General features: G+C 43.9%; 2 protein-coding genes and 1 pseudogene across 3 annotated transcripts; 1 reads left to right on the top strand and 2 right to left on the bottom strand.

Annotated features, from left to right (window-relative positions):
• Window positions 1-5,190: 5,190 nt before the first annotated feature.
• TLL2 (tolloid like 2) lies at window positions 5,191-89,520 on the top strand (the record flags this gene model as incomplete). The annotated part of the gene is made up of 21 exons (XM_079536327.1): window positions 5,191-5,320; window positions 34,618-34,728; window positions 50,318-50,392; window positions 54,208-54,378; window positions 55,984-56,101; window positions 56,526-56,704; window positions 56,973-57,078; window positions 61,463-61,587; window positions 68,569-68,684; window positions 70,189-70,291; window positions 73,654-73,770; window positions 79,010-79,155; window positions 80,041-80,236; window positions 81,534-81,659; window positions 83,003-83,163; window positions 83,874-84,054; window positions 85,571-85,696; window positions 86,579-86,706; window positions 86,800-87,013; window positions 88,002-88,252; window positions 89,386-89,520. 21 exons carry the CDS (start codon window positions 5,191-5,193, stop codon window positions 89,518-89,520), a joined length of 3,015 nt encoding a protein of 1,004 aa, XP_079392453.1.
• On the bottom strand, window positions 74,543-75,041 carry LOC306946420 (fas apoptotic inhibitory molecule 1 pseudogene; annotated as a pseudogene). Its single transcript has one exon. The product of its transcript is annotated as a fas apoptotic inhibitory molecule 1 pseudogene (transcript).
• A 12,177-nt stretch (window positions 89,521-101,697) lies between the features above and the next one.
• Window positions 101,698-108,327, bottom strand: LOC306946413 (cytochrome P450 2C9-like; the record flags this gene model as incomplete). The annotated part of the gene is made up of 9 exons (XM_079535441.1): window positions 101,698-101,879; window positions 102,493-102,634; window positions 103,109-103,296; window positions 103,727-103,868; window positions 104,310-104,486; window positions 104,880-105,040; window positions 107,006-107,155; window positions 107,654-107,816; window positions 108,148-108,327. The coding sequence occupies 9 exons, from the start codon at window positions 108,325-108,327 to the stop codon at window positions 101,698-101,700; spliced, it is 1,485 nt and encodes a 494-aa protein (XP_079391567.1).
• Between the last annotated feature and the right edge of the window lie 5,421 nt (window positions 108,328-113,748).

Below are 113,748 nucleotides of genomic sequence, written 5' to 3'. Positions count from 1 at the left end.
CAGTTTTACATTCCAAAACATGCATAAACGGTGCACAAATGATTTTCTGTATGATAGTGTGGGTGAACTTCTCACAAGTTTCAGCTGTTAGAAAAACAATACTGTTGAATATTACACTTTTGGTGCTATAAAACTGGATAAAATTGATAGCACACTTTAAGATATTTGTATAAAATGGCACCCGTTATCTTTTGTGATTTTTTTTTTTTTTTTTTTTTTTTTTAATTAATGCAGAGGAAAGACAAATGGGAGAGTAACATCTTGCTCTAGTTACAACAGTAACAACATACAGCTAAATCTGCCAACCTAAGATATGTAGGCAGCTTCACTGAAAGCAGTAGATTTTCATAACTGTGACTGCATCAGCAGTTACTGCTGGAACGTGTTAGAAAAGGGTAAGCTCAGGGGGGGAAAAAAAGCAAGCTTTCTGTCCAGTCTGGATGTAGAGTTACTGGAGAGGTCCCCTTCAATTAATTTTTAACTGTGGCTTTTAGTTCATTTAAGAATCAGTTACAAGGTATAAACCTAAGGTATAGGTTGGACAGAGGGGTGGAGGGGGGCACTTCGACGTGGGAGAGAGAATAAAAAGCTGCAGAACCCCATGAATACTGAGTGGCTTTTTGTAGTTTTGATAAATTTAGGCAATTTTTTGATAGATTCACTCCAAAGGGCGGAAGCCAAACTGGGAACGGGGTAAAAATAAAATAAAAAAATACTGTATTTGGTGGACAGGCCTCCAGAGAAAAAATTCTAGTTGTATCTTTTTCACCCCTGACCTATGTCCATTTCATTGTCATCAGTGCATTCACCGTGGTGCAGGGTTTTTCCAGTACATGACATGGATTCTTCTGACATGTCATAGGCAGATGAATGGGGGAGGAGTGGAGGGGTGTTGCAAAGAGTTGTGGCTTGTGGGAAGGTTAATTTCCTAGTAACGCAACGGAGATCAGTATGTCATATCTCTGCAGGTTCTACTGTGCTAAGGCTTCATTCCATACAGAAAGCAAACCTAGGGGAACTTTCTGAACATCCTTGACTGAAGCTTTCCTTCAGGAACTTGAGCTTGGAGCATTCTAGAGCATATCAAGCGTTCCAGCCCATGTCTATCCCTAGCTGACTTTGCAAGCCTACAGGACTCCGGAAAATAAAGGCGTTTTTAGAGTTGGGAGTCAATGTGCAATAAACAAAGCACCAAATTTTACATTACTTCTTCTGTTGCTATGAAATGGCTTTGTAAATTCACTTTCGTAGTCTTGTGAGGCATGCTTAACCCCTAGATGCAATAGCTGCCAAGATAGAATCCAGTTCACCAAATCATAGACACTGTGAACTTGAAATGCTGTGGCTGAATCTGAGCCAAAAGGTTTAGGTAGTCTATCTAAGAAGCTGAGCAAACTAGAAAAAAACAAAATGCAGTAAATAATGCATTGTGATTTTTCATTCTGTCTGAAGACTGTGCGGCAAGCTTCTGGTGGCTTATGAAAAGTTCTCAGAGTTACGGGGGCTGTTTCTGAGGAGCTACTGAACATGGCTGAGAATATCATGCAGTGCTGGACTCTGGGAGGCTTCTGTTTGTGGCTGATGATGTTCATTTCCCAAAGGCTTGAGTCAGATGTTTTTGGAACTGTGTGTTACACTGAAGTGTTAGACAAGGCATGGTTGTTTTCTGGGCTGCTAGCTATGTGATGCTCCCTGGGAGTTCATGTTACACAGTTACTGGATCCTGAATTGCTGGAGCCTTGGTTTATCCGTATCGTTTTACTGCTATTAGTTTAGCCTGAGCCTTTTCTTTCTTTCCTAAGGAGGTTTAGCTACAAGAATAAGAAGGAAATCTCCTTGCTCTCTTCTGATGTCTGGCCTGAAGTCGCTGGGTGAACCATCGAGTGTTACCATTATTATTAAGGAGTTTGTATTAGAGATCTGAGAGTTTTATGGACACCCATTTACCTGCAAGAACCCCAGACAATGCTCTCTCAAGTGATTTTTACAATCAGATGCTGAAGAGGTGCAGTTAGTTTTCTTAAAATGCACATTTTGACTCTGCAAGATGACTTGTATTAGTTTTATTGCTTAGCTATCTTTGATTTTGAGATTTTTTGCCCCCTGTTTATGTCACTACCAGAAAGTAATTGAAATCTAACACCCACCGTTGTTTGAATCTGAATTGTAACTTATCTCTTTCATTATATGCATAGCTAAATAAATAATGGAAAAGGAAACAGTATCCTGGTGTTAGCAGTGTAAAAGGCAGTGTGTAAGGTGAACCTGAAGTACCTGTTGCCTAATGAGGTGGAGTGTCTGCGTGGTCTGTACCATAGCTAGGTGTGTGATTTGGGCGAAGATGCTACTACAGATAAATCCATGTGCAGAAACTGTGACTGGGAACCTTCTCTAAGGCATTTCTCCCTGAAGCAGTTTAAGTTTTTTCTTTGAATTTTGACAAATTCCACCATTCTAAACTCACCCTGTGCTGTCAAGATCTGCAAAGGATGCACGGGTGTGAGCGGGTAAATGCAGCTGTCCCATCGTTTGTCTCAGAGTAAATAAAAAGGAATTTTCCAGCCACCGGTAACTTCTTGGAAAAACGTTACTGCTTGTGTCTGCTTTGGGCAACACTGTTACATTGATGCTTAACTGCTAATACACATGTGGAGGGCTGTGACTGCAGTGAGCAGCTTTCAGGGCAGGTCTCAGAGCCCCTGGGCTGTGTGTAAGCAGACGTGTCAGCGCCTTTATAGATTACTTCTGGGCAGTGAATCACGTAAGCACAAGTGAGCTGTTCACTGGGCGGCAATGCGATAAACTTGGAAAAAGAGCAGCTCACCTCCAACCTATTGCAGGAGTGACTGAAGTGGGCTCTGGAAGGAAGGAAGAGTGAGGATCAGCAGTGACCTTCATGGTACTTTCATTGTTATCTGTTTGGATTTGTCAATGCCGTGGGCCAAACAGGGAAGACAAGGTGTCCTAGGAGGAGTCAGCTCTAGGATGGGGGGTCCAGAGCAATAGGCTGGGGGATAAAAACCTGGTGGAGGAAATGAGCAGGAGGAAACAGGGAGAAGATGGATAGGCGTTGTGGGATGGGAAGCTGTGGAGGTATTAACAGACTAAATGAGCCCTGGTAACAGTGTCACAAAGCGGGGGGAAAGCGATGCCTCTGCAATGCTCAGTGCCTGCAGGAAGTGATGTGTGGCGCGTGAGTTAAAGCCACTGCAGTGATCGTTCCCTGCTAAAAAGGAGGCAATTAAGTAAGCTGGAAGGGTGTTCTGGAAACGCAGATGAAAGAGAAACAGGGATGCTATGATTACAGAGACCTGCTCCATCTGCCCCTATAGCGATCGTATAAATGGAAGAAGAAAAATCTTTACGTGTTCAGGGAGCAAAGGGCAGGAGAGGAAGTCTCTCGTAAGCCTGAAGAGAACTGGGGAATGAACAGTGGGACGGGCAGCAGAGTGCCTCAACCACTTGGTTCAGTGTGATGGAGCCGAGTGTAGGCAGGCAGCAAGAAGCAGGTCTTGTGGAAAACTAACAAACGTGTGTGTGTGTGTTTTAGCCTCGGGACATATTGTGTGCAGAGATATTCCATCAACACTAAGTGGCTCCCACATAGCTTTGCTCATGGATGCTGTTCAAAACAAGCTGTGTGCATTCTTGCTCAGCGAGGCTTGAAAACACAGCGGATTTTGTTTGCATGCATTGGGCAGGGGGGATTCTGAGAGCAAAGCAAAAGAGCGCCTTTGACAGCGATAGATATAGATTGCTTTGTTTCCAGCTATTTAACTGTTGCTGTCATGAGCTGCACCCATTTGAAACTTTACCGTGTGAGCAGCTCCGGTTAGAAAACAAGCAAACAAAACCTTTCACAGGGATTTTTTGTTTCTTAGTTGTGCTGGTGAGGCACCTGCCGATGGGAGATGTCACCAACGGCTCTCTGAACGCTTAGAAGCAGTCACTGCCTTGTATGCACCGCTTTGATTGCCAGCTGCAAAATGAGAGCCACTTCTGGAAAGGCTGAGCAGTGCTTGTGTTAGGGAATGGCTTTCTAGAAAGTGTCTCCTGCAGTGGAGGAATTTTCTTTGTTGGATGACAATATTAAGCTCCTTTTTTAACTCTCAAGAGCTCATTCTAACTACATGGTTAAAGAACCACCATTTATTTTGTTCCCTCCTTTGGAGCTTTAGGATGTCTACTTGTGTCCTATCTACATCTCTAGCAAAGCTTCCACGTGTAGAACTTGGCCTCCCAAATATACACTGCTAGCAAGAGAGAAGTTGGTGATTTCCATGTGCTGAAAAGACTTTGTTCTTTAGGTGGGTGACAGCCCACATCTCTGCAGTGCTGCCGTGCACCCTGCCTGCTCTGCTGCTCCATGATGCTGAGAGAAACTGTCGCCTTTCCCTTGCGAGTGTCTTGGGGTTTGGTGGTACAGCCATAACTGTCTCAGCCCCACCTTCTGTGCAGAGGAGAGAAGGGAACACCTCCAGCTCCTACCTTGTGGGAAGTGGGAGCTCTCTGAACAAAGGGCACGTTTCACATCCTTCTGAGTTAGACGAGAATGTGTACCCATGTGGGCCTAACTCCAGGCGTGCGTTTGATGTTACAGCTCCATGTTTGTATTGGGCAGAGGGAGGTGAAGGTTCCCGTGAAAGCTGAGGTAATTAAAAGGAAGGTGAGAGGGACAGATGCTTCTCGAGTCCACTCGGTGCAGTCTTCCACTCGAGGTTCTGCGCATCCAATTACCGCTTCCTAAGAGACTTTAAGACCGTGATATGAGAATTTGTGCCGCTGTCCGTGCTGCTGGTACACGGACCATGGGGCAAGGCATTTCTCTTCGGCTACCCCCGTTCCAGGGAAGGAAGGTACCGGGCGCTTGCCAGCGCACCGGAGCGGCGGCGCCCAACGTAGCGGCCCGGAGCGGCTCTTTGCTGCGGGGGGCGGCGGCGACTCCCGCTCGCGGCACCTCAGCCCGCGGGGCGGGACGGCGGCGCGGGCGCGGTCGGGATTGGCTGGCGACTCCCGGAGTGGCGGCGGAGCGGACCAGCCGGGGCGGGGGCGGGCGGGCGGTACCCCCCGCGGCGGGAGCGGCCCGCGGCGGCGGCGGGCCGGCCGGCAGGGGCGGGCGCGGGGTTGCTGGCGCCGCGCAGTGCCCGCATCCCGGGCAGCCGCGCCGTGCCGCCCCGCTCCGCCGCCGCCATGGGCCGCGGGGCCGCCCCGCTCCGCCGTCTGCTGCTGTCGCTTCTACTTCTGCCCGGCCCGGGGCTGGCGGCCGGGGAGCCGGAGACGGCGGAGGAGCGGATGGAGTACCGCGACCCCTGCAAAGCCGGTAGGGGGGCGGACGGGAGGGAGGGCCGCAACTCCGCGAGAAGTTTGGCAGCCGCCGGCGGTGGGTGCGCGCGGCGGGACAGGTGGTCTGCCGGCCGCGCGCCGGGCTCACCTGGCCGCCCGCCGCCCGGGGCTCCCGTCCCCGCTGCACTGCGAAGCCGGGCGCTGATCGGGGGGAACGGCGCTTGCTGTCGCGGCTGCTGCCGGCCGTGCCCCGCCGCTCCCATTCCCGGGCAGCCCCGGGCCGCCGCTCCGCTGTCCGCGAGCTGCAGCCTCGCGCGTGGGGCGCGCGTACGTTTGTCAGAAAGCGACGACGCGTTCTTCTCATCTCCCTCACCCAGCTGTCACCTGCTGCTCCCAAACGAGAGCTTTCCTAAAACGCTAGGAAAATGCCCAACAGGGCTTTGCAATTTTTTTCTCATGTACAATCGTTGTCTGTGCATTTTTGCAGCGTGTCGGCGGCTGTTTCAACTTGTCCTGCGTACGGCTCTCTTCCCCGAGTTCTGGTGCGCGCCCCGAAGAGGCGGGACCGCACCAGAGCTTCTCGGGCTGCTCCCATCCCGCAGCTCTGCCTCTATCCCGCAGCTCTGCCTCCATCTCCAGCTCCGCCTGCCGCCGCTCGGGCTCTCCTGGCGCTCCCCGCTCACGGGGAGGGGAAGGAGGATCAGAGCCGGTGAAAGCAGCGCCAGCTCCGGCTTCAGCCATCAGCCAAACCTCCCCGCCTATCTGCCTGTGTCAGAGTTACTGTCTACTCTCTAGCAAGTCTTCTCTTGCTGCCTTCGTTGCTCTCTCAGAGTTTTTTCATTCTTGCACTGGATTGTGTCGGGTTGTTTCTGAGCGTATGCTAACTCATCTTAACTGTTTTGATTTCTTCAAGAGCTTCTGTCATCACTTGTATCTCAGTTTGCAGGGAATATCAACTCAGATTTTCTCTTTGGAAAACTGGGTCATGCTCTTAATGTGATCGTTATTCCTTTTGGTTCTGGCAATCAGCTGATGTTTGATCTTGTGAATGGCTTGTCTGCTAGGAAATCCGTAATCAATATCTTGTTAACCGTACTCCATTTACAGATAACTTTGTGCAAAGTCTTGTTTTCTTGGTGCTATAAGGGGGACTTTCTTCACGTGCGGTGTTCCTGGTCCCTAGGCTTTCACTTAATGACAGCTTCCCTTGTTGCCAGTTGTATTCTGACTGCTTTCAAGGTGTTTGCAGCTCTGTCTGCTCACACAGATGAATTCCATCCATACATCTGTCAGAGCTCCTCTCTCTATTCTGTACTGCAAATTGTTTAGCTGACCTTGTGTGTAGTTTGTGTTATGAGTGGAGTGTTTTATTCCAAAATTAATTGGAGTCCCCTTTTATCTGCAGACTGTTGATTGTAGAAAATGTTCCCTTGATCAGTAAGCCATTTGTGTATATATGTGTACATGTGATACGTGTATATATTTATTGATTATGAAACCTAGCCCACCCATACATGCTTTTATTGGCTTTGTGTCTGCCTCTTACTTGGAAATGAATTCACCTCTCTCTCTTTCCAGAAAAGCTAGGTTTTACTGATATGGCTGTGAATCAGACCTGGAGTTTAATTAAGTTTAATTAACTTACCAGCATCATTCAGGGAACCTGTGGCAGAAAAAGAGAAAAGAAAAAAAAATCAACCTGTTAATTACCTGCCTCTGCTGCAGGTCCTCTCCTTTTCCTGCAGCTCCCTCGTTTCCAGGCTCTCCACCTCTCACTTCTGCTTGTACAAGGAGCCTGCACTGAAGCCTCCCTTCATCATACATCCTTACCTCCTCTTGTGATCAGCATATAAACCTGGTGTGTATTATTCCTGTCAATCCTCTTCAGTCAGGATCAATTCTCATTTCTCAGTATTTGTCTCCAATAATTTTCTAGTGTTTTTCCAACAGAAGAGAATGAGTGGACAAGACCCCTGGAGATCACACACACTCTTCTTGACCAGTTCAAGACCAGGCTGGTGCTTGTGACAGTGCTAGCAAACATCTGTCTTTGGTGGATGCTCTTAACCAAACCAGACCACCACTGTTTTGGCTTCCCTGTTGCCTAACCTGGGGCTCCAAGTACTGCACTTCAGGTCTGCCTTTTCCACCCAGACCTTATGGTGCAGCGGACGGTACTTCTACTTTGTTGTAGCCTTTTACACTCATGGGCTGGGCTTGTTAGTGTGTTTCTTGTGTTCCAGTCTGCTTTTCTGTAGGCAGTATGACCCTTCCAGTCAGTCCTGATACATTGTGCTTTCTGGCTCTCTAAGCCATCTTTTCTCCATATGAGCCGTTTCAGTCTAAGTGCGGAGACCTTAGGCTGCAAGACATTTAATGTGCTTGTCTCTATGCACTGAGCAGATCCAGTTTTTGAAGTCTACCCAAAACCAAGGCAGGCAGGACTTTTACCACTTGGAGTTGTTAGACATCAGCCCTCCTCCTCTCCCTGCCATTCATTCACATGCTTCTTCCTCTTCTAATAATAGACCTTTAACAGACCTAAGCAGGGGTTCTGCTCTGTGAACGTCATCCCAAAGTATTGAAGTCCAGACCAAGTTACTGAACTGCACCTCTGTAAATGAGACTGTACACGAGAATGTGGTGAAAACGCTTCTAACAGAGTTGGGCTATGTAGGGGCAATTGTCTAGTAATTATGTAGGAAATCTGTCAAGCTCTGTTTCCAATGTGCTGTAACATTGACAAGTCTATTTAATTTCCTTGAGCCTGAGTTTCTCCACAAGTGAGACACCATCAAGGTTTGCCTAGAAGTTTGACTACCAAGAGGGCAGTGATTGCAGACCCTGCTCTGAACAGCTCAAATGTTATATGCTTTATGAGGGCAAGTTTTTGGTTGTCTTTGAAGCTGACACTGTGAGACCTGTGGTGGTATTCTTGCAGTCACCGCAGTTACACAGCCTCCTGTGTATGGTACTGTGGCTGCAGATTACATGCAGACTCTAGCCCATTGCAAAGACAGAGGCAGCTCCTAATTAAATGTTTTCCGAAGCTGTTAAAAGTATAGTGATATACTTCACTTCTGCAGGCTAATGGCTGTGACCCGAAGGACGTGATGTGTTCAGATCTGGCAGGTGAAAGCCTGTCAATTCCTTACCCAGCAGCTCATGCCCTGAGGGTTAGTGCAGGCTGTTGATGATTCATCTCCTAGGCCCTCAGTGAAAAACCTGGCACAAGTTTCCCTCTGTTGCACTAGCTAAGGGTATGATTATATCTAACAGCAAGGTGAGACACACAGCAGCACAGTGAAATAACCTGTTAAGCCACTGCAACGACTGGGTGCAAGTATAAATGTGTCCAGTCACCAAGACTCAGCTGATGATAACTCCACTGCCACTTAGTCTCTAAATCCAGCCGTCCTCTATTTCCTTTTCATAATCCATGGCTGCTTTCTTGCCTTTTGGTAGGGCAGGAAATGTCTGGATGAATGGTAAGGGAGAACTGAGGCAGGGCTGCACAGCTGGTTTGAGTTGCCAGGGGAGATCACAGTGCTGACTCTGCTAGGTGGTTTTTGCTCAGTGTTGTGTCATGTCCCTGGAGCTTTCCAAAGGGAATGGTACAAAGGTTCCTTCTCACATAGTCTCTGTAATAGGTAGGAAAATGTCATAAGCCTGACCTGTGCTTAGGATAGATTTGCTGCTCACAGAGTACAGCTAAAGATGTAGGTTCATAGAACATCTGCTGTTCTATGAGTTGAACGGGACCCATGGGGATCACGGAGTCCAACCCCTGGCTCCACACAGGGTCACCTAAAATTCAAACTGATGTCTGAGAGCAGTGTCCAAAGGCTCCTTGAATTCCAGCACTCAAGCTGTACCCACTGCCCTATGCAGCCTGTTGGTGCCCTCTGGTGCAGACCTTTTCTGTAACCCCCAGCTGCCCTCCCCTGACGCAGCTCCATGCCGTTCCCTGGGCCCTGTCGCTGTCACACAGAGCAGAGCTCAGCGCTGCCCTCCGCTCCCTGTGAGGAGCTGCAGCCACCAGGAGGGCACTTCGCTGTCTCCTCGCGGCTGAGCAAACCAAGCCTGGCACAAGGTGGCTGCAAAACAGGAAGATAGCACCAGAAAATTGAGTCCATCCCTGAGGATTTTGCAAACTGGGGATGTGAGCTCAGAAAGGGAAGAACAGAGGCTGTAGGTGTGCAGGGACTATGGGAGAGTATAACAGTAGCCTTATCTTCTGTTTGTTTATCACTTGAAAAGCTGTTAGAAAAGAAATCTAGCAGTGATAGAGCAACTATTCCTGCCAAACCATTGCCCTTTCAAGGATGGATGCTGTTTGCCCGGTCATAGGCTAGCACTGTGTATATCTCTTCCTGCTGGTTTGATCCATCAGATTCTAAACATCCCACAACAGAGTTCTTAAGCCTTGACTGAGTGCTGTTCAGAGTGATCTTCCCACAGGGAGATGCAAATTGTGCTTTGCTTTTGTTCTGTTCCTCCTAGCTCTCCCTCTGTAAAGGCAGTGCCTTTTGTCCTGGAGGCAGTAGTGAATTTCACTTGAGTTGTGGTATAAAACTTAGAAGTCACATGCAGACATTTCTTTGGGAAGCTGAGGAGGTTACTGTTAGGAACTGAAAGCCGTGGGGGGGCTAATCAAATTGGAAGGAGGAGGGGGGAATCTGTGAAGTTTAGTTTTCATGAATATTACTTGGGTTTTGAGCTTTCTCCATTGAAGCACAGATCCATCGCATAAGAAGGGAAGCTTGAAAGCTCTTTGCAGATGACCCAGTGAATCCAGCCCACACATCCTGCGAGGGCCTGCCTGACTCTTGACTGGGGCTTTTCTGCATTCTTGCAAGATGCCTCTTATTGGGGGGCAATGGTTTGAGCAATGGCAGAGTATTTTCTAACCTGTCCTTTGCTTATCGACTGCAGATTCCTGTGGAGGAATCTCATTTGTGTCTTAAAGATTTTTCTATAAAGCCTTGAAGCCTCTGAGCTGGTGTGGAAGGTCTAAGTGAGCTACCATGGAGCTGTAGTGCAGCTATTGGTGTTTCCAGCTCTGAGTCATAGAAGATGGCGGTGGGAGATGCTGACTTACCCAGGGGCAGACAATATGATGGCATCAGTACTGGCAGCTGAATACTGACCTCCTGAAGCTATGTGCAGCTGTATGAACTAAATAAAGTTCCCTTCCTCCTTTTTTTGACTCCTTACTTCCTTGTATGTACATACTTTACTTGTACTTAAAAATGTGCTTTGAGGTGAGAGTCTGGGATATAACCCAACCTGTGGGTTCCTCAGCGCTGGTAGGATGTTTACAGACAAAGCGACAAGCTCTCTCAAGCAATTGTTCCCCTTATATTTTTTTCTCCAGTAGGTCATAGCAAGGGTTAAATCTTCAAGGAGGATGTTGACTGAGTCTTTTTGGGTGGTCTGGGAAAGAATGAGAGAACAAACTATTAATTTACCTGCTTTGGGGAGGTGACAGCAATTAAAGGGGAAACAGGTGGGTGAAGGCTACTGGGGACATTCTGTCTTTATATACATTCAGTGTTGCTGTTTGCAGTTGGGGAGGCTGTATTTTGCAGTGGAGTAGAGTTGCGGTAGAAACTTCTGCCTCAAAGGAAAGGTAAAAGGTGACCTTTGTTATAATCCTAGCCAAACACAAACTGATGGTAACAGCTTGAAGCAAAATTTACCACCAATCATTTTCTTTATTGAAATTCCCAGTCACTGAATATATTGGTGTGGTGAACTTGAGACAAAATCTTATGATTGTTGGGCACAGGAACATATAAAAATCTGTGTTTGGAGTCCTTCCAACATTTAGCTGTTTCCTTGGTATCCAAAAAACTACGCTTGATCTTTGACACTACTTGGGATATGTTGAGTCTACTTGTCCTGAGTGAGATTTAACTCTCAGTGCTATACAACTCAGTATTTAGCAATGGGCAGAACAAGGGATGGGCAAACTTTGCAAGTGGGAGTTGTATTTCCAGAAAGAAAGCTGGTAGAGTAGGGAAGAAGTGTTTTGGTTGTCATGGACACTTCTTTGTAAAGAACTTTTAGAGCTTTTATTGAGCTTTATAGTCTTAGTACAGTTCACAGGTGCATGCCCTTGACCATAACCTGTGCAGGCTTGATCAGTGAGGATAGCTCATTCCTCAGGTGTTCTGTAGCATGAGATTAGTAAGTCAAAGAGCCCCAGCCAAAGGAATTTAGAAAACTATGCTGCATATCCTTCAGGCTTCAAAAGCCCGCAGAGCAGGGAGTTTGGGCTTAGGGTACTTCCCACTTGTATAACTGTATTTTACATTCACAGTCCTGCTTGGAGTTTTCATTCTCCTCTTGTCCCAACCTCCTGTGTAATGTTTATGCCTTGCTGGAAGGCTCACCCTGGAGCTAGCTGCATCTTTTCGATCAGCCACTTCTTTCTCTCTGCTAAAACTGTGCCCATGGGTGTTTCCCAGGTGAGCAGCTGCTGCCCCAGTCTGAATGAGGTGAATCATATAACTACAAATTCCCACTGTAGTCAGATCAGACTCAAGCATTCCTGCTTGGGAAATTGCAGCCACAGTGTGCCTATGTGTTAGATTTTCTGGAGCACTTTCTCTAATACATCCATTTTCTTTTTTCTCCCCTCTCTGTGTTACCTTAGCTGCAGAGACCCACATGCTCTCTGTCTGCTTCGCACTGTTTCCTACAGCTTCTTTTCTGGTGCTCCCCCATCTCCGTTCTCCTGAAGCTCTCTTAAGTTCCTGCCAGAAGGATTTGCTCAAGTCTTACTCTGCTGTCTCAGGTGTTCTGAGATGCTCTCTTCCTCAGTCTGTGTAAGGTGCTCTTTCTCTTCTGTCCTGTCCCAGCATTAACTCCTGCTATTCTCCCAGATGTCTGTGGGTTGTTACATTCTCATTAATCTGTGCTGCTGCACAGCCCTGTGCTATGTTGTGCATTTGCCTGCTGTGTTGCCTTAATGAACTGATTCTGTGGAAAAAGCTGTTTGCTGTAGTAGGTGATTGCTTTGCCAATCTCCTTTCCCCCAGGAGACTGGAGGGAAATGATAGGCCTGGCTCCAGTGAATCCAAATCCAGACCTGTCTGTACCAAATAATGGTGATGGAACTGGTGAGAACATTGACCTGATGAGGAGCTTGTTTCTTTGCTCTTTTCAGAGACAAGCAACCTTGGAAGAAAGGAGGCACTTCTGACAGTGAATGGCCTTCTTGTCCCGGACCATGAATATTGCAGTTATGAACCTGCAACAAAACTGCTTTCACCTAGTGCTGAAATGTGCTTACACTGCTCAGAAAGGGTGGATGATTGATTAGAAACTGTTATTGTTCTGATTCAGATACTTAGGGCTTCTGCTTTTTATCCCCTTTGTTATAGCTGAGCTCCCCAAAAATGCTGATCTCAATGGGCATGTATACTTTGATGTTCAGATCCTCGCTAGCACTTCCTGAGCAGGAAGGTCCCAGTCAATAGAAACTGCTGAAATGTGCAAAGAAGCATTTGATTAAACAACTGTCAATGTCTGATTGCTCCTTCTCAGCCAGTTTGTGTCAGCCCAGCTTGGAATGAAAAGAAACTGTTAACTGTGTGTTGAGAAGGAAGTCCACTTTAAACCCAATGGTAAATCACCCTCTGGTTTGATCAATACAAATTGTCAGAGAGGGGCAGCTGCTATTGGTTCTTGAAATAGTTCAGCTTTAGATCGGAACAAAAATTTGTAACCTCTCAAGTCATTTTGTATTCATGCAAATACCAGCATTCAAGCAAAAAAGCATCTGTTTCACCTCCCAGTCCACAAATCCCAAACAACTTTGAGAGCAAACCATCCCAGTGTTAGAAGTCCAAGCAAACTTTCTATTTTGCCTCAGTTTGTTCAGAATTAGATGTGGGGTAATGCTGAGTGCCTTTGCCTACTTATAAAACAGATTGATGCAGTCCTGGACAATACTGAGAATTACCTTTCTCTGCTTCTCATGTCATAGCTGTGGGTGTTCCCAGTCTCCCATGTCTTGTTTGCACAACTTTGAATTTAAATAGCGTTGCCTGCATAAGTAGCATTTCCTAATCAACAGTGTTTTCATTTGCTTTGAACTTTGCCAAAGTTTGCTGTTTTGGTTACTGTTTTGCATTCTGAATTTCAGGATTTCAGGTCAGACCTGCTGAGGGTTTGTTGCTTTCAGAAAACAGAATTTGGAGAAGAAAGATGTACCCTGACTTCCGCTAGCACTGGCTAGACATAATGGAGGAGATGATCCTTGCTCTAGTGACACGTGTCTGCTGTGGAAGGAGAGAACTGCCTGCAGCAGTGTGTGTGTGGGCAGGAGGCTGTGTGATGAAGGCATGTGTTGATTGTTTTTGCTTTGTATTTCCCCAGGTATAAAATAGATACACTAGTTTTGCCAAGTCAGAGCTCCCTCCTGCAGAAATGACAGAATCAAGTCTTCTCTGCGGCTTGTAATGGAGCTCCTTGAACATGAAAGGGGGACTTGAATTATGTTCAGCTCAGGAACTCTGCACCTGAGGCTGCACCAAATGTAGGTAACAAAGGAAACTTTTGGGTGCATTGCCCGTGTTTGTTATAGATGTTGGGTAGAGCATAGAAAATGAGGCTCCAGAAAAAGCCTGGGTAGCTGCAGAACAAATAAGTCTGAGCTTTGCTGGACTCAAGAAACCCTGGACTGACAAGCAGCAGTTGGTAAATGATTCTGCCAAGCTAAGAAGAAAGTAGGCACTGGGGAGCTTAATATAGTGATCTATGAGTCAGGGAATCTTGAGATGGCTGGAAATCATGGACCTCCATTTCCCTTACTGAGTACCTTGAGGCTAAGTAGGACTATTCCTTGGGTGGCTATTATAGTTACCGCAAACTAGATGAGGACAGAGCGGTGATAAAACAGCAAAGTTTTTCAGCTGATTCATGGAGCCTGTTAGTAGGGCTCCTGGCAGTAGAAATTGCAACTCTAAGTTGGATGCACCTTGCTTTGCAGAATCAAGATATTTGATACTTTAGAGGCCTAATTTAGATTTCTGTGGCCACTAAGTCTTGCCTCCACCGTTGTCCACATACTTCTGTGTCGGTTTATCTGCTGCCACTGCATTCTTGACAAGAGAAAGGCAGATCTCTTTCACTAAAAGTGAGTTTTAAAAAATTTTGGCTGGGCCAAGAACTTTCTGACTTATTTGTACAGTGTGAGTTTGAGCATGGGCTGTTTTTCATAGTGCTGTTGCAGTTACTCTGATTAGAGACCTACAGTTCAGTTTGGTTTTTACCTGCTGATGCTACTGACCTGGGAAGGCAGAGGCACTCCAGTTCTTGGTGCTTACCTTCTGGGGTTGCTTTTGCAGCAGAAGAGAAGCCTGTTGTTTGTAGGATGTTGATATTGGAAGTGTGTTCTGCTCAATGACACTCGGAGCTGCAGCTGGCCCTTGTATTAAGCTGCTGATGTGTTGTGCAGTTGAACACTGCCTGGATTTAATCTCTAACCTTTGATTGTTCTTGAAAGCATGTTCTAGGGATTGCATTCCCACCCACACTGCTCCTATGACCCTTTCCATTTCCTGGGTGTCTAAGTACAGAACAGAAAAGATTCATTAACCTGGCAAGTAACCTCTTTTTATGGGGGAAGTGATTTTCTGTCACGCTCTGTTAGATCCTATTGATTTCTGTTTTTCCCCTCTTTGGCCTCTTCTGCAATATATTCTCTTCTTTGTCATGCTTCAGTAACAAGGTGATATGTGATATGCTGGTGTTTTGGTGTTGTTTTTTTTTTTCTTTTTCTTCTTTTTCTGTTTCCTAGGCTGGGATCTCCTAAGGCCATTGCTGAAGTTGCCAAGGCTCTGCCTTTTCTTGGAAAGCTTTGTTGTTAAGGTAAACTGTTGTTTAGTGATGAGATACTGACATCAGGACTAAGACCTCTTGGCTGTCCTCATTTTTTCTTGACACTAAAGAGCATTTTCTATCCTTTTGCACTCTTTTTACATTGAACAATTATTAATCTCCTGGAAAAGGTACAAAATGTTTGCCATGGAGTTTGTAACTGCGTGTGAAATAGAGACCCTCAAACCATCAAGCATGCCTGCTCTTTTTGTCATAGGCACTTTTGACTGCTGGGTCCTGGATGCTTTTGCTATGCCTGCATACATCACACCTACATCCCTGACTCCCGAGCTGAATCTTTGCAGTAACTAGTTAGAGAAATAGTTTCCCTCCCAAAAGTATACTTGCACTTCTCCTACTAATTTTTTAGCTTTCACAGTTACAAGAAGCCATATTCTGAAGAAATGTTTGGCTTTTATGTTGCCTACCCCTACTGCTGTTCAGATTCAGTTGATCAGAATGAGGACCTCCGAAGGGAGAAATAACACTCATTGTGGCAAGACTTGACCAGGTTGGCCTAAAAGAAGATGCATGAAGAGCAGTTACTATTAATTTATTAATATTACTCTTTTGAATGTAAGTCCCCAGACTGCTGTGTGACTGGTATTTTATGTGAGAATCTGACAAGGTGCAAGCAGGCCATGAAAGAGAAGTTCTATCTTCTGTGCGTTTTCTTCCATCCATTCTGAAATACATGCTGCTGACCCAGAATCCATGCCTTGGGTAGAACTTGTCCAGAATGCACTAGGGACTTGCAGGCTTTCTCCTTGCCCAGAGTAATTCGTAGCCCCTTGGGTATTTTGTCTGCGTGTGGAATAGGAAGGTTGCAGCTGAATTAAGTGATAGAAAGTCTACGTGTGCCTATGGGAAAGGACTGTCTTTGGAGGAGAAAGTGGAGTTGGAAGCCATTGTTGCAAAACTGGTGAAGCTGGCTGTGTTATTATCAGCAGAAGGTATCATCAAACTTGCAACTAATGGCTAGGGAGGCTTTGAAAGGATATTTGTTCTCCGGTGTAAATGCTTGGCTGGAGCTTGGTCACCAGTCCCTACAGGGTGCTAGAATGTTTTTTCAGCCAATATGAAGGCTAAAGGGATTGTGTTTAGGGGTACCTGTTCTTTGTGCATTAGGAGTGGAACTCCCTGCCATGTGATGCTGCTGTGTGGCACAGGCAACCACTGCTTCCTTGAGGACTTACCTGAGGATAGTTCTTCCTCTGGAGGGAGAAACTCAGGAATCAGCCCTATCTTGGAAAGACTGGAGGAGAATGATGGGGCTGTGCTGCAGGTGCCACTTCTCTCATTCTTCTGTTACTGACGATGAGGAGAGTGACAGATAAACCAGCCAGTGCGTTGTGGGCTTCTTGTTACTCATTATCAAAAACCTGCCAGCAGCCTCCTTTACACTGTCACAAGCCAAGGTTCTGGCTTTGTCTCCAGTCCCCTGCTTTACCCCAAGTCTTGCTAACGTACATGAATGCAAAGTCCTGAAATTCAGGTTCATGGTTCCAAAGTTCATGGTCTTGAGAATAAACAAAAAACTATTGTGATGGCTGCGAGCTGGGTACCCCATTAACCCGGAGTCATGAATATTTATTACACTGGATTACAAAAGAACATAGAGACTATATTGTATTTCCTATAACTTTATTTCCATGGCATCTTTTTCTTGCTGGGTCACTTTAATGTAAGCTTTGCTTATTTAGTTGCACACTTTAAGCCGATTAACTTTTTACTAATAAAATATGTGTTGACTCCCTTTGTCCCAGCTCCTGTTTGTTTGTACCTACACTCCTGCAACAAAGAGTCGCAGAGAACTGCTTTAAGCTTTGGATAAATCCCCCTGCTGGAAGCTTTGAACAAGCTGAATGTGTCCGGGGGTGATTTCAGTCTTGCATTTTCTCTCTTGCCCTGTCAGTGCCTGGAAGTTGGGCCTTGTAGAGCTAACTCTTCTGAACACCTCCTTCGTTTCTGAAACCATTTGTGCTGCTATGGAGTTTGGCGAGACCAATTCAGCCTGTTATTGTTATTCTCTGAGCTGGGTCAGAATAAAGCCAGCTTCTTACTACTAGTGATGGGGGGGATTGGGGAAGCTTTTCTGCCATGAAGAATGATCTGTGGTTCTTTATGTTCAGTAGTTTCCCAGCTTGTAACTGCATTATTCCTTCTTTGCTTACAAGCCTTCCTCTGCCATTCAGTGCACAACTGTTGGTTGTTCTCAGATAGATGATTACATCCTATCTTTTTTTTAAAGTTGCTCTATAAAAACTCACTACTGGTGGCAGTTGATGACCTGTGACCAGAAGGAAAAAGAAGGTAGGCAGGATGCAGAAACAGAAAGAAGAAGGAAGGCCCTGCTTTGCAGCCTACTGCAAAGAGAAACAATATCCTCCTTGGGATGATCTCCCCTGCTCAGAAGCTGGTGATGACAGTGGTGTTGTAGCCATTGATTTTTGTTCTGCATTCCCATCCCATGAACTGGCTCTGCCTGGGTAGATACCCTATTGCTGGAGACATTCAAGGCTAGGTTGGATGGGACTCTCAGCAACCTTGCCGTGCTGTAGGTGTTCCTGTTCATTGCAGGAGTGTTGAACCAGACGACTTCTAAAGGTCCCTTCCAACTTTAACGATTCTTTGATTTGATGCAGACCAGCAGCTGCTGGAGCAAATTCCTGGGCGCTGTGTCTTTTCTGATCAAGCACAATAAAAGTGTCCTTCTGCAAGAAATGAATCTCATCCCTTTTGTGACCTTTTATTATTATTTTTTTCCAGTGGGACTGGTGACTGTGTCTTCTGTATGTACCCAGGAATTTCTCTGACAAAGTCTCACAGCTGTAGGAAACTGGAACCAGTTTGCATTTTTTGGGGCTGGAGTTCTTCCTGACAGTGGTCTGCCTGGGGCTTGGAATTTTTTTTTTTAATTCTGAGCCAAAAAATGGCTTTTCTGCCTCCAAACAAGGCTAATGCAGAGAGACCTTATTGGCAGAGTTAAATTCTGGCAACTGTCTCATAGCAGCTCTGCCTCCTCTCCCCTTTGCCCTCTGCTTTTGTCAAACTGCAACCTCCCACTTCAAAGACAGGCACACTCCTGACACAAGACTATTTGCTATCCAGAGGGCACAAACATCTTGTCAGGGGAAGAAGTTGTTTACATTGTAGAGACAATTCATTAAGGCTGGGAAATGTCAAAATTGAAGTTGCTTTTGCACATTCAATCCAGCCCTGCTTATGTGTAGTGATAGTCACTAATTATACGATTGCATTACGCTGCTGCTGGAATAAATCCAGCTCTGGGGTGAAGCAGACTGATGATGACAGGAATCCTGTCTCTTCTCTTGCAGAGCCAGGGAGGTGCACAGTGAGCAAGGATGAAAAAGCTTCTGTTTTTTAGACAGATGAGTGGCACCATGGCAGAGTGCATACTGATGCTCTGCATGCTTTTAAGTGAGCTGTAGCACCAGTCTTTTCAAAGATTCTTAATACCTTTGTGGTTTTCTAGGTTTTTGACATGGGAGCATATAGATAACTTGCAAAAGTGCCAAGTGCTTGCTACCACAAAGGGGGAATCTAAGCTCTGACACAGAATGCACCGTGCTAATGTACAAGGCTCAGTTGGGGTCTTTCAGAGAGGGATGGCCAGCAGAAGCAGTGCCTGCTTGTGGTTGTGTATTTCATATAACGCTGTGAATGTTTGTGAAGGCCTGGGGTGAGTGACTTCGGGGTGATGCTTTGTTTTCAGGACAAGACTGGAAAGGGACGGATGGGTGTGCTGCAATAGGAGGCCATCCTCTGGCTAGGGAGGGCTCAGCAGCTGCTCTGTAAGTCAGCTGTGTCCAGTTATGCTGTAGTTGTGGCCACTTTATTCGGTTTAAGTCCTGGCTGCTGTCTTTCCTCCCACCTTTCTCCTTCCTTTTCCTTGTATAACTGAGCTTCAGGGAGAGAATGTAATCAGAATCTGATCTGGTTGAGAAGTTTTTTATCAAGTTGGTTTCCACACAGACTGATTTCTTTGACTGGTGTTGCTTCCCAGTTTTGTGAGTACTTGTGGTAGCTGGAGTGGTCACAGAACCAAGTGGCTGCTAAAGAGGAAAGAGAGAGAAAACAGCTGCCTTAGGGGGGTAACCAACAGTTCTGCAGGCTGCAATCAGAGTGAAATAATATTTTTGTTTTGCTTGTCCTGTTGTGATCACCTGCCTGGACTGTCATGGCTGTAGCTAACTAATCCTCCAATTTTCATGAAATTATAGATTTTATTTGTTAGTGATCAAACAGGACTAGAAAGCACTAACAAGAGTGTGTTACCAGTTTATTGGAGGTGTGGAAGGTAGACCATATTTGCATATGCATAGAATCACAGAATCATAGAATCATAGAATTACTCAGGTTGGAAGGGACCTCAAGGATCATCAAGTCCAACCGCAGCCTAACGATAGTACCCTAATTCTAGCTGACTCTGCTAAATCGTATCTCCAGGCACCACATCCAAACGGCTCTTAAACACATCCAGGGATGGATGCATGAAGCACAAGCCGTGTTTAATGTCATTTTGTGCTGGATGGCTTTAAAAAGTTTCAGTGCATGAGGAAGCGAAGCTATGTTAGGGTGGCTTCTCTTTCTTCCATTTCCAAGGATATGGAGGAATAACAGTAGCTCCTTCAAATTCCTTAATGCTGTGGTTTTATGCTGGTTCTTGACAACTCTTGTGATGTGATGCTATGTGGTTTACCGTGAAGGGCCTTCAAATGATTAACAGTTTCCTCCTGAGATTCTTCTATCTTCAGAGCTTTTTATTCTAGTCTGGATGTTGGTTTGTGAATAATTATATATTTATTAATTCTTTTAAAATGGCCATGAATTAATTTACCTCTATGCAGAATCTCCAGTGCACTGATTTCCATTCCTGGAGTGTTGTTCAGTAATATTCTCAAAAGTTTACTGGGTGAGACAGACTGTAATGCATAGCCTGAGTTTGTTCCTAGCACTTTCTGAGGGCAGCCATTGCAACTTCATGTGCTCCATATTTTCTGCAGAGATCAGCATAAGAAATATCTCTCATAACTTGGGCCCAAGGCAAGAGGCTGAACTGAAGAGGACCCTGTTACTGATGGAGAAAGTATAGCCTATAGCATGCTGAATCACACAGCTTTTTCATTCATTTCAGCTGCTTAACAGGATTACATGAGGAGTGGTTTCTGCCTCCAGGCACTTAGTGCCTATGGAGATCTGCAGCTGTCTGGATCGGTTAAGTGCAAATCTGATGACTCCCCTTTATGCAAAGGAATGTATGAATTACAGAAACCATGTGAATCAATTGCATGGGAAATTTTTCAATTGCTTCAACCTATGTGAGATTTGAAGAGGACTTTCAGTTAACTGTGTCTCGTCCCTGACAGTTTCCCCCTTAATGAGAGGAGATGTTTCAGGATGGCCACTAGGTGTAGGAGTAGGATAGTTTTGGTGAATCTCCTTGCCTTGGCCAGCGGGAAACAGCGCAGTGTGCAAACGAACCGAGATTGCTTGCTCTTCTGTAGCATGACTTCCTTTTGAAGTGACCAAGCCTTGACACCCTTCAGATTGAGAGGGAAGGTAACTGTAATACCTAAATGCTCCCCAAGAGCAGATACTGTGTCTTGGGTATGGAGCACTAGGCTGAAGAGCTGGGACATCCAGCTCTTCTTTGAGTTCTGTGGTAAAAAACTGTGTTGTGTATTCAGGACATCCTAAGAAACGTATATTTGGATGACTCTTTGGGATGTGTATTTGATGCCTGATTCACCAAACTTTGTCTAGAGAAATGTGACACACTTTACAGTGCAGCGCCTTATTCCAGTGGATGCAAATTCTGGACTGCACTTTTCTTAGAATGCATGTATAACATGCCTTTATTAACAAGCAAAATATTGTCATCTATGTTCTTTTCCCTTTCAGTTTTTTTGAATTCTTCTGATAAGCTCCCCTGCGTTTCCAAATGGAGATGTTTATTGTCTGCTTCCCTGACTGGATTTAATTTTAGAAGAGCAGTAACTGTGAGTGAAGTCCTCACCTATCTGCTCAGGCTTCTGATCCACCTGACTACGGACTGTTAGTTTGCATGTGGTCTAGATTGAATATGCTGTTGCCGGAATGGAACATAGTGGGAAGCCACAGTGGATGCAATAAAAGTGAGAAGGCAGTTTCAGATGTACAGCAAAATATTGAAGCATACATTTCAAAGATACATAGGGTATAAGAGCATCATTTGTGCTTTGGGGAGTTCTAACAGATACAGCCTCATATCTGTGGTAACATCTGGATGACAAGTGGGTAAAAGTCACTCCTGTCCTAAGAGTAACTCACTTCTGTGGAACCAGGAATAGGGGTGCTTGCACTCTGTGACTTGGCAGACCTTCTTCACATGCTGAGGTGTTCATTACAGGTCTTCTATTTGTGAGCCTGCAAGTGCGATGCTTCAGGGATAGGACCCTGGCAGGAGTCAGCATTTAGACCAGTCAGCAGCATTCCAAGGAGAGGGCACTGGGGAAGCCCAGGCAGACCTAGGAACAAAGGAGCTGTTGCTTGGAGCTGCATGATGAAACCTTTCTCTGTGGAATCTGGACAATCTCCCCATTTATGTATAAGTGGCATTTGGTCACAGTTTTTGGGCAGCATATGGAAACTGTTTAAATTAGCTGTATGAGCCATACGTGAAACAGATGCATATTCTTGAGTAGGCTTTTGTAATTTACATTTGAGCAAGTGAAGGGTACATCTGGCTTGCTTGGTGAGTGGCAAGCACGTCCTCACCCACAAATAGTTGAGTGCTTGAAGTGAAACAGAACCAAATATTACAGGACATATACTGATTAAGACCAACTTCTCAGCAGCACCTACTGCATAAATAAGATGAATAGATATAATAGCACTTGATCCTTCATTGCTTTCCTGACTGCTCACTGCTGGTGCAGTGATTAGTAATTAGAGGGACATGAAACCTTGATGAAGAAAGCAGAACTGCTGTGGCTTTTGAATCCTGATAGGAATTTCATATGGGAAAAAAGTGCACCCAAAAGTGATACCTCTAACTGGAGCTGTGATGACCTCTGAACTTGTGGAGCTCTATACTCTGGGAGGACTGTGTTGCTACACAGCCCTATGTGCTCACTGTGGTGCATGTGGCTGGAAGCAGGACAAAATGGCTTTGAATATAAAGAGCATCGACTTTATATGTGCCAGCTGTTACAGAATAGACCAAGGTGATAGCTGCTGAAACTGTGGTGATGTTTGTTGTGGTTGTTTGGGTGGCTGAGTTCAGCTGTGAGGCAGTAACACTGGAAGACAAGAATGGGAGAGTTTATGGCACTGGGTTCATACATGCAGTAAAAGAAGAACTCTGGGATGAGTGCTTTTAGGGCTGACAATGAAACAGATTTTGGAGCATCAGAAGGAATCACCCAAAGGCAGGCCATAACAGGGTATGAATCACTGCTACAGCAGCAACACTGATTTGATGTGCCACACAAGAATGTTTGTACAGCAAAGCATTCATTTATGGGTATGTTACTGACAGTTATGCTCACCTCCAGCACTGGGTGCGGATCTGAGTGCCACAACATGAGAAGGACAGAAAGCTGTTAGAGAGCACCCAAAGCATGGCTACGAAGATGGCGAAGCATCTGGAGAGTGAGGTGTGTGAGGAGTGGCTGAGGTCCCTGTGCTTGCTCAGCCCAGAGCAGAGGAGCTGAGGGCAGCCCTCATGGCAGCTGCAGCTCCTCTGGGAGCAGAGGGCAGCGCTGAGCTCTGCTGTGTGTGACAGCGACAGGGCCGAGGGAACGGCATGGAGCTGCGTCAGGGGAGGGCAGCTGGGGGTGAGGGAAAAGGTCTGCACCAGAGGGCGGTGGGCATGGAACAGGCTGCACAGGGCAGTGGGCAGCCTAGGCAGATGTAGAAATACCTACAGATGTCTCAGTTTTCAAAGGCATTAGGCTTTGGTGGTTAGAGTGTCACCAGACAGTTGCAAGAGAACTGTGTTCCTTCATAGCTTTGCTGCTGGTGGTTTGTGTTTTTTTTTTTCTTTTTTAATTTTTTCTCTTTTAATTTATTTTTTTTTTTTCTTAATTGTGATCACTGGAGTTCATTCTTTCCTGCCCCTCATCCAAAATGTAAGCTGTGCAGAACTCCCTGGGCCGTAATCTTGCAAATGTTTGCCATTTGCTGCCACTGCTGTTCTGTGAACCCTGGAGTATGACTGAGGTGTGTTAGGGGTGCGCATTGTGCCACTGCAGCAAGATCTGGGGTTGCACTGAGCAGTCTGACTTTTCTGAATGGGTGTTGGCAGCACAGAGAAAACTTTCCTAGGTTCCCCTCTCCTCCTCTAGCTCAGGTTGGGGCTGAAAGAAAGGATCTGCAAGCAGGAGCCTAGAATTCACTGCAGCACAGGTGGTAAATATGTCCAAATGTAGAAACAATGTGTTCTTGAAGCAGAAGTATTGAGTTGCCACCTGAAGCAGTGATTGAGCACCTGGTGGAAGGCAGCGCCAGCCCAGGGGAGTTCAGGTGCATGCAATGTACCTGAATGACCAGAAGGGATGGAGCCAGGATCTGTCCCTTACAGACCTCATGTAAAGGTTGGCAAAGAAATGAGGGTGTTTCTTTAGAGATTCTGTACCTGAGGTCTTCTGAAGGTAAGCAACTTCTTTCCTTCGTGTCTGTGCTCACCGCTGTTGCATTTGAACAGTCCTGGCTTGCTGCAGCCTAGCACCTTGCTACTGTGTTATTGTTGCTGTGCTTTCCGTCGCATTACAATTAATATTAAATTCTTAAATTTAAGAAGTGAACCCAATAGTTGTTTGATGTCTTCTCTGGCAAATGTTGATGTTTTGGGTTGCGGACAAGCGTAGGTGAAACATCTCCTGTGCTTTGAGCTCTCCTTCTTGTTTTGTTCATGCACTTCTTTGGACTGTTTTTGCTAGTGGTGAGACTTATCAGGAAGCATCTTTGTCACATGCATTGCTCTAGTAATGTTTTGCGTGTTGCAGGGGGTGGAGCGCTTCGTTTTGCATATTTTTAACCCCTAAATACTTGTGGTGAGGCCAGTCCAGGATAGTGGCTCGATTCTTCATGAGGAAGGGCTGCAGTCTGCTGTTAAGGTGAGCAGTTTCTCTTCTACCTGTTTGAGGTGCTACTATGATTTTCTGTGTGCGGTATCTCCTTCTGATGGGTGTTTGTACAGTTTCATTTTAAAGGGAAAAGAGAGGGAAGGAGATAAAATCTGTTGGTCTCCTCTTATGGATTGTTGTTGTTGGGAAGGAAAGAAGTATTTTTCTTGTGGCTTGCCCTTTATCGGTGCAGCATAAATGCCATGTTTCATATTGGATCTTAGCTCGGCACATGCCTGGGACAGTGCTAGTGTCTTATGCAGCCAACTTGCTTGCTTGATTTCTCTTCTAAGCTTGTGGTGTTAAGTGTTCTACTGGATTAAGCTACAATACACAGTCACTTGTTTTGTCTGCTATTACTGCTTACTTTTTCTTGACACTGTGATTTCATAGCTTGCAAGAATCCCAGTCCTGTGGGGGTGCCAAACCTTCCGCTCCCTGGAGTGAGCTCAGTGCTCTGTGAAGGTCCTTCCTGGTTGGCATTTGGAATGTGGCATTTGCCCATTTCCTGAGATCTCATACAAGAACAGCTTCCCCCCCCCCCCCCCCCCCCCCTCCTCTGTTCTGCTCAGGCACCTTTGCATGGCTTGGGAAATAAATTCTAGTACAGTCAGGAGGTGATTTGGGGGTATATATCCCATGCTCCCACAATGCCATTCTCTGTCTGTTAATCTCATTCTGATCTCTTCATTGTTGTGTTTTTGGCAACCAAAATTCTCCTCCCAGGCCTGAGAATTTAACATCAGCACATTTGCATGACTGATCAGATTTGTCTCGCTTCTATGATGACATTGTTTCTATGGAAAATTAATGGATTCTCACGTTGTACTTTTAATGGCTGAAACCAGCTCCCTTCCATCCCCAAACTCAGAGGGGAAGTCTGTAAACAGCTCAAATTAGCCATCCTCCGTAAATAGTTCCCATTTCTTTCGTACCTTCTGTCTGCTTCTTTGCTTTTTTTTCCTGCAGTGCTGCAACACTCCTCTCCTGGTGCTGGTGGATGAAGAACAATGAGTAAAATGAGCCAGTGTTTGCTTTCCTTGTCTAGCCCATGAATAGATGTGATCTATCATGAACTGCCCCCTTTCATCCAGCACTGTGGTTAGAAATTGTTAGCCTGTCTTTAAGTTTGCTCCAAATGGGCTGGAATTCTACCTTCCTTTTTTTTGAGGATATAGCTTAGCTAATGGTTCTGTTCCTGCTCATTTTTGTGATGAGCCTGTGTGTGTGTGCATATGTATTTTCTGCATGCTTGCTTAAGATCACCTGTTCTCTAGCTGCACTGCTTGGGGCTCCAGTCAGGTGACAACACCTAATGCATCAAGGAAAGAGGGCAGTTTTTGCAACAAAATCTGACACCTGAAGAATAAATTCTATTTCCAAATGATACAGTTTAAATGAGTTGTGATGGTTCACTTGACACTGTAGTCATGGCTGGTAAAATGACTTTAAGGGGAGAAAATGCTTAGCTGTTGAACTACTCTAAGTGAAGTTTAGGATTGCAGCAGTCTTAATTTTTCACCTGCGTCTCTAAGGTTGTTGTTCCTCAGCTTCATTTGAAAGAATGAATCCAGGGCAAGTCCCAAGGTGTGAGAGTTATCTGAGGAGAAGAGCTAGCCGAGATTGATTCCTACCAGAAGACTGAAGCTGATGGCTGAAAGATTCAGAAAGTTTTTGTTTTGTGGACAGTTGGTGAGGGGTGCGCAGTGCTTTAGGTCAAGGTCTCGGTACCCATGGTACTGAGAAAGTGTCGTTGAACAAGAACCTGAACCTCAAGACAGCAATTCGTCTTTGAAATGGGGACTATGTTCCTGGCCTCTATCCTGCAACTGTCACTGTCATACCTGAGTCAGAAACTGCTGTCATGCAGTCCCCGTGCCTGCCCTTGAGGACACGTTGGAAACAAATCCACAAGACTTAACTCTCTGCCCCATTCCTGTCTTCTCCAGCAAGCTTGAAGGCACCCTTTGTGAAATCACACAGCAGTCAGACCTTTCCACTTGCTCCTGATCCAGATGAGAAGGGCAGACTTTGGGCAGAGCTTCTCACCCTGCAGCTTTGATCACTTGTCTGCGTGTGCTGGGATCTTTCTCCTGCTCTGGGTGTACATGTTCAGCAAAAAGCTGATGGACTTGCATATGAGTCCAGAGAAGAAGAGATGCATGCTCCTTGCGAGACAGTATCAATTCTGACCAAATGCCTGTGGAATTACTGACAAGTGGTGAAAGATGTTTGCTGAGATGTCTCTGAAAACCAGAGCCTATATCTCTTACAAAGTGGGAAGAAGGGATTTTGAAAAGAACTTGTTTCACTTTGGAGCTATAGAACTACACTTGCCTGTCCTTTTCCTAACCCAGACTTGCCTTGTGGACTAGTGTGTACTTCCTGCCAAGGATCCTGCTTTCAGCCCTACAAGTCCAAGGTGGGGTGGTGTGTCTCTTAGAAGGTAGATGTGTCTGTTGCGAAATTCACCAGGATGAACTTGGTGTTTCTGTGTTCTGATTGTCGATCTGGTTATCTGAGGTTAAAAGATCAGACTGGTACATCAGGCAGGGGGTCATGTTTTCTAGTGAAATGTGTTTTGCCTTAGCACTTGGGTAATTAAGGTGTGCTCCTACAAATGACAGACAGAAAAGTATGGGGAGCATAATGTCTGAGTTAATTAGAACAAAAATGTTGTCAATGGTATAAGTTAAAATGCTGAAGATATAGACACAAAGAGGTTTATTTGAATTCTTGTGGTATGGGGAGGGAAGGGCAAAAGTGAATCTGCTTTGTACTGACAGGGCCTGGGCTGAAGCAACTGACTGTACAAAGTGTTACTTTTCTGGATGTAGTTGTTGCACGAGGCTTTGGATTATATTAGTGAGGATAAAATGCCTCCAAGTGAAGGGCCACAAATCATAACTGGGCCAATAGGAAGGGAAAGGGGACTGTAAAACAGGAAATCAATATAATACTCTGTGGGTGTTTGCAGCGTGCTCACCCTTCCTTCAAATTGCCAAAGGAAAGATTAATTAAAGTTATATCGAGCAGCAAAAATGATGGAGGGTGTGCAATGGGGCTTGTGTGGTATGGCTTTCCCCGTAATTAATTGACAAAGGCACACTTGGATTTCATTATCCAGAACCTTGCCGTCTCCTTCTCTTAAAGGACAGCAGAAATGATGCTGTATTTCCAGTGAGAGCATTTCATATGCACTTGGGGAAGGTGAAGCAGGGAGGGAGGGGAAAGGTGCTGCCTCTTGTCAAGAAGCACCTTTGTCAAGTGCCACTATGCTCTCTTTGGAGACTATCTTTTAGGATCAGAAAACAAAACACATTTTTCTGTTGATGGTTTTGGTTCCTGGTTTCCACTCCTACAATGGTTTGTGGGAGGTTCAGGTTGGGTTAGGAAACTGTTCTTCAGGAGAGGGTGGTCAGACCCTGGAACAGGCTCCCCCGGGCAGAGGTCACAGCCTCAAGCCTGTTGAAGTTCAAGCAGCATTTGAACCATGCTCTCAGACATAAGATTTGAATTTTGGGTGGTTGTGTGGAGCCAGGAGTTGGGCTTGATGCTCCTTGTGGGATCTTACCAAGTCAGGGTATTCTATAATTCTACATTTTTAACTTTGTGCTTATTTGTTTTGGCAAGGGCATCTTACCAGGATGTGAGCTTACAGGAAAAAAAATGATATAAGGTCTTTTTTTGAGTGACCATTTGTTTTTCCCCTATATGCCTCTAAACTGTGTAACTTGGGGATTGAACAGATCCATGAATGATAGCCCTATTTAAAAGCAGTTTCCCTGCACTGTCTTGTACAGACTAGGAAAGTGTCAGATGCTCAGCTATCTCAGGTGTAGGTAGCTAGTTAGCACTTGTGAACAAAACAGATCAAAATACATTTATGTGTCCATGGTGCCTTCTGGTCATCTCTTGTCTACCTACACGTGAAATGTGACCAAGAAGCGCACTGCAAGCTGTGTACAGCTTGCATGGAGGTCCATTTAGACATGAATGGGCAAAGCTGTCTTGTGACAGAACTGCAATGGGGTATGCATAGTCATCTAAAGGAGGTAGTGTGCCAGAATGTTAGTTTGATCGCATAGCCCAACTTCCTTTATGAGAAGGGTTAAGCTGGCCCCTTGAATTTTACACATTGCATTACAGAGAAGTAGCATCCTTAGCCCTGTAAGTTGCTCCAAAGTATTACAGCAGACTTCGTCTTGTAGTACTTCTATGAATGGATGGATGTTTAACCCTTCAAAAGCCCATAGATGGAGCTGATTTACTGCCTGTGTCATGGATTTTGTGCTCTGAGTTCACAAATGCCATTCTGCATCACCTTCACTGGGAGTGGATTCATAGATCACCGGGCAGAAGTGACTACCATGGAGGTATGCAAAAGGTGGAGACCTCGAGTGAAGAAGCAGCCAACAGTAGTAGGAGAGTTATGAATATTATAAAGAAAAAGTCTTTCTCCTAACCTAATTATGACAGGCAGTATTGCTCATGCCACTGATTTTTATTTTTTTTATTTTTATTTTTTTCCCCTCAGCTCCCCATTAAAATAAGGCAGCATGCAGCCAGGAGAGAGTATGAGTTGTTCCTTAAAGCCAAATGTTATATAAGCTCATGCATGTGCTTGCAGCTTTGGACAAATACAAGCCCAAAGTGTGTGTTTGTTACTGCTTTGTCACCTTCCAGGGAAAGGCATTCATTGAACGTAAATGCTGTCTCTTGCAGATAACTTCCCAAGAGAGGGTGCTGTGGGAATGCTACATGTGATAACTTAGCTCAGATTTCTGCAGAAATCTGAATAGGGCACCAAACTCAGATTCCCACGATGTTTTGATGTTCTTGAAATGTTTGTTGTTGTTTAGAAGTGGGCCATGTTAGATGTTATTCCACAAACTGACACTTTGCAATGAAATGTCGTCATCAGGCAGGGAAACTTCTGCTTACTGAGAAGTGAATTGTTGAGTCTCTCTTGCTGGAGAGCCATGCTTGTGCCAGACAGCAGGCAGGCTGTAGGAACCTTTGCTGTATGGCCTTGTTTGCAGTAGAGCCTTCAAGCCAATTTATCGTCAAGGCTGGCCAATGGGGAACTTCTGATTTTTTTCCTACTGAAGAGAAACAGACTGATCCAGATTGAAGCACCATGGCTTAATATGGTAGTCTTGATGCTTTTCTCTTAATTATTGCTGTTGTTGCTAGTTTCCCATTCTACTTTGCCTCATGATCTGGCCTTATTTCCAACGCAAGCCTTTAGGATTTTTATCTCCTTTTTCACTGATTACTGCCTTATTTTTAAGGCTTTTCTCTTTTGTGACACAGTTGTTACTTTGCACAAGGGAATATGATTTTCTTCTTTAAGGTATGAATATTTTCCAGCACATTTCAAAGTACTTTCTCACTGCTTCCTGTATCTGCAGGTGATTCAGCAACAACAGACTTGCATGTCAGTGCATGAGCAGAAAGAAAAATGAATGTGCTGGAAATTCACTTTGATCTGTTGATTTATTTATTGCTGGAGTGCAGAAGCCCTAATGAAAGTGTGGCCAGCCCTGAAAACTAAATTTCTAGCACTCAGACCTGTCAGACTGGGAAGCATCAGCAAATGCTGAGAAGTAACTTGCAGGCTTTTGCTAGTGCATGAATAATTATAGAATAACCCAACTGTATGTGCAGCCAGCACTCCTTGCCTATTGCTCTTGTTGACAAGGTGAGATGCTGGCTTTCCCTTGCACTATTCTGGCGTGGTACAGTCACTTCTGGAGCAACAGGAGTTGGTGCCCTAGGATCTTTCCATAACCCAGATTATGGAGAAAAGATCTGGATGGGGACAAACACTGTCCCTTACACACGTGCATGTATGATTATCTCAGGGATGTGTTCAGACCACATCCTTTGATTGCACTTTTAGTCACAAACAGCTGACGCGGCTCATCACTTGAGTGACAATTGAGTCTGCGCCTTGGGTTACCTGACCGTTGCATCCATCTGGCCACAAAATTGGAGGTGCCAAGGTTACTTGTGCAAATGCTTCTTCCTCTGATGTTTTGTACTGACTCTCAGATGCTCAGGTAGTCAATCATGAGGCATTCCTTCTTGGGAGCACAGCTATTATCTACACAGAGAGGTTGTGAACACTACCGGAAACTGAGTTTGAGTCATGAATGCTGCTGAAACAAATGTGAGGCATCTGTTTGGATTCACATTGCTATTTGTTTTCCGTGCTCGTTGCTATACTGTGCTGCAGGAAATCTGCTAGGCAGGAGTAAAGACCTTCCAGCAAAAATGTGTTAAAACTGCATAGAGGAACTGAAATAAAAGTCTGTCAGTGTGAGCTGTGCCAACTGGCTGCAAGCTCAAAAAAGATTCTTGAGCTGATGGCATAAACTTAGCGTGCTTCTGTCCCCACAGAAAGAGGGTTCCTTTGAATCAGCTTGTGGAGTATAGTCCTCAATCTAGGTTCACATCCTATTCAGCACCTAAAACCTCTCATTACTTAATCAAAGCTTCACCCGGTGAGATCCTCTCTGAGGAGGAGTGGGATGGAGGTAGTTTTCCAGGCAGGCAGAGCGTGCCTGTTTCCAAGGTTGCTTTTTCTAAGAATCTATTGCAGCTGTTTCTGATGGTTGCTTCAAAATTCCTGCAGTCTCCCATGGTGCCCAGAGGCCAACTGCTTTGTAGCTTCCTGTCAGCAGGGTAAATCTATGGACTATACTGATCTTTTGGTGCTGGAATGGAGCTTTCTTGCAAGAAATCGTGACAGGCAAATGGGTGAAAGGCTCCTAGCCTTGGTTTGGAGGCTGGAGATCCATTCAAACACAGACTTTGGGTGATATTTTTCAGTTGCATCCTTCTGTTAATAAGGCTTGTGTAAACTTGGGACTGATGATGGTGAGGGTGAAAGACAGTTGTCCCTATGCATTTTGACTTGAGGAGATAAGTCTGCTTGTAACAAATACAATGATGTTGCATTTTGTTTGGGTTCTTATTCTCATGAGTAATGTTATTTTTTTTCTACTTTGTTGACTTTGAGGAGAGAAAAAAAAAATGTAGAAAGACACTTCATTGAAGGACTGGAGTAAACGTGCTTTATAGGATGTGATTTTAAATTGTTGCAAACACTTTTGTATTGACTCAGCATGAGAGACAGCAGTTTTTTTTTCCTCTGAATTCCAATTCTGACTTAAAGCTAGGGAAAGAAGATACAAGTAGGAAGAAGTAGAAGAGGGAAAAAGAAGTTACTTGAGAGCACTGTGGGAAGGAAAAGACCAGGGGGTGTTTTGCAGAGAAATGATTTTAGGAAGAAGATGCTCTGGGCAGCCACATTGCTTTGGAGTTAGAGAATGCCAGAGCCCCCCAGGCAGGTTACTGTGCAGTGCAAACACCAGCATGTGGGCTGTTCTCCTGGGGAAGAAATCTTCTGAAAATGAAGACAGCTTGCAAGACTGCTTTTTTTTTTTTTTTTTTTTTTTTTTTTTTTTTTTTTTTTTATGGTGGGTTTGTTTGTTTATTCCTCCTTTGCCTCAACAAATAAATGGTTTCCCATTGCACACGCTGGGGAGTGGTGGGGTTAAACATTCTGAGTAGCTGATGCAGACTGCTAGTCCGGCGTGGAAGCAAACTCTCTCATATTAACTGCATCAACCTCAATAAGGGCTGCTCTGTTCTAACTATCCGGAGCGATTAATGCATCATCTTAAACAAAAGCTGGCACACTATTGCGCTGAGTGTTAAGAGTTTGCACCTGGCTGTACGCTGCAGTGATTTCTGCCAAGAGCAATACTGGTTTCCAAGTTAGCTAGCCTGCTGTTAGGAGATTTTAATTTTTGTTTTTGTTTTCTCTTTTTGGAAATCCTCCCATGTTAAATTAAAAAGGAGACGTTGGTAAAGGAAATCAGAAGGGATGCTTTCAGAGGTTTAATTTGCCAGAAGTCTCTGAACTTGTGACCCTTTAAAATAAAATACTTGTTCTTTCCTGTGGGACAACTCCATTGGGGTGGAAGCAAGCATCTTTTAGGCTTGCATGCCTTTAGGAAAGAGCCTTTGACAGCACAGGAGAAGTTGCAGCGCAACATTCTCAGCCAGGATTTCCAGTGAGGAAAGTTGCTTAGCTGGCTCAGGACTGTGATAAATTGTGGTTCCCCTTGAGCATGCTGGGTCTACAGAGAGCTGGCAATAAATGCTAGGGAAATTTGGCTTTTGTAGTGGGCCATCTTTCAGGATGATGCATGGCTTTGTAACAGAAAGAGATTCCTGTGCTAAGGTTGGGAGAAAACTCTTTTCCATTGGGAATGAAAATACAACAATTCTGTTTCTTTAAATCCATACCACAGCTTCAGCATGTGCTTACTACCTTGTCCTGAAAAACAAACTATGCAGTGCTAATGGAAAAGAGCCCCTGAGAGCTTATGGTGGTGGAAATTACTCTGGGATTGAAATGGTACTATTGATTTGTTTTAGGGTCGAGAATGGATGTCCATTTGGCCAATTCAATAGTAACCTACTGAATGTGGCTGGAGAAAGAATCACATGGCATGGGATGTTGTTTGCCACATTGTTCTGAGCAAGTCATGGATATCTATATGGATAAAAAGTCTTCAAATTGCAGTCAGAGGAGAATATCACCCCGTTTTTTCTCTGTCCATTCCCAATCAGCATGCCTCTTGGCCAAGCTGGTAGACTTGTTAGTTGGTGGTGAGCTGATAGTATTTTATGTTCTCCTTTGTTCTGTATGAGGCATTTGGTTGCCAAGATATCAGGGAGAGCCTGAGTTATGCCTTTGTATAGGTTCTGTCCTAGTTTTAATTGATGTCAGTGCATAGATTAGTCTGCACTATGGAGTCTTCTGGAACTGTTGCTGTATTTCTGTACTCTGGATTTTGGTAGTGCTGTTAAGGATACACAGCCAAAAAGCTACAGTCAGTCTCCTGCAAGGCTGAGTCCTGCCTCCTATTCCTCTACTATGGCCAGATAAGCCCAGGCAGACAGAGGGAAATGGAAACAGCTGAATTCCTGCGCTCATACCAGTGGGGTGGGGTGATGTGTGGCAGCTGGGATGTGCCCTGTAGCAGGCATAGCTCTGTAGGAGTTAACTCTTTATAATTCAGTTACCACAGATGCAGTTGCAGGTTTCTGATATAGAGGCGAATATCCTGACATGTTTCATTTGGTCTTGTCAGTAAAAGCAAACTGATGAGTAAAACCTGGTGGTTACTTAGGCCTAAATTACTCTGATCAGTGATGCTGCTTGCATAGCAATGGGACAATTTTTCCCTCCAGGAATGTAAATATTGTTTGTGTTTCCATTGCATCTGGTCACTGCTGCAGAGAGCAACTAACTCTACATTGGTCCTTGCCTGACTTACTGAGTTCTCTTGAGTTGTACAAGAAATTAATTTCTCTATTGTTTATTTGGTGTGTTTTGTTTTCTTTTTCATCAACCTACACAGACTATGAATTTTAACAGCTCATTTCATAACCTGTTTGTTATCTCTGAAAGATCTGTTCTGTTTGGTCAGCTGCTTCATCATCTGCAATTACTTAGTTGCATCTTTTCAATATGAACTGTACACTGTACACTGCAGAGTCAACTGAACTCTTACAGGGTTACCTTTCATTTTTTAAAAGGGTTCCCAGTCTTATTTCTTTGAGCTTTGAGTGTTGAGGTATCAGTTTGTTTGTTTGTTTGTTTGTTTGTTTGTTTGTTTATTAATGGCGTCTGGCTGAAATTCAAGGATTTTTACAGAACTAAAAACTCTGAGAACTTCAGTCAGGGTAACTAATCCACAACAGGACAAATAAATGACATTTCTCCAGCTAAGTGGAAATGGTAGGCTGGATCTGTGGTTGGATTTAGGCCAGTTTAGCATGGTGTAGGTTGAACATGAAGTCCCACAGCTGACAGTTCATGGTTGTCCTATTTTATGCAAACTGTTAACCTGAGATGCTGTGGATGCAACATCTGTCAAAATCTGAGCTGCATCTTAGTTCTCTCCTTCACACTAGCTAGGGAAGTACTCATAACTGCCCCTTGTAGGCTTTAATGGACAGTGAACACCACCTCCATAAAGCTCAGCTGAGAGTCAGACCTGCAATAAAATTTAACACAAGGCATTTCAGCTAATAAGCTCCTTTCTGTGCACCTGCACAGTGGTTCAATTTAAATACTGTCACCTAGCCTCCACCAGTGTCCACTCTCTCTGTGCTTATAAAATACTGCTGTGTATTACCTTTTTCTGGTCCATGGAGTTGTGATAGTCTGCATAGGAATTATACTTTCCTTCCAAAATAAAACTAATTGCAGTTTGTTTCTCTCCAGCTGCCTTTTGGGGTGATATCGCTTTAGATGAAGATGATTTGAAGCTGTTTCAAATAGACAGAACTGTTGACTTAACAAAGCACTCAGCTGGCAACGCAAGACACACTTCAGGTAAGGGCAGCCCAAAGGTGACACTGCCTTCTTTCACTTGGTTTGATTGTCAGATGGCAAAGAGTTCCTTGTCACTCGCGTGGCCTATTCTTGCAGGCAGGGAAATGCACACAGACAGAAGCTAGTTATGTAATTGGAAATGAGAACCAACTCTGAACTTTGATAAAAACAGTCAAGATTTGCATTGAGGGCAGTCATGGAGCCTTTCTGTTTGGCCTGAAGGAGTTTTGAATTTACAGTGTTGGTTTCTTCCTTTGAAGAATTGCCTCTGCAAATTTGGAAGGAAATTTGATTGAAATAGGGACATTCAACTTGGCATTAAATTTAAGTATTACTGTTCTCTTTTCTTATAATCTTGAACAGGTTAAAAACTGGAAAAAAAATGCATTAACCTAGGTAAAACCCATTGATGTCTTGCACATCCGCTACCCTTGAAAAGATTATGTAATTGTTACAGATTAACAGTCCTGATTTTTTTTTTGTAAAGCCAGAAGATTGGTAATATATGCTGATGTTACTTTCTGCCCCTACTTAGCTATTACGTATGCTCAGTTTTGAGTCAGACTGGAGTTGTTTCTTGAGTCAGCAGCTCTGCTTTGTCTCCATCTCTAAGAGTATCTGAAACACTCTGCAGCTGGTTTGGAGAGTGTGAAGAGACTCCGTGAGGTATCTATTTTATGATGGCAGGAGAACTAGTTGGAATCTGAGCTTTGAGGGACATTTGTGGAACTGGAGACAAAGCAGGTTGGGACAACCTTATTTTCTCTCTGCTGCTGTGCTTTTAATTTAGCAAGTAGGGTGTACAGTTGAGTAGACACTCGAATCGGTGGGGCAGATCTGATGTCTGTGCATCTCCGCTCATTTTGTTTCATTCACAAGGACTGCTAGCTGGTTCTGAATCTTTGTGACTGCCTGCCTTTTGTTTCAGAGTAAGTGTAAGTCCTATTCTGGGGTTTGGTGCTACAGCTTCCTGTTAGAGTATGTCAGAAAGAAAGACGACACATTCATCTCCCAACATGGATGTATACTTTAACATCACCATATCTAATCTAAACTCATATTGACTCTAAACCTCTGTGCAGAGGGGGTCTGCACATTTCTTACTTTCTTTCTTACACGTTGCTTCCTGTAAATGTGTTATTGTGTCACTTACCCTGTTAATGTTGTTTTGAGTGTAGTTCATTCTCAAGTGTTAGACTATTAGGAATCAGTTGCCTTTAGAGCAGAAGGTAAGTCAGAGAATGAGGACCAAGTAGGCGGGACAGGTACTGTTCATCTCTTCTATGTCTCTTTGTCAGCTACAGAAGTTAGAAGATATTTCTGTGGAAGCAAAGCCAAATGTCAACCGTATCAATTTAGTGCTGATTTTTATAGTTGTTGAATCTGAAACATTTTTTTGTGCTCAGTACTCATGCCAGGCATGAACTTTGTAACCTACATCTATACTAGGTAAGGCAGATGGTGGTCTCACACAACCATGACTTGTGTAATTGGTCTTTATGTATTAAAGCCCAGCGGTGCTCCATGTGATGGTCATTAGGGCAATTGTGATGCTGTGCTCATATGGTGCTCTCCTCATCACTGGCAGACTTTGTTCCTCTCCCTGATTTTCAACCCCTGGAAGTGCAAGCTGACAACTGGCCAGCCCCTGGGCCTGTCATAGTGAGCTTAGCTTTCTGCAGAGCATGCATAGAGGGTTCTCTGCATTCACCTGCTCTGCAAGGGGGCTCTTCATAGGAGCAGGAAGAGCTGATTCTTTTCCTATGGGGCTTGCTTGACACTTGTGAATTGTAAGAGGGTGGTCTACTTTGGCATGGTGGGGATTGGGATCCATTCTTCCCTGGGAGAAAGTCCTGCTTTCTGGTTGTTTGGTTTTGTTTTTTTTTTTTAATTTCCAGTGGGAAGAATGCAACCTCTGTACAGAAATGGTCTAAGACCTTTTATGAGTTGGTCCCCTTGAATTATAATGTTTCAGAGCTTCCTAAAGCTGTTAATCGGATTAGTTGCATAGTGGGGGAAGTACTTAATATGTACATACACATAGGCTCTTCATATCTGGGAGCTGCAGTTCTGAACAAGCTATTAGGCCAGGCATTCTTTTCTGTGTCCCCAGAAAATGCTGTTCGGCTGAGAGGAGTGGGAGGAGGGGTGAAAGTAGTTCTATTTGACACTCTAGGGCTGTTCATAAATGTAAACCTTACTAGCTTGTGTAGAACATCTGCAGTTGTTAAGCTCCTGAGGAAGAATGAAGTTTCCACATTTGTATGGGTGATGGATCTCCAGTGAACACAGATACAACTAGGGATGATTTCAGTAAAAGCCTTGGCTGATGAGAGCTGAGGCTGTCAGATGTGGAAAGCTTTCTCATTTCAACTCTCCTTCTATACCTTTTTCCAGTCCAGTCTCCTTTCTAGAGAGGTAGCTATTGCCCTTCTCTAGGCCCTTTAGAAGGAGGCATTACACAAGAACTGTACCTCTTATTTTATGCACTGAAATCCTTTTGGAATCCAGATATGACCTGATAGTCCTTACTCACATGAACAGTCTCCTTTGCTCCAAAACAGCTTCCTTTCCAAGTAGTCAGTGGGGAGAACGCAGGTTGGGCAGCTGAAAAGTGCAGGAGGCATTATGAATAGCATCTTGCATTCTCTGATGCTTTTGTAGTGCTGTTGAGGGAAAGGCAGAGACATCAAGGCAGTCTACAACTAAATGCAGCCTATTTAATCCAAGCAGATTATTTGAGTTACTTATGCTGGTCTCTGTCCACTAAGTTAAAACTCTGAGCAGTATTAAGTAAAAACAACAAAAAAAACCTTGCAAACAGTACAGATGAACACTGTGTGAATGCTGAGAGGCACACACTTACAAGGGAGCTCAGAACAGCCAACTAGTTCAGTTCTCATTCAAACCCTTCCAGGATTTCCCTGCAGATATGTTCCAAAGTGTTTTTTTCCTACTTAAATAATTCCAGTAGTGTGATTTCTGTTCTCTTTACCATATATCTCAACCTCATCTGTGCTTTTCCTGAAGGTTAGTTTTATTCTGATCAATGATCTTGTAAAAACAGCTGTCTAAAGTTGTACACTTGATCTTTTTTTGAATTGAAATACAATTTTTGTGATATTCTAAAGCAGAAGTAAAGTGTGTATTTTCCTCCCCTCTATTAGCTGCTCTCCACTGAACTTAAGTTCTAAACTAAGAATTGCTTGTGTTGTTTTTGTTTGCTGCTTATTAGACAAGTAGAGGTGCTGCAGGCCAAACATGTGCTCTGTATCATTTATTCATCCTATTATTACTGTATATAATGACACATTTTAAAAAAAAAAAAGCTCCAAATAGGAAAATTCCCCCTCCTCATTAATTTAATTTATTTATTTATGTGAAGAAACAGAGAAGGATGTTTAAATATTACTTTGCATTTAAAATGTTTGTTAGCTGCCTCCCTGTCTCTTTTTTGGGTTCAAGTTTACGTGGCATGTTTGCTAATCGTTCTCATACGACAATGTTGAAGATGATTTCCCTGGGATTTGGCTCAGCAGAGAGGGTAATGATAGAATCCTTAGAGTTGGAAGGGACATCTGAAGGTCATCTAGTCCAACTGCCCTGCAATGAACAAGGACATGCACAGTTAGATCTGGTTGCCCAGAGCCTGGGGCACCCACCACAACTCTGAGCAACCCTCACCACCCTCACTATAGAAGACTTCTTCCTTTTTCCAACCTATAGCTCCCTTCTTTGAACTTGAAGACATTTCCCCTTGTTCTAAGTGCCTGAAGATCATCCAGCGAGTGCTATCCTCTGCAAGTCCTTGCTTCACCAACTCCTAATCATTTTGAAAAAGACCTTACAGTTTTTAAGTTTCTTATAGATTTCTTTGAAGCTTATTACATGTATTTGCTTTTACAATGTCTATTTCAGTTTAGAAGAAATTTGGATCTGAACTTTAAGGATTCTTTTGCTGCTGAAAGCCTTTTGGTAGCTTTGAAATGGAGAAGAAACAAAAAAATCCACTGGCAAGCTGTGAAATTGCATAGTGGCACTCAGGTTCTGAGTCCTCTAGTGCAAAGTGATTGTCTTTGCTTTATTGCTTTATTTTCCAAAGCATTAGCCATAGAGGAAGAGGACCTTTTCTTTTCTTGCCATGACTGTGGGAATTTTGTGGCTATTTAATCTTAATGGGCTTATTTTAAGTCTTTTGAGGCAATTTAGGGATTAAGAGGAATTTACTGATACAATATGTCTTTTCCTGATTTCTCTATCACTGAGGCAGTTTGAAGTCCTGAAAGGAACCTCTGAGAATGAGAAGGGCAAGTTTATCTCTACTGTTTTGTTGCTTTGGCTTGGGCAGATGAGAAGACATGGGAGTCTGGCTGCCTTCACTGCTACCATGCTGTGCTGGGCTTGCTGCTGAGGCAGTGACTCTGCATCACGCTGCCGCCAAGAATGCTTTTCAAGAACGCTCAAAATAGGTTTTCTGTGCCTCTAATACTGAGAGATTTTTATGCTCATGGCATGAAGGCCTTGATAAAGCCTTCACAGTCACACAGATCAGGAAGGATTTACAGAGCATCTCTATGAGCTAAAATAAGTGATTCAGATAACAGTGCAGTTGGATGTGTTTGATCCCAGAGATTTTATTGAAATTATAGTGGGAATTGACTTTAAATCACAGAATCATAGGGGTTGGAAGGGACCTCCAGAGATCATCAAGTCCAATCCCCCTGCCAAAGCAGGTTCCCTACACCAGGTCACACAAGTAGGTGTCCAGGCAGGTCTTAAATATCTCCAGAGAAGGAGACTCCACCACCTCCCTGGGCAGCCTGTTCCAGTGCTCCGTCACCCTCACCGTAAGGAAGTTCTTGTGCACATTTGTGTGGAACTTCCGATGCTGCAGCTTCTGGCCATTTCCCCTGTCTCCACACACTACTAAAAACAGTCTGGCCTCGCCACTCCGCCCCCCGCACCTTAGATATTTATAGAGGGGGAGGATCACCTCCCTCAACCTGCTGGCCGCTCTCTTTTTTTATGCACCCCAGAATGCCCTAAGTATTTCATAACTGATGTTGGGATGGAGGCTGCCATGAATGGCCAGAGGCTGTGGCATCAAATTCATGAGTCTGGTGCAAGAAAATTCCTCTTTGGTGAATTAAGCAAAGAGAAATTCTGAATTGTACCTTCTATTAATAAAAGTGTGGTATTGGTTTGATGGCACATGCTGGTTTCTTGGGCACCCCCTTTATTCTGATCATGATGTAAAACTGCAGGTGGCTCCTCTGCTGTTTCATCAGGTCTGCAAGAAGCTCATCTCTGCTACAGGCTGCTTTTCTGTTTTGCCTTTTGGGATGCTTTTGCTCACTTTGTTCTACAAGGCTTTTCCTATTTTCAAGATTTGTTCTTATGCTTTTTTTTTCTCCATGACAAACCAGGAATCTTTGACTTTAATTATGACGTGAACTGGGATTGTTTACAGGATGTTTTGCTGGAGTGCATCTCTTCTACTAGAAGATATATTATTCAACTGTAAGCTGGGGAAAAAGAGTTCTTCTCAAGTGGCAAACTTGGTGTTCAAAGCAGTTAGAAGCAGGACTTCTGCTGTCCCACTTTGGGTGAGATTGTGTAGTTTAGGATCTGTGGCCAGCAGTAGTGCTTTCAAGCACATTTTGGCGCATTTCTTTCAAGTCCTCTGATGCAACTGCTGTGCTTCTAGTGTGGTTTAATTTAGTGCAGAGTGATTTCAACATTGCTGCTCAGCTTGGAGGATATTGTTTGTGCTGACTTAATCTAAGCTGCGTTGATCATAACCGTCCAGGACCAATGTAAATAGCTAGTAAGTAACGTTTGTGTTATATACCCACAGCTATTAACTCCCCACAGCATCTGTTCATCCTCTGAGAAATCTTTAATGAAGGCTGCTTCCTCTTATGTGGGTAGAAAAATATCTTTTTTCCAAAGGACCTGTCTGAGGGCTCAGTCCATCTGTGTACATACGTCTTTTTGATACAAGTTATTAAGCTTGCTAGTGTTTGTCCTTTAGGGCAGATTAAAGGACAAGCAATAGGTGAACTACTATTTGGCCCTTGCAGGAGCACAGCCTGAATAGTGCAACCCTTCTACTTGCTCTGTGTTCCCCTTGGAATTAGATGTTTGTTTTTCCCTCTTGGCTAGGTTCCTCTTGGCAACTGGTTGCATGTGCACAAAGGGTTTTTTGGAAATGCACTGTTCCCTGAAATCAAGGTTTTTAAATAGTAGACTCCCACCTATCAAAATAAGTTATTTTATTCACCTTTATATAGTTTATTGTTTTTTTAGTGGTGCTGAACAATACGATTTTGCTCATATTAAAATGTTTTCAGCATTGTAACAAGAACTCCCAAATATTTCTAACTCTGCCACCTATCTATTTTTAGCAGAAACTTTGGTGTTTGTCTTATGATAAACACATCTTTAATCCTTATGTTTCAGAAATAAATTAGGAAGCCAGTCTGATCTGATTTTGGCGTATCTCTAGATAGCAGTAGTTGCAGCACACAGTCTCTGCATAGGCAGTGCTGAATCCCTGCTGTTCCTTGTGTGGCTTTGCCTCTGTCTTTGGCTCCCAGCCCCGTAGATTTGCCAGTCCTCTAAGTTCTCTTTTTGGGCAGGTCTCAGGCACCTGGAAGTTGGTACAAGAGGGCATTATTAACCATTTAGGAAGTACAGCATTAATAACATCTGATTTATGTTTGCGACTTTCTTGCTCTTGATTGCTCTTAATTAAATGTTCTTTAGGTCTTGTCTACAACTTGTTTAACACGCTTGGAAACCATTCCTTTTACTGGTGTCAGAAGAGTCTGAATAGTCTTTTGTGTTTAAGTGGAGGTTATTAAATAGCTGTATATGAATTAACTGTGATTCAGGGAACACATGGACAAATGCATTTGAGGAGATCAGTTTATCCGTATGGAAATTGTCCTGGAATTTAAATCCATTACCCTAATTGTAAAATTTGACATTGCTGAGCCAATAACAATGGAATTGCCTAAATCATGCATTTGTTTCAGAGATGGCAAGTGCTTAATTTCCTTGAATACTTGCTTGAATGAAAAATTGAATTTGCCTCAGCTGTGTAGGCAGCTTTGTCCATTCTGTGAGTGTTTTAGTAAATGAATTTGGAGGTAGGAAGTGGTTGGTGAAAGACTAAGATCTAAGAAGCTATGAGATAAGTCATTGCAGGCTGGTGGCTCTGCAAGGCCAGCTTGGATGCTTTGGTTTTCAGGCTCTTTAAAGCAAGGATGTTCCTGTGCCCATGAAATAAAAGTTACTTACTCTATTCAGTGGAATAGTGGGCCAGGTACAAGAAATAATCAGAAACCAAAATGTTTTGATAAATAATTACAAATAACAAGTAAATTAGAAAAAGCTGTAAAATGCTCATGGTTGATTGTGAACAGAAAAAGATTACGTTTGTGGAATAAATGTGTTTACTTCGAGTGCTTGCTCAGGTCTAATTTGGAAAGAAGGCAGGCTTTTATAACTACAGTGGACAAAAAGGAACTTCACTGTAGCTCCCCTTTTCAAGTGGCAAGGACAAAGTATTTATTCAGCTGTCAAGTGGGGAAAGAAAGCAAATTAGTTTTAGGCTGAAATGCTGTACTGTGCTTGCTGCTGTAGTTCTAAGGTCAGATGGCAACTTGAACAACCTTTAGGAATGGGTAACGAGTTTTTCCAGGACAAAGATCAGAGGCAAAAGGAAATATTCAGATTATCCTGCTGTTTCACTTCCTAGAGCTTTCCTAAAGAGAAGTGTGAGATTTAGAAAGCGGTGTCTGTAGGGGATTCACCACACATCTTGAAACTGATGGAGCTGCTGAGTCCTAGAGTGGGTTTGTGGCAGAGATGAGATTTGAGTTGCTTTTCCACCAGTTTGTCTCTTCCATTGAAATGCAGTTGTCTCTGGACTGAATTGGGTAGTTTCTCTGCCAGAAGCTCTTGGTTTGGAAGTTTGCTGTGGTAAAGAAAGCTTTTTCCACTTACACTCCAACTCCTCTGTGTTTTGTTTTGTTTAGTTTTGTTTTTTTTTTTAATGACTGCAAATGATTCTGGCATGTTTCACCATGGAGCTGAAAGGCAGCATGAGGAATGGGGTGACATCATGCATAGGTCCACTATGAAAATGAAGGTCTGTGCCTCAAAGGCACTGCTGTTTCCCCAGCACTGTTATGTCCTGGCTGGCTGAGCTGTGACCTGCTGAGATCCCAAATCCCAGCTTCATGGCTGTGGCAACAGAAATCCATGCAGCAGCAGCAGCAGCTGGCCATATGCTCAGACAAGTTTTTTTTGGGGCTTCTTTATTTGGGTATTTATTTCTTTTTTGGGGCTTCTTTATCTGCATGCTTTCTGGACAGGGATAATTTGCAGGGGGGAACCTGGGAGAAAGCTGATGGCAGAAGGATGGTGGAGATACGCTATGTGAGGTTTTGCACGCTGCCTTACCTTGAGGGACAAAGGATCATGCCTACCCTACCCAAGCCATAGCCCTCTGGGAAGTCGTAGTCATAAGTTGTATGACTACACCCATGTGCATTTACAAGGCTGCTGCCAGCCCTTTGGGAGCCTGGAGGGAAAGTCTGAGTGGCAGTAGCTGAAGCTTGACCCAGGTGTTCTGGATCCCTTCAGCATGCTGAGAAGAGATATGGTGTTGCTGGCTCCACTGTTGATCGAGCTCTACTTGCTGCCTGTTATGGTCTCATTCCCCTCAGCCTGCAGAGTCTCCCTGGGTACGTGGTGGGAGGCTAATGAGACTGAGTAAGTCCTGCTGCTTCTGTTCACATCTGGGGTGTATGCAGGGGCCTGCTGGGTCCTGGAACCAGAATTGACTTGAGGCTGCCTGGTAGTCTTAGTGTTTGTGCTCTTCTGAAAGCCTTTTGAGCCTCACACCTTGCCCTTCTTGTGCTAACACCTCAGTCTGCCTCATGACTCAGTTTCCTTGCTGCTGGCAGCCAATTGAAATGTCCTTTAAATAAGCTGTAGCAGAGCTGGCATGTAACTAAGCAGATGAGGTGTCTGCTGGATCTACTCAAGGTCCTTGGGTCTGTTACATATGTCACAGTCCTCCAGAGGGTAAGAAGGACCAAAAGCGCTCCAGGACTTGGGAGAGTTTGAATATCCATCAAGGAAGAAAGCTATTTATGCTTGCACTGCACATTCTCTTTGAACAGAGTTTAATTGTATTCGAACATAATTTAGTTTCCAGTGTAGTGTTTTCATTTTGAGTTAATTTTTATCCTCTATAAACAAGGTAAGGGGAAAACAAAAGGATTAGGAAGGCTCAGTGGGAGCAGAGCTGGCTGGCTGTGCATGGGAACCCACAGCTGGAATGGGGTAGGGGGGTGCTGCAAGGAGCACAGAAAGCTGTGCATGGCTGTGCCTGAGGAGGTCCAGAGAGCAGTATGGCTGAAGCAATTAGACTGCGCAGGTCAGAGGTAAGGGGTTGTTAGCAGAGGGGGGGCAGGAGGGTTTGTGCTGTTTGCACAGCAGTGGGTGAAACCAAGCCAGCTCTTACCTTTTCCTTAACCCTCCAGAAGTTCATTTGTTTTTCTTCTTTTTTCAGAGGAGACGTAGGCAAGAGAATGATTATTGTGAATCAAGAGAGGTGTCATGGAGAAGTGCCTGTTAGAGCTTGATCTACTGTATTCACAGGAAGGCTAATGCAACACACCAGTAGTTGGTGCTGCACATTGCTACTTCAGTGTGCTGGGAGGGGAGAAGTTACACTCCATGTGTACAAACTTTGTTGTACAACAGGAACACAGACATGACCAAAGGACTTGTGTACTTGCTTTGGACTTCAGTTGTCACTTGTCTAAGCACTATAAGCCAGCATCTTGCAGGACTCTGTCTCAGGGAAAAATCAGTGATATCGCACAGACTGTAGGTAAATATTTTTTTCCTTCCATCTGTCCATTTTTTTTTCCCCTGGGGGGCAGGGGTAATTGTTAATTGCCTGCAGGAAAGACCTTCTTCTGATCTTCCCAGTCTTCCCTTGTTTCCACGGAGTATTATTGTTCACTGATTATTGCTTGAAATACTGATAGAGAGGTTAGTGCAGGTTCTCACAATTCTTGCAATGTCTTATTTTTAAAGATGCATCACAGTATAAAAATGATACAGTCACCTCCAGAAAACCAAGGAGCGCAGAGGGAAAACATAGAGTGCTGGGAAATAATGCTGCCAATGGTCTCCTGCAGTGTTGGTACTAACATGATACAGGAGATGGCCAGCCAGAGGGCAAGGTGCAGTAAGTGCTTTACAGCTCATGCTTTTTTGCCAGCTCTGCATTTGCTTAACTACGTTCACCTTTCTCTTGCGAGCTTTCCTCGCAGGCTGGTGTCTGAGTTCCACACAAGCAGAGCTAATGCAGAGATGACACATCTGCTTGTCCAAGCTTATGAACCCTGGGACTCTCCTGAGTTATTGCAGCTAGTCAGCTTACTCTGAATGTAAAAAACAGAATCCTGCAAGGGATTTGTAGTTCAGAATTTTTCTCCTTAATTTATTTTTCTTTAAATTTAGGGACTTTTGGCTATTTCACTGTCAGGAAATGCTAGAGGACTACCTCAAATAATTTGTTCAGATCTCTAGGGCCCTGAGGGTTATGGAAAGTTCTTGCTACAGACTCTCTACCAACTCTGGGAGACATCTGTTCTGCATTCTGAATGCATTTTCCCAACAGAGTTTGTTTTAATAAAATCATCACTTTCTCTGCAGTTAAAAAATCCAGCGCAATAAAGGGTTTTGACTACCTTAAAAACTTGTTGACCCCTGGTTAATGAAGAAATTAAAAAGCAGAGTGTAGCATCATTTGTCTAAGCCTGTCCTTCCAGAAACTTCTCTGATGATCGTAATATGACAGTTAACCAGAACTGAAGCTCTGAGAAGAGATGTGTTTCAATGTTACCTGTACTACTTGCTTTCTTGTTGATGCTTTGTTGTAGTTTCTGTTTCAAATCCAAAGTTTGAGCTGTGGAATTTGACTAGCATGTATACTGAATGAGTCTACTAAAGCAAAGTACTCTGAGATACGAGGTGAAATCAAACTGTTAATTTCTATTTTTTTTTAATTTATGACACGTTTTTCCTTGGTTGTATTCAAGCCCCGAAATGGCTTTTCCTTCTTCATAATACATACCTCGAAGTCTTGATGAGACTTAGTCCATGTGAGTCCTATGTGTACAGTCAAGTTGTTCTCTGATGAATTAGAAAAGCAGGATAACCTAAGAAAGTACTCAGGTTTGGCTGATGTGTTCTTTCACCTCAATGAAGGCGACAAGGCTGTAGTTGCTGCCCATGTTCAGCTATGGTGCCCTTGTATGTGAGAAGTAAGCAGGAAAAGAAGAGGAGTTTGCATTAATGCGGTGAAGAGTGCCTTCACTGTCTTGGAGAGAAAAAGTTACCCTGTCCTGGAACTGCGTGGTAAGAAGATTTGATTTTAATGGTAACTGGTCTACCATCTTGGAAAAAAGGGAAGATGTTGGAAGCTTCATCCCATCCAATTTCCTTCTTGGAATACTTTCTCAGTTTTCAGGCACCTACAGTTCCCCTTGACAGTCATATGATTTTAAATTCTAGATAGGTATTCTGCTATCCCAGGAAGGATTGTTTCTCCTGTGTTTCCAAGTGGATAACACGCGGCTCCTGAGTTGTGCTTTCAGGTAAAAGCTTCAAGGCAGATGCTGTTACAGTGTTTTAAAAGTTAGCCCTGAAGCGGATTTGTGGCACTGTGGGATGTCTCACAGTGTGCATGGGAGAAGGAAGGTGATGTGTATTTCCAGGTCTACTACTTACATCCCAATTCAATAGCTGCTTGACAGCTTTGCCTGGCTTTTCTCTCCTCTGGTGAACAAGACGACCCATGTGATTTTTGATCATATGGAAGCAAGCACAGAAGCTTTATTTAGTAGGGGACCTGATTGCCCCCTCTTCAGCAGATCAGAGTGTTTGGGTTTTAGAACCAAAGAAAGCGGAATGCACAGAGCAATAAATATTCTCAACCTTAATCTGCATTTTGTATAAGACGAATTTACAAAAAAGTCCAATAAATTACTAAGGTGTTCTTGTCCCACCCTCTCTCATAGACTGCATGAGTACCATATGGACTCTGCTTTCTGCTGTTTCTTCAGATTGTCTTTTTGTCTATGCTAGTGGCAGAAGGGAACTGCAAATTGTACAGTTTTGATTTGACTCCTGGCACACTTTGTACTCTCTCTTGCTCTCTTAATCTGCTGTCTTTTATTTTGGTCCCAGCTGAGCAACTTGGACTCCTTTAAGCAAAATTGGATTTTCATTTTTCTTTTCTGGAAGAGGTGTAGAAAATGTTTTCTTCCCAGCAATGCCTCAGCCGGCTGCTTTCTGCTTCACTGGACCCTTACTTATCACCTCAAGCTGCCTCTTTAGTTTTTGCAAACAAATTGGACACCTGTTCTTTAGCCAGGACTGTGAGCATTATGGATTTAACTCAGATTTATGGTGCATTTAAGCTTCTGGAAGTTCCTTTAAGTCAGCCAAGCTCCCATGACAATGCTGATCCGTGGGGAACAGAAAAACTAATTGTTGTGAGTGTGCTCGAGGTAGAAGGTGAAATATTTCAGCCCTGGTAGAGAATCTTTTGTCTTTGTCGAATTGTGCATGGAAACTGAGTTATCTAGTAAGGAAGTCCAGCAATGCCCAGCTGGGGTTGTAGCTGTTAATTCCAACAAATTGTTAGGGAACATGCAATCATAGAAGTGTGGGAGTTAAAAGAGCTTAGGGTATCCAGTACTACTCCCTGTGTAGAGGCATGATCTAACAAAATTCAAATCATTCCTCGTTATGGGAGAAGCAGACAAATCTGAAAGTCAGGATGAAGGGAAGCCATAACTTATCTGACACAACAGCAGGAAGTATAGAGGATGAAAGTGATTTTGGAAGATTTGTTAACTGATGGACATACATTTAAAAAAAAAAAAAAGAACAAGAGGAAAGTCAGTCCTGTTTTGCTTGTGTTATAAAGCTACTTCAAGGCCTACCTTCTTATTGCAATATGGAATTTTCACAGACCATTGTGTCAAACTGAAAATTTGCATTCTCCTTTTTAATGTTTCTAGTCATAAAAGGCCTGAATGCATGGGCATTCCAGGCTCTGGAGCAGTAATGGCTGGAATCCACTACACTCTTTGATGTAAAGAATAACTGAAAGATGTGGTTTAAGGGACCTACTGAGAAGCAACAGGTCCTGCACAATGCCTGTGGTGCAGCTGGTTTCAGATACGAGGTTCATTCCCTGGCTTCCTTATCTTAATGATAAAAGCATGTCAGTTACTTATCTTTGTCTTGCCAATCCTTCTCTTGGGATGAATCAGGAGAGAGGATTAAGTGTCAAGTTGCTTTAATCTTCGGGATGTGTTCAGATATCATAAGGATAGGAAATATCTAAAAGCCAGTATGAATCAGAACAGGATCTTCATCTCATGTGATTCCTTGTGGGAGAAGAGTGTAGTTACTCCCCGTCTTTCCTAGTGAGATTACTAACATTTGAAACTATGCGGCGTATCTGCCCACCAATATCTGGCCTTTGTGTAGAGCTTTCCCTTTTCATGGGCTACAGTGAGACAAAATATGCAAAGATGTTTTAGATTTCATTAGTCACACTAGTTTATTCAAACATCTCTTTTGCATAAGAAACCAAGGCTTGCACTGATCTCTGGGAAAGAATGCGCTCACAGCTTGGAAAAACAGTCTGCGCAAATGACACTGCTGCTCTGCAGAGGTCAGCAGCTTTGGTGCAGGAGAGGGGGCCCAGCTGTAGATTTTGGTGACATTATTTGCAATTCAATCCCATACAGTCCCCTTTTAGGAGAACAATTCACTAAATACGGAGTTGTTCTTTTTTCCTAATTCACCATATAATTCACCTCCCGATTTCAATTAAGAAGCAATCTGTTTGTGACTGCAAGCTGCATTTGTTTAGAAGTACAAAATTATCCTTTGCTTCAGCAAAGACTGCATCCCTTAATTCTGGTGGCGAATGACTGGCTAGGGTTTCCTTTAAATGGAGTGGCATGTTGTGTGAAGAATAGCAAACTTTGGGAGGGTGAAAAGTCCTGGGGACCTAAAATTTAACTGAGAAGCAACTTTTGTTGAGCTTGGGCTTAAGGAAGTGAGGAGGACTGAGCATGAAAGAAAACAAAGGGAAATGTTAGGATGGGACATTGAAGCTGGAAAAGAGTGATAGAGTTCAGAGCAATCTATCTTGTTGAATCAGGCTGGTTCCTGTTCACACATCTAGTGGCTTTTGTCCAGTCAAGTTCTGCTGCATTATGCACTTCCTTTGGGAGACAATCCCCTGATTTAGTGAGTCTCTTGGACCACGATGATATAACCTATAGTCAGCTGAGAGTCTGGATATTTTATTTTCCCGTTTCATTTTATTGCTGTCTTCCATCATCTGTTTCCTGATCTTTTAATTAGTTCTAGTAATATAATGTTGGAGAGGTAGAATTGGAAGGGGTATATCTAATAATATATTTTGAAGAGACAGAATTAGAGTTCTTCTCAGCCCTTTTCCCAGGTATCCTAGATGTTGCCCTGTGTAAAGGGCCAGTGAAACCTAGTCACCCCTTCCCTCCCCTTAAGAGCAGGATGTGACATCCCTGTCCTTGCCCACTTGGAGGGATTGGAGATGGATTTGCAAGAAGCCAGTTCCAGAGCAAGAGGAATGTTTTCCAGCTGGCAAAGCGAGACTTGCAAGGCTGGAAGGATTCCATCTCTTGAAAGTGGGACACCTCTCTTGGAGCTTCTACAGAGCATCCAGAAGTGCTGTACGCATAACAGTACTCTGTTCTGTATTTGGTAGTTGATCGTGTTCTTCCTGCTTTACCTTGCCACCAAGACTGAAAATTGCTGGTACTTTTTCAGAGATCAGCCCATTCAGCTTCCCTTCTCACATAGGTATCCTCAATAGCAAAAATGGGATGGAGGGAGGGTGACAACAATGATGGTGCCAGAGCCACCTTCTTAAGTCTGTGGATGTAGTCTCAAAGCCTATTTAATTTGTTATCCATCTTGCTGCCTTGTATGTTATGCTCTCTCACCCTAGGCATGATTTTTTGAGTTTTTCTTCCTACTGGAAGAAATTGGTAACTGGAAGAAAAATGGTAATTGTGGAGAGCTTTCCTGCCAAAGATATGCTGGGCTGGTTTTCTGTGTTGGTTCTGTGTTCAGTGGCTTGCTTACAAAGCTTCTATACTGCCTACAGTTCTTCAGCTTTGGTATTCCCAAGTTGATCTTTGCAGAATGGAAAAGCTTCCCTAGAAGAAATGCTTTGCCTTTTCACTACATGGGGAAAAGTAAAGCACAGGATGGTGACAAACTGAAAGATATCCCTGTAGGCTGGGAAGAAATCCAGGGAAAGAGCCCTGTTTTATCAGGTTGCTAGTTACTGCTCCTGTAGGAGGCATAGCAGCCAGTTTCTGAGGCCAGCAGACCCACAGATGGCCTCGCTGCCATCTGTTGTCCTTCCTATGTCAGAGCTATGCCAACATACAACATGAAATCTGTTGTTTTTCTTTTGCAGGAGGCCTGGGAGAACAGTCTTTTGAGCCAAGTGAGAACACCACCTCAACTGATAGTAAAAAAGCAGTTAAAACGGGTAATGTGGTACCCCACCCAGACCTTTGGGTATCTTTTATTTACTTTTTTTATTCCCTGTAAAACAAACCTTTGTCCTGTGCATGGGTGTGTGCCCGCATGCCTGGGAGACTAGCTGTTCCCAGGCATCTTCATTTACTGCTGTTTATGAACTCTCTGCACGGGTGGATTTGCCTTTTGTGATGTGGAGGGTTGACCTCAGCCAGCAGCCAAACATCCATGCTTGAGCTCACTGGCTTTCCACCTCCACCAGTGGGATGGGGTAAAGAACAGAAAGAGAAGAAACAAGACAATATTAATGACACTTCAATTAGTAAAGGAAATAGGGGGCAAAAAGTCCGAAAGTCCCCAAACAAAGTGATGTAAAAGCACTCACTCACCCTCTCCCAGAAACAGAACAATGTTCAGCTAGCTTACGAGCAATGGCTCAATGGCTACCTTAGAAGACAATCCTGCAGTTCTTATTGCTGAGTGTGATGTCGAATGGAATGGAATATCCTTTTGGCCCATCTGGGTCTGTTGTTATAGCTGCATCCTATCCCGTTTCTTGCTTGCTTAAAGAAGTAAAGATGACTCAGAAGAGTGATTTTAAAAAAAAAAAAATAAAAAAAAAAAAAAGCCTTGATGTTGTGGAAGCACGTCAGCAATAGCAGCAATAGCTAGGACATGCATGTTGTTAGCACTATTTTAGCTGCAAATTCCAAACAGCATCATGTGGGGCTGCTATCTATGAAAGAACTTAACTCCATCCCACCCAGACCAGTACATGTAGGTGGCCATGAGTGTGGCTGGGTCTGTTAAAACCATTTTACTCCAGAGCAGAGTTTGTAGTACTACCTGTCTGCTTCTTGCTGCTGGAATATTTCGTCTAAACTGTTTTGTACTTCTGTTCACCTGAAGCTGTGATATCACCTGTGCAAAGTCTTGCAATTGGTTTCTCTTACTCTTGTAGGGAAAGTATTGCTTACAGGAACAGTCTCAACTTGTGATATCACAGGTATTTGCGCAGTATTGCCCTGTTGATGTTTACAACCCACTGTGTGCAGCACGGGCTACTGTTTCCCCCCTGGTAGGTCATCAAGGCAGAGACCAAACAGCACTTCAGTCTGCAGCAGGGGTGTGTGTGTCTGCATTAATGAGTGCTATGTTCATAGCCCAGTGCTGCATTCCCGTGTCACAACTGCTCTTATCTCCCAAACCTCTGTCAGGCCTTAAGTAATGGCACAGTTGGCAAGAACTCTCAAGAAAGATACTTATGTCAGTGCTTGTCTGACTGTTTCCCAGACAAATGAGGCTGAGACCCCTGAGTGAATTTCAGAGAACAACAGGGAGTGTTCTGTGATATGCTGCAGATTCAGAGTGCTACCTGGGTTGTATTCACTGTATGGAGTCTCAGATCCATAGGTGGTTTGTGGAAACCTCTGAGGTTGGTGATGTTCATCATGGAGGGAGGAGGGAATGGATTTTGAAAAGAATCTCAATTGTGTTAGGCTTAGCAACAATACTAGTCTGTTAAAGAGATTATGCCCACGTAGACTAAGTATTGGAAAATCTGCCTGGCTTTATCTTCCATCGAGGAAACCAGGAAACCTTCATGTGTGCAACATGGCAGTGATTGAAATCTTCTTAAAGCATTCTGTCTAGGTTTCTTCTATCTCCTGGTGATATTACACCTGCTGCCATCTTCCTTTCAGTCAGGCTTCTTTAAGGGCCCAGCAAATATAAGCAATAAAAAGAAGAATATTTTAGGAGGTAAAGTGTCAAGAATTAGGACTGCTGCTAAGAATTCATCTAAGAGGTTGTATTGTTGGTGAGGAATGGAAACATTGTGCTATAGAAAGGCAGATCTTGTAGAACTTCTATCACACAACATGCAGGAAAGCACTGGGGAGATGACTCTTCATTTGTCTTTGCTGGTAGGAGCTGTCAGTGTGCAAATTCACAGGGATCTGTGGCAGCTTGTGGAGCAGTTTCTGACTGGGAGACAAATATCTGCTAGACCATTTCTCTCTGAAGACCCTTTCCCTTCTTCCAGCTGTGGCCTTTTAAACGACCCAGCAGTCCTTTGTGGGATAGGTGAGTGTAAAGAAGGGGAGGACAATTCTTATTCCGTTATGGTAACCCTCCCTCAACATTGAAGGATCTAGCAGCTGGTTTGGGCATGGAACAATTTCTGAAAGAGTGCAGCTAGCATGCTGGAAAAATTGGTCTGGAGATAAATGGAACAAAAGACAAGTTATTGCTTTATCCTGCAGCTGAGGGTGTGGCCTCCAGTGGGATGGGCAGAGCTGTATGAGGCAGGAGGAAGGGTTTGAAGTTCATTACTTTCTTCTCTCTGTACTACCTTAATTTCCTTCCTATTGTTAAGGTTGAGGGGATCAAAACAATAATGGTTTACTCACCCAAGTTTCTGCTGAAGGGATGAATGGGAGAAGAGGTTCTCAGTAGCACATCTAAATTTGGGAGAAAGAGTTCAGTGGGGCTTGTTTTTCATAACCCAGCAACCCATGGCCCTTACTTGAGAATCAAACTTGTAGCTGGTCTTGTTGATTTCCATACGAAATACCACAACTGCAGCTTAGATCATTCCTCCTGGAGCTTCAGAAAGGCCTGCCAGCACAAAGGAGCCACTGCCAGCAGTGCTGCTTTTTCAGGTGAGAAAGGAGTTCCTGGTGATGTGACTTTTTAGGCCAGTGCTCTCTGCCACTGTAGCAACGCCTGTACTCTTATTTCTTTGCCCAAGTATATTTGATGGGACAGCTTGGTGATATACTGGTGAAGAACATCTAAGAACCACAACTTATCAAATCCTTAAAGATGGTAGTTTAAAAGAAAAAAAGGTAGAATAAGGCTGTTTTGAAATTCAGGCTCTCCCACAGCACAGCAAACATGAGGTGAACAGCCAGGAGTGAAAGGAGTTTTCTCCTGTGTCGGTCCCACACCGTATCAAAAGTGCAAATCTTGTAGGCGACTGCTACCCAAGCACATGGCAGCAGCATAGATACAAGGCAAGGTACAGGGACTGCCTGGGAGCATGATTGAATCTTCATTCAATCTCTGGTTTTGTGGCCAGTACTGAGCACCACACAGCAGATCTAATGAGAAATCTGTTCTGTTTTTCCTCTTGCATTTTTACGTCCTTTCATTAAAATGTTCAGCATAGAGATTTGCACTGAGATTAGAATGCACCAGCTTTGCCAGCCCCAAGCATCCCTTCTCCAGCACTGTGTGATCCATATGTTTTTCCATATCATTTGACATCTGGCATGTGAAAACAAAAAATTATGTGTAATACCTTTCATCCTTAAGTGTAGGCTTCAGTGAAAGTGGCCCATCTCCTTTTTCAAAGGCCTCCTTGATGTGTTATTCTTACTATTGTAAAGCTTGCCCTGCCAAGATAAGCCTTTCACTGCAGATCTGAATGAGTGTAGCACATTGAGAAAATGCAGGAACATTTGGATTTGTTTGACCTCCATCCTCATGCTACTCTTAAAAGAAGTGCTGTGTCCCTGTCTCTGAAGTCACTATTCGGTAAAGCGAGGTGATGGATACAGCAGGGGTGACCCTTCACACGTTTCTGAGAGAGTATATTCTTGTAATGTGCACTGATTCTGTACAAAAAGAGGGGCTAGGTTTTCAGAGACTAACTGTTTCCAACTTCCAAACAAATCACTGGCAAATCTGGCTATGGCTTCTGGCTTGGATTAACATCTTGCCTTTTCTGTTTTTCTGTTTTCTGAAGGTCTAGGGTATATACCTGAGGTCTGTACCTGGAACTAAAGAGGATTTAAACAGTGTTGCCACTCTGTCTTGCAGACGGCAAGCAGAACGCAACACTTGTGAGGAGCCTGAAGAAGAAGGAATATAAAGATGAGTCTGGGATGGATGCACGCTCCTCTCCCAGAGTGCGCAGGGCAACCACATCCAGGGCTGAGAGGATCTGGCCAGGGGGAGTCATCCCCTATGTGATTGGAGGAAATTTTACTGGTCAGTAGTGAAAATATTGCTCTGTTTGCTCAGGGGTGTCTCAAAATATGTGGGAGATCTCTGGAGCAGTTTTCTCACAAACAACTTGTGTTTTTGAGAGCCTTTTTCCAGACACATGGTGGTGGGCAATGGGGTTGTGCAAGGAATTGTGTACCATAAAAGCCTGAGACTAAAGCGTATAGAGAAATAATTCTTTGTTCGGAATTCAAGAAATAACTGAGTGACTTGGCTGCTTTCTTGATTGCTTCAGGGACTAACATCTGTAAACTGCAGTCACATCTTGTGTTTCCAAAAAGGGACCTTCTCTGCAGTTGGAAGAGCAGGGCAGTTTGATAACCACTTCTGTACAGTGTGGTTTTGCTTCCCTAGTCCTCCTCCTCCTGCCAGCTTAGGGCAATCCTCATGATCTGTTTAGTAAGTTAAACAAGACCCTTTCCCATACTTGCACTAAACTGCTGCCAGGAGTGTGTGGAGCCTTAGTGGAAGGGTCTGTTCTCCTTCTCCTCATACTAAAGGAGGGGGTTCATGCACCCTAGTATGCTATTGCAGAGCCTGCTAGTCGCAGGTGTCTCATGCATTTGTCAGAGAACAGCTCCCACATCCTTCAGAGTTTGAGGGAGTCTTCTCTACGTTGTGTGTCCCACTGCTATAACCACACAGAGTATGTAATGCCATCCTTCTCTTTGGGTGACTGTGAGAAGCAGCTCTCGTAATAGCTCTGTTTTATATTCAGCTTGGTGCTTTGCCTTAGTTTAATATCCTCTTGGAACTTGTCTATTCCATGTGCCTTTTTAATGTACTTCTGACCTTTTGCCCTTCTTTAGTCCTTCTTGAGAGTGGCAGCTTACTCTGTAGCCCTGTGTACGCAAAAGCTGCATGTTTTGTTCTGGAGCACAACTTTCTAGCTGACTGTATGACTGTTCTTGATGCAGCTGAGTGACCACTGCAGGTATCCCATGTCCTGGGGGAGATAAAATGCTGTCACCTACCTTCTTGGTAGTATGAGCAAGGTGTAATACCTTTCTTCCCAAGTGTCTCTCTGATAAAGTCCTGAGCTGTTCCCGAATTCAAGGATAAACCAGCAGTGTATATCTGTACCTCTATATGTATCCATAATACTGTTCTGCCTCTAGCTCCTATATTCTTTTTGCTTCTAATTTTAAAGATAAAGCATCTGACAGTAGTTCTACTTTAGTTTTGTGGAGCATTTATGTGAGATTCTTGGGCTTTGAAATCTGCGTAGTCACTGTGCTGCAACATGTGAGCAAATCTGGCGTGCCACTGAATAGCTAGTGCACAGATTAGAGCACCAAACTGCAGTGCTAGAGAAACGTTTACCCAATGAGGTGACATTTCTTGTATGCAGAAGCATTGCTGTACTTAACCATATTTGCTACCTGTTTTATTTAGAGCTGTTAATTCATCAAATACAGGAGGATAAAAATATGATACAGTAAGTTAGCTCTATAGTAGGAAGATTGTCCCAGATTGTTATAGGTATCTACGGGTATAGAATTGACTATTGGAAAGACTGACTGTCCTTATGAAGTCATGCTCTTGAAAGCCAGGCTTTCACTGTTTGCTGTTCTTGGATTTCTTTTTCAGGAACCCAAAGAGCTATATTTAAGCAAGCTATGAGACACTGGGAGAAGCACACTTGTGTGACGTTTGTGGAGAGAACTGATGAAGAGAGTTTCATTGTATTCACATACAGAACGTGTGGGTAAGTGATACGTACAGTGTCTGCAGCTATCAAAGTTGCAGGCATCTCTTTCAATACAAACGGCTTTGTAAGTCTAGCTCTGGCCAGAATATAACAACAGCCACTTGGGGGTATCTTTCTGTTTCAGATCCTTTTCCTAAGATAACACTTAAGTGTAAGCATGCATTTTTACAGACGTGGTTATTTATATTTTTTTCTACATATACACCTATGTGTATGCATGTGTGTGTATATATATAAATATATACTTACATACCTACTTACATATGCAGCTACATGTGTGTAGATGTATATAGAAACATACGCGCACTCACATACTTACAAATATAAATACATATAGTGTATGAAGCAGGTAGCTTGTACCTATCTCAGTCTTTCCTAATTCACTGATGAACTGAATGGGTTTATGGCTTTTCTCTTCCAGATGCTGTTCATACGTGGGTCGCCGAGGAGGGGGCCCTCAGGCCATATCCATTGGAAAGAACTGTGATAAGTTTGGTATTGTGGCTCATGAGCTAGGTCATGTGGTGGGTTTCTGGCATGAGCACACACGGCCAGATAGAGACCAGCATGTCACAATCATCAGAGAGAACATACAGCAAGGTAAAATGGCACTTCAGGTTATTCCACCTGGCTTTTGGATGGATGGCAATCTTCCTTACTGGGCTTGTGCAAAACTCTGCTGTGAGATGGGATGGAGGGGAAATATTTCTAGTCTTTGCCTAGAATAAGGGTCAAAATACTTGAATGCATATAGATTTGGGGCATCCAGGCAGAATTGTTGGGTTGTAGGAGGATATTCCTTTAATTCCAGACTCCCAGAATTGGAAGAACTAAGGGATTTGTTTTTTCCCTTTGTTTAACATCACAGGTCAGGAATACAACTTTTTAAAGATGGAAGCTGGGGAAGTGAACTCACTTGGAGAGACCTATGACTTCGACAGCATCATGCACTATGCTAGAAACACATTCTCCAGGTGAGAATTGTAGATTGTTACCTGTCTAAAGACAGATAACTCTTAGCAGTTGTCATAAGCTGTGCGGGATATGTAGAGCCTAGGATGAGACCTGTGATCTATTACAGAGATATGTGGTGGTTGCAGTAAGCTTTGAAAACATTTGAAAAAGCAAAGTGCTTGAAGAGAGGTATGGTGGGCTACTGTATTCCCCTGCCTACTATACTCATCTTCTACTGATGGTCTCAGAGACTATTTAAAGCTGTACCAGTATGTCTTAGAATCTCCACAGTCAACGTGTGTGTAAATCTGCCCTCCTGCTGGGGGATAAAGCTAAAATCAGCTTCGAATTTTGGTAGCAGTACAGCTCATAGTTTGGAGTTACAATATTGCCTTCTGAGTCCTCAGCAACTTTGCCAAGGAGTTGGTGTCAGGCCATTATTTTTAATTACACATTTGTGTTTTTTATTTTTTAACTATTCATGCACTCTAGATCATGGCCTTTTCAGGCTTGTGATTCTGTGTTGTTAGGTTTCTCATGGAGAATTTTTCAGTTCTGTTCCTGTCTCAGCTTCTTGACTAATTTCTGTGTGGGCTATTTGCCCTTGACTCTCATTTCTTCTATCTAGATGGAGCTTGCTTTCTGAGTAGAGGGCTCAGGAAGGTGTGTATGGAAAGGGGGAAATGAACATAAATTTATGTCCTGAATTTGGAATGAGAACAACTGGATGACCAGCTCTGTTTTGCTACATTATTTGAAGGTTTTTCAATAAACAGAATAGAAGCTTTTTTCCCTACATACCTCAAGTAAAGGAGATGAGAAGCAGAGTTCAAAATTTTATTCTGTATAAATTTTTTTGCTAATATTAAATGCATCTTTGGGGCTTTTAAAATCTTCTTATTTGCCAGTTGTATGGCAGTGCTAAGCCTAACATTTTGTGCTTTTGTTTCTGAAACTTTGCATCAACCATGAGAAAATATCAAACCTGCTGAAGTACTGCTTGTTATGGCAGGGAGAGATGGTGGTTGGGCAAAGATGTATTGCTGCCTTCAGAGATTTCTTTGGATCAGATACCCAAAGCAAATGATTTTATTTCCCTTGAGGCATCTGCTGGACTGCCCCAGCATTTGCTGGACTCTAAATAGATGGAATTGTCTTGCACAAAAGCAGGATTAAGTTATTACTGCCATTTATATTGTGGATGCCTTTGAGTCTGTCTCTCTTGAAAACCAAGGTCCTTCAGAACACTGCTGGCCAAAAAGGGATACAAATGGCAAGAGTCCTTCCAAATCTAAATTGATGCTTAATAGGATTTTTAAGTCTGTTTTCTTTAAGTCTTTTGTCTCTGTGACCCACCCTCACCCCAGCAGCAATCTTTGTGCAGTAATTGAACTGAGCACTAAGTGCATCTGTGGGCTGATTGTGCTTTCAGAGTAAATAGGCAGTGCTGGGAACAGGCTTTTACTTAACCAAAACCTGTTTTGAGATCTGCTGCCCCAGGCGAATTATGCTTACTTTGACCAATGAGCGTGGATACAGATTTGTGAACTTGTGCATGTCTCTTCACCTTACTGAGTTTTGCAGGTGCTGGCCAATTGCTGCTAACAAAGACGTAGGACCCACGAAGATACTAAGTTCCAGCAAAGTTCGTTATGGCTAATGGCTAGATATGGGAGACAGTCTCTCTATGACACTTCTAAGGAAAGGACTGTAGCAGGTGTGTGAATAGTTCAGCAGGCTACAGAAAGTTCACATGGGAAAAAAGATGGTATAATTCTCTGCTGGTGGAGAACAGCATATGGATGAGGACCAGGTGACGGAGTTATGAATCATATGGCATGAGAAGCTCTAAAGCTGAATCTGTGACTCGCTGAAGCAGCTCTTACACTGCAATCAGCACAGCCTTGTTGCTTATAAGTTCTGGTGAACACTGATAACAAATTATATGGTATTTGACATTGTTAAATACTGCCCCAAATCCTAGGATGTATTTACACTTTCTGTTGTGGACATGAAGTTTAGATACTGTTTTTCTGGGACACGATGATCCCCGCCAGTGGAAGTAGCACTACTGGGAATTGCTGCAGGAGTAACTTACAGTTTTCCATTCAAAGTGACGTTTATCACTTGCATCTGTGATGGGTGAGGAGTATAGTCTTAAAGGCTGTAATGACAGCAGGAACAAGTTTTTGCCATGATAACTTCTCGCTGTGTTAGAAAGCTGCCTGTTTTACGAAGTGTGGCTACAGGCTTATATTTTCTGGTGCATTCTTTACAAATACGGAAGCAAATTGTTTAATTTTACTATCTTAAAATTTCTATTATCACTGTCCAGACCTACAAATGGCAGTTTAACACTACGGGAGTTTAAACCTCTACAGACTCCAAAGCAAATAGTGGTTTGCTTTAGTCCAGTAGGCCTGACACTCATCAAATGTACGACTTCTTATTAGCAGTGTTGCTAACCCCAAGGGGGCTTATTTGGACAGCATGGTACTGCTGTGACCTATGTGGTCTAGGCCAGAAAAATGCTCTCTTGTTATCAGTTCCTTTGTTTGTGAAATGACAAGAACTACATTTAGTGCCTCCTAATTTGGAGTCGTGTTTGGCAATAATGCTTGTTTAGGGAGTAGGCGATTCAGTTGGTAGAAACTATAAAACCTAAAATCTTGCTGCCCCAGCCCAGGTTACAGCCATCCAGAAAAAGATGCTTGGCAGATTACAATCAATCACAAGGTAATTTGAAATTGAGTTGTTTGTGTTGTGTGAGCAATTCCCTAGATGTACACAGTGACTGGGAGGCTGGAGGTTGTGAATATGCAGTTGTGAGGACTGTAATAGTCAAAAGAATCAAAGGTTTACCTTCACAAGTGGTGGTTACTCTTACAGTTTGTCAGTCTTTCCTGGTTGAGTCTGGAAGTCAGCAGGAAGCATTTCACTTGCCTCATAAGTACATCCCTGCCAAACATTAAGTTCTTCTCTGAACTCCTGAGGAGGCTTGAAAATGTAACATGAGCAAAACAACCTGTCTCTGTGTTACTCCTGGGGTTGGAGGATTTATTTTTTTTATACAAAAATTCAGACTGAAGCATACAGCTGGCATTTAGAATGCAACACTGAATTTGTCAATCAAAACTTGATGTATTTCAGAGCTTGCAAGTACTGCTTTATAGTGTAGATCAGGAATTTTTTTACTACTGGAAAAAAGCTGCTTCCATGACTTTTTTTTTTTTTTTTTGTTTGTTTTGTTTTTGTTTTTAAGTAGATTAAATTATTTCCCTTCTATTTCTTCTGTCAGCTTGCATATTTACAAAATACATTTATCCATAAAGTGTTTGACATTTTTCAAAAATTCCACTTGCACTATTTATTTAAAATTAAAGCAAAATTCTCACAAACTTTATTTTCCTGAGGCTCTCACTCAGCTGAGCAGCTCAATGAACCAAATTGTTTTCTTCTTAGACCTCAGCTCACACTTTTGAAGATCCTTGTATCAGGACTTGCAGCACTAAAATTACTGCCCTTACTGTCCCACTGGGCTCTATGGACAACAGTATCTTTTCCATCAGAAAGAAATCTGCCTCAAGGAGCCAATACCAAAGCTTCAAAACCTCTGTTAGCACTGACACTGTCAGGGTTGTTAGGTATTCAGGAGTGCAGTGAAATGGTTCCAATGGACTGGACGGCCTGATTACTAGAGCTTAGATTTTTACCAACCTGGCATTCCATTTTCTGATTATTCCCTCTCACATTAGCTGTGCAGTTTTAACGATGTCTCTTGCGTGCAAGCTCTTGTTTCTGTGCACTGACTCTGCATTTTGATGGAAGTGAGGCCTGAACTTAAATCCTTTATCGAACTGAGATCAGAAGTGCAGTAGACAGCTCTTGAGTATGAAGCAAGGAGAAAAAGGCAGAGACAAATGGAGTTATTAGTCTGGCAATTCATGCAGAACAAAGGTAGAGCACTTGATCTATTTCTTGTCTGTGGCAACCACAGCCATTGCCACAGTTCAGCCTCACCTGCTACCAAACAAACTTCCTTTCCCTCTGCTCATAAGTGTCCAGTGTGCACTTCTGCTTAGTCAGATGTGTCATGAACCTTCTGCAAGAATATTTGCCTTTACTCATTCATGGCAATAAATGTGTCCATTCTGAAACAGCAGTTAGTGGCTATCCTGATATATCAGAGATTTGCTTTGCAAGTCTTGCAAGATTTGCCTGTACGTTTTGGAAGCTATCTGCTGTACACTGATGACTACCTCAAGATATGTTTATCATAATCTGCCTTACTCTTACTTATTAGCATGGAATATGTGCTCAAAGATGACCTGCAAGGATGGCTTTGTGTTCATCATGTCACTTTCCCTGCTTCACTGCTCTTTGTCTCTCTGCTCTTCCCTTTAGAGGGGTTTTCCTCGACACCATCCTTCCCCGTCGTGATGATAATGGAGTCCGGCCAACTATTGGTCAGCGTGTTCGCCTGAGTCAGGGAGACATTGCTCAGGCAAGGAAGTTGTACAAGTGCCCAGGTAAATATGGCTTGTGGGAAAGGCTACAGCTTTAGTGTAGACACGGTTTGTCTGGAAAGCAATGAAAATCAAGAGCACCTTTGGTGAAAGAACTCGGGAATTGTAGACCATCAAATGCTTTAAGCTGAAGGTGTGGAAGAACTGCACTTGCTTAACATGTCTCTTGTTAGTATTTTGCTTGTATTCTTGTTTGGTTAGGGCTTTAGTTTTCTCCAGTGTTCTCTACTGAGACTTTGTAAGAGAAGTGTAGAGTAGCTGCAGTGTTAGCATTTTGTTAGTGTTTTCATATAAATATCCTTTCTAGAATTAAGGCTCTGTTTGTAGAAAATGAAATTGATATGTAAGACCATAGATGGCTGGTAAGCAGAAATTAGCAAAATGGCAAAGGATTTTCTGATAAACTTGGGTCTCTGCATACCAACCCTCAACATTTTATCTTTCTATACACGTGCTCTCCCAAGGAGAGCTTTATTGAAACTTCAAGTGATTATGGTGTTTTGCACTAAAGCTTTGGGTATGACATGGAAGCTCAAAGATGCAAGACTAGTTGCTGCAAGTGGTTGCTTTGGGCTGCTCAAGGAAGGATTGTATTCCTCTTTCTGCTGCAAAAGAGGTAGTAGACTCAGGAGAGCTTTTGTAGACAACCCATGTAGTTATATATGACTACTGAAGACTGGTAGTATGAGTCTTGCTTTATCCAGAGTCTGCAAAGATTAGCAAAAAGAGTTATCTATGAGAATAGAAGGATCCTTTTAAAATGGAGATGATAGACAATAGACATTTATGCAACAGTTATGGATGAATAGATTAAAAAAAGAAAACTAGATTTCAGAGAAGTCAGCCAGACTTAAGGATGTGCAGAGTATGAAGATATAAATAGAGGATTTGAAGAATGATCACACCTGTCTAGCACCCGTGCCAAGGATTGCAGCAACTGAGAATGGGAAAATTACGGAAGGTGTGATGCTAGGAGGGAGTAAATGTAGAAAGCACTGAGTTTCTGCTGGTGGCGGAACATCCACATGAGAAGATACTTGATAATAGAGTTGCCCTAGTTTTGCGGTATGACTCTAACATTTGTAATAATGTAGGTAAGGAAAAAAGACTTTTGCAAACATTGCCCAGGAGTTTGGCCATCGTATTGATGTGGCCTCACTTGATCATAAACATTTTCTAAATCAGCGTATGCTAAGCAAAACAAAAAATTAATCTATGTGGAGAAAACATATATTGGAGAGAGGGGAGAAGGTGATGGGTGGGAGAGCAAGGTTTTACCAATATACAGAGGCATATCTTAAGATCATAGAAACATCAAGTTTGGGAAAGACCTCCAAGATCATGTAGTTCAACTGTCCATCTACAACCCATATTTCCTCACTAAACCATGTCCCTTAGTACCACATCAAAACTCTTCTTGAGCACTTACATGGACGGTGACTCAGCCACCTCACTGGGCAGCCCATTCTGATTCCTGACTACTCTTCCAGAGAAGAAATTTTTCCTAATATCCAACCTGAACCTCCCCTGGCACAACTTAAAGCCATTTCTTGTTCGTGTAATCCTATCACTGTTGGAGAAAAGGCCAATCTTCACCTCATCACAACTGCTTTTCAGGGAGCTGTAGAGAGCAATAAGGTCTCCCCTGAGCTTCCTCTTCTTCAGGCTAAACGATCCCATTTCTTTCAACTCATAAGAGTTGTGCTCCAAACCTCTCACCAACTCTGCCCTTCTCTGGACACGCTGCAGAGCCTCAATGTCTTTCTTGCAGTGGCGAGCCCAAAATCAGACATGGTATTTGAGGTGCAGCCTCAGCAGTGCTGGGTACATGGGGATGCTCACTGCCTTGCTCCTGCTGGCTGTACTGTTTCTGATACACACCAGGATGCCACTGGCCCTTCTTGGCAACTTAAGCACTCTGCTGCCTCACGTTTAGCTGAGCATTAACCAACACTCACAGGTCCATTTCCTACACGGTCTTCCTGCCACTCTGTCCCAAGTCTGTAGTGTTGCCATGAGCAATGCTTAAGTGAGCAGCTGGCTGGCACTGCTGTGTGAATTATTTACAAAGCTATGGAAAGTGGTCTATAATTGATGTGCATGTCCTCCTCTTCTCTTTTATCCAGGTACAGGTCAGAAATTATGAGTTCATTAGGGCCTACAGTAAATTCTGAGGCACAGCAATACTTCAGAGACCGGGATGTTAGGGAATCAGGTATAACTTTTCTAGGTGTACTAGTCCTAACTAGCAATTCTTTCTTTACATAACTCTTTTCTCAAGCATGTAGTTGGAGATGTAGAGGATAGTTTCCTTAGAACTACTTCTCAGAGATGTATTTCTAAGAAAATTATCTCCTTTTACTTTAAGGATTGAACTGTCTGAATACTTGAAAAAGAAATAATTAGAGATGTCTTGCACTGTTTTTCTCTGAGTCAGATTTAATAAAATCAGGCTTCTCACTTAATCTGTAGTCAGTTCTTCCAGCTCAGATTTCTTGAGGCAAACTGGAAAGCTACTTTTGGCCTGAGGTTAAAGTCAAACTAAAAGCTACAAAGCAACTTTTTTTTTTTTTTAGTGAGGACCCTTCTGAGCTTCAAGTTTTCTGCTTGCAGAGTAAAACACTTATACTCTTTCACCCCCGCCCGCCCCCAAAACTTAGCAAAGGTTATTGCAGTTCAGAAAATACTTGACAGAATAATGATCAGAGCTTTAAGCCCTTGAAACCAATTTTCTTCAAATGTCTATTGCTTTATTTGGACCAAAATTTATAAACAAGTTGCTTTTGAAGATAAATGGTACAGCATTTTTGATGCAACTGCATCACTGCAACTGCAGTTTGAATCTATGACTTGGAAAAAAAGTTCTTCAAAGCACAGGAGTTAAAACCCAAAGGACTTCAGTTGTATGTCTTTGCAGGATCTGACTGAGATTTTTGGGTAAGGAAACTTTGTTCAATAGCCAAGCTGAGGAATTTAAGGTGAAACATGATCACTTAATCCAGAAGTTGAATGGCAGAAGGTTTCCCATGTAGTAGGAGTGTTTGAGAACCCCCACAAGAACTAGAAATGATATAAGAAGAGCTGAAAGTGTACTTGTATGAACCAGAAGGACTGTTATTTATTAAAAGAGATGTGGCTCTCCAACTCATTAGGTTTGTGGCCCCTATGTTTAGGGCTGTCTTAACTTTCCCATTCTAGAACCCTGCTGCTTTAAATTGCTCTTAATTTCCCAAAGCTTACACCTGCTGGGTTGTGCCAAGCCAGGTGAAACCAAAGGAAATTACTGAAGGTATTTCTGAAAGGAAATAGCAGTAAATGCTAGTTTTGGTATGGCACCACAGTTGAGGATTGGATGAATGTATTCACTCCAGAAAACTTTAAAATGTCCTGTTTTGGTGCTAAAGAAAACAGGACTGTATAGCTCTTCTAACTGCACGGGGATGGTTAAGCATTTCATTGAGCATGGTCATGCATTATGTCATCCCATCCAATGCTCTGTGCAGTATCAAAAAGATTTGCCAGTAAGCTTATGAGCAGAGAAAGTGCCTGTCTTTCTACTTCATTTGCAAAGGAGTTTTGACGTATTTGCCTCTTTCACTTCACGTCTGTTCCTTTTTAGTAGCTTAGATGTGCAACAGACTCTTCATCATATGTGAAAACTACATCAGCTTTTTGGATCCCAGAAGCACTGAACTATAGTCTTATTGGACCTATCGGTTTATTTGATACTAAGAGGAGTAAATCTATATTACTTATTGATGTCCACTACAAGAGACTATATTCTGTGCTTACACGTACATTGTTCCTTACTATTCTACTCCCTCCTACACATATAGGCAATTGCCCTCCTCTGCTTTGAAAGGCCAGCCTCTCCCAGCACGCATGGAGCCTCTCTGAGGCTCTGCGAAGTTCAGATAATTAGCAAGGTCTCATTTCATGATGCTTTAGCGAGTAGTATTTGGTAGTAAGTATGTTAGTAGCTTCTCCATAGTTACACTATTACGTGTTTTTGCCAGTTACTGTGCTATTACATTTAAGAGAACTAAGTTAGGGCTGGGAAACCTTCACTGTGGTTCAGTTGACTAGGTATCTTCTTTATCATTTGCTACTGTGGTAATATAGTGTATTTTGCAGTTTCCTTATAATCTTGTGAGGGGCAACTTTGTTTGGATATATATATTTTTTTTTTTTAGTGGAGAAAAAGCATGTGTATACCTTGTGAATTTTGGATTGGCATATCTTGACAGATGTTGGCATTCCTAGAACAATCCTAGGCTGGTGGCCACTCCAGTCAGTACTGACCCAGTGGCAATACCAGAGGATCAGGTGAAGAGTGGCTTGCTACATGCAGGGATTATATGATTGATATGCCTATGTGCCTGGGATTATATGATTGATATGCCTATAGAGTGGCTGGAAGACAGTGTAGAGGAAATGGACCTGGGGTACTGATTGATGCTTGGCTGCCAGCAGTGTGCCCGGGTGGCCAAGAAGGCCAATGGCATCCTGACTCGTATCAGAAACGGTGTTGCCAGCAGGAACAGGGAAGTGATTGTCCTCCTGTACTCAGCTCTGGTGAGGCCACACCTCGAGTACTGTGTTCAGTTTTGGGCCCCTCACTGCAAGAAAGACATTGAGGCCCTGGAGTGGGTTCAAAGAAGGGAGACAAAGCTGGTAAGAGGTCTGGAGCACAGGTCTTATGAGGAGCGGCTGAAGGAACTGGAATTGTTCAGTCTGGAGAAGAGGATGCTCAGGGGAGATATTATTGCTCTCTATAACTACCTGAAAGGAGGATGTAGTGAGATCTGAGGGTTGGTCTCGTTTCTTCTCTTGTGTAACTGGTGATAGGACTAGAGGGAATGGCTTCAAGATGTGCTGGGAGAGATTTAGTCTGGACTTTAGGAAATACTACTTCTCTGAAAGTGGGATGGGCTGCCCAGGGAGGTGTTGGAGTCGCTGACCCTGGAGGTGTTCAAGGAATGTTTGGATTTTGTGATGAAGGATATGGTTTAGGGAGAACTACTGGTGTTAAGTGGATGGTTGGACTGGTTGATCTTATAGATCTTTTCTAACCTTGGTATTTCTGTGATTCTGTGGGATTCAGCTTTTTTTGAGATATCATGTTTTTCCTGGTTGAGAGTTCTAGGAGCATCCTGGGAGAAAGAATTAGATCCCAGCAGACTGTGCCATGGACAACAAGGCAATAAATCTCTGCAAGATGTGAAAAGGGAGAAGTGTGTGTGCGTCCTGGAAATGTCCATTTTTCTTCTCCTGTGCATGCAACTCACCATCTTTTACCACCAGCAGATCTGCTCACCTGCTAAGCTTGCTGGGAGAGTCTGGAGGAGGCATAAGTTATTACTGCAAAGTACTTTGAAACTAAAACTTCCCATGCAATGCTTCTTTGTGGCTGGATAATGGTAAGGGGAGTTCTCAGGGCTCAAAACTGTTTGAATAGTTTGGCGGTTTTTGAACTCTCATTTTTTTGCTTCATCCCTTCAGGGCAGATGCATGTATTTTCCTGTTTGTTTGGTTTTTGTTTTTGTTTTCTTTCCAATGGTGCTTCTTTCTAGTACTTTTAAGTACATTTGTCTTTCCTGACAGGAATCAATTTGCCAGAGATAATGCTGCCTCAACTTATTCCTAGTAGTGATCTACCTTCCAGAGCACCTGTAGAAACTGGTTGGTTGAGCAAAAATCCCTTTTTGTGCCCCTGCCTATTGTTCATCAAGTCTGACCTGCCAAACTGCGGGTCAAACTACTGCAGGGAAATCAAGAAGTTCTGGTCTACACGACTCCTTTCCCTTTTCTAAAGATACCAAACTTTTTGAATGGGACTGCTCTCTTTTCACCTCCAACTTCCAACCTGCCTATCAAATATGATCATGGCTGAAAAAATTAATGAGTATGCGATAGTATAAGGCAGAGAATCCCCTGGCACTCCCATAAGAAAGGGAGCCAGATATTCAGTTTTGTCAGATCCTTCAAAGCACTGCTGCTTAACAAGGGATTTTTGGAAGCTGCCTTACCATCACTGAGGAAACCAATTTGCAGGTCGAGGAGAGCTTTATAATGTCAGTGAGTTATGACGTTAGAAAAACAACCTGAGAGCAGGCAAGCCAAGGTCCCCTCTCTTTGGCAGTGGTATTTGCACATGTCTAGTGAGTATTCTGATGGGTGAGAATAGAAGTTTTTGATTTGTGTGGTTCTGCAACATAGCTGGTCAGCTTCTCTGGACATATGTGTGGTCATTCCTTGTTCCAACAAGATCCTCCTGGCTCAGAACAGGAACTACAGTAGCTGCTGCTTTCCCACATTTTGGTAGTTTCCTGAAGGAGTGTTTGCAAATTGTTTACTTCCCAAAGGTAACACTGGAATCTACATTTCATCAATGGCAGCAGGAGACAAACATGAAAGTGTAGAACAGAATGAGCTGCAGCATTCATATTTTATCTTGCATAGTGTAACATCAGCATAGATGCTAGACAGCCAAAGATGTGGTGCAAGTAGAACTTGCCCTGCTTTTTTTTGCAAAGTTCTAACCCAAGACACTAAAGAGTAACTACAGAGAATGTCAACTAGAAGTACTGAGAAGGGTGAACAGATTTGGTGGAAGCAGTCGTGGGACTGCAAAATGGGGTGGACTAACGTTTTTTTATTTTATTAATGGATAAGATATTCCTCAGTAGGACTGAAACTTTGAAAGTTCTGACACGTGGAAAGAAGGTAAAGGAAGATGTGTGCCTTTTTAAAAGCTGTTTCCTCTGTGTCCTTGTGCTGATAATCTGTCCCAGGAATCCAAAACATTTCACATCACACCTTCAGCAGCAGCTGACCTTATGGCAGTACTATGAATGAACATCCTTAGAGTATGAGTTACCAGCCTTCTTGGAGCAGCTATGTGCACATATTTTGTTAGAGCTCAATATCCTTTGGAGAGTCACTTCTTGTGGCTGATTTTTCTGACGTCCTCTTCTCTCTCAGCTTGTGGAGAAACTCTGCAGGACAGCACAGGGAATTTCTCAGCTCCTGGCTTTCCAAGTGGCTATCCCTCATATTCCCACTGTGTCTGGAGAATCTCAGTGACCCCGGGAGAGAAGGTAGGTGACACGTGGACTAGCTGTAAGTGTACTATTCACTCCCCTTATGTGAGTTTTGCTTGAGATGCTAAATATTAACTGTTGCCAACTGTTGACTTCTGCGTGCCTGGACTGCAGGAATGGGGTCTGTCCTGCCAGAGATGGGGGTCAGGAATTAGTGGCTCTGACAAGAGGTAACACTGGAATAGAATCCTCTTGTAGGTTTGGGCTGTCAGTTGATCCCCGATCCCTCTTCTCGTTTCACAGATACACCCTGCCTGGACAGTTTCCTCAGTTATTCAGCTTGCCACCTGCTAACTCAGATCGAGCTGATAGCTGACGAAGTGTTCTTTCAAACCAAGTGCTGGTCGGATGAGTTAAATATCATTATCAAAGGGTAAAATATACCGACAAGACAGAAGGGAGCTGAGGAGTTGAGTGACATCAATAGCCTGTCCCTGTCATGTGGGCATAATGCCTCTGTCAGAAGAACCCTGCTCCAAGCCTTGAAACACTGGGGCCTGCTGTGCATCAATCAGCTGCTCTGTCCACTTTTCAGCTCCTTTTGTTTTATTGATCTTCCTGTGGAAACAAAATCTGTCATTAATCCATTATGCCAGCCCTTCAGGCCTTTCATGTCTTACTGGACTGCAATAATGCATGGCCTGACTTGGGTGCTTCTTGGCAGAACAGCTTTGCTGAGGACCGCCCTGAAGACACACTTAGGACTGAGATTTGGAAGAACAAAGGAAAGTGCAGTTGTCTTGCTCCTGGATTCAGTTCTGTCATCTTCAGGCCTGGTCCTATATTGTACTGAGCTCTTGATGTTGGCTTCAGGGAGAGCTTTGCAAGGTCCCAAGAACAGTCCAGGTTTTGGAAAAAATTCTGTGGCAAACAATATATATAAGTTATTACATGGCTTAAATCTTGCAAGGACAAAAAAAAAAGCCATGAGAATATCCATCCAGTGACTTCCAGAATGAAGCATGTAATCCTTGTTACAGGGGAAGGATGCCAGTGGGATAACGCTTTCTTGCTGAAATCTGCCCTGGAAAGCCTTTGAACGCAATGTATGAGTGGCAGTGTCAGAATGTGGAAACTTGTCAGCAGAAGTAGCTATGTCTTACTGGAGATGTTTGTATAATGGAATAAATCCCAAGCATCTCCATTTTTGGGAAATATGTGTCTCTGTAATATTCACATTATTTAAAACTAAGTGTTCCGTTTTTAACTTTTTTTTAAAGGAGACTTTTAGTTGTATTTTATTAATTGTGAAGCAGTGACTGTGTGAATAACAAATTGTATAGTAAAATGCCATCTTCTGTCATGTACTGTATGGCATAATTACAATTCCTTGAGAAGCCTTTCCTTTTTTTTTTGAGAAAAATTAATTTGAAAATCTAACTTGTTCTCCACCTATTTTTTTTATGTGTACTCATTTATGCAACACTGTAGCAGAGATGAAATAGACTTGATTTTGAAGTAGCTCCCATTCCAAGGATAAGTGTGTAGTCTGTCCTTTCAGGTCATGTTGAATTTCACATCAATGGATCTATTTAAAAGCCGGCTTTGTTGGTATGATTATGTGGAGGTGCGTGATGGCTACTGGAGGAAGGCTCCCTTACTAGGTGAGAAGCTGCTTCATCTTTAACTGCTTTTTTTTTTTTTTTTTTTTTTGTGCTTTTAAAGCTTATTTCGAGGGGGAAGGAGTGGGAGGAACAAAAAGTATCCCAACACCATAAAAAAAAACAACAAAAAACAAAAAACAAAACTTTCTTCACCTGCAAGGAACCTGTGTCCAGACAGAGCACTGGTCATTAATGTTAGGTATGTCAGCACATTATATGTGCACCAAATGATCAATGCTCCAGTCCTCTAGTAGCAAAGACTTTATTCCTTCCTTTTCTAGCTTGTGAACTGAGGCAGAGAGGGAAATGAATGAAAGGCATGGCTGAGATTAGAAGCAAAGACTTTATTCCTTCCTTTTCTAGCTTGTGAACTGAGGCAGAGAGGGAAATGAATGAAAGGCATGGCTGAGATTAGAAGTGTGTGGTCTCTGGAGCTTTATGATGCGTTTTTCATAAGATTTAAATGGAACTACCAGACAGTAAGAATGAAGAAGACATGCAGTTCCTGTCCAAAGCTCCTGACCTTATTTCTTCTTAAGAATACAAATCGGAGAGTAATAGAACAGTTTGAGTTGGAGGGCACCTTAAAGATCATCTAGCTCCAACCCCCTGCCATGGGTAAGTACATCTTCTACAGGATCAAGTTGCACATAGTCCCATCTAACCTAGCCTTGAACACTTGCAGGGACGGAGCATCCACAGCTTCTCTGTGTAGTCTGTTCTGGACCCAGCACTCTGTACTTTAAGGCTCTGTAATTCGAGTGGGGAATTTATCTCTGGGCCCAAGGATTACTGATAATGCCTAGATTATCAAACTCTGCAAAGGCTCTATTTCTCCCGAAGATCTCAAAGTGCAGCTCTCCCTTTGTATTCTCTGTATTCATTTCTCTGTATCTTGCTGTCATAACTGCAAGTTGTCTGCCACCTAAGTGGGCAGCCAGAATTCTCACCTGCTTTTACCAGCTTTGCTGCTGGCTCAGATCCTGTCTTCTGACCACGTGTCTTTACATCTGAAAATTGTAAAGACTACTTCCATCTGAAAGTTAAAAATCAATCAGCTTCTACCACCACCAGTTTCACTAGAGTTGAGGTGCCCAGGCTGCAGCATGTATCTAGGCTAATGTGAGGTCAGTGGGGCAATGGAAGTTTAGGTGCCAAGTTCGTCTTAGCCCAAGGGACATTCCAGCTGTAACACAGGATGAAGTTCTTAGGTTGGAACTGTACTGCTCTCTACAGGTCTCTGTGGGCCTGTGTTTCAGTGTGGAGTTGGCGGCTGTTTTTATTACTTCCTGCCTGTTTTGGGGTTGGCAGCAATTATTGTTTTCTGTTACACATGCTTCAGGTAACATTGCTCCAGTAGCTGTAATTTCAGCCCTTGTTACTTATTTTTTTTTCTGGCAAGTAGTTTGAAGGTATTTCAGAAGCCGAGCCACCTCCCTTTCACTTTCATGCAGGTAGACTTGTGAGTGTTTCCATCTGGAATGAGACACTGGTTGAAGAGGCTCCTGCAAGGGGCTGAGCCCATGAAATTAGCTCAGCAGAGGCAAACAGACGGCAATTCAGCAGGGGGTGGGGAGAGGGATTAATGTGAATTGTGAAAGCATGGACTTCTTGCAGAGTGGAAAAAAAATAATACATGTGCACTGCATATTTTCCCAGGGTGAAAACCTTGCCTTTAAATGTATAACATTTTATGAATGGGCCCTTTATCACACTCTGAGGAGTTTGCTCATTCTAGTTCCTCATCTGTTTCCTCTCCTTGACACCCTTGTCAAACTGCAAGTCTAAATCCAGGAGGCAGTTGCTCAGTGACCCTAGAGGAAAGAGTTTTGCAGCACTGATGCTGTTTGTTAGTATTCTTTTTGGTAGCACAGATGGGAGATACAATTATGCTGTATGTATGTTATGCTGTATGCCTGTGTCACACTGCCCAAACAGTGCTGGGTAGCTTTGGTACACAGGCTAAGGATAGAATTGCCAAATACAGCTTGTGTCTGGACTAATAATTGATTACAAGGGGAAAAAACGTTGGTGATGAAACTGCCACTGAAGTTGGTGATGAAACTGCCATGACTCACTTTCCATGCATTCTTATTTCCCTTTACTGCCTATCACAGGGGCAGAACACTCACATCCTTGAAGGCCATGGGCATTCTGAGGCTGCCAAGTAGTGAAGATAGGGTAAGCAGAGCCAAAAGTGACAACCATCTGATTGTAGGCAGATGACTACACAGGGGGCATCTTGGCTTTTAATGCATAGAATTCATGTCAACCACTCTGCCCTTTGTATGTAGGAAAGCAGCAGCCTTCTCTGTCCACCAGTAAACAGGACTCAAATGATCTGTTTCCTTCTTCAGTGCAGAGAGCACTTAATGCAGCCTGCTAATGTGAACTAAGATACTATTTTGTCAGTAAGCGATTACCCAGGTTTTCACTTAGACAAGGATGTTCAAAGAAGCCATTCTCTAGTTTCATAAGGCCAGGATCAGGTTCCCTGTCACCACTGCTGTGACTGAACTTCTGAATAACTGCTCTCTGCATCTGTTAAATTCGACTTAGGGATTCAGTTGGACGAGATGCCAGTTTTTGCTCTGTTACCCTGAGGAGCCTCTGTCTGGGACAGGTAGAGAAACACTAGAACAATTTTAGGGTTGTTGAGGTTGTTCAGGCTGCTCTGGCAGATGCCTTCTGCAGCTGCTCCATTCCAGGATTCTCCATTGCTGGCAAGATTCAGGTATTTACCAATGCTGATGAATACCAGAGAGCAAAAAGGGCACTTGGTCACAAATCTACTGAGTGAAAGAGACTGGATGACTGCAAAGGTTTAACCAGAAGGAGGTTTGCTAGGAATAAGATCAGAGGATAGGGGATTTTTAGTACTAGCAACAGGATGAGCTGTGTTGGTGCTGTGGGAGATCTGCAAAATCCTCTTTTCAGTATGGTTACATCCCACCTTCCATTTGACTTGTATAGGAATTTCTGAGGCTTAGTAGGTAGGAAGGACAGATCCTTAATGTCCCATCTCCAAAAGGATGGTGGATAGTTCTCCTCTATCAGCTCATTTGTCCAGTCATGTGAATCAAAACAGGAACCCCTCTGAATTTACTGAGGCAGCAGAGGTTGTGTCCATAATAACTGAATTCCGCTCCCTGCAGAATTCTTCAATTTAATAATTGTAGAGAATATGTATTAATGTGGGGGGAGAAAGAAATTCAGAAACATGAGTGGTGGAAGTGAAAGGGTGTCTTATACAAGCGCTGCTCCTTTAACCGCAGACTGTCTTTGCTTCCTGGAATCACAGGTGCCTGCTACCAGTGGCTGTACTGCCTGGAGATCTTGATCATCTTTTTCCTGCCTTCTAGGTAGATTTTGTGGTGACAAGATCCCTGAACCAGTAATCTCCACGGACAGCAGGCTGTGGATCGAGTTCCGGAGCAGCAGTAACATCCTGGGCAAAGGCTTCTTTGTGGTCTATGAAGGTACAGCCTTTAGTTAGTAGTGTATTGCATTGCATGGAGCAGTCAAAACAGAGCACAAGGATTTACGGGATCAGTAGGACTTCTGCTTCACCATTTAGTTAGACACAGCACCCGCTCACGCTTTCATGGGGATCAGCAGAATTTGTGGGTTGTTCCAGCAGGTAAGATATGGCTCTTCTAACTGGATTATCATAATTCCTTTTGAGGAATAGAATGGCAGCACAGAGCAATGGCTTCCAGTCATAGGCCAGGGTTCTGTTTGCACTAACCCACCCCTGCAAGCAGCAGTGCTCTGTATAGCAGGTGTTGCTTCTAGTAATTTAACAAAGTTCTGTTTCAGATCTTTTATATTGCTTAATGCAGGTGTTTCTTGTTTCTTAAATGCAGAGGCTGCTCTTTGGTTTCTTGTATGTTTTACTTACAGAATATTAGAAATTAGCATGGCAGATTTTCTGCAGATCCAGGTACTTTGGAAACTTCTGTGACAGTGGGAAGCTGAGACAGTTTTAGAGGAGAATGCTACCAAAGTCATTAGTGAATCTCATCAAGTAGTTCACTTAGAAGGCACCTATAGAAATAAGCAAGTCCACCTGCCTGACCACTTTAGAGCTAGCTGAAGGTTGAACTGTTTTGTTGAGGATGTTCTACAAATGCCTCTCTTTAAAAATAGTTACTGCAGTAACTGAAAATTCCTGATCTTAGTCCTATAACAGTGCAGGCTAATTTGAAGCCTCTGGGATGTCTCTGTTGTCCACAATTCGACTATGAATAATTATTTCCTTTCATTTTCTATTACTGACACAGCATTAATGCGATGGCTGTGGTTACCAACCACTGAAGTGAGTTTCACTCCTATTTGCTACAAGTTCACCTGCTGTTCTCACTATTATTTTTTTCACCATTACACTGCACATCTGTAGTGTTCTTTTCCAGAACAGCTCTGTAGTCTGTAACACCCACACTCATTACTCAAATACTCGTAGGTTCTGACCTGTTCTCCATATATTTCTTGGGCCATTTTTACATTGATCTCCAAAGTATATTCATGTGCAAAGCCACTGACCGCATCAATACTAACAGTAGCTTTTGTTTTGAAATGCTCTAACAGTAAATGTTTTTTTACCCACTAATTTAAACATCCAATCTTTTTGCATCTCTTCCTTTCTATCAACATAGACAATACATTTTCTTGAAGTGGTCCCATGTTCAAATTCAATCTTATGAATATGATCGCTTAAAGCTATTTCCCAAACAGCCACCAAATCTGTCATCTTCTGTATGTGGCTGCACCAATACTTCCACAGGGCTCTCCTCCCCGTTGCTGTTTTGAGCCTCAAAATCAGTAACATTCCTTTTCCACATACACTTATTTTTGACAGTAAAGATTTTAAAATATGTAAGGGCCTTCGTTGTTCTCTGGACAACAGGCATTTTCTTGGAAGAATCAGTCGTGAGTTTAAATATAACTGTCCTGATGATGCATCATGTTTCAGTAGCCACAGGAACAAGCATGGCTTTGAAAATCTAGTGCTGAGTGTCCAGTATACTCGTGAATAATGATACTAACAGAAGGAGGCAAAGAAAATGCAGGACTGTTGGGGAAGTGCAAATAAAGCGTATGAGGATTTCACAATCGTGTGGAGCTTTTCACAGGAGAAATATCTGATTTCTGCAGGATCTGCTATCCCAGAGATGAAAGTAGCTTGCCAGATTTTTTTAACATTTCTCCTGAGAAGCAGCTGTTGCAGCACCATGTGGTTTGTAACACACCTTTTGTGGTAGTTTGTGGGAATTTGCACTAACCAGAATAGTGAGTTCCTAATAGACTGTTTAATTTTGACCTATTGCTTTTGTGGACTAGTCAACTTAGTTTTTACCAGTGGAGAATAGCCCACCATATCTGTTCTGATTTTTTAAAGGACAAAAAGCAAGGGTAGGACTGTTCTTAGGAAACTACATCTCTGTTCTTCATCATAATGTATTAATATGATATCTTGTTTTATATTGAAAAATTACACTGAAATATTTTTTTAATATTAACTACATCCCAAGGGTTGAAAAAAAAAAGGGTTGTTTCTCTGGATAATTTTTCCTGTTTCTTGTTAATGAATAAATGACCCCTACAGGTTGGTCCAGTAAAGATGAGCAATGCTTACTTCATGTGAAATCTGGGGAGAGCAAGCAAAAGTGCAGTGTGCATCTATTTGTACTTTGCGTTCCTCTGATTAGTCATATTTACCCTGTTATGCTGTTAGCATAAGCACTTTTCAAGGCTCCAGTTTTTACGTAATTTTTTCATGTAAGCAATTTCCCTTTGAAAAGGTAGGAAATCTGTTGCTAAGCCTGAAAGGCTGGTACAGAGTATGAGTGATGGAAGCCAGTTTGTATCACTGATGGCCCATTTCTTAATTCTTTTCTTAGCTCATTCTTGTCTTGTTAAAAGGATGGGTAATAAGATTGTTAGCATCTCTCCAAATACTTTATTTGCTGAAATTGGAGAGTTTTCAAAAATCATCCTTAATAAGAATTTCACAGAATCACAGAATTGTAGGGGTTGGAAGGGACCTCCAGAGATCATCGAGTCCAACCCCCCTGCCAAAGCAGGTTCCCTACATCAGGTCGCACAGGTAGGCATCCAGGCAGGTCTTGAACATCTCCAGAGAAGGAGACTCCACCACCTCCCTGGGCAGCCTGTTCCAGTGCTCCGTCACCCTCACTGTAAAGAAGTTCTTGCGCATGTTTGTGCGGAACTTCCTCTGCTGCAGTTTCCAGCCGTTTCCCCTTGTCCTGTCTCCACACACTGCTGGCAACAGTCTGGCCTCGCCATTCTGCCCCCCACACCTTAGATATTTATAGACCTGGATCAGGTCCCCTCTCAGTCTTCTTTTCTCAAGGCTGAACAGACCCAGTTCACTCAGCCTTTCCTCATAGGAGAGATGCTCCAGGCCCTTCACCATCTTTGTGGCCCTCCGCTGGACTCTTTCCAAGAGATCCCTGTCTTTTTTGTACTGGGGAGCCCAGAACTGGACGCAGTACTCCAGATGAGGCCTCACCAGGGCAGAGTAGAGGGGGAGGATTACCTCCCTCGACCTGCTGGACACGCTCTTTTTAATGCACCCCAGTAAGCCATTGGCCTTTTTGGCCACAAGGGCACACTGCTGGCTCATGGCCAACCTGTCATCCACCAGGACACCCAGGTCCCTTTCCGCAGAGCTCCCCTCCAGCAGGTCATCCCCCAGCCTGTACTGGTGCATGGAATTATTCCTCCCCAGATGCAAGACTCTACACTTGCTTTTGTTAAACCTCATCTGGTTTTTTTCTGCCCAGCTCTCCAGCCTATCCAGGTCTTGCTGAATGGCAACACAGCCTTCAGGCGTGTCAGCCAATCCTCCCAACTTCATATCATCAGCAAACTTGCTGAGGGTGGCCATTATCCCCTCATCAAGGTCATTGATGAAGATGTTGAACAAGACCGGACCCAGCACAGACCCCTGTGGAACACCGCTGGTTACAGGCCTCCAACCGGACTCTGCACCACCAACAACGACCCTCTGTGCTCTGCCAGTCAGCCAGTTCTCAACCCACCTCACTGTCCACTCATCTATTCCACACTTCCTCAGCTTTGTTGTAAGGATGTCGTGGGGGACAGTATCAAACGCCTTGCTGAAATCAAGGTAGACTACATCCACTGCTCTCCCCCTATCCACCCAGCCAGAAACAACATCATAGAAGGCTACCAGGTTGGTCAAGCACGACCTCATTTCCCACTGATTCAACTGCATGTAGTGTCTCATTTATTTCCTCCATTGTAATGTAGTTTACTCAGATGATTTGTGACTTCTATGTTTAGACAGTATATGTAATTTTTATTTCCAAGGGAGGCTGCCCTGAATTCTCTAACTTTCTGTTAATTTTTGTCCAGAAGTTCTGTGTTTCTCTTAGTTCCTCTTTCTTCTTTTGAAATCTTCTCCCTCACATTTTGAAAAGCAAAAGTGGGTCTTCAGACTGCTTTGCTGAGAGCACAGGTAAACTCTTGTGCATTCAAACTTCGCTGGGAGCTGTATGGGTGAGGACTGACTTTTGGGTTGGTTTCCTCCAGTTTTAAATAGATGGGAGGAAAGATGTAGAAGCACGTAGCCACATAACAGAATTATTTTTTGGTAAATCACATATTGTAGTGAAAGTGTCTTCATTGTTCCTTTCAAGAGATTCAAGATGAAGAAGATGCTGGTGGCTTTGCTTTAAAACACTGCTAGCAGCCCAGAATTTATCATTTCTGTACATTGCTCAGGCTATGTCAACAGTCTCATCCATTTAGCAGTAAAACTCTTCCTGTGTAGTTAAACACTCAACTGAAATTTAATGGGAGCTATTGCAATGGGTAGAGAGAATATTGTTTGCTGTCTGTTTTATGGCTATTAAAAAATAATAAGACTTGTCAATTCTCTGCTCTTTTAGTCCTCTTTTTGTTTGATAGGGAGGTTCCCTGGAGGGTCATAGAATCACAGAATGGTATCGTTTGGAAAGAATGTTAAATATCATCTAGTTCCAACCCCCACCTTTGGCAGGGCTGCCACACATCAGATTAGGCCCTGGGTGCCATCAACCTAGCCTTGAACACCCTCTGACTAAAGAATTTCTTCATCTAATCCAAATCTCCCCTCACCTTATTTAAAGCCATTCCACCTTGTCCTGTTGCTACTGAACCATGTAAGAAGTCAATCCCCCCTCCTGCCTACAAGCTCCCCTCAAGTACTGGAAGGCGGTAGCATGGTCTCCCCAGAGCTTTTGCTTCTTCATGCGTGCACCAGAATGGCCTCTTGAGTGTTGCTTGATGAACAGTTCAGCTTATGCTTGTTAATATCGCCATCTCGTGGCTGGATTACATCTGCAGCTTTTTGTTTGGATTTTTTTCTTCCCTTCTTTTCTTGGTCCTTATTGCTGTCTGCAAGGGTTAAGCAGTTATGGAGGTGACCTGGAGTGTGAAACACACAAATCCACAGCATATCTATGCCCCAGTGAGTTCACTTTGTAAAGAGGTTTTACAGCAAGATGGGAGACACTATCAAAGATGAAACATTGGATTTTGGAAAACCTTCTGTGACGTGTGTTGCTTTTGTGGAACAAGTACTATTGATGCAGATTTGAATGGGGAAGAAGGCTATGTATGGAGTATTTTTTTTTTTAACCTAAGAAAAAGCTTACAATCACATGGTTTTGTTGAATGTTTTTTATGAAGCTATTTGTGGTGGAGAAATTCGCAAAGATGCTGGCCAGATCCAGTCTCCTAATTATCCAGATGACTACAGACCTTCCAAAGAATGCATCTGGAAGATCACAGTTTCTGAGGGCTATCACATAGGGATCTCTTTCCAAGCATTTGAGGTGAGAAATGTTTTTGCAAGCACTTGAATAGGTATTGTTTCAGCTCTGTAGATCCTTTAAAATGAAAAAGGTGTAAATAATTACATTCAAAACAAACTAACTTTTCATCTCTCCTCACCAGAAGTTTGCTCAGAGATTTCAAAGCCAACTTTTAAATTTTCAATGAATTTAAAAATTAGGAAGAACTAGAATGCACAAAAAACTGTGAATGTTAAGTAAGGGACTCGTGAGTCCTTAAGATTTCACTCCGGTCAAATAAAATTGATGGTCGCAAGCCAAGCAAACAGCTCCGTGCTGGTGCTGCTGGTACTTCTGCAGATTTCAGCATGTTTGGGGCTGTCAAAATAGATATCACATTTTCAGATGGTAGATCATGAAAAGTTCAGAAAGTTTACTATTGGTTATAGGATGGCATTCACTCTTAGGTAGGTGCCCAGTGATATATTGTATAAGTCACAGACTGCTGATAGGACCTCAGTTTTTACATAAATCCTATCTAGCTAATTGATTCCTCTGGCTTATGCACACTTGCTGCACTTGTCCAGGAAAGGGCAGGTACCATTACTTTCCTGACAGCAAACCCAAGGCTATTTCTTGAACCTATGCTTACAGCTTCTCACAGAAGAGCAATTTATCATGGAAAAATCAGAGACTAAGTTTCATTGGAAAGTAGCCATGAAATAGAAATAAACTGAAATCTGAATGTGTTTGAATGTGATTTCCACTGCAGGAATGACAGCAGCTATGAAGCAAGAACTTAGTTGTGACCAGTTTCTTAGGATGCTCTTTTTGAAGCTGACTGCTGACCAAAGCATAACTAGGTAGCTAGCCTGGTTCAGAGCGCTCATGCCAACAACTTACAGGCCCACCCTTTCCCATTTGCAGATTGAGTGGCATGATACATGTTCTTATGACTACCTGGAGATCCGAGATGGCCTCACTGAAAACAGCCCACTGATTGGTCAGTTCTGTGGCTATGAGAAACCAGAAGATATTAAATCCAGTTCAAATAAGATATGGATGAAGTTTGCATCTGATGCAACCATCAGTAAAGCAGGCTTTGCAGCAAATTTCTTCAAAGGTATGTGATCTGGTACCTCTCAAGGTCAAACTTAGGAAATGCTTATCCAGTAACTTACTGACAAAGTGAAGTTACCATTGCATCTACTTCTAGTTAAAAGCGGTTAGACTTGTCTGCCAATATTAAGTCTATACGTGTTTTACTTTAAAACTGTAGAAGAGTTTGTTGCTGAGTCATGAACAGCACTGGTTAAGACAGAATCTACATTTATCTGCACCAGGGATACTGATATTTGCGAAGAAGGTATACTACTGTACAAAGAGTGTTATAAAAAAAACAAACAAACACACAACCAAAAACCTCTCTGTTTAAGTTCTATCCCCCAAAAGAAAACTTTTGGAGAGGAAGTGATTTGCAATCTAAGTAGAATTTCAGGGAAAATTCCAGAATGCTTTTGGAGACAAATGTGTTCATATACTGAAATCTTCTTCAGGAAGATATGAAGGCTTTTTTTTTTTAAGAGCTGGACCCAAGCCATGGTTCTTCACCAGCATCCTGGCTTGATAGAGGCAGGAGCCAAACATCTAACCTCTTGGGAAAATACATTACTGAGTTGCTTTGAGGTAGTCAAAGTTTCTTCTACTTCTTTACAACTGTCACTGAACCCAATAGATACAGCTCCAATATTTGGATTAGTCCTTTATTTCTACTTGTGCCCTGCATCAAAACTGATTACCAGATTGCTGGCAAATACTGTGAATTTTTTCATCCCGTTTCCTGGACAATTCTCACAGTACCTAGATTGCCTGTTACAAAATTCACAGTTCCACATGGATACAAAATGTAGCTGGTTCTTCCTCACATTGGCTTCTTTCAGGAGTTCAGGCTGATTGTGCCAGGAATGTCTTCCAGTGACTAGCACTACCATAAGAATGTTAGTGAAGTGTTCCAGTAAGGGCTGTACGTGGAATCAGGGGTCAGAGTGAGAAGAGTAAATCTGGCCACCTGTATATTAAATTGTCAGCTCAGGTTGTTAAGGTTGAGAACCTGACTGCAAAATCTGGGATAGAAACTAATGTGTTCCTGAAAATGAACAACTATTTCATGCACTCCCAACTATGTTGCTGCTCCCCGTTCAGCATGGTATGGCCTCCCACAGCTCCATGCATGTGGGCACCATAATGGGCTGGTTTCTGGTAGCTCACGTCACTCGAGCATGAGGAATCGAAACAAAGCAAACAAACCCAAAACCAATTGGCAAATGAGAATATAATAAAGCGAAGTCTTTACAAGGGACCTTGTAAAGGGGATTTGGCTGGTTGGGAAAGTGCGACTTGTTCTGGTTTCCTCTTGATAGAAATGGATGAATGTTCTCAGCCAGACAATGGTGGATGTGAGCAACACTGTGAGAACACGCTGGGCAGCTACAAATGCACCTGTGAGCCTGGTTATGAGTTGGCAGCTGATAAAAAGAGCTGTGAAGGTGGGTAATGTACAGATTGAGGCATCTACCTGTCAGGTTGGTACTGCAACTAACAGTGGAAATGAACAGGCTTAGAGACAATACTCCTTTCCTCTCCATGTTCATTTCTTTTTATCTGTTCCCCCGTCACATCCCTGTAAATTGTCAACATGTTCAATTGAAAAGTTTGGGTGAAAGATAGAAGGCATCCTTATTCTCTACTGTTGTGGCCAAGGATCCCTGTTCAGACCAGATTTTGCACTGGTGGTGGGAGGAATGTTGGAACCTGATAGTGGCCCAGAAGAATTTCAATCCAAGGCTTATTTTTTCTTAATAGGATATTTCTATTGTAGACTGATACCTGTGATTGCCTGTGCTGAGGAGTCAATTCTAATTTCCAGTTGTGGGGGGAAAAAGCACTTCTTCAACAGAAACTGTTTCTGTCAGTATTCTGTGTGGGCAAATAGCCTGCCCCACCCCAGACAGCTGTGCTCACTCTGGAGTGGAATGCAATGCTGTGTTGTCCCTCAGATGAAGTTCTGTCTCCCCTAAAACTAGTGAAGTGCTAAATGTAATAAGCAAATGGTCTGGGAAGTTTGGGTGAAAATCCAAATGCTTTGTGCACTTCTTGTTTGTTTTATTAGGTTCAACAAAATGCTTGGTTTTGTATAACTCTACTGCACCAAGTCTATAAAACACTTAAGTTAATAAACACACCTGTTGCACTTTTTTTTGCATTGAAGCTGTCCCCTGTGGATTTTGATGTTCTGGCAGGGTCTCATTATTCCAAAGAAATAACAAGAAAAAAATGTTTTGTTGCAAGTAGAATCTTGCACCAGAAGAGCAAACCAAGCTTGATTTCTCTAAGGCAAAACCATGTCCTCTTTCAGAAGAGTGGAGCTGAGATGTCCTGAATTTTTAAAGGAAACGAGGAAGTAAAGCCAAGTCCCTGGCTTTGCTTTGCATTTTCCATAGTGAAAGTGCTGTCTATATGTTAAATTTGAAATTATAAGGTTAATAAACTGAGTGTGGGTGAATTTACCAAGCTGACGTTTACAATTGTATTGTGCATATTAAGTCAACAGGACCGTAGTAACTCTAAGGCTGTAGAGTAGAATTGAGATCAATCTTTGGCAGTTTAAGCAGCTTCTGGGGTTTGTAGCCTGGCTGCATTTCAATGGTGATTTACAGCAGGTGAAGTTCTGTCTTCTCTGCAATTCCCAGCATTTTAAACCAGCCCTAGAGGCTGGAATTTGAAGTGTGCCATCAGCCAGAGTCTGATTCATTTCCCAGATTACAGGGTGACAAATTTCTGTATCTGAAGAGAACCCAGTAAAACTTGTGTTCATTTATTGCCTCTCCAGCTGCCTGTGGGGGCTTCATCACCAAGCTCAATGGGACCATTACTAGCCCTGGATGGCCAAAGGAATATCCTACTAACAAAAACTGCGTCTGGCAGGTGGTAGCTCCAGCCCAGTACCGGATCTCTCTGCAGTTTGAAGTGTTTGATCTAGAAGGCAATGATGTATGTAACCAGTCCCTGCATCTGTGTGATTATTGGCTAATTTGGAATTCTGTACCAAAATCCTTTGGGTACAAGGATGAGGAGACTATCTTGCTGGTGGAGCTTCTGGTTGTTTCCTCACCCTTGATATAATAAGCTAATGGCAATGACTGTTCATCTTCTCTATGGAGTGAAGGATTCAAGCTGTTCTGTTATAAATGGGCATCTTTCCTCTACTGGCTTTACGAAACTGTAGATGTTCTCCATCCCTAATAGGTGTCCCATCCTATGCTTCCCCAGGGCTGCCTTTGTAGGAAGATAATTGGAAATGAACATACAAGTAGAGTTCATCAAGGGTAAAGAAAATAGACAGGATAAGAGCCTGTTCTCTGCCCTACCAAAGACAGGATGGATTTTAAATGAAGCATTTCACTTCTTTCACTGTAAATGGCTCTTCCTTAATTCAGCTGGCTGCTGAAGACCCTTCAGTGCTGTCATGCACCTGATAAGGTGGGAGTCATTATTTTGGATAAAGTAAATGGAAATGCTGCTATTCTGACAAAAGCACAGATGCTGTAAGTTTAGAATAGCAAGGGAAGGAGATGAGTACATTCACAAGAGAGAATCTGAAGAAATTGGGAGCATACTGGCATTTCCTTTCCCTATCAGTCAAGTCTCTGTCCCCTCTCTGGAATGGTCTTCTCTAAATCCACTGCCTCCTCTCATGGCAGGTCTGTAAATATGACTTTGTTGAGGTTCGTAGTGGGCTGGCTACTGACTCCAAGCTGCATGGCAAATTCTGTGGCTCAGAGAAACCCGAAGTAATCACATCATATGGCAACAACATGAGACTGGAGTTCAAATCAGATAACACAGTATCTAAGAAAGGATTCAAAATCCACTTCTTCTCTGGTATGTAGCTGGTTCTCTGATTTAACCTCTCATTTTTGGTGAATTGTCTTTAATCTCCTCTAAATTAGGCAGAGTTTGACATAAATGCATCTAAAAAGAATGGTTGCTCTGTGTTGTCATCCTTCATCTTTTCTCAGTGCAATGTATGGTCCAGTTTCACAATTTGATATCAGCGAAGTGCATAGATTTCATCAGCGCCTCCAGTCCCTGCACAATGGAAAGCAATGGGGAACTTGGTCCTGGAACTTCTTTCTGTCCCTGGAGTCAAGAATAGCTTTTTTTCTCTGAAACTAGGAGAGTTAGAACATTTCTAAAAATTTTCTATATAGTGATCCTTCCCATCAGCACTGTACATACCAGTGGAAGTTCTGAATTCTTTGTATCTCTTGGTTTCTGAACCTTGTTAGCTTTGGAGGATAACTGTGCATTGTATGAAAGTGGGCATTTAGATCCATGCTCTGTTTTCAATGGAGGCTGAAGAGTATTAATATTTTCAAAGAGAACGATCAAGCAAAATGACCTTGTGTTAGACCGCTGCAGAGTGGAATCAGGGCTGAGGTGTGGTTTATTGAATTCAACAAGGAAGGAAAGGCAAAGTGGCATATGTTTTAGCTAGAACTGTGTTAGGGAGTGAGGAAACAGGTGAGCATAATGAGGTCCAGGGTGGTCAGAAGAAAAATTGGAAATAAGCTGCTTATAAATTAAATTGGACTGGAAACTGGGAGCAGAATTCAGAACATTGAGATTTAGGAATGTCTGTGAAGAGCAGTAGAGGCAGGTAAAATTCCGTGGTTGTGGTTTTTTTTTTTCTTCAGTTGGAGCAGTTTGTCACATGGACTCTATGTAGTGAGAGGACACTAAAAAAAAAGCCTTCCACTTTTCCTTCTGGATCCTTTCATTGCTTGTACTATGACCGTGAGGTTTTCTGGGTGGTGAATCTGAGGTGAATCTCATGGATTTTCTTATGAGAAAGGTGGGACAGAGGTGTCTTTTATTTTCCCTTTTCTCTGAACCCTGTATGGGTCACTTGTGCAGTAAGGGTGAAAGAGGCAGGCTGTCTGTGGCCTTAGCACGGTACTGAATACACAGGAGTAAATATTTAGGGCATATTTCAGCTTTCTTGGTCAAAGCAGTTTACAGACAGAGGCTTATCAGAGCATATATGAATTTGAAAATATAAGATCGTCAAGTAGATTTTTGCTTAGTCTAGTGAATTTGTGTGATTCTTTTCCTGGACCATATTTTAAAATAAGGTGTTGCTATAGATTTCTTTTTGACAAGGAGTCTTCAGCTGTTCAAAGCTTGCATTATATAATAAAGCACTTTTGTGGTGCATCTTATGGATTGAAAGACAACTGCAGAAAATGGTATCCGGACTAAAAGGGGATTGGACTAATCCAGCAACAGAAGCTGGAGGTGTGTGGTGGTATCTGCCAGTTTGGATATAGGATTCGCTGCTTGCGACTGCAGTAGTTTGTTTCTCACTGGCAACTCAGTGTTTGTTGCTCTTGCCCAGACAAGGATGAATGTTCCAAAGACAATGGTGGCTGCCAGCATGAATGTATCAACACCTTTGGGAGCTACGTATGCCAGTGCAGAAATGGCTTCAAGCTGCATGAAAATAACCATGACTGTAAAGAAGGTAAGCCCTCTGTTCCGTGCGTTCAGGAAAGATGAGCTCCCACAAACACTATCTGAACCAGAGTGCTTCCTGCCCTATATTGGAAGAGTTTGTACTTATCAGTCTGGGGCATTGAAAATGTCCCAGGTAGCTGAAGAACTATCTAGGAAAAGCAATAAGAGGTCTCAAGAACTCGGTTTTGGCTGGATCTATTTCCCAGTCTGGCCCTTTATATGTCTATGGGGATGGACAGGTTAGAGGCAAGAAATGAAAGAAGCAGTTATGGGATGTTACCACCAGACTGGTTGCTTCATTTAAGGCTTGGATTGGGTCAGAAGAGAGGGGCTGACCTGGTACAACACTTTGCTGATGCCAAAAATACTTTTTTTTGGTGCATGCCCACCCCTTAGTTGACACTGCTGAGGCCTTCCACTGAACAGCCTCTGTTACTTGCCTGATCGTTCTGTGATTCAATTTTTCCAGTCAGCAAAACAAAATAGCTCAAGGCTGAGATAGCACTGAAGTCGACATGGTGGTGGGGTTGGAACACATGCCACTGAGAGCAGGGCAGATGAGCTGGAGGAGCAGGAGAGTACATCTGACAGTGAGGAGACTGAGGTTAATGAGGTCCAGGAAGATAAGATAGTCTTTCACCAGCTGATCAGTTAATTCAGCCAGCTAGTCTGGCTGCATCTAGGAATGCCAAAAGTATAGGCCTTTTTAGGGACAAACCCACCAGAACTAAGTAGTAATCCTAAAAGACCTTATTCGTGACTGAAGCCTACCATGTTTTTGCCATAGCTAGGGTCTCAATGGGGGGAGAGAGGTTTGTAGGCTATTTCAGTGATGCAAATTAGTGTATGAGACTCTCCTTGATGCCTCTGTCGTACGGTCTCTCTCAAGCTGGTTGTGAGCATAAACTGAGCAGTGCAGAGGGAATGATGAGCAGTCCGAACTGGCCTGACAAGTACCCTAGCCGGAAAGAGTGCACCTGGAATATCTCTGCAACACCTGGCCACCGAGTGAAAGTAGTGAGTAACCAGCAAATGGGAGTGCCAGGGGAAAAGCATTCTCAGATTTATAAGCGTCCTTCTTAATTTTCCTTATTTTTATTTTTACTGTAGACTTTTAATGAGTTTGAGATTGAACAGCACCAAGAATGTGCCTATGATCACTTGGAAATGTATGATGGGCCCAACAGCAAGTCACCCATACTTGGCCGCTTCTGTGGCAGCAAGAAACCAGACCCTGTGGTAGCTTCTACCAACAAGATGTTCCTTAGGTTTTACTCTGACGCTTCCGTGCAAAGAAAAGGTTTTCAGGCAAAACATAGCACAGGTAAGCTGATTCCCTGCAAATATACCAGTATGATGAGATGCCATCAAATCTCACTGCGTTGTTTACCAGTCAAGATTTTAGATACACCTTTCTGCAGGTGACTTTACCCTGACATTTTTCTGTTTGGAAACTGTGCTAACCATCTCCCATTGTTGACAACATACCGTACATGCTAGCTGAGAAGCTTACTGATGTCAGATGTTCCTACTCACCTTCTGCTGTTTAAATAGGAGATGCTTGGTCAAGTGACAACCTCTTCTGTTCACCATCAGTTCTCAGAAAAAGAGTGGATACAACTTAGTCTAGCAAGGGATGCCTTTCAGATATAATGGCCCACCACAATGAGCTCATACTAGATTGGTTATGGTGGAAGCAAAGATGTGTTGTGAGCATACACAGCAGGATTATATTTGTAGCAACCCAGCGGTGGATGTGTTGTACCAACATTCTTTTCTGAAATCTTTGTCACTGTAGATGAAGCAGACCTTGAGCAGCACTACTTATTCCTTGTTAGCTGCAGAAAAACCACCAAAGTACTTGCACTGAACTATCTTAGGTGCAACGTGTGGGCAGATTATTTTGGAGTCCAGGTTTTTAATATGCTTCAGCTTACTGTTGGCAAGATATTTGGGGTCACAATTTCAGCTACAGGACAAGTTCAAAGAACACGTTAACAAAAGGCATTACGTTGCTGTTCTATAAAATATCTTTTCTTCTGGCCAACATTAACTGGTCACTTCTTTCTCTCCATGTTTTGCACCAAAAGAACCAGGCTTTTCTACACTATGTGGGTCACTGGATTCATGGATGACTGAAGAATTCATTCTTATGCTAGTTAGATGCAGTGGTTAGTAACCTTCGCTGCTGTTATATGTACTTCAAACTGAAGGTCGTCTTTTCCCACAGACAGCCCAAAAGTGGGATGGCAAATCTTTTGTGAGGTAGGGCCTTTGAGGAGACTGTGTTTTGTGCCCTTTTCTTCCTTCAGTGTGTGGTGGGCTCTTAAAGGCTGAAGTACAAACTAAGGAGCTGTATTCCCATGCTCAGTTTGGGGACAACAACTACCCAGGGCAAGCCAACTGTGACTGGGTGATTGTAGCAGAAGATGGTTATGGGGTGGAGCTGATATTCCAGACATTTGAGATCGAGGAGGAGGCTGACTGTGGATATGACTACATGGAGATCTACGACGGTTATGACAGCACCGCACCCCGCCTTGGACGCTTCTGTGGCTCTGGGGTAAGCCATGGTGGCAAGGATTTCACAGGGTTATCGGAGGTGGGAAAGAAGGGTGCTCTCATTTCATGTTTTTGGAGAGGAATATCTGTCACAAATTGGTGATGAGAATGTCTTGTGCATCTGAGTCTTGCTGCTTCCCCTCTTCCTACAGATCAGTCATTTTATCTACTATGCGAAGTTGGTCTAAAAAAGCAACTGACTTTCATAGCTGACTTTCTGTTTTCAGCCCTGGGCTTTATGCATCAACATGGGACTGCTGCAATGCTGTGCCCTAGCCCAGATGCAAAATCATTGTGTGAATATGAGAAACTGCTTCCAAAATCTGGTTTAATCCTTAGCTACTTCCTTCCTGAAGCCAAGTCACATTTCCAGACATGGTCAGGAGAGGATGAAGGGTGAAGCTGTTAGTTGACTCCAGGATGGTGTCTTGTTTCCTAAATTGTTATCTAAGTCCTGATTAGCAGATGTGACTCTGTTAGTATGAGCAGTAGTGGTACTTGAACAATGAAATAGAGAAAGTGCTTATTGGATTTAAAGAGAAACAGCCAGGTAGCATGTGTCAGGACAGTCTATGCAAACTGGGGAAATGGTCTGGAAAACAGACTGAGGTATAGCAGATTGGTGTGAAGAAGCTCAGAATAATGGGATAGTAATCACCTATCTGCATGCTGACAAATGGGGAATGATAGGGAAAGTTTCAGGGGAAACACAGAGGTTGTAGCAAGTCACAGCAGTGAGGGAAGCAACCAGAGCTTTGCTTGCATGATGCATGGGAGGGACTCGACTGCTGAACAAGGTTCAATTTGAGCTGTGTCATTTCCTAAAAAAATTAGCACAAATCAGAACGTACCCAGAGGACTGGAACAAGAATATCCAGGGAGTCCCGTGACCAATCAAAAACAACTGGAAGAACTGGAATTGTAGAGTGGACTGGTATCAGTCTTCAAATATGAAAGGCAAGCATGCAAAGAGCAAGAAGAATATGCTCAGAAAGTCAGGGCAGGTGGTACTGAGCACTGAGTATTCGTGTTTCCTAGCCTATTCATTGTGAGCTTAAACTCTGGCACCACAGCGTGGATGATTACTTAGCATGCGGACTTGACCACTGTGTTATGTTCTTTCCTTTTCTGCAGCCTCTGGAAGAAATCTACTCTGCAGGAGATTCCATCATGATTCGATTCCACACAGACGACACCATTAACAAGAAAGGGTTTCATGCCCAATACATAAGTACCAAATTTCAGGATGCATTGCATATGAGAAAGTAATCTGACTGCTCCTCGCAGATGTTCCTTACCTGAAGATCGAGATGTTTAGCTGTGATTTTTGACTTTTTTAAGCCTCTGTGCATCTGACCAAAAGCAGTGTACAGTATTTTCTGTAACTAAAACTAAATCCAGTCACAAGGGTTTGCCTCTGAAATTATTAGTGTGACTCTCTCTTGTTAACATACCTAGGACCAAAAATTGTCTTCTAATCATACCTGTCAGGGCATAAATGTTGTGTTTTGCATAGCTTCCCATAGGGCTGAATGAAAACTGAGCTTAAACTGAGGAAGGTCTTAGTCTATTGAATACCCTGTCTCTAGATTATATTTCCTAAGCATCCTGTACAAGCTGTCTGAATACATTTTCTAAAGCATATGATGTGGGTAGCCACCCAGTAGGGTTTTCTCAGAGGACATTGTGGACTGTCTATTCTCCTCTGCAGCCCAAGTTACTCAGTGCAATATGAGAACAACTACGCAGCTGGGACTCCAGATTCCATGACTCCTTCTGTCCCACCTATTTAGTGTCTTAGTTTTTGTGATTTGAGAAGTAGTTGGGAGCATGGGGACGATCTCCTTGGTTAGCTGACCACAGTGAACAAGCAGTGGTCAGTGCCTGTCTGCAGTAATTGTCCCACTGCACACTGAGTGGAAGTACTTTGACACAGTGGCCAAGGGAACGCTTGTGTCTGACAGGGATGTGTTTTGATAGGAGGCAGAGCATGAATGTGTAATGGTGGCAGAACTTCGCAGGTGGAACACTTACAGTCTGCTCCAGTTACACTGCCAGGCAAGGTAGCTCAGAGGGCTATAGCAGCAGTCCAGGCTTCATCTTTAACAAGAAGTCTCTCTTAACTCGACCCATGTTTGCTTTCTCAGTCATTTTATGCTTCTTCCTTTCCAAGTTTCCATTGCTCCTGAGTACCACATCTTTGTGAGCCTTTCATTTTCATAACTGTCTATGATGCTCTCCCCAGAACTCCCCACAGCTACCAAGCGGTGCTCTTACAGCATCAGCTAGCTGGAGCATCTCACAGAAGAACACATCGAGTCAGAGATGGTCAGAATACCTTAGCATATTGTTGTGGTTGTTCCTGAGACAAAGAACAGAAGCTGTGCTACAGGTCAGCTCTGGTGAGCTCTGGGAACCAGTCAAACAGATGCATGCCCCAGGCATAGGACAAGGAATGGGAAAGTTCTGCTGCTTTGCTTTGCTTCATTCTTTGCTGGCCCACGATGCAGTCTATTAGCTTCATAGCAGTTCTATAACCCTGCTGTGCATATGAGATGTTGACTTAAGCACCTTGAGCTACAAGGCTGAGACCTGCTCTGCGTTGCAGTTATTTATGCACATGGAAGCTACTGAACCATGGCAGAATTAACAGATAGCTTGGCACTTATTTGAGAGAAAGTAGGAAAAACTGCGCCTTGTGGGAGAAGTACTGTAATTGAGCTACTGGTAAGGGAGGGGAATAAAAGAAGAAAAAAATCATTCAGAACTAGATCTATTTCATTATGGCACTCATGGGCAGTAATGAACTAAAAGGTGAGGTACATTAGCTTTAATAAAGTATTTGTAATCCAAGGGTTACTGTGTTTACATAACCAGTGTACTGTCAGGCTCTGGGATGGCACCTGCCCGCTGAGTGCATGACTGTGGAGAAATGTGGGGTCAGCAACACTGTCAGGCACAAATTACTTTTCCGGAGATGAGGCCATTTCCAGACAGATAATAAATAGACCCAGCCTTCTCCAAAAGTCCTCAAACAGAATATGGTCCAAGTATTGTGAATACTGGGAGAAGCAAATGCATGAAAATATTTTCTTGCTTAGAACAAGAAAAATAAAATAATTTATAAACAATATTATATGTATATAAAATGTGCATGTAAAAAAACAGTAGTCAAAGCCTTAAATGTCATGTGAACAATACTGTGCCATGGACTATAGCTTTATTGCAGGCTGTATAAAACCATGTTATTTCTGTTTGTTTTTCTAGCTCTGTTTTTTCTTTCTAATTTTTGAGGCCTTTTTACAGGCAAGGCCTTTAAATTCAAGCTGTTTGACCATGCAGGTCTGAGGAAGTGAGGTCTGTTAGCTGTGGTCTGTTAGCTTTTTTCCTTCTCTTTCTTGATCCCATTCAAGCAAAATTGCAGTGGCTCGGGTCTGGAAATAAAAGCTTGACACTGATCCCTGTGAAGCAGAAGGAAAGTAATAGGTGGCAAGCAGCAGTTCAGATTTCCTAGCTCTCTAATGGGAGAGAAGCTTCCTGTGTACTTCCACATCTGTGCTCTATGTTCTGATAATTTCTTATGTTCCTCAGACTTTATATTTGGTGTTCTGGTTTGTTGCAGATGCTTGCAATGTGGTTTGATGGATCCACTGCATTTGTTAGCATTCAAGCAGGTGTCTTTTGTGACAGTGTACTCACAACTGTTGTACTGTACATTTCAACTGATGATTTGTGTAGAATATTTCTGCTGTACTGACTGGGTGGTAACAGTCAATAATTCTAACTGTCTATAAGTTTCTTAAGTGAAAAAGAAAAAAATGTGAGATCCTCCAAGGTGTGTACACGTATTCCAGTCTTTGTGTGGTTTTACATTTCACTAACAAAATTAATATTATAGGTGGGGAGGAGAGGAGGGTGTGGGGGCAATCAAAATGTACCTGATGAGTCTAGAGACCAAAATGAGTCTCTGCTTTTATTAAAGACTGGATTCAGTTGCACATTCTATTGTATACATGCATCCACCAGTTCCTCAAGGGAAAGAAATTTCTTAACACATCTTCACTGCAGCCTTGTGATCTATACTCCCACTGTAGCAGCAAAATGTTCAGTACACAGGCAGCATTAAAAATGTTTTTCTTCCTTTTTCTGTCCTCTGCCTGATACATATTCTGCTTGCTAAGGATCATTTCTGTGTTTTTCCCCATCCATCCACTATTCTTTTATGTCATTTATGTCCCCTGAACATTTCCTGTGGTGTGTGATGCAGCCACTCAAAACTTCATGGTGTCTGAATTTCCTCTATGCTGCACCTGAAGGCAGAGCAACAACGGAGACAAAGAATAAGTGTCTTCACACAGCCTCCTGCACCAGGATATGACTGCAAAGTTTGATTCTGGAATGTGCCAGGGTGCTGTCAGTCAGGTCACTGATGGACATGATTTCCAAAATGAGGGCCAGTGAGCATCCAGTCATGCTGAGAATATGGTCCAAAGCAATGCAACCCAAGTAGAAACCAGTGGGAAATAGGAGGTGATATAGAAGGTGGAATATAAACTAATGTGACAGCTGTCTGAGAAACACTGATGTGTGCAGCTGCAGCAATATATGCTATCACCATTTTCATGATCTATCTGGATACTGAAAGTGTTTCTTGATCTTTCACAGGCTTATATATTTATTTCTCTTCAAGTAGAACTTTCCCTTAATTTCTCTTTCAGATTTGCCAGCCACCAGTGCTATGTGATGTGGCCAGTTTCTTATTTTTAGAATCAGGATTTAATTTTCTAGAAAGTGCCCGAAGACCATCCAGTCACCATCTGTGAGATGCTGAAGGGGATATCTATTGTCTGCTAGGAGATTCTTCATCTTTTATAAGCATGAGTATTCAGTGGTACACCAGTCAAGACAAAGAAAGATGCTTAGGAGCACACAGGCCTATTGATCTCAGTATCAGGCATAAAACGAGCCAGCAGGAATCCTCCACTTTGTTCTGGCATTTCCCATAATTTTTCTCTAGCATACAAGGTGTTAACCTTAGAAAACAAAAGCAGAATTCCCCTCAAGCTGCTACACTCTCACAGCCATTAACAGTTTTGTTGTTGTTTGGTGGGTTGTTTTTTTGTTTTTCTTTTAAGCCATGAGGCGGATTAGGAAAAAAAAGAGCTGTAGTCCTCAGTGCCCTAAAGCCACGTGCGAGCCATTCTGCCTCTGACAGAGGAGCTGCTTTATCAGGTGTGCTGGGATCCAGTCAGACTGTCTGACTCACCCTGACAGAAATGCCCTCGTCTTCTTCCTCTTTACAGGTCTCCAATTTCTTGTGTTTTGGTTTTGTTATTTTTTTCAGCAGGAAGAGAATCTCATTCTAAACAGAACGCTGAGCCTGGAGTTGGACAGTCAGCTGTTAATGTGTGGAGGGATTTCTGGTGGAGGAGAGCAAAATGGTGAGTGGAGCCATCCTGTCTCAGTAGAGTCATATTTCGATGGAACCTGGGGGAGAGGTCAGAGAGGTGAGGCTGTCGGAGTATTTGAGTGTTTGATGTAATGTTCCTTGGGAGTTTTTAGCCCTCCAGTTCCTTGCTCCAATCAACTCAGGTGGCACTCTTGTCATCTTTGCTTTTCCTTGTAGTGCAACCAACAGTTTTAGGTACCTGCTTGGATTTTAGTGTCTATTACAGCTTTTCTGTCCAGGAGATATTACCCGGTTCTGGGGCAGCTGGAGCAAAGTGGAATCAATCAGTGGTCCTTTATTGAGGAAATTTCCTGCCCTTTGGAGTGGGTTCTTGCAGGATCTGCTGAAATTATCACACTAGAGCTGATGCTTGTATAAACACAGGAAAGGACGTAATCCCTGGCTGCAAGCATTCACGGTTTGAGCTAGTATGGGAACAACTGGGAGGGAATTCATTCCATATGTTGGAGAATCGATGCTGAAAGGGTGGAAGCGTCTGTTAAAAAAGACAGTAGCTGCTGTAGTTAATGCTGGGAAATGTACTTGACTCCTGTCAGGGTCACTGATGCTCAGAGCCCAGTAAATATCACACTGAGTAATCTGCACAATCTATGAACAAAAGCAGGGATGTGTCTGCAAATAAGGATAACATAATGCCAAATTACGTTCACTTTAGGTATCAAAATTTCAGAGCGGGCTGGAAGGGAGTTTCAGTCAGGAGGTCTGGAAGCATCCTTTCCATTCTGAAGTAAATATATTGGATGTCAATAGTAATTTACATGTAAATGACATCCTTGTCTCTCCTGATATGGATACTGTACCAATTTGCATATTTATCCATTTTTTGCAAGTGACTTGAGACAGTGGCTTTAAACTATTGTTCACATTAAGAGAAACAGCCTTGTTCTCAGTATCTTGCTGCAGTTTCCTGTGTTTGCTTGGTTAGAGAATTCAGATTCCAAATATGATAGTCTCAGTAAGATATCCTGAATCTTTCATTTTGTACATAAAAGAAGCTCAGTGAAGAACAAAAATGTATAAGTTACCAGTTAAAAATGTAAATGTAGAACCAGGTTATTACTTTAAATAAGAGCTGTGTGTTTTCTGGTAGAAGCTAAGTATGCATTCCCGGTCTAAAGCTATGATTAAATAACCTAGGAAAAAAAAATTCTACTTAACCTGATTGGTAGTGATTGTTTTATTGCAAGTTACAGACATACCTGTTTCTTGCTGGGAATATAAATTTGTCAGCAGTCAATTGCACGTACAGTTTCGCAAATACCTAGAGCACAGAAAGGTGAGAGTATATAAAATGCATTATTTACATGGCCCCTTCTGCTCAGACTTTAATCTAACCTGCATGCACAGTCCTGAAATACATATAAAGTCCATTAAGTATATATCATTACCAGGAAGGAAATAAATGTACAGCTTCAGAGAAGAGATAGGTGTGAATATCTAAGCTCAAACAGTAACAGGTCAGCTGTGCAGAAAGGTGTGTTTCAGTGAGGAAGTTTGAAGAATGCACAATAGAAAAGTTGAGTAAGAATGCCTCTACAGAATTTCATTCCCAGCTGGCAACATGGGTGTAGCCATGCCTGGATCTCTGAGGGGCCTGAAAGAGATCCTTCTCACTTGGTGACTGATTGTTAACTATGCATGCTCAGAGTTATTTCCCAACACTTGCAGTCCCTAAGCCAGGTTGTTCAAAGGTTACACTTCCAGTTCAATGTCCACAGCTTGCCTACAAAGGCCACAGTTCCAAACAAGCCTCTGACTGCAGTTAGGAATGGGAGGATGAATTCTGGATTGTTCAGTAAGTAGTATGATCCATAGTATCCAGCGAAGTGTCCTGCTCCCAGACCACAGGACGTAGACTGAGCTAAGACTGAAGTGTGAATCCTCTCATAACCTGCTTATGCTCTCAGCCTTCCTTCTCCATAACCTGCAGTATCCAGACTTCTTGCATACTTTCACTGCATTAACCTCCCTGACCTGAAATAACCAGGCCCTATTCAAGGCATGGCAGAAGAACTTTCTGCAGTCAGAAAAAGCCAGCTTTGTGCTGGCTCATTATACTAGCTTTCTGGGGATGCACAGTAACACTTCCTTTCAGCCTTCTGTCACCTTTCACATCAGTTCAAAGAGACCTCAGCAGCTTTGCTCTTTCACTCAATTTTTATTTAATTCCAATGTTTTTATGGCTCTGGCTGGGTTCAGCAGAGCTGCTGCTCATGGACGTACTACTTGCTCCTGGATTAGAGGAGAGGCTCCTGTGCTGCTTGTCCTCATCTCTGCCCCCCAAACTGAGCTTCCCTTCCCAACGCTGCCACTAGCACAAATCCCTCCAGTCATCTGCAGTTGCTGTGGTGCTGGCTGTGTCACAGACTCAGTACTAGTTCTAGCAGCATGGCTACACCAGAAAGAAAAGTAGTTCTTAACTTTCTTTAAGCCTCCCAGAATGCTAATTTGCATCCCAGACAGGCAGGCAGCTTTCCTCCTGTGTGTAGAAACAATTTAGCCAGGAAAAGGTTAATATCTTTCTATCTTTTCAGCTGTCCTTGAATCAACAAGAGCAGGAACATGTGATTAGTTTGCAGCTCAAAGGCTGCAGGTGCAAGTCTTTGCTATCTTACAAATTACCCTGTACTTTGGCTTTGTTTGTCCCTCAGCCATGGTGGTAATAAAAAAAGTTTTGCCCTCTTAGTGGGGAGTTGGCAGAGTAAACCGATTGCATGATAAGGCTCTGTATAGTGTAAGTAATTCAAGCAAACCAGTTTATGTTTTCTTGTACTGCACTTTTAAATAGCCTTGTATGCTTTTTTTTCTTTTCTTTTTTTTTTTTTTTTTCTTTCCCTCTTGAATAACTGTCATGTTTCCTGTTCAAATCATGTTGGTATATTCCCATGCCATCACCTCCAGACACTGCAGAAATATCCCTCTCCATTCCCACACCTGCATAGGGCACCTACAAATTGCAGAAAGTGTGATATTTTTATTCTTCTTCTTTTCTAATTTCTCTGCAGGATGTGACAAGATCTTTCATGCCCTTTTACAACACAACTGTAAATTCAGTAAGTATACTGTGTAGGATGAAGATCAACTGCCTCCTTGGCACCATGATATACCTCGGAAAGAGGGAATATAATTCTGAAAAGGAGGAGGTGCTCTTAACGGATAGTGGATGATTGGAATCTTATCTGACATGCTGTTCTATTGCTGCTAACATTATATTTGTCTTGCCACTGAATGAAAATGCACATCAGTGCTAAATCTTTTTTAAAAGGCAAGTATTTTGTCTCTCTTCCCACAAAAACTTGTGGATGTGCAAAGATCTGGACTTTACAAACTGACCTTCCTGCTTGTACTGTCTGTATTCTGATGCACAGAACCTACCTGGCTTTGCTTCTTCCCAGCATTTTATTGCATAAACTGTCAGCTGTGGGTAGTGGGTTAGCCTGGGTGAAGGGATAACAAGCAATGCATCTGCCATCATCACTATGTGATAGGCCTTCTATCTCCCAGCTTCAACTGCCTTGTCACTTGTAACCAGGTGTGATGTTTTTGCAAAGGCTAGAAAAAGCTGGAGAGTTTTGATATGGGGTACGCACAGGTTTCAGTGTCCTTCTCTGCATGCCTTGCTTCTGCAAGCCCAGACAGGGTGTGCAGTGCTTTCCAGTGATGGATGCTCCAGGTAGGGGCATGCAGGTAGATGCTGTAGTGAAAATGAAGAGCAGATTTGCAAAATCACATCATTTCTGGGGTCTTCTTGCTCCCCTTTTTGCTTCTTTCTCGTCTGAATCCAACCTTCTATGGCATGTATTAGTGCTTATCTCTTGCATGTATTTTTTCCAGTCTCAAACTCCTTTTTGAGGAAGAATATACATTCTTTCCATTCAGTCAGAGCCACCGTTGGCTGGGTTCTTGCTTAGGACTGGCAAGCGCGGGCCAAGACCTCAGGGTCTGGCTGGGTTCTCCAAGTGTAATCTACCAAATGCTGCTGTTGAAGTCTTGCAACTGATTAGTCTCTATCTGTGCTTGCTCTATATAAAGTAATTTTTTGTAAATTTCTATAATTGTCTTATTTCTAGATCTCTTCAACTGCAACAGCAAGCACACCTGTTGAGACAGATTGTTCTTATGGGGTAAGAGTTTGTTTCATTATTTAATTTGACTGATTGCTTATGGAGTATTTCCCCTCTAAAATCGTAGAATCTTTTGAGTTGGAAGGAACCTTTAAAGATCATCTAGTCCAACACCCCTACAATGAACAGCTCAATCAGGTTGGCCAGAGCCCTGTCAAGTCTGATCTTGAATGCCTCCAGGGAAGGGACATCTGCCACCTCTCTGGACAATCTATTCCAGTGCTTCACCACTTTTGTTGTAAAAAAAAAAAAAAAAAAAAAAAAAAAGAAAAAAGAAAAAAGCATTTTTTTTCCTTATATCCATTCTAAATCTCCCCTCCTTTAGTTTGAAACCATTTCCCCTTGTCTTATCACAGCACACCCTGCTAAAGAGACTGTCTCCTTCCTTCATACAGCCCCTCTTTACATACTGAAAAGCCACTACCGGGTCTCCCCGGAGCCACCTCTTCTCTAGGCTGAACAGCCCCAGTTCTCTCAGCCTGTCCTCGTAGGGAGGTGTTCTATTCCTTGAATCATTTTTGTGGCTCTCCTTTGGACATGGTCCAACAAGTCCACATTTCTTCTCCACATCAGGATGCAAATCAAACTTCTGCATCTCCTTTCTATCCCAGTGTATAGTATAGCTGGGCTAGATAGCACTGTTGTGGCCCAGAACTGTAGGTTCATCATGTTGGCTATTTTTTTTGCATGCTAAGGCACGCACTCAGCTACTAAGCACAGAATTAAAGGATCACACTGCATGTGTTTGACCTGACTCTCTTTCTTTGTGAATTAGTATAAACTTTGGGTGGTTGGAGTAGCTGCAGGGATACCCAGCTTCCTGACATTGGTTCTTGCAGTCATGTTGGCAGTGGTGTGTGTTCTCCAGAGGTCAAACTTCAGATGGAAACGGGTAAATACCTTCCTTCACCAGAATGTCTTGCCACTTCCCAGCCTAATCCTCTATGTCAGAAGGCTGATTCAGTCCTCTCTGTAGCTCTTGGAAAGTTCAGGACTGCACTCCTAGACACTCAAGCTATCACTGCTTTACTTAGAAGTTAAAGGATCATAAGGATCAAAGAGAAATTTAAGTTAAAATTCAGAAGAAGCACTTCCAGGTGGTCTGTTAGCTAGCAGAAAACAAAATCTATGGCCACTGCTCTTCAGTGGGTTCTTCTCACCCAAGTAGGAATCCTCTGATTCCAAAATGATGTTACTTAGCTCCCAAAGCATTGGCAAGTTGTTTCATAATAACTAGTTTTGTCAGCTTTTCTTCTGTTCCAGACTGTGGGTCGGGTATCGATGTCCTATGTCCCCAGTGATGGGATAGAGTCAGAGTTTCTGTAGCACCATACTTCTTTCCCCTGAGGGGAAAAAGCATTCATATGCCCAAGGAGGAGAAAAGTCAGGAAGCACTGTGGCAGCCAAACACTGACAGTTCTGCCTAAAATGGTCTGTTCCTTCCCCTGCTACTTTATAGAAGTTTTAAACCAGCTCTAGTTCTTGCGTGGCTCATTCTGCTCTCACTCCAGAAAGAAACCTATAACAGTACTAAGGGAAGTAGGCCTCCCTGTAGTTGCTGTTCATTAACATCTTTTTGTGTTTTGTTCTGCTTTTCTGATTGTAAATGTGCAAGTGAGGGTTTTTCTCCTGTGTGAAATGATCATAAGAATTTGGAATGTTATAGTGAAAGCAACTGTTGGGCATTAAGTGATCCCTTCTGAAAGGTGATTCATGGGCTGGCATCAAAAGGTCTATGTGGTTGTCCCAGATGAAAAATCATTTTGACAGGCACCTTAAAATGTTAGTTTATTATCCTCTATGGTTATTTACACACAGAGTGTGTTCTGAGTTCAAAAATTGTTTAATAACATTTTCTCACAGCTTTGTGCTCTTTGTAAAGTTATGGGTGAGTTGTAGATAGATGTTCTTTGTCACTGATTTTGTTCATTGCTTTAGACAAGTGAATGTTGTGAAGTACAAGAAGAACATGAATATGAAAAATCCCCTCCCAGACCTCCAAATGTAAGTCATCATTTGACTGACTCTTAACATAGCTACTGAGTTACTAAACACTGGGCTGGATTTAGCAGTAAGAATGGAGACCTCACTGTAAGCTTGCTATCCCAGAGCTCATATGTTGCCAGTATTTCTATCTATGCGTCTGTCTGATGGAATCCCTGAAATGGGCCATGTAATGGATTGCCATTGTTTTAGAGTACATGGGTGAAAGAGGTGCATCCTGCTTGGGCAAATGTGGGAGGGAGAGGGGAAAACTAGAAATGTGACCCGATGTGACATTTTCATCAAAATACTGACAAACGGTTCCAAAGACGGGCAGGAATTCTAGTGTTCTTCATTCTCTGCAGCCCCAATACTCAGTGACAGCCATCACAGAAATGATATTTTGCCTCTAGGATATATACCTGAATGTGCTGGAGGAGACAAAAAATGTCTATGTAAATGAAGATCAAGGAAAACGCTTCGGAACAGGCATCCAAACACAAGCAAAGGCCCCACGGGTGAAGAAGCCCAGAACAGAGCCACCTATGACAGAATCCATTTATGAAAATCACCCTCCCTCTTGCTGAGAGAAAAGTGCCAAGTGATGGCTGGGACCAGAAATAACAGACAGCATTTTCAGGACACCAGAGGTCCCACAACTGTGTTTCAAGAACAGGAGTATTTGTGTGTACTTGAAATTCTGGAGGGTAGGACAGAGACATTGTGAGGGGAAAGAACCTGATTGAGGTTCAGCCTCTGAGTGGCTCAGAGATACTCTCCTCATTTGGGGAGTATGAAAACTCTCTGGGAGAGGTGGCTTTACTGTCCTCCTATGTTTAACTTACTCTGTTTTAATAAAGAACATGTAAGTCCTCTTAGTGATACAGCTGGAAGAGAAGGACAACCGGAGTGTTTACAGGAGCTCACATCACTCAGGTGCTTTTGCCCCTCAGTAGTGCCTAGGAGGGCAATAAGGCAACGTGGTTCTCATTTGACAGGAGGAGACGAGACTGTAAGTGAGGAAGAAATCTGGAGGCAGAAAGAAACTGCTGCTGCTGTCCTTACCCACAGGGATAGCAATTCCCCTCCGTTCTCTGCTAGGGAAAAGCTGGGCCATAACATGCTTAGTGAATAAGAGAGGACCTCAACAGCAGGCAGAGGTCCGACCAAAGGTGGAAACAGCATTGAAGCTCTTGCTACATTCAGCCTCTGAACTTGGGGGAGTGCTGTCCGCCAATAGGGATGTTGCAGCTTTCTGTCAACCCCCTGTGAGCAGCATACTGGCAGGGGTCCTTGCAGGCAGCAGCAGCAGTGAGTCCACCGATGAAGCAGGCAGGGCCTCACCCTGGGAAGGACAGTCTTGCCTGCACAGCGCTGCCCACGTGCACTCTGACCTACTGTGTTGTGTGGAGCAGTGTCTGCGGGCACGGTCCTAACGCAAAGAAAGGAGCAGCTCAAGTCCTCATGAACAGATTGTTCTTTATTGGGTCATTAGCATAAACATACGGCATAGCAACTCGGTCCCTCTGCAAAGTCTGCTGCTGCTGTTGGGACACACAAGGCCAGAGAAGCGGGTGATGGATAGCCACAGAGTCACAGCTGTGCGCAAATCAGCTGTTCAGTGGGTCTGCTGTGCTCATGCAGCCTGTGATGTGACATAGTGTCATTGCAGTGGGGTGCAACATCACCTCCTGCGCTGTGCGAGGAGGAGCTGTTCTGGGACGTGTTTGATGTACCACAGACTTTGTCTGTGGGCTGTCCTCGTGGAGGCTTTGAGGTGGTGGGGCAAAGTTCCTGCCACTGGTTTGAGTCAGGGAGGTGTAAAGGAGCAGATTGGCTCAGGAGCACAGCAGTGAGGTTTTGTGCCCCTCAGCGGGGGATAGCACAGAGCTGGTAGTAGGGAGGGATATTTCCTGTCCCACTCAGTGTTGGGGTGATGCTGAGTTCCTCAGGGCTGACAACAGGCTTCACGGTGAAGTTCTGCAGGATGGCGGTCAAGAGTAAGAATATCTCCATGCGTGCCAGGCCCTCTCCAGGGCAAATTCGTTTCCCTGGAAGCAAACACAACCAATAGCACTGAGCAGCTGATGTTGAGCGGCTCAGTGTTTGTACTAAGCCCACGTGTTATGTATGCAGCTAAAGCACACGTTGACTAGATGCAGCCGCAGCAGCGAGGTGCGTGGAAGTTTGGCTGGGTGTGTGATGGCAGAACAGGAGCAGGAGAAGTGTTGAACACAGGAGGAGGGGCGGAGGGGATGGGAGTGAGGTGATGCAGAGGGTGGTTGAGAGCGGAGGGTTGGGGCTTTTGGACAGCGGGTGTCTGCCCGTGGCCTACTTAAGAGGAGCGTGGGAAAAGTGGAGCTGCCGTGGAAAGACAGGTTGGTTCAGGCTGGCTTTGATGGTTGCGTATGAAGGTGACAGCTAGTTTAGAAAATGAGAACGGGTCCGCTGCGTGTCATTCCATCAGCATCTCCCAGCGGGGGTTTTGAAAAGCTGTCAGGCCCTAACCAAGGTGTCCAATGTGGCTGGGGAAGAGATCAGCTGAGAGGAATTAAACAGAGAGCAGTGAGCCCTGAGGAAGCGCTGGCAGGACTGGGCTGGGAGCATGTGTGGTCACCTGAGCAGGAGGACCACAGCTCCTGAGGGAGGAAGGCTGTGCCTTACCTGCTGAGAAGGGAATGAAGAACTCGCTCTTCCTAAAGGTGCCGTTCTGGTTCAAGAAATGTCCAGGATTAAACTCAGTTGGGTTTGGAAACTCCTTGCTGTCATACAGTGCGGTACTGAGGAGGGGAAAGATGGTGGTGCCCTGCAGTGACACGAGAAGGGCAGAACATGAAGGGGAGCGGCGTTGGGCCACTTAATCCTGCTGCCTGCCAAGCAACGGCTGGACTTAGCGGTACGATCGTGTCAGAAGACATGAAGAAATGTGAGCACAGTGGCCCAGGCTCTAGTGGATTGTGGTGAGCTTGGTGCCTGTGCGAGGTGACACAGCTATGTTTTGTTGTGAGCTCTGCATGTTTCCCCTAACTGGGCAGTGTACAGAGCAAGGCAGTAGAGGAGTTGGTCAGAGCTAGTGTTCCAGTCTGGGCCCAGGGGGCAGCAACAAGGCAGTGCACGGAAGCTAGCGAAACCGCTGGGATGTGAGGATAGAACCTTTATGAAGGCCTGAACGTGGACAAGGTCTGGCCCCAGCATTTCTTGCTCCTGGCCTCTATCTGACAGCCTGACAGCAGTGGTGCTGCCGCGCTGTTGCCAAACCGGAGGGAGCTTGCCTGCTAACCTTGGGAATGACGTAGTCTCTGAAGTGGACATCCTTGGTGACTGCATGAGGGAGGCTCATAGGGATGAGGGTGATGAAGCGCTGGATTTCATGGACCACTGCATCTGTGTAGGGCATCTGGGTCCGGTCAGCCACGCAAGGTCTTCGTGATCGTCCTACTACCCGATCAATCTCTTCTTGAACTTTCTCTGTCGTGAGAAGCACAGCCAATAAGACGAGCGAATAAGGCAAACCCCACCCAAGCAGGTTGTCCTAAGCAGTCCTCAAATCCTGTGGGTTCAGTAGCAACTCAGTGATGTTGGGAACATTTATGTTGATTTAGGCGTTGTCTGGAATGCATCTTCTCTGCAGCCTATTCCAAGAATGCCTTATAACAGCTTAGTTACATTGGAGTACCGAGAGATGAAGATGTGGACACAATCAAGTCCCTGCGGGTGCATTTGCTGCTCTTGCTAGTGAAGCCAGGAGATCTCTACCAGCCACCCTAGGGTATGACAATGCAAGGACTTTGGCCGTGTATGTAGAATATGAGAGAGTAAGTTTGGGAGAGGGAAATACTCTGAGATATCTGTCAGACTCTGGGGAACAGTAGAGGGAAAAAATACTGTAGACCAGTACCTTGTATCTTTGGATATTTGAGAAGAAGCAGAAGCCCATATCGTATAGTGGTGCTAGTTGTCTCTGTTCCAGCAAGGAACAAGTCGAACGTCGAGGTTATCAGGTTTGTCATGTGGAAGTGTGATTTGGGATTGTCTTTTTCCTAGAGAAAAAACTGTGCTGTTTCTCAGGTTGAACTGAGCAGTGTGGCCCTTCCAGAGCCGTTGCATTTTTCCGCTAAGGTGCAGCAGCCATTTGGGACCTTGCAATGCTATTAAAGAGCTGCAAGCCAGACCCAATAGCAGGCATCTTTCCAGCTGAGTGCTGTACGGTACACAGCTGCCTACTTGCCCTTCTTATGCCACTTGCTTTCCAGTAGAAGAGCTGGAAGATCCGATTGTGAGTGCCCCAGGGTAGCAGCTGGTGAGTTTACAGGCCACCAGCTATGAGCACAGTCAAAACTGATTATTTCCACTGCGCAGACCTGTTGCAGTGGTTGAGAATCGGGAAGGGTAAGTACAATGTCACTGTTGGTTATGAGAAGGAAAGTGATTCAGCACAGGTGTGTTTAAGAATGAGCTGAGGCTGCGTGCTGTCTCCTTACCTCCTGCATTTTGCTGAGGAAGCAGTCGATGAAATCCTGAGGGGCACTGGGATCCAGGGAGGCTTGATGCAGCTTCACCTCCTCTGCAACAAATGCTTTTATGGCATCATTTTCTATGAATATCTTGTTGTGTGGGCCCGGCAAATAATCCAGGATGTAGGAGAACATCTGGTACAACTGGAAGGAAAGAAACAGGAAGGTCCCTGGTGTGACCATTGCCCTAGTCTTTGTGATTAGCCAAAAGCAGGCAGGCTCAACTCCCTTAGCTGAGACAAGTAGAAGGGCTGTGGGGCTGTGCACAATTTCAACAGAGCAACTGTGACCTGCTTGGTCACAGTATGAATTCTTAGAGTTATTGAATGGTTTGGGATGCAAAGGGCCTTCAAGATCATCTAGTTCCAACCCCACTGTGGTGGGGTGGAAAAGGTGCTTATTGTTTTGAAGGTATTCCCTTTTCTGCAGCAGTGTTGATGGGTCCTACTGTGAAGGATGAGAGGAGACTTTCCTGTGAGGAAGGCCTCCTGCTCCTCTGGCAAAATGTCCCCACTATGAAATATCTGCTGAATGTACCTGTCCCCAGCGAGAGTTGCTCAGTTCAAATGCGTGGTTTATGTGGCTCATCAGGGACAGGAACTTTTTGTCTTTGTAGTCATATCGTTTCCCAAAGACGATGGAACATATGACATTGGAGACAGCGCAGCTCAGCTTGAACGTTGGGTCGAAGGGCATTCCTGTGCGTTCAGAAAAGTTACAATCTATAAATAAGTAATGAAATAATTAAATAAAACCTACGGCTACGGTGGGTAACATGAGCTGCAGTGGACAGTGGAATTTCACAGTCTCTGAATGAAGCAGAGGGGTTCTCCAAAAGGAACTCTATGTGATCCTGGCAGTGTTAACAGCTTAACAGCTCGGGAATCAAATGTGCAGGAAGGTGCCCTAACAGACTCACAGAATCACAGAATTGTAGAGGTTGGAAGGGACCTCCAGAGATCATCGAGTCCAACCCCCCTGCCAAAGCAGGTTCCTCATACCAGGTTGCACAAGTATGCATCCAGGCAGGTCTTGAATATCTCCAGAGAAGGAGACTCCACACTCTCCCTTGGCGGCCTGTTCCAGTGCTCCATCACCCTCACCGTAAAGAAGTTCTTGCTCACATTTGTGCAGAACTTCCTATGTTTCGCTTTCAGTCCGTTCCCCCTTGTCCTGTCTCCACACACTGCTGACAACAGTCTGGCCTCGCCACTCTGCCCCCCACACCTTAGATATTTATAGACCTGGATCGGGTCCCCTCTCAGTCTTCTTTTCTCAAGGCTGAACAGACCCAGTTCACTTAGCCTTTCTTCATAGGGTTGATGCTCCATGACTGATGATCTTTGTGGCCCTCTGCTGGACTCTTTCCAAGAGATCCCTGTCTTTTTCGTACTGGGAGCCCAGAACTGGACGCAGTACTCCAGATGAGGCCTTACCAGGGCAGAGCAGGGGGGGAGGATCGCCTCCCTCGACCTGCTGGCCACCCTCTTTTTAATGCACCCCAGAATGCTATTGGCGTTTTTGGCCACAAGGGCACACCGCTGGCTCATGGCCAACCTGTCGTCCACCAGGACACCCAGGTCCCTCTCTGCAGAGCTCCTCTCCAGCAGGTCATCCCCCAACCTGTACTGGTGCATGCAATTATTCCTCCTAGATGCAAGACTCTACACTTAGTTTGTTAAACCTCATCTGGTTTCTTACTGCCCTGCTCTCCGGGTCTCACTGAATGGCAGCACAGCCTTCAGGTGTGTCAGCCAATCCTCCCAGCGTCGTATCATCACCAAACTTGCTGAGGGTGGCCACTATCCCCTCATCAAGGTCATCAATGAAGATGTTGAACAAGAGCGGACCCAGTACCAACCCCTGTGGAACACCGCTAGTTAAAGGCCTCCAAGCGGACTCTGCACCGCCAATGATGACTCTTTTCTCTGCCAGTAAGCCAGTTCTCAACCCACCAGAACGGTTCAGAGTCATCTGAGAGGCCACCTTGCCCACTGTTCAAGCAGGGCCACTTAGAGCCGCTGCCGCAGGACATGGTCATGGTTCTATGTTTTTGTTTTTGTTTTTGTTTTGTTTTTTGTTTCTGGGTTTCAGTATTCCACATCAAAACATCATGTAGTATACGGGGCATTAAAGTATCACTGCCCCAATTCCGAGTACCTATCCCTGTATGTTACAGAAGTCACGGGATCTGGCCCTTCCGGGTGGGGGGGGCGCTCTCTTGCTGCCTGGCAGTGGGTGCTGGAGGGTGCTTTCCTAGCCGTTCCAAGCCTTTTCAGGTTTGACTCGGTTCCGGGAACTCTCTCTCTCTCTCTCTCTCATCTTGTCTGATTCATTAGTCTCAATTTCAATTAAATTGTATATATTGTGCTATCTTGTATTCCAATATTATAGTAAAATAAGTTTTCCTCCATAGATTGGTGCCGCTGCTCTTTTCCTCCCTTCCTTCCTCCCCATTTTTGTGGGACTGGGGTGGGGGGGGAGGGCAGAGGCCTGTCGCCCCTGTCACGGACATAGATTGATCTGGTCAACTCCGTGACAACATACCAACATCTTTTGAGCATCTCCAAGAATGGAGACCCCACAGCTTCTGCTAAGAACATGGGCTCCCTTGGCACATTCCTTTTTTTGCAAATGTAGGCGATATTAAAAGCAGATCGTACTATTTGTTTTTGTGATCTCTTCAAGCAAGTGCTCAGCTTCCTCCTGGATCCTCTCTTCTATGCTCCTCTTCCCCATCCCAAAGTTGCGCAGAGTGGTGAGAGCAAACCGCCGAACTTGTAACCATCCCTCGTTGTTGCTGAAAATAATGCCTGTGGAGGAAGAAGAAAGGGGAAAGACCTGTCTTGGGTGTGCTGGACCTGTGATGAGTGGAGGCTCGCAATGAGAGCGAGTGCTGTCTCTGGGGGAGCACTGACACAGCACTGTGTAGCACTGTGGTTTGGATGCAACCTGCAGAGGTGCTGTAGTCCAGCAGCCTGCTTTTGGCCTTCTCCAAGACATAACCAACCTCCTTGTGAACAGCTGATCCCTTGCATCCACACAGAACTTCCCCTACTGCAACGTGGCTCCGTTGCTTCTTGCCCTTTGCTGTGCACACATGAGCCCAGTCTGGCTCCATGTCTCTCTTACACACTTCACGTGGTGGAAGCCAGAGACTGAGGGCTGCCCTGCCTTCCCTTGTTGCAGTGGGACCCACCCTCTTCTCCCTGACTGCCCTCATACATGCATCGTTTGCTCCAGCCCTCATCTGCCATACTTGTCCTCAGTGCTTCCCTTTTCCTCAGGGGAAGCTCAGTCAGTGAGCATACCTAATCCTTTGTTAGTCCGTTCTGCCATTGGCATGCGTCCTCTGGCAGCAAACTCATCCGCACGATCAATCAAGGCTTCTTTCACCACCTCATATCCAGACAGCACCACTACTGGAGTTGAACCCAGTTGCACTGAGAAGACCGGCCCGTATTTTTCAGAGAGCTGTCAAAATGCAAGAGAGAGCGTGGCTGTGGAGCAGGTAGAGAGGAGGGGTTGAAAAGTGATCAGGCTGCTGCTGCCTCCTGCTGCAAGCTGGGCAGCCTCACAGACCTGCAGTGTTAAGTGAGGCCTGGTCCTCTCAAGACAAACATCAGTGAGCCATCAGCCCCATAACAAGGGCGGAAGCAGCGAGGGGTCAGCTGAGATCCCCAGGGCTTTTCTGCTCCTTGCCCACTGCCACTCAGCAAGCTACAGCCACACATCGTCCCCATGCACACAGCCCACACATTCCTCACCCTCAGCAGAAACTGAGAGGAAAGAAGGGAGTCCTTACCTTCTCAAGAGTTTTGGCTAAATCCTTTGGTTTCACCTGCAGCATGTTCCCTACGATGGGAAGGGGAGCTGGTCCCTCAGGCATCTTCCCCTTTCCAGACCTTTTTCTCCATTGCACGATGGAGAGCAGGCAAGCCACACAGATCAGGAGGACAACGCTTGCTGCTCCCAGGAGCAACATTTCCGAGGTGGACACAAGCTGCTGATTGTGCTGTTGTGGCTGCCTGTGCCACTTTATATACTGAAAGGTTCTGCTTTGTTACGTAAACTACAGGTTTTCAATCACATGGCTGAGTTACTTGATACTACTTATCAATCATTGGATTTTTGCCCTGTGTTGTGAAATCAGGATGTGTCAGATATGCTTTGTTGATTAAAGACACACCTCATGTCAAAGAACTGCAGAGGCCAACAAAGTTCAAGTAACTTCATGTCTGCTAATATGGCTACTTATTTCACTCCCAGTTTATTGTTACAGAGTTCATATTATAAATGTGGTGTTCCACTTGAGGTGCTCCCAGAAGTGTTCTGTTGTATATGCTGTATAGCATCGTTGCTGTAAGTGTTTTCTACTATTCAGCACAGTTTCTACTAGTTCTCATTAGGGGAAACCATCTGTGCTGTTACTGTTACTGTCTTCCTGACACCACTGGTTGTGGTCACACTTCATGCAAACAGTGCAGCAGACCAGAGCCAGGAGTATATAAGGGAAACCACCTCTTTTCATGTGTGCACAGCTGCCTACTTATCCATCAGCTGCAAGCAGGAGACTGCTTCCATGCTTCCATGTTAAGACCCTGTGTGTAGGATTTGAAGCAGTGACACCTTTAACAGAGAGCATTGTCACTGAGCCTTTTGCACTTATGCCATGGAATGCGCAATCAGTGCATCAAGAGGGGAAAACATGGAGAAAAGGCAGAACTGCGGGACTGGCCAGTGAGGGGAAGAACTCAGGGTGAGAGGAAGAGCTGGAAGGCCCTTCTGGGGCTCCAGAGTGGAGTGCACAAATGAGCTGCTCTCAGCTCTGTGTTATGAACACAGAGCCATCTCGTGACAGAAGCTGAGCTGGTGGCCTGTGGCTGTTTGCTGGGATGGGTGCAAAGCACACAGTGATGGCTTTGGAGGCAGCTGGGAGCAGTAGAAGATGTTAAACTGCTGGGTTGGGTCCACCTGGAAGCGTCAGGACTCGTTCTTCCCAGCTGTCTCCACAGCTTAAAAGCTCCAGGCTAAGGGCAGGTGCTTCATGGTGCTTGGCAGGAGAGCAGGATGGGTGTTGTAGGGCAGGCCATGGCTGTGTTTGGAGCTTTGTCTTTCCTGGGGTTGCTTGGTCCCCTTGCTTTGGTTGTGGGGACTTGGAGTAGGCCTTTTGTTGACCCTGACTTGTTGTTTTGTGGCCAAGGGAGCTTGCAGCTCACGTTTCCCCCAGGCTGGGAAGGGAATGCTTCCTTTGTGCTGACTGCTTGGGGTAAGTGAGGGTGATGTCAAGAGGCGTTCTGAGTGCTCCCTCATCAAATTTGAGCGTGCTTCTGAGCAGAGTGGTGCGGTTGATGCTCTCTAGGGCTAAGATGTTGACCGGATGGACCTTGATGGGCTTGAGATGTGAATGCATCAGAGGCTCATGATGCTGGAGAAAGTTTCTCGAAGGTCCTGTACCTGTCTGGGGTGATCCCAAACACCAGATCAGACTAGGTGGTCTGCTCCAAAAGGGCCCCTGTGTCCTAAAAATCCAATTGTATCCTTCACTGCATTAAAGGAGATGTGGCCCATAGGTCAAGGGAGGTAATTCTCCTGCTCTACTTTGCGGTTCTGAGACCCAACCTACATTCTGCATCTGGGAGCTCAGCAGCTCCCAGGATAAGAGAGTGGTGGACTTGTAGCAGGTCTAGAGGAGGGTCATGAAAGGCCATGGCTGGAGGACTTCTCCTGGGAAGTTAGGCTGAGAGCTGTGTTTGTTCAGCCTGGAGAAAGGAAGGCTCCAAGGAGCTCTTGCAGTAGCCTTCCGATACTTGAAGGGGGTTTGCAGGAAAGAAGTGGAAGGTGTGTATTGACAGGAGAAGGCGTAATGGTTTTAAACTGAAAGGGGGTAGGTTTAGGTTAGTCGTAAGGAACAAGATATTCACAGTGAGAGTGGTTCAGTGCAGCAACAGTCTGCCCGCAGGAACTGTGGATGCCCTTTCCTTGGAGGTGTTTAAGGCCTGTCTGGATGGGGCTTAGAACAACCAGGTTTATTGGATGGTGTCCCTTCCCCGGGCAGCGGTATTGGATCTGGATGGTCTTTGAGGGTCCTTCCAACCCAACCATTCTATGATGCTATAGAATGAGGAACTCCTGCTCTGGAAGGCCCTGGACTTTCTACTTTCCTTTTTGCTTCTGAATCACCTTTACTCGGTTCTTTGTTTAATAATTATGTTGCCAGCATGTTCAGGCAGGTTTTGATGTGCTTATCTTAACTGCTGCGTAAGTGCCGACATTACCATAGCAGTTTATGAAAGTTCTTTTGTGCCTATTAACTTGTAGTTGGTGAAAGTGGAGTTCATGGATGTTTGCTTTGTAGAGGACTAACTCATGGGAGTTTGCATTGCTACAGAGTCTCTCTGCCACCGGTTCATATCCCCACCAGTTTTTCTGTAAATTTCGTGGAACCATAGAATGGCCTGGGTTAAAAAGGACCTCAAAGATCACCTAGTTTCAACCACCCTGCTGTGTGCAGAGTTGCCTACCACCAGACCAGACTGCCCAGGACCACATCCAGCCTGGCCTTGAATGCCTTCAGGGATGGGGCATCCACAACCTCCTTGGGCAACCTGTTGCAATGTGTCCTCTGTGCGGAAAAACTTCCTCCTAATATCTAACCTGAACCACCCCTGTCTCAGTTTAAGACCATTTCCCCATTGTCCTATCACAGCCGTTCCCGTTCTTGTTCATTTGCTCCCGTCAGGTACTGGAAGGCCATAATGCAGTCTCCCAAGAGCTTCTCTTCTCCATGCTGAATAATCCCAGTTCCCTCATCCTTTCCTCACAGGACAGGTGCTCCTGCCCTCTGATCATCTTAGTGGCCCTCCTCTGGACCCTCTCCAAGAGCTACAAGTCCGTCCTGTACTGGGGGTTGCGGGCTTGGATGAAGTACTGCAGATGGGGCCTCACAAGAGCCAGGTAAAGGGGGATGTAATCACTTCCCTCTCCCTGCTGGTCACCTCTCTTTTAATGCAGCCCAGAACCCAGTTGGCCTTCTGGGCTGCAAGGGCACACTGCTGGCTCATGTCCAGCTTCTCATCTACCTGGACCCCCAAGTCCTTCTCTGCAGAGCTGTTCTCAAGGAGATCTTCCCCCAGTTGGTATAAGTACCTGGGATTGCCCCTGGCCTAAGTGCAGCACCCTGCCTTTGGCCTTATTGAACCTCATTAGGTTTTCATGGGCCCACTTCTCCAGCCTGTCCAGGTCCCTCTGGATGGCTTGCTGTCATGGTTCTATGTTTTTTTGTTTTTGTTTTTTGTTTTTGGGTTTCAGTATTCCACATCAAAACATCATGTAGTGTACGGGGCATTAAAGTGTCACTGCCCCAATTCTAAGTACCTATCCCTGTACATTACAGAAATCACGGGATCTGGCCCTTCGGGGTGGGGGGGGGCGCTCTCCTGCTGCCTGGCAGTGGGTGCTGGAGGGTGCTTTTCTAGCCGTTCCAAGCTTTTCAGGTTTGACTCAGTCCCGGGAACTCTCTCTCTCTCATCTTGTCTGATTTATTAATCTCAATTTCAATTAAATTGTATTTATTGTGTTATCTTGTATTCCAATATTATAGTAAAATAAGTTTTCCTCCATAGATTGTTGCCGCTGCTCTTTTCCTCCCTTCCTTCCTTCCCATGTTTTGTGGGACTGGGGTGGGGGGGAGGGCAGAGGCCTGTCACCCCTGTCACGGGCATAGATTGATCCGGTCAGCTCTGTGACAGATTTTTGGCGCCCAACATGGGGCTCGCTGCTTTTTAGCTTTTAGAACGAATCTCTTTTTCTCTCTGCTCTTAGAGATCTTCGTTAGGGAGCATTATCAGTAGTTCATGTTTCTGTGCTGGAAATCCTGACCTTGAAAGATTAGGCGTACTGCCAGTGTTCTGGGATATTTGTAAACTTTGAGCACTACTTAGTCTGGGTAGTGCCTTTTTCTCTTTTTTTTCCCCTCCTCTTGTTAGCTTCAATTCGTTAACCCCTTTTTAGCAAGCACCAGTGATGAACCCACTCGTTATTGTGGGGGTGCTAGGTAAAGGATTTAAGGCAATGTTGTTACTCACAACCTACTGGCCAATAATCCATCTCACACTTACGTGTTGTGGAATTGCATTCATATATAACTACCTAAGGGTAGTTATATAGTACCTAAGGGTACTGATGGAGACACCTATGTTTTACCTACTTGCAATGTGGTATGATTTGAATTTTGACATTTACATCCCAGAAGGAATGGCTAATTTCACAAACAACTACATCCCCGAAGGAATGGCTAATTTCACAAACAGCTACATCCCAAATGGAATAGCTAATTTTACAAACAGCACAATCTCCAGGTTTTCTGGAGAAACAGTCTCCAGGTTTTCTTCTCGGTTTATCAAACGTTTTTCGAATCTTGAATTAATACTCATGTTGGTGTGCACGTCGTTAATTTTCCTGAATGTACTCCAACGCATTCGTAATAAGGAGTCTCCTCCAAAACTAGAGAATGATGACTGGCAGGGAATATGGAGAGGTTTAGGAAAGGTCTTAGAAGCCTGGGGACCCGCAGTGTCATGGGATTTTACTCTTGAACACCTGTGGGATCCTGAGAAACTAAGCCAGTATTTGAGTCGGGGACTATGCGGCTTACATAAATCTAAGGAGGTACAACTTACTTGGTGTATGGGAACTGCTGAGTCACGGCCTGAACCTCTGATTAATCACCTGAGGCGAGCCATGAGTCAGCCAGAGGAGCACAGGTGAAGGCAATTCACCTGTGCTACCGGAAGGGGTGGAGCCAGGCTCCACCCCTCCTAGACCTATTTAAGAGCTGGCTACCAGAGGGGAAGGATCTCTTCTGGAGATCACCTCTCTTGGTGTTTTGTGGTGAGCTCAGCCGAAGGGTAAGCTCTTCCACCTATTCTCTTTTTGTGATCGTTGTCTATTTTGCCTAACTCTCTTGATTATGTTGTGATTATAACATCTTGATATCTATTGATTATACAATTATATTGTGATTATAACATCTTGATATCTATTGATTATACACTTGGGGTTTGGCTTGTGCTTACCGTACCCTATATAATACCATTCTGGAGAGAGAGAGTTTCTGAGCTGAGGTTCAAGCCAAAGGGGAAAATCCCCAAGTCAAATCTAATCAATCACAGGAGACACCAGTAACAATACCAGTTGCTCCTGTGGAGGGCAAGAAATGGAAACGAGTGTCTTCGCGTCTTGAACGAAAAAGAGAAGAAGAGGAGGAGGAGGTGGAGGAAGATCCAGGCGAGGGGCCCTCCTCAGAACCACCACCATTGCGAAAGGCAAAAGGGAAAACTAAGAGACGTGCAGAAGAGAGTGATGAAGAGGAAGTCTCTATTACTACTTGCCGGCCTCTAAAGAT

Source organism: Tetrao urogallus (assembly GCF_951394365.1).
Source record: "Tetrao urogallus genome assembly, chromosome: 5".
In the NCBI taxonomy this organism is placed as follows: domain Eukaryota; kingdom Metazoa; phylum Chordata; class Aves; order Galliformes; family Phasianidae; genus Tetrao; species Tetrao urogallus.
Note: the sequence above shows the minus strand (reverse complement) of the source record. Positions and strands in the feature narration are given on the sequence as shown.